Raw genomic sequence first — 102,883 nt, forward strand, 5'->3', positions numbered from 1 at the left:
ATCCGTCCATCCATCCATCCATCCATCCATCCATCCATCCATCCATCCATCCGCCTGTCCATCTGTCTGTCTATCCATCCATCCATCCATCCATCCACCCACCCACCCACCCGTCTATCCATCACTCCTCTGCGGCAGATGATCTCCGGTTTGGGGATGTGTCTTGTCCTGAGACGCTGTTTGCTTTCTGGTCCGGGACGTTCCCACCTCTCCGCAGGCGGGTGCCAAGCGAGGAGGCAGAGGGCCGCCCTTGGAGCACGGAGGCCGGAGGCTCGAGTCCTGTCTCTAGCCGTCACCGGCCAGCTGTGAGAGCTCGGCTACGTCGGCCTCCCAACCTCTGCGCGTGGCCTTCCTCCAGCTGGCAGCAGACCGAGGGGCCCAGAGGAGCCTGGAGAGCTCCAGACGTCTCTTCCCTCTTCCCCGCGCCTGCCAGGAACACGTGCCCGTCCCATGCCCATCTGCCTGGAGGCAAGGAGAGGCCTGGGAGCAGGGAGGCCGCTGAAGGCTCCTCCCAGGGACTGGCAGAGGCCTTTGGCCCGAGGTTCTGCCTCCAGCGGCACCATCTGTGAAGGTGCCTGAGGGAGGCTGCCTGGCTCCGAGGGCGAGTCAGGGAGGACAGTGCGGGTCGGCAGAGCAGGCAGTCTGAAGCCGGGGGTTCTAATCCCGTTTCCAACATTCACCGGGTGAGTCCTTTGCGTTGTGCCTCAGTGGGCCCATTTGTACAAATGAAGGGATCCTGTTCCGTGGCCTTGAAGGTCCTTCCTAGCTTGAGGTCTCTGATGGGGAAGGCCTGGGTCGGCCTCGGGGAGTTCATTCGGAGGCTTGGTCGGGGGTCCTCGAGGAGCCTTGGGCCATGGGAAAAAGGCAGCTAGTCTCCGGGTCCTGCTCCCCAAGGGTTCATGGTCCCCCTGAGGGAGGGAGGTCGGGGCTGCGTGTCGGTGCGTACAAAGGGGGTACAGGTTGGGAGAAGGCTGGGCCGCCCCGAGAGAGGGGCTCCTGGGGGCCCCCGTGCCCCGGCCTGCTGGCACAGCCATGATGGCTGGGGCCGGATCGCCCCAACGGTCCAGAGGACGCGCCCATCCCCGGGTCGTGGGCGCTGCCGAGGGGGCCGCCGGCATCCTTTCTGCTCGGCTGGCTCCGGACAAAGTTTCCATGAACTCCCCAACCTGCAGGAAACTGATGGGAAACAAAAGAGGCCCCCGTGTCCTCCGGTCCCCCGACAAGCCCGCGAACAAACGGCGCAGGGCCGGGGTCAGAAGGGAATGGGGCGCCCACCGAACCCTGCATTCATTTACCTACCTCAGAGCCATTCAGAGGCGGAACAAGGGAGGCTCCTCCGGGCGCTCCATTTCCACATTTGACAGGCCTGGGCCGGCCTCCGCCTTCTTTGTGTCTCCCACATAATAGAGCAGCACAAACTGAGCAGCACCCAGCCCTCCCTTTGCAAATGCTAATGGCATTGTGGTGCCCTGTCAGGGCACACAAAGGGCCGCTTTTCACAGAACCAGAGCGGGCCAGCGGGCAGCACGGACACATCAAACGCCCAGAATGGGGAGCCCAGAGGGAGCGCTGACCACCCCGTCACCCACCACGGCCGGCCCTTTGCAAGTGAATGGCGCGAAAACCCTCGCCCACCCTTGGGTGCACGGAGAAAGGGGCTACCGAGGCCTCCTGGGTGCCAGGCGCTGACCCGTGCCCTGGGCCCAGAGGAGGACCACCGAGGTCTGCCCTCAAGGGGCGCGCTGTGCCAGCAAGAGAGGAAAACTGGGAAGACCCTCTGAGGGAAGGGACCGGCCCGTGGAGGACCAGGGAGGGAAGGGACCGCCTGGGACCGCCGGGGTCTACGGCCCCGCTGCGGAGACTGGTTTTAAAAACAGATCCGGGGCAGCTGGGTGGCTCAGTGGATCAAGAGCCAGGCCCAGAGATGGTAAGTCCTGGGTTCAAATCTAGCTTCGGGCACTTCCTAGCTGGGTGACCCTGGGCAAGTCACTTAACCCCCACTGCCTGGCCCTTACCACTCTTCTGCCTTAGAGCCAATGTCCAATACTGAGTCTAAGACAGAGGTCCTGCAGGGCCTCCATCTCCCTTTCTGTGTCTGTCTCTGTTTCCATCTCCATCTCTCTCTCCCTCCCTCCCTGTCTCCCTCTGTATCCGTCTCTCTGTCTCTGTCTCTCTCTCTGTCTCTGTCTCTCTCTGTCTCTCCCTCCCTCCCTCTCTGTCGGTGTCTCCGTCTCTCTACTGGATCCCTGCAGAGGCGGAGGGCAGCCAGCACGGAGGGCTCCCACCGGCTCCTCGTGCCCAGGACAAATGTCCTGGGCTCCCTCAGGGACTGCAGGGCCACATGGGTGGCCTGTAGGGTGTGACGGGGCCCGCAGGCCACGGGGAGCCCCTGGAGTTGACTGCGGGGGGCAGGAGGGAGTTTGACTCTGCTCTGCCTTCACAGCTGCAGGAAGGAGGCCTGGGAGAGAGCCACGAAGCAGCGCCGGCCACAGACCCCGCGAGAGGCGCCAAACGAAAGCTGCCCGCCGGCAGGGAGAAGAGGGCGGACATGAGAGGCTCCGGAGGCACGAGCCAAGCTCCGCTGGTCGAGGGAATCCTTGGGGTGGGAGAGAGCCGAGCCGCGGGGGGCCCGAGGCCGAGAAGCTGGCGGGGAGCTCGGCCGGCCTTTTACCGCAGACTGACCTCGCACTCGGGGCCGATCCCCCACTCTAACAGTCCCGCCCCAGTTTTCCCGAGTTCTCTGTGGAGCTTCTCTTCCTCCCCTCCCGGGGCCGCAGGCAGTTCCGTTGGGCTCGTCCCTGTAGAAGCATGTAAAGCATTTCCACGTTGGTCATTTTTGGGATCCGATTTGGGTTTGTGTTCGAGGCGTGCGTCCTCCAGGTGCGAGAGGGCCAGCGGGCCGCCGGGGGCCCGACAGCCAATAGCTTTGGGCATTTATCGGCGGCCTCCTCACAGCCGGGGGAACCCGAGTCTGCGCCGGCCCCGAGAAGGCCACTTCAACGTGTCGTTCCTCGCTCTTCGGGCCGCCAAGCTGCGGAGGAGGAACTTCCTTACCGGCCCCCTGAAATCCTGAGTCGGCCCCATGGACGGGAGCCTGGCGGTGCGGACAGAGGTGAGGGCTGGACACCCCGCTCTGAGAATCCTCTGCAGCGACAGCCGGCGAGTCATGGAACCGGGCAGAGAACGAGGGAAGGAGGCGGGGGCAGCCCCATTTTACGGGTCAAAGTGGACAGCTCGGGATAGTGCAGGGTGCTGGACTTAGAGATCTGGGTTCAAGTCCCTCCTCAGACACTCCCTGCCTCAGTTTCCCTACCTCAAAGCAGAACGTGGCCCCGATGGTCTCTCGGGTCCTTTTGGGGCAGCCAGGCTGAGGGCCACAAAGACCCGCGTTCAGTCTAGCCTCGGTCACCGGCAGCGCCATCCCCGGCAAGTCGCCTCGTCCCGTCTGCCTCCGTTTCCTCACCCGTAAAGGGAGCCGGAGAAGTCGATGGCAGCCCTCGCGTGGCTCTGCCCAGAAGACCCCGATGGGCGGGCCACGGAGAGCCGGCCACGTCCGGCGCTACGCTGACGGCGCTGCGGCCGCGCTTTTCTGGAGATTCTCTTCTTCCGTGACGGCGGCCGTCATTCTGGAGGGGCTCCTTTTGGTCTGCTTCCAGCCTCGCCTCTCCTCGGGGCGCCCCGAGGAAACGCTTCCTCTCCGGGAAACGCCTGCAGCGCCCTGGCTCGGCCGGGGGTCACCGGGCGCCCGTCTTGTCTCCCCAGACGCTGGGCTCTGCCTTCTCTCTAGGGTGGCCGCGGCTTCCCCCGGTGCCCCATTCAACCCCAAAGTGGCGAAGCCCTCGGGGGGCAGCTCCAGAGCCTGCCCGCACGCACGTGCCCCAGAGGGCCCGATTTCAGCCTCGGCCCCCCTTCTCCTCGGGCAGAGCCCCCCAACTTTCCTTCCCTTCCTTCCCTCCCCCGTACTGACTGCGATCTGGGCGGGCGGCCCTCTGAGTATTGGGCCCTCCTGAGCGTCTGGGGGGCAGCGCCGCCTCCTCCAGGCTGCCCGTCGGGGCCAGCCGTCTCCCCTTTGCACCCTGAGCCCGCATCCCCAGCGTCCTCCGATCGAGGCCCCGGCACTTGTGAAAGTCCCCTCCTCGGTACCTCGACTTTGATGCTGCCTGATGGGGGGTGCCAGGGCGCGGCCTTCCCCGGCCCTTCCTCCCCTCCGCCCGCGGCCTCCCCCCACGCTAACGGGAAGAAAAGGGGCTCGTCTTCGAGGGAGAGCAGTGAAACGTCTCTTTTATTAAATACCGTTAACGTCTTCATGCCAGAAACGAGATGGACAGACATCGGGACACTCTAAACATGGCGGAGTGAGGGGGCTCCCCGGCCAGCCTCTGAGCAGCGCCAACCGCAGGCTGAGACGTCCTACGCCGCCATCGGCCTCCGCTCGAGTGCCCCAAAGGGGCGGCGTCCAGGAGGGCCCCCCAGGGGTCGGCTCTTTCTCCTTCTCCAGGAGAGCGTCAGCGCCTCGAGGGCAGGCAGGAGCCTTCGCTCTGTCCTCCATGACTCCTCCTCGCTTCCCCAAGTTCTGCTTTGGGCTCGTCTCCAAGGGGAGAACTTGGAACCAGCCTGGCCGGGAAGGTTTCCTCGCTCGGGCCGTGCGTGACTCGTCAGGGCGGCCCCTCGGAGCCCCCCCCGCTTGGCTGATCCGAGCACGCCAGTGCCAGGGGTCGGAGCACGAAGGCGGAGCCGGCCTCGGGCTATTCCTGGACAACTAAATGCTGCCTTTCCTCTGCCCACATTTCCATCTGAGACTAAAGCCCGAGAGGCCACTCTCACAGCCTGGCTCCGTCCAGGCTGCTCTGTCCAGGCTGCTCTGTCCAGGCTGCTCCGTCCAGGGCGCTCCGGGCCTCGGGAGCCAAGGCTGGTGGAGGAGGGTTCCTGGTGCTCCTCACACGGCTGGCTCAGCGGGGGCCGAGCGGGGGGCCGCAGATTTGGGTTTTCTCTTTTTTGGGTCCTCGTGGACAAACGGATGTGAACAGACTTGGTCGCCGAGAGGCTGGCGGGCCCACCGAGGCACAGTTCCGTCAAGAGTCAAACGGAGAGAATTTGGCCTTTGGCCCGAGGGCGCTTTCCAGCCGCCGCCTGGTCCTCAGGCTTCTTATTGGGCTTCCTTCGTCCCCTTGTTCTTCGGAAGTCCCTCCCCGAACACAAAGACGCTCTTCTCCACAACGATGATTCTGGATCTTCGGAACCAGACGGGGAGAGCCGGCCCCGTGTTCAGGCTTCTGGAGTTCAAACTGCATTTGGGTTTCCCTTCAATCAGCCCGTACTCGGCTCCCCCAAAAGAAAAGACGGTCCCGCTTGGTGGGAGCCCGCGGAGAGGCGGGTTCCCGACACCCACACAGCGGGATGGATCTCGGCGCCGGTTCCTCCAGAAGCCCTGGCGGCGCCCCCGGGAAGGTCCTCCAGTTCACACGGTGGCGGAGGGGCCGCGTCGTCTCGTCCGATCTCGGCGAAGGCGGACGCCGACACGAGGAGCCGCACTTGGGGCGACGCCTTGCCAGAAGCCAAACCGCTGCCGGGAAGCCGCGAGGGTCCTCGTCAGACTCCGGGCCGTGCCTGAGCGCCGAGAAGGCGCAGCCCACGGCGGGCATCTCGGCGCACTTCACCAAAGCAGGACTTCAGGAAAGGGGCACGAAGCGAGCCGGAGAAGGCGTGCGGGCGAGGGAGGCGGCGGCCCTCTAAGCTGGGCTGCGGGCGAGCGTGTGCAGGAGCCCAAGTCCATGGGGCGGCCGTGGCTGCCGGGGGAGCCCGCGGGGGAGCCCACGGGACGCTCGAGGGGGCTGCCAAAGGCTCGAGACAAGGGCACCCCAACTCGAACATTCCTGTCCCGTGAGCCCGGCAGCCCCCCAGACGCCCCAACAAAGCCGGGGGGCAGGACATTGACATACACATGACAGCACGGCTCCAGTTTTTTATTCAAACACTCAGCAATATTTTCTGAAACGGTCCTCGGTAAGAGCAGTCTGTACCGAAGAACCCGGCGTCTGGGACAAGACTAGGAGGAGGAGGGGAGGGCCAGGCGGGCCGCCTGCACCACACGGACGGCCCTCGTGACTACGGAGGCTCCTCGGGAAGAAGGCCGCGTCCCGGGCGGCAGCGTGTTTCCAAATGGGGGGCTCTCCGAGGAGAGAGGCCGCACCGAAGACTGCAGGAGCGGCTTCTCTGTTCTCTGGACTCGGGGCCACTGTTCTGGGGGCTTCTCTTCTGGGAAAGGAAGAACGTTTGCCGTTAGCAACAGCCTGGGGAGCGCGCAGGCAATCATGCTCAGCTTTCTTAGGGAAAAGGGGGACGCGGGTGAGCCCCCAAAGTGCCGCTCCTGGCCACACGCTGGCTCCTCTCTCCAAAGCTTGTATCTCGGGAGCCCGGGGCCCCTAGAGCCGTGGTGAAAACGCCCGTGGGACGCGCTCTAGCCTGCACCCCGAATCTCCTGGGTCTCCCGGTCTGAGAACGGCCAGGGCCCACCCGAGGCGGTGACCGGGGCTCCTCTCCCCTCCTGGCTCTGCGCAGGGCCAGGCCCTCGGCTCTCCTCTCCTGGGGCTGAGCCCGGCACCGAGGGAAGGAACAGTCTGGGGTTCGAGCAGGGGTCGTGGCCTTCAGCAGCCCGGGGAGACCCACAGACCCCCCTCAGAAGCACGCCTCTAAAGGCCCAGGACACGCGGAATGACAAGGAGACATTTCTGGTAAGCGAGTTCTGGGGCTCCCCAAGTCAAAGCAAGGGCAGGTGAGAAGGGCCCTCCCTGGCAATGGCTATCGGGAAGAGCCGAGGAAGGAGCCCGGCGCAGGGCTACGCTTGCCCCCGGGGCCCCGGGAGGACGTCAGAGCTCCTGGCCAGCGGTTGAGGCTGGCAGTCGGGGAAATTCTGACCCCTTTAGGAGAAGAAGGAGTCAAGGGGGGCCTCCTGAAGCGTTTTCACCCCAAGGGGGCAGGAGCTGAGAGCCTCGAGGCCGGGAGGCTGGGCTGAGCCAGGCTGCTGAGGCTGCGCGGAGGGGAGGGGGCCCGGGGGGGCTGGACTGCCGGGCCGAGGGACTGACCAGCAAAAACTCAATAAAGCAGGATTTTCAAACAGGGTAAAGAAGCCCATCGTGGGGTGGTAAATAAAAAAGGCTCCGGGGCCACCTCCAGGCCTCTTCCGGGTGGCCCTGGGGAAGCTCCCCCCTCGGTGTCCCGAAATCGCTTCACTGAACCAACCCGTCGGGGAGTCCGGACTCTGCCTGCTGGGGAAGGCCGGCCGCCCACGCGAGGCTGAGGCCGCCCAGAGACCGCCCGGACACGACTTCTTACTCACGTTTACTTCTCCTGGTGGAGGGCTTCGATGAAAGCATCAAGTTTCTCTTGGATTTCTCTCACTTTCTCTAGGAAGAGAAAAAGGAACAAAACCTTTTTACTTTGCACGTTCTGTCCCGAGAAACACCTCTCTGAGGCCCATCTGGGGCTGGAACTGGCAGGAGCCTCAGGGCTCATCCAAGCCACCCCCTTCCCCGCCCTGTGGGTGCAGAGGTGAACCCCAGAGAGGGCAGGTCCTGGGGAAGGGGGCGAAGGCGGCCAGTGGCTGCACTGGCCTCCCCACCTGGGCCTTTCCCACCAGCTCCGTGTTCTGGGCTCGTCTCTGCCTCTGTCCCCCCACAAAGGGTCTGAAGGCGGCGGCAGTTCTCAGGCTCCCCTCGGCTAGGCCCGAGCGCACGCGGGGTCCGACGCCGAGGTTTGGTTTAAGGCAGCAGCGTGCGAGGCTGGGCCCGGGCGCCCCCCACACGGAGCCCCCTCCGAGAGACTCGTCAGAAAACGCCCCTTCAGCACGACACCCATCAAGAAGCGGCCCTCGAGCCCGGCCGCCGGCGCCCAACCCTGCGTGGGCTTCTCCGAGTCAACCCCTGGCAGGCGCTTCCCAGGCCCCGGCCAGCCCCAGGAGTTTCCGTCCTGAGGAGGACGTGGCTCGAAGCAGAGGCCGGGCCCAGGCGTGGAGCCGGGGAGGGCCCGGCACACACACAGGGGCGCCTGGGCTGGCCCAGGAGGCGGCGGGACAGGGTGAGGCTGAGGCTCCTCGGGGGGCTGCACCATGCGGGGCCCTGTGCCAAGCGGTCATCAGCCTTCCATGGCCCCATCTGGGGAGACCCAAAGAACAAGGACTGGACTCTTCGGGCCTCCTCACCCAACCTAAATCCCGAGAACTGGATGGAGAGCGGCTGTCACCGGCCAAGGTGGGACCGCCAGGACGGCTTCCTCGGCAGTGGCCGGGGCCAGGGCCGGAGGTGTTTTGACGGGACCCCGACCTGGCCCCGGGGTCCTCCCGAGGCAGAAGGGCATCAGGCCGCAGCGGCCCACGGCACGGATGAAGGGAAGGAGCCAAGTGACCTCCCCGGGGACACCTCCTGGGAGGAGGTCAAGCCCAGGCCTCTGCGGCCTCCCCTGCCAGGCTGCCCCTCCGTCAAGAGCTCGAGAATTTAGAACATGCTTTACAAAGTGGGGAGCTCAGCGGCTCGGGATGGAGAGGGGGGCCCTGGGGTCAAATGTGGCCTCGGAGGCACCTGCTCGCTGGGGGACCCCGGGAGAGTCGCTCCACCCCAGGGCCCAGCCCTGCCTGCTCTTCTGCCTTCACTGGTAACAGGAGTGACCCCACGCCAGAAGGGAAGGCCCCAAAGGAGAAGCCGCCCAGACAGCGCGGTCCGAGCCCCTCGCGATGCCGCCTCTCCTGCAGCCTCCGGTTCTGCCTAGAGAAGATGCATCGCCCTGGGAGCTCCATCGCCCCGGACGCTCCGTCACCCCAGGATCTCTGGGGCCCAGACGCGGCGGCCGCTGAGCCCCCTAACGGGGGGCCGGAGGGCTCCTGTGTCTGCTGGGGACGAATTCTGCCCGGAGCTCCCGCGGGGGGACGGGCCAAATTCTGATTCCCAGAGAAGCGGGCAAGGAGGCCTGGAGGGAATCGTGGCGATGCGGCCGTGCTCCGGACAGTCCAGTCTCTTGTCTGGACAAGCTTTAAGGCAGCAGGACGCGGGGCTCCTACCTCCCACCCCGGCCCTGGCTTCATCGGAGGCTGCCGAGGCTCCCCGAAGGTGTAAGGCCGAGTGTTGGCGGCCGGCTCTGGGCCCCAGGCCTGGTGTGGTGCGGGTGGAACCACACCTGAGCTCCAGCCTGGCGTCTCTGTGCCGCGGACACGCCGATTCCTCCAGGAGCCCCGATCCTTCGGCACATTTCCTGCTGATCGCCAAATCTGGCCACTTCTTGGTCCAGTCCTTTGTGCTCTGGATCCCCTGCCTGGCTGTCCACTGCCCAGACGCTGCCCGCTGCCCAGCGGTCTGGCGGAGGCCTCCCGGGCTCCTCTCAGCTCCGGAGCGCTCCCTCAGGCCCCCCACGGCGGCGGTTCTCCCTGGGCTTTTCCAGGCGTGGCGCCGAGCCTCGGGGCCCTCCTGAGCCTCCACAAAGGTATCCGAAGAAATGGGCCTGGCCAGAGCCCGAGGAAAGGCCGAGGGGTTCAGGCCCCTCGGAGGTCCTGCTGATGCCGTGCAGCCGGACGGACCGTTCCCGGGGCTCGTTCTTCCACCAGACTCCTGCGGACACGATCGGTGGCCGAGGCCGTGGGCCCAGCCTTCGGAGTGGGCTGAATTCCCTGCGGCCCCCTTTAGGACTCCGGGCTTCTGGGCCATCTCGCGAGGACCCGGATCACGGGAGGCGCGTCCGGGGCACGAGCGGCACCCAGAAAACAACTCCTTCGGGGAGGAAGGCAAGAAAGACCAGCAGAGGCACCACGGGGGGCCGGAGGGGAGGACCAAGGCGGGCCGATCCCTTGGCAAAGGGGAGGCTGATCGGGGGGTAACGGCTGCCGAGGCGGGCAGGCAGGGAGGACGGGCGCCGTTCTTTCAGCCCCGACAGAGGATGAGGCCGAGAAGCGCCCGTCATCTGGTCGAGGGAGGAAACGAGAACAAGATAAGCCTCGTGAAGAGGCCGCGCCGAGATCTGGCTTCCGCGTTCTTCCTGGGCCTGCGAGGACGGGCCTGCGGGCTGAGCCGTCAGAACCGACGTGGCTGGGGAGGGCTTCTCCCCGCAGCCTCCGGAGCCGCCTCCCCTTTCCTCTCATTCCATCTAAAGAGAAACAAGCCGCCAGATGCCCCCCGAGCAATGAAGCGCTTTGGACTGGCGCACACCCGGCGCCGCCGCACTCCCAGAGAGAACGCAGGCGCGGCCGCAGCCCTGCACGGCGGGCCCGAGTGACTGCGGAGGAGGCAGGGAGGCGGGCTGGGAAGGGGCCGGCGGGGCCGGCGTCCCCGCTCTAAAAGTGCCCCCGACAAGCGCTGGACCTTCACCTCTTGGAGGCCGGACGGCGTCTGACCGATTCGTCCTCTGGAGGGGCCTGAGACAGGCCTGAGTTTGCAGTAACGTCACGGCGGCTTCCAGCGAGGCTCTTCTGACGGAAAAGAAACAGCGGCTTCTCTTTCCTGACCGACGCACAGACCTGACTGGACTGTTCTGTTCACCAGGCCCAAGAGCGGGGGGCCAGGCAGTGGGCTCAGCCCTGCCCGGGGTCTCCCAGCCAGGAAGCGTCTGCGGCCTCCCGTCCCCCTCCACCGAGCCCCCGGCTGCCCCCTTGGGGAAGCCTTCACGACACTGAGCAACGCCTCCAAGTCTGAACGTGGGTACGAGCCGCGGCGGTGAGGCCACGCCGGCCCCCAGGACAGGGAGGAGGTGGCCAAAAGGGGGCCTGGGAGGTGCCAGCCTGGAAGGGCCGAGCGACAGCCTGATCCCCGCCGGCTGTCAGGTCAGAGTCTGCACCCAGCCAGCGGCTCCCCTCCTGGCACCAGAACAACTGGCCTGGATCGCCGCTTCTCTTCTCGGGCTCCCCTCCTCCCAAACAGCCTCTTCTGAGAGGACGGCCGCTGGGGGCCAGGCAGCCCTGCTGTGAGCCCCCGGAGAAGCCTCGGGCCACCGTGAGTCCCTGGAGAAGCCTCAGCCGCCGTGAGCCCCCCGGAGAGGCCTCCGGCCACTGTCAGTCCCCGGAGAGGCCTCGGGCCGCCGTGAGCCCCCCAGAGAGGCTTCAGGCTGCCCAGAAGTTCCTCCCGCTTTTACGTAGATTTTCTCAGTGAAGAAAAGCTCCAGCAGGCCGCCGGCCCTCTTCTAAGTCATGTGCCCGGACAAAGGCCGGCCAGTCCTGTGCGGCTGCCCTCCCCCAGCCCCCACGACACGGCCCTCATTTCTCTGCATTTGCAGGAGGCTCGATGAGGAGCCGGGGAGGCCGGGCCCATTGTGTGCCAGCACACCAGAGACCACCCGACTGCCAGGGAGATGGCCAGGCCTGGAGCCTCAGAGGCTCATCCGCAGTGGCGGGAGGCCGGCCTGCCGCTCTGCGCTAATCCTTCAGAGGGCAGGAAATGGGGCCACGCGGTGCTGGGGGGCAGCGGGGCCCCCGGGGGCCTCGTGCTGCTCTAACTCTTCCCCTCCGTCCGGGCATCAGGCAGAAGAGCGGCGGGGACTCGCCGGGGCTCCGCTAGCGAGGCAGCCTCTGAGGCCACATTGAACCGGGCACCTTGTGTCCTCGGGCCTGGCTCTCCCCACAGGTCTGACTGAATCCATCAGCGTGACACGGGGGGCCGCGGGGAGGGAACGGAGAGCCTGCCGGGCCCCTCTGCCCACGCTGTGGCCGTAGCACGTCCGTCCCCAGGGCCGCCCCGGCCCGACGCCCTCGTGCCCCTCCGCAGAGCAGCGAGCCGCCCCCATGCCTGGGCTCCTGCGCCCCCGCCGAGGGAGAGGCCCAGCCTGCAGACGCTCCAGGAGGAGGGAGGCCCGAGGGCTGCAGGCGGCACCGGCCTGGCACTACGGGTGGCACCCCACGGAGCGTCCCCTCATCTCCAGGCGATGTTGGGGGGCTCTCTTGACGCAGGACATGGAGCCGGATGGATTTGCGAGAGAATTCCGGGACATCGAGAGCCGTCCCTCTCGGGGGCAGCCCAGTGGATGGACGGCCTCAAACGTGGCCCCCGTCTGCCCAGCCGGGCGGCCCCAGGCAAGTCCCTGAACCCCCTGGGCAGCCCCCGCCGCTCTTCTGCCCCGGATCCCAAGACACAAGGGGAGGGTTTGAGGAGCAAAAAGGATACCCTGGGCTGGGGGGGGCCGCCTCCTTCACGGGGGGGGCCCTGCATCTGGCCGCTGGCCGGGGCTGGGCCTGGCAGGGCAGCTGGAACGTCCCACCTCGATGGGTTTCTGGGCGCTACCCTGGGGCTGCCGGGCTGCCCACCCCGGAGATGGCCGTTCTGCTTCTGGCCCTCCGAGGAGACCCCGGCAGGGGCCCTTCTCGAACTCGGGGCCCCTCGGCACCTCTGCGCTCTCACAGCTCTCCTCGTGGGAGACTCCACCTCGGCCCGGGCTCCGGCCCCTGCTGGGAGATCCCACTGGACAGGCGAGAGGTGACCGGCCCAGGGTCACCCGGCCAACCCGAGGGCAGCCCCTCCCCCTGCAGGCAGCGGGGGGAGGGGGGGCGCCCAGGAGGCCAAACTCTTCTTCCCGTGAGCTGCCACTTCCGTGGGGCGCTCTGGGGTGTTTCTCACTTAAGGTCAGAGAAGGCGTTGGGGGAGAAGCTTGCCTAAGAGCTGCAGGGACGGGGACCACCGATGCCCCCTTGCGGCCTGGCACTGAACCCCCCATTAGGGCCCACGTCTGCCGGGCCCTTGGGCCAGGACGGGCTCCCCATTCATGCTCTCAGAGAAGCCACACCGTCATGTCAGACTCGACATGAGACTTCCTCGCACTCTGGCCGCTGACCGCTGCGGTCAGTTCCCCTGGAAGGCCTCTCTTCCGCTTTGGCAGCCGCTCCGAGCACGGGGCGGCCGCAGTGGGGTCTCCTGGGGGGTGCTCAGGGCCGGCACTAAACAGGTTCCCCCTGGTTCTCTGGGGACACTCCTGGCACTCACAAGCCGCCCCCCGAAATTCTCGCTCGTGGCTCCGTCCTCCCAGAGGCGCCTCCCTCCAGGGGGCGAAGGCGGCCGGCCGGCCTGGGGCTACTCACTGAGGTCTTCGGCCAGCTGGACTCTCTTCCCCGTGAGCAGCTTCACCTTCTTGTCGCCATCTTCGGCAAAGTCTTCCAGAACCTCTTTGACGTTCTTCTCGAGCCGCCGGACTGTCCGGAGCAAAGGGGGGACGTGAGAGGGAAGCCTCTCTGGGGTCTTGGGAGCCCCTCCCTGGGGCCCCCCAAAGGCAAGGGCCAGCCCTCGGGGGGCAGCGTGGGGACCCCGAGCTTAGCCCCCTCCCCCTCACCTTCCGTGTTCGTGAGCTGCTGCCGCAGCGTGTTGGCCGTGATGGCCAGCATGCGCTGGATGCGCCAGAACAGGACCACGTCGTTGCACTCCAGCTGAAAGGGCCAAAGCCGGGCATGAGTGACCGCGACGGCGAGGGCGGCCCGAGAGGGGGCCCGGAAACACACCCGTGCCTCAGGCCGGAGCTCTGGGCCCTCCCGGCACCCACGCATGGACTGGGGGGCTCCCGCCTCCCTTCCAGGCTCCTCATGCGGGAAACAAGGGGACGGGACGGGGCTCCGGGCGGGGGACAGTCACCTCCGAGTCCACAAAGTGCCGCTGGTAGTAGTAGAAGCCCCGCCGGCAGAGGTTGCAGTGAGTCAGGGCGCTCTTCAGGAAGTGCCGGCGGTACACCTGGTGCCACGTGTCCTTGATCTGTGGGGCCGCGGCCTGGTCAGCCCCGGCGGCTCCCGCACCTCCGAACCCCGTCGCCAGGCTCTCCTGCCCCCCTCCCCCCTCGTGCTAAATGGCCCCAACGAAGGGCCGCCTGAAGCAGCAGAGCCCCGCCGAGCCCCCCCAAAACCCCAGAGCCCCGCCGAGCCCTGATAAGCCCTGCAGAGCCCCCCAAAACCCACAGAGCCCCGCCGAGCCCCCCAAAACCCCCCCAAGCCCCCCAAGCCCTGCTGAGCCCCACAGAGCCCTTCATGGGCCAAGTTCACTGGGCTTTCCTGAGAGAGGCGGCCTGGCTTTTGGGGGTGAGCTCGCGCTGCCCTCTGGTGGCCTCCCCAATAACTACAAGGGCAGAGCCGGGGCTCCAGATGCCTCGCAGCAGCCTTCTGGGCACAGCTGTGCCTGGCTCAGGGATAACATNCCCCCAAGCCCTGCAGAGCCCCCCAAAACCCACAGAGCCCCGCCGAGCCCCCCAAAACCCCCCCAAGCCCCCCAAGCCCTGCTGAGCCCCACAGAGCCCTTCATGGGCCAAGTTCACTGGGCTTTCCTGAGAGAGGCGGCCTGGCTTTTGGGGGTGAGCTCGCGCTGCCCTCTGGTGGCCTCCCCAATAACTACAAGGGCAGAGCCGGGGCTCCAGATGCCTCGCAGCAGCCTTCTGGGCACAGCTGTGCCTGGCTCAGGGATAACATGCCAGCTGTGCCCAGGGCCGGGGCCGCCCTCTTGGCCCAGGAGGTCCACAGAGGAAGGGAGAGGCGCGCCCCGTCCCCTGGGGGTTGGGGGGACCCAGCCTGCCCCGCTTGGCAGATGATGTGGGCCCGCCCCGGCCCGCCCCCCAGAGAAGGCTGAGTACGGGCCGGCCGTTACCAGGGAGGGGTCCACGTCGACGCCGCGCGACTCCAGGTTCTTGCGCACGGTGGTGATCTCGTCGCTGGCCAGGTAGGCCGGGTGCTCCTCGTTGCACTTCAGCATCTTTTCTAGTTCGTTTTTTGTCTCGTTGTGGACAGACTTCAGAGGAAAGAAAGCAGGACGAGGCGGAGCTCAGCGGGGCTCTCCTTGTCCACAGAGGACTCGGCCTGTCCCCGAGTCGGACTAAAGGGAAAAGCTGAAGAACACGGAGGCCCCGAGAGGCCAGGCTGCGGAGGGTGAGCCTGAGCTTTTCTAACTCCCTTCCAGACACACCAAAGACCCTTCTGAGAAGAGGTGCCCAGGCCAGGCACCCCGGCCCCGAGGGTCCCGCCAAGGCAGTGCCCGGGAGAGGTGTCTGAGGAGGAAGGGAAGGGGAGACCCCGTGGGAAATGTCTCTCCAGGCCCCTCATCTCCTCCTCATGGCTCAGGCTCTCACTGGCTCCAACCCCCAAATAAACCTGCTTCATTTCAAAATGGCGACCCAGTTGAAGTTGGGGGAACCAGGGCAGAGGGCTGAGCCTCAGCAGGAGAGCATTTCTCATTTCCTCCCCCATTGTTTTAGTGGAAATTTCGTTTCTTCTTAGAAAAATCTTTCCAGTTCCCTTTATCATAGGCTCGGGTCCTCCTCCAATCCTCACTGAAATGGGAAACCCTCTTTAGGGCCTGGAGCAATAAAGATCCAGCCCACAGTGGGAGGACGCAAGAAGCAGGCCGGCCTACCCTGGACTGGACAGCAGCGGCAGACCGCGGCCCTCACCTGTTCGTGGGTCCGCCCCATCCAGTGCACCCATCTCTTCTTCCAGTCTGGACCCACCATGCTTTCGAGGACAGTTTCCGCTAGAACAAATAAAGAGGCCAGTGACTCCTCCTTGCCTCTCCCAGTGTGCCTAGGATGTGTGGGCTCGTCTGGCTGCTCCCAATTCCTCATCAGCTAAACTGAAGCGAAGGGGAAGACAATTTGGACAAGAGCCACCACACGAAGTACACCCGAGAGCCTGCAAATGGCCGAAGTGCTCCTGCCGGGCCCGTGGCCTTGGCACAGATACTAGGACAAAGGCGTCTGAGATGATGAAGGGCACCGAGTGGCCCTCGGATTTCCTCTCAAGGCTCTGGACAACAAGGAGAAGCCCCTGCCACTGTCCCTGAGCTTAGCCCAAGGGGCGGCCTTCTCTCTTCTCTAGCCCCATCTTCCTGTCTCCTGGCCGCCCCCCGCTTGACCTGTCCGGTCCGCACCCTCTCCCTTTAAGGCAGACTTCCCTGAGAAGGAGGCTACAACATGGGCCTCCACTTTCTTTCCTCTCTTCCTAATTGTCCAGTCGGGCACCTTCATCATTCCACAGAACCTGCCTCATCAAAGTGACCAGTGGTTGCTGGGCTGTCAGACATAAGAGCCTTTTCTCATTCTTGGGACCCCACTGACCGCCCTTTCCCTGCTTCTCCTCCCTTGTCTGGCTACTCTTCCTCCAGGCCTGAGCCCTCCTCTCACTCTCTGCTGACCTCACCAGTTCTTGTGGAGCCAATGATAACCCCCAGGCCGACGACTGTAGGATCTCCTTGGGCAGTCCTGACCTCTCTCCTGACCTCCAGCCTCATCCCACCGACTGGCCATTGGACACCTCCCACTGGATGTCCTGCTGACAGGCAGGCAGGAGGCAGCCCAGAGGACTCCTTATCTTTTCCTTCAAACCCCGCCTTCTTCTGGGTCTCCCTGCGCCTGGAGACACCCCCTCAACCACCCAAGCTCACAGCCTCCTTCCTCACAGCCACCCGCCATATGCAATCTGCTGCCAGGGGCTGACAACAGGCTCAATGGCTCTCCAGTGCCTCCTCTTCCCTCCCTCGTGAGCCTGTGCACTTCCTGTGCTTGGGGAGAGTGCAGTGGTTTGCTGTCTCCTTCCTTCTCCAGTGGATTAAAGTAAACACGGTTGGGTCACAAAGTTAGTAACTGTGTGAGGCTGGATTTGAACTCAGCTCATCCAGGCCCAATACTCTATCCACTGAGCCACCTTGCTGCCTCTTCTAGATTTCAAGCTGTCTTCCTAAAGTACAGGCCACCTCCTATTAAAGTCCAAGATCCAACAGGAAATCCTCTGTTTGGCTCATCGCATCTTTTGACCCTGACCCCGGCTACTTCCTGGCCTTCTCCCAGTGGATGCTGTCCCCTCGCTGCCCACTTCCCCTCCTGGCCCCTTCAGCCTCCTTCCCTCGGAGATGACCCTCCGTCTACCCTGACCGTGGGTCTCAGACGGGCTTTTGTCCCCCCACGAGGTGGGGCCCTGGTTCTGCCTTTGCCGAGCACCGGCCTTAGCACAGGGTCTGACAAATGGGCATTTGACAAAACTCACTGACGGGCACTTCGTGGGAACGGTAAGAAAGGACAGCCCCAGAGGGTCCCCACGTGCAGTCGGGGCACGGGGGCGGGAGGAGCCACCCTACTCACTGTCCTTGAGCCGCCCCCGGAGGGCTTCCTCCATAAAGTAGATGGCTGCGTCCCACTGCTGCTTGTCTGTGATGGAGCGGTCCTCCAGGGCATTGTGCTGGATGACTCTCTGAAAGGAGGAGGAGGGAAGGAGCATGGGCCATCTGTCTCATCAAAGCAAGGGAGCAGAACCCACCAGACTCCCCCCAAAAAGAGAGGAAAACAGGCGAGCCCGATCCATCTGCTCCACTTGTAAGGAGAGGGGAAAAGTGAGAAAGAATTTCTGAGAAAGAAGACTCAGCCCTTGGTTCCATGCACTGCCAGCTGGCCAGGGCCATCCTGCCTGTGGCTCCAGGCTCTCTGGAAGGCTCAGGAATGGACTCACAACGTCCATTTGTTTTCCCCCTCCTGACCCTACGCCAGTGTTGGTGCACCTTTTAGAGATCGTGTGCCTGCGAGAGCCCCGCATTACCCCACACAGCGGAGGGAGGAAGGGCTGGCGCCGGGCGGCCAGGCAGAGGAACAGGGCGTGTGAACACTGTCCCCAGGCGCAGCGGAGAGGGCGAATGGAGCAGCCCCCTCCGGCATGCCAGAGCACACGTGCCATGTCTTCACCAACACAGTTTTTGCTGCTTCATCAGAAGACCAGTAGAGAAAAGAGTCTTTTCAAACTAATTTTGAACTGCTCTAGTTTTTAAAGAAGAGGCAGAAAAGAAGGTTGCCTGACAATGAATGAGTGACAATGCCATGTCCGGCTGCCCTACTTCCTCTCCCCCACAGAAAAATCCCGGTTCTATCCAAGCATGCCGATTGTAAAGACAACGTTCCGTTGAGTTCCAAAGGAGCAGAGGCCAACCAGAAGGGAGGGAAGAAAGAAGAGGATCCAGGAAGGGAGGAGGTCAGTAGTTGGTGGGTCAGCAATCCGGACTCCGGAGAAGGCCAGCTGCTGGATTTTTATTCTGTTTGCCTTGTCTCTAGGGAAATGGTCCTTTGCAGGGAGCCCCAAGCAGTCCCAGAGAGGCCCAGCAGTGTGACTGCAGAGCTCTGGCCCCGGGGCGAGGAGAGATCTTGGGAAACCAAAAATGGGCTCCCGAAAGAGAGAGAAGAGCAAAGGGAAGAGAACAGTATGTACAAACTGGGGCAAGGGCTTGGCCTTAAATCTACGGGAATTCTAGAAAGGATCCTGAAAGAAGGGGCTGGCAAACATCTGGAGAGGGAAGCAGTGACTAGTAAGAACCAGCACGGCTGAATCATGAACAAAACAGGGGAGTGGTTCGGCTAAAGCAAGTCTAGACCAACGAGGCACATCACACGTCAAGATGGCGGGAGAAGCTTCCGAGGCCATGACAAATTGGGCCCAGGCCCCTGAGTTTCAGCACTGGACCTCACATACGGGAGAAGGCAGATTTTTATATATTAAACACAATTACTCAAATGAGAACAATCGATTCAAAGAAAACAATTAGGATACGTTAGGCAATCTGAAGCTTAGGGACTTTCCAAGTCAGGAGGGGGAGAGCAAACAAACAATTCTCTGAAATCAGAAAAAGAGGCGTTACTCTCCCCCCAAAAGTCTGGATTCAATCAAAGGGACAAGGAAATGGCAACCACTGATCTGTGCCAGGCCAGTTTTCCGGTAAGACAAAAGGGCTGCTTGAGGGGCGTCACCAGGAGAACATTCCTGGCCTCCAGCATCTGATCACACTGGGTTTCGGGTCAGCCTCACCTCAGTTAGAGGTCGCTAAGCACAGGGAGACTCGGTCCAGCTTCTTGGCCAGTTGGGATGGGCTCAAACAATGTAACAAAGTTTTCTCACAAGACAGAAATTAGACCAGACCAGTGATGATGAGCCTTTTAGACACCATGTGTGGGAAGCCAATAAGAGAAACCGTCTCAAATAGATAAAAATCTGAGACTCCTCTTTGGACCCCTTTTGTGACCCACACCCTTTCTTGTTGAAAGTACTGTGGCCTTATTGAAACGCTTTAAGCTCTTAGCAAACCAGTAGTCAAGAAGTTCACATTCTTCCCCTTTGGTCAGAAGTGCAGCCAAGGCCCAAACCTTAGTTTAGCTGGGCATTTGCCCCTGAAGCTGAAGGTCCAGCCTGGTTCTTATCTTCACCTCGAAGCTTCTAAGCCTGTTGTATTGTCTATGTTAAAAATGCATTTTCCTTGCGCTTTTGGGTGAAAGGGAGTTTGAATTAGCTATGAGCTAACAGTCAAGATTGTCTCCAGAGTCCCAGTTACTTCCTTATCAAATAAGTCCTTATCAGATTATCAGAGATGATAACTAGATCTTTACCCCTGACAGGGCTGGGAGAAAGGGAGGGGAGTGGCTCAGGGGCTCCCCTCAGGGGAAGGAGGAAGCACAGAGGGCTGGGGAGGTGTGGAGAGGAGGAGGGGAGCCCCTTCGCCCTCCTAGTAAATAACTGGTGGGCGCTGGTGGCGTGTGTGCCCTGAGAATGCCCTGTGTGCCATGTTTGGCACATGTGCCATAGGTTCACCATCATGAAACCAGATCACAATGGAAGAGAAAGGGAGATGAGCTGGCCCCGTGTGGGTCTCTCAGTTCCCACCACTGCCCTCAGCTCTCTCACACCAGATGGTAACAAACTAGAAGTCAGGAAGTAATTGCCTTTAATCCCTATAGCTGGAGGACAAAATCATGGACAACGGGCATAAGGATACAAAAGAGAAAGTGGAAAATTGAGAGTCAAAAATGAATCTGACACAAGTAAACTCAGAAGGAAAAAGAGGCAAAGGCAGGGCAAGGTCTTTCCAGGAAGTTTCCCTGGGAAAGATCTCCACAAGGAATGATTTTGAGTGAAGAAGACCAAGAACTCACTCCCCAACAAGTAATGGGATAGGGATGAGAACAGGCAGTTTCAAAAGAAGAAATTCAAATTCTCTACACTCCCTAATAAGTAGATACACAAATGAGAGCCACCTCGAGCTTCCATTCCACTTCCTACTCCTGAGGCTAAGAAAGATGACAAGAGACACGTGCTGCTGGGTTGAGGGAAAAGAGGTAGGCAAGTTTGTACATTGTTGGTGGAGCTGTGAATTTGTCCCTTTCTCCTGAAGAGCAGCTTAAAACAATGCCCCCAAGAAACAGACTGGGCTGTCCATGCTCCCAAACTCTCCTCGGGGAGCCACAATGAGGTCCACCTCCCAGGGAGAGCAAAGAACAAGAAACAAGGCTTTAATGCGCACATACGTCTGGCATACAGAAGGAGCAGAAGGACACTATGGGATGAGACACGATGAAAGAAAGAAGACGCTGATGAACTGGTACAGGGGGCAGGGAGCAGGCAAGAACGACCCACGCAAATGGACATGTCCCAAAGAAACCTGGGGACACTCTAGAACACCGACTGGTGCAATGATCAAGCCCAGCTTCAGGTACAGCTCACTCTCCCTCCTCCCAGAGGTGGAGGGAGCCATGTTTATCACCTGTGAGGATGACACAGAGCCACGGCGGACAGTGACAGAATCAGAATCCAGAATAATTAGGCTGAATCTGATAATTCAGCTTTAAATGGGATTGCCCCATGCTTTGTGTTCAGATCCCTCGAGCCCAAGAGAGAGCCCGGCCCACACAAAGGACTTTAAATATAAAGTCTGATACTTGGGCACAAACAAATAAAGAAACAGTGGAAGATGGTTGTTCTGAAAATGTCTGAGGGTCTTAGTGGACTGCAAGCTCCTTGAGAGTCAGCAGCGGGAGAGGTGGGGCTTCCAGAAAAAGGGAGGTGATGGCCCCCCCACATGTTAGGGTTCAGTTCTGGACACTAAAATTTAAGGAGAACGTCCAACAAGAACACGGAACAGCCTTGAGCCTACATTACGGAAGGATGGGTCTAAGGGCCTTCCCAGAGCCATATGACCGTGGTCTGAGAGGTCGGAGGGGAAAGGAATCCTCATGACCTGCAGAGATGGGTTCTCGAATCACCGCATGGAGCTGCCTCTCGGAATCGAAGTATAAATTCAGTAAATATGAAAAGGAAGAGGAAAATTGGAGTGAAAAGTAAAAACAAACCCTATTGCCAGAACCTGCTCGCCAACCTCTCTCTTTCCTGTACTTTCCCCTTCTAGCTCTTCTCCAAGCAAAAGCTCACAGGATTCTGGTCACTCCGGAGGGGCAGTGGACGGGCTGGGGCCGAGGCTGAGAAGGACGGTGAGGATGAAGCCTCCGTTCCGCAGGGGCAGAAGGCCGCGCACTTGGTCTGGCTCAGCTGCTTTCTGGAGGACCCCCACTTCCCCCCACCCCGAGCAGCCCTGGCCTACCAAGCTGTCTTCAGCAAAGTCGTTCCACTTGTGCCGCTTAATGCTTTCTTCTTTAACGGCTTGTTTGAGTTTGTCGAATATGTCATCGTGTTCCTTTCCTTTGGGCTCCGTCATGAAACGAGAAAACTCCTCCTGCAGGGTCTCCCAAGCAACCTGCGGGGATGGAGCAGAGAGAACGGGCCGGACTTACTACACGACTCAGAGCCGTCGTCTCTGGCACCTGAAACATCCACCAGGAGGTGCTTATGAAGGGAAACATCCAGATAAAAACTTGTACAAACTCCAAACAAAACAAGCCCAAGTCCCCATCAAAAACAGAAAAACAGGGGGCAGCTGGGTGGCTCAGTGGATGGAGAGTCAGGCCTAGAGACGGGAGGTCCTGGGTTCAAATCTAGCCTCAGACACTTCCCAGCTGGGTGACCCTGGGCAAGTCACTTGACCCCCATGGCCCACCCTGACCACTCTTCCGCCTGGGAGTCAATGCACAGAAGTTAAGGGTTTAAAATAAAAACAAAAAACAAAAAACAACAAAAAAACAAAACAGAAAAACAATCTCTGAGAATGTCAAAGAATAAAAACTGGATCTTCTCTAATTTGGACAATTAAAAAATCTGTTCAGGGCCTCTGAGCAGCAGAGAGGACGAATCCTTCCTGCCTGGGCTGTGGCCCCCTGGAGGCTGTTATAGCAAAGGAACCATTCGGGCCCTTGGAACATCCAACTCAACACTTTTCTTACTGCCTCTTGCAGGAAATGGGATCCGGCAAGGGGCAGAGAAAAGGCTTCTGGGGGCATGAGACGCCCTGGACAAGCCAAAGAAAGGCCCAGAGGATGGTGGCGGGGGAGCAGCTCCTTCCTGAGCACCTACAGGGCATTCCAATGGGACGAGCCCTTTTCAAAGCGGGGCCCCAGCCGCTGCTTTCAGAGCCTGACGCCGAGCTGGCTCTGACTCTGGGCAAGGCCAAGGTCCGGCTGCTGCAAGACGCAGGGCTTCCCGGGGCCCCACTGACCCTCCATCCGACATTTTTGGCCTGTGCCCAATCACGTGGGTGTAGACCAACCGTCTGACAGTGACTTCTTTAGCACAATGAAGCGCTTTCCTTGCTTTTACTCATGAGGGGCCTTGAAACACATCTTGCATTCAGATTTCGTAGGAAAACAGGGCTTGGGGAGCTAGTGAATTGGGGGCGAGGGCAGCCCTCCGGAGACCTCCACCCACAGGCCTTTCCAGGCGGCCTCTAGGATGGTGCGAGTCCTGCCAGGGCAGAGGTGCGGGCCCAGCTGCTGGCTCTCACTCTACCCACCAGGACAACAGCCTAACCTCGACCGCTTTAGTGGGCAGCTGCTTGTCTGTCCACTGCTTGAGCTTGATGTCCACCGTTGTGTTGAAAGTGCCCGAGTTCATGGTCTGGGCAGCAGGAAGGTAGATGTTCTCGATCACGTGCGTCGATACTCTCTCCCACAGCATCTGCTGGAGAATCTCTTCCCTGAAACAGGAAAGAGCATGAGGGCCATTCTGGCTCTTAGCCCCGGAGCTCTGGGCCTCACTGCCCCCTCCACGGCCCTGCCCAGAGGGCCAATTCCCCCGTGGGGTGGGGGTGGGGGTGGTGCCCGCCGGGTCTGTCCCAGAGAAAGGCTCACTAGAGGACCGATAAGAAAGCTACAAGGATGCCGGTTTGCCAACAGGATTTACAGAGCCAAGGCTGCGTCCCCTGCCCTGCTGGCACACAGCAGGCTCTTTAATGACGGATTAAATCCAGACAAGGCAGGACAGACACGGGGCTATCGGAACGCTCCTGCCCCCAACAAGCTGACAAGACAGTAACGGCGGGAGGGAACCGGGAAATGCTTCCTCTACAGGCGGGGACGTGTCCTCATCACCGCCATCACCGCCAGCTTTTGCCCAGCCTCCCATAGGCCAGGCCTGGCGCCAAGCTCTGTCCAATACTGGCTCAGCCGGAAGACAGACGGGATCTAAGAGAAGGTGCTGAACAGGAGACGGAGGGCTCCGGTGTGCACAAAGGCCCGAGATGGGACATTCGGCCGGCCAGGTGGCTGGAGGGTCCGGGGCAAGAAGGGAATGATGGGCCCCCAGCCCGGCTCACAGAAAACCTCTTGTGTGAGGCTAGAAAGGGATACTGCCGGGGACCACAAGGGCATGATAACTGGGGGGGGGGGGGTCTCAAAGCTTTATGTGGGATTCTCCATCTGCTCTTCATTCTCCATATTCTCTCTGGGCCAGATTCCAGCAATCTTGAAGGATCTGGTACCTAAGGAGAAATGAGGACCTTGGGAAGAAGGGAGAGCAGAACAGCTCTGAGTTTGGGAAAGAAAAGGTCTGGCAGGGCCTACTCCACCCTACACCCACCACTTAGGGAAAGTAGGATTTTCCCCCAAAGGATTCACAGAAAACGAAGTCTTTTGGCCAAAACCTCAGTAGAAGCTAAATCAAGAACAAAGAGAGTTTCCACAAGTTCAAAGGGTGCAGAGAAAGGACTGGTGGGCTTCTGTGGCCTAAAATTCTACAAGGGAAAGAACAAAGGAGATGGGAAATCTCAATAATTAAATCTGAAAACATTAAAATAAATAATTCCAATGACAACAATCCTGGGTTTAGGAGATAGGTACTCCTATGATCCCCATATTGTAGTTAAGGAAACTGAGGCAGGCAGAGGTTAAGTGACTTGCCAAAGGTCACATAAGTAGCAAGTATCTGAGGCAGCCTTAGAATTGTCTTCCTGACTCCAACCAGAGCTCTGGCCATTATGTCGCCTAGAAAATGAGAGATGGAAACGTGGCAGAGGCCTAGTGCCTTCTACCAACGAGATCCTCCTTAGACTGCAAGCTTCTTGAGGGCTGGGACTGTGGGTGTCCCTTTCTTTATATCCCAAGCCTTAGGAGGGTGACTGGCACAGAGCTGGCACCTCGTCACATGACCTAGAAGGGTATGAACTCTGCCATGTCACATCCTGACTGACTCAGCAAGCTCCCAGGCCACTAACCCTGATGGACTGCCAGCCAGCCAGGCTTTCCCATCTTGGACTTCTAAACTTGATCTCTGAATTCTGGGGGCGAACGACTCTGAAAAGGTGAGATTTAATAGAAATGTGTAAATAGCTCTTAGGGAGACAACCAGGGCAAATATCCATGGAAGAAACCCAAGAAAATGGCAACATGAGTGTGATAGTGTCAACCTCCAGTGGCTTAGGGAGAAGAGATTAAAAGAATAGAAATTGGGGGCAACTGGGTAGCTCAGTGGATGGAGAGTCGGGCCTAGAGACGGGAGGTCCTGGGTTCAAATCTGGCCTCAGATACGTCCCAGTTGTGTGACCCTGGGCAAGTCACTTGACCCCCATTGCCCACCCTTACCACTCTTCTGCCTTGGAGCCCATACACAGAAGTTAAGAGTTAAAAAAAAAAAAAAAAAAAAAAAAAAAGGGAACAGAAATCCCAGAAAGTATGAATGCTTCCACCTCTCAAAGGCTACCAAGAGACCACTTGTGTGTGTCCATCCCAAGAGGGCTTTCAATGAAGGTAAGGGCTCCGTGGGACATAGATGTACAATGGCTTCCCAGGCCCGCTGGGATCAGACCAGAAGCCCAAGATCTCTTCCCCAGTGGGGTTTGGCAATCCCATGGCACGACATGTTTTGCTGGGTTCTTCTGGTAGTCTCAGGATAGAGTGATGGAAGGGAACAGTCCATTGGACTACCCACTGGCTCCTGGATCCAGGACCCTACATTTCAGAGAGGCTCAAAAGGAAGATAAACGGCCCCAAAGTGGAACAGGCTTCCCCAGAAGGAGCCTGCGTTTCCCTGTTTCTACGGGTTTTGAGGCTGTGGGTGATGACTCCTCACTAGATCTTCTAGGGGATCTGGGGTGCTCGGGCTTCCTTCTAACGCCCCAGATTCCACCAATCCATCCTCATCTGGCACAAATGGCTATCAGCAGAGCTGCTTTTTTAATCTCCCCATATCTGCTGTGTTATAAGGAAGCTGTGTTCTAAAAGCCCAAATCGCCCCCTTTCCAGAAAAAAATAATACTTAGTGCCCCCGTCACATACTATCACCGCCGCCTTGCAGTTATTCACAGCCCCCAAATGCACCTGTGGCCATCACTGCCCCCCTGGATCGTGGTGGCGCCCACTTTGGGAATCACCGGCATATACGATGGCTTCCACTTCTCACATAAACCCCAAGAGATGAAACTTAATTTTATCCAAAAAAATCAATTTCCTTTCAAAAGTATCCTCCACTTTACCCTTTAAAACCCCCTTTTATTTGATGCACACACACGCTTCCTTTCCCTGGCTGCATGGGAGGTCACAGAAGTGTCTAGGGAGGCCCTGTGCTCTTGGGTTTCGGTGGGGCCGTGTGTGCCTGGCATCACAACCAAAAGTGCCAACAAAACGTGCCATTTAAAAGGCAGGAGGAAGGAGGGCCCTCAGAAGGCGCACCCCCAACTCGGGGGGCAGTGGCTGGTCACAGAGCGGGGCCTCGAAGGCAGCTGGCTTCCAACAGCCCGGGTGAGGAGGGCATAAGGGGAGAAGCCGGGAGGGATGGAGATACTTCTGAGAAATGGCAACGAGGCCACTTCATCCAAGGGAAGGAGGAGAAAAAGGAAAGCACCAGAGAAAGACGGGCAGGCTCCTCCTCGTGAAGGGCTTTGAAGGCCAAAGGGCAGGGGGACGAGGAGCTCGACAGAACCTGTGCCGGGCACCATGTTGAGGGCTTAACAGAAGAGGGGTTTGTATCTGATCTCATGAGTCATAATGGGAACCACAGGAGCTCCCCAAGAGAGATCAGTGTGGCAGGAAGACGGAGGATTTGAAAGGGGAGAGACTCAAGAATGGAGACTCATCAAGAGGCCAGGTCAGGAATCACCTCGAGGGGCTGAGGGCTGTCTGAATGGAAGAGAGAGATGGAGGGATATGGGGCAATCAGAATGGAGGAAATCTGGGAAATGGGGAGCCCCAAGGGCTGGAGGAAGGGGCAGAATTGAGGACTCAAGGCTGTAGCCTCAGGGCACTGGAAAGACGCAGGTGTCCCACACAGAAACCAGGAAGGTTAGGAAAAGGCACACAATCGTTTCAGGGGAAGAGAGTTTTGTTTCAGACGTTTGGAACGGCAGACGCTTCTAGGTGGGGATGGCCAATAGGCAACATGCAATTTTTCATGGACTTCTACATCTATGCCACAAGGAAAGAAGCATGTTAAAGATCTCCCCAGAGGAAGAGGTCTGGAAGCGAGTCAGGACTCACCAGTGCTTTGGGGTCACCTGGCTCAAACTGATAACTTCGTCTAGTATTTCGTTCTTGGCTTTCTCAAAGAGTTCATTCTAGGCAGGAAAGAAACATGCGAGTGAGCTTTTAAAAATAAACCCATTTACCTTTGCTGGAGGTGCCCACAGTGACTCACGGGCCAATCAGACCTAAGAAACAGATGCCTGGAAAATGGGATGGGAACCACGCAGTGTGTGCAAGGCTGACCAATGGACCACCGGAATAATGCAGATTCCGTTGTACCCACCAGAGAAAAGCCTCCAACGGGTGGGGAAGATCCCTGAGGGAGGAGGGAATCACCCAGGACTGGGGCACAGAATGCCCAGAGATGTGAACAGGCCCAGGGGCCCCTGCTCAGGCCTCAGGTACCTCCAGGAGAGGCAGGCCCCACAGGCCCTGCCTCTCCCAGCCTGAGACTGCTTGGAGTAGATATCGGCCTCCTAGAAGACGGAGGAGTCAAGTCCTGCTTGGAGGACGGGCCTCTGTCATCTGCATCAGAGAAAATCCATGCCCTGGTGAGGGAGACCTTTCCCACCTCCCCGGCTCCCAGTGCCAATATCCAAGTGTCCCTGAGGCTCAATGGCACGAGCCTGGGTGGACTGTCTTCATGGCATCTGCCACTGCTGCCCAAGTCCAGTTTACAATGCCTGATCCCATCTGGGAGAGGCCAGGCTGTAGCTGGGCAGAAGCGGCCTTTCAGACTCTGCAGAAAAGGCCGCTGCGCTAGAATTCTGGCTTTCTTCCTCCTTTTTTTGGGGGGGCTGCTGGGAGGTTAGCTGACATTCGGAAATGTCCCTTTTAGTGGTAGATGCTCCCTAACTGTGAGAAGATCTTCTCTGCTATCAGCTCCTGCAGTTTGGGATCTTGTGAATGATGGAAAGGCCCAAACCAAAAGCATAAAGAAAGCGTATTACCCGGTCAAGTTCTCGCAAGCGGGGATAGTTGTTCTTCCATTCAGTTTCCAGGTTGAAACGTGTGGCTGAGGAAGGAAAAACAGCGATCAGCGACCCTCTGGCCAGTCCCGGGTGACTCCACGAGCCCCTCAGCTATAAGATGGGCGTCCTGGCGGTCTTTACCTCCCCCAAGGCGAGATCCTGCCCATGAGGAGCCCGATGGCTCCACGCAGCGCCTGGCCCTACAGGGGCTTCGATCCCCCCAGAGCACCGCCCCAGAAGCAAGCTTAAACGTGTCTGGGCCTCCCACGGCCTACAGCATCCGCCTCAGGTGCAACCAAGCACTGAGCTAAAACTTCTTGAATATGGAAAAGGACTAAGCCCTGAGGCCAGCGTGGACAGTGTGGGAAGCTTCCAGACTAAGACTGGATGGACTTTCTCGGGTGCCCTCCCACACACCCGACTCCCAGTGAGGCATCCAGGTGACGGCAGGGTCCTATCGAAGCAGTGTCAGGGCGCCGAAGCTCTGAACAAAACGAGGCTGACAAGGGTGACTGAGGAAAGCGGCCACCCCCGCTGTCCTGGCATCCACAGGAAAGGACAAAAGAAGGGGCGCGCCCGCAGGCTGGGGTGAGGGGGACGATCACACCTGACCAGAGATGGCCTGGATGGCTCCAGATATGAAAGGGCTCCACCATCCTGGGTCACCTCTGGTCACTGGGTGCAGCAGGACCAATCTTTGCTATGGGAAGAGACGGCACCGCATTTCCTGAGTCACTGTCGGTCAGCTCGGAAAGACTGTGAAGGACGACGGCCCAGCTTTCAACGAAGGGAAGTCTGCAAACTGTCTTGCATGGAGTGAGAGCTGGCCATCTGAAGCAGTGCGGCACAAACCGGGAGGTTAGACCCGAGTCTTCCTTCTAGGACCGGGTCACCCGAAACATGGGAGCACCCGGGGGTCCCTGAGCCAGGCCCCAAGTGGGCGAGGCGCGGGATCGAGGGCAGCCGCCAGCGCTCGCTTGCAGCCAAGGGCAGTTGCCCATGAGTCCTCGAGGGGCCTGGAAGGTGCCAAGCAGAGAGGCCAGGAGAAGGCTCTAGAGGCGACAGTGTGCAGCCCACCCAAATCCCGAGAGCTTTCCTGGGCACGACACTGTCCTTGTTTCTGTTCTTAACCCAACCAAGCCCAAGATTTTCCGTGTATCCCTCTTGAGTTTCGTCCTCTTAGACTCAGTCATGTATGGAATCTCTGGGATCTGGATTTTCCTTTTTAGCAGGCTGGTTCTTCCTCCTCTCCCCCGACGTGACCTCTTTAAATGGGATGAGCCAACTGTCCCGGTCTGTATCCAGGCAGCACTGGCCCAAGCATGGACCCCTGTAGACTTCCTTCTAGAGTAAGACTCGATCATTAACGACGGCTCTTTGGATCCAAGTGTCTAACCGGGCCTGAATCCTCCTAACTGCATTACTGTCTTGCCTACAACGTTCTGCTTTCCCCCACACCAGCGGCATGTGGCTTCGTCAAATGCCCTGAAATCCAAGCCAACAACAACTTTCAGCACTTTCCTCATCTACGAAACTGGAACCCGTGTGGGAGGAAAAGGAATGAAGGCCAGTCTGGCCTGAGGTGCTCCTACCACTCACGAACCCTCCTCTGAATAACGTGTCCTGGGACTTGGTGGGGAACCCAGACCCGCTCCCAGGCCTCTAAGGTGAGGGCTTCCCCCTCCTTGTGAGCCCCCCACGAGACAGACCTCTTCTATTCGTGAGTGTTTTAAAAACCATCTCCAGGTGGGTCTCAGGCTGTGGCTCCCCTGGCCCAGGGCCTCGAGCTCAGCCCTGATGCCAGCTTCCTCTCTCCTCTCTGCGGGCATCTCCCTACAAGCCTTACTTGTTTGCTCCTGTCCAGGCTTAAGAGCCTAAGCAGCCCAATGAGCTGAAGAGCTCGGCCTCCGCTGGCTCCCACTGTCCCATCCATCCCAAGCAGTGGTCTGGTCCCTCAGGCAGTGCCCCTTCCTCTGTCCCTCACTGGAGCTCCTGAAATTCCCTGTGGACTATCCTCCCCTTAGGCCTAGGCCACATACTTCATACTGAGCCTCCGTCTTCTGAACGTGCCTTTGTGAAACCTCGATTGATAGCGGAGTTCCCTGAACACGCCGAGACAACGGCCCCCCTTTCCTCCTCAGGCTGGCGTCCCTTTGTGTTTCCAGAATCTCTCAGTGGAGAACTTGCCTCTAGTCTGGGAGATGGAGATGGACTCTCGCTCTCCTCACTCTGGGCCTGGACGGCCACTGCCCCAATCCAGGGCTCTCCTCTAGCCCCGATTCTCTTCCCTATGAGGTCTATGCATTGCCACCCCCGTCAATTAGTTTCTCCCAGTGGCTAGGTAGTGTGAGCGTTCTACAGCTTTTAAAACTGAACATCATTCCCTCGAACAAAGAGAATTCTGTTCTGGCCTGAGCTGCGATCTCATCGAGGTCGGGAGCTCGTTCCTGGGCGGATCAGGATCCTCTCTACAAGCCGGCTGGAGAGAGCGAGGCCGAGGCCGGGTCCTGACTCCTTATTCACACGCCCCGCTCCTTCTACTGGCAGCTCTAAATGCGTGTTCTTCAGTTCTGCCAGAGAGGGTGGGGGGGCTCCGTCAGGCAGAGAATCACCCGGGGGTCGGGCGTACTTCACAACTCAGCCTTTTCCTCGATTCGTCCAGGCGGTCTACAGTAGACAGCAATGACAATACCATCCGCTCATCTTCCCCCAAAGGCTTTCGATTGTGGCTGATTGCTCCATCTTCTCACACATGCATGTCATCTTTTTAAAATTAAAAATCTACCACCTCTCCCCACCTCACGGAGAAACAGAGAAGGCTAAAGCTCCTCTTACGGCCCAATAATATTCCTTCGCGTTTCCATACTGCACTTTATTCCACTGTTCCTTCCAGTTCTTTGCTACCAAAGAAATGAGCAGAGAGCAGCATTTTTGTTCATCCTTAGAGGGTCCAATCCCTCCCTTCTCCTCCCTCTCCTCTTCTCCTTTCCTTCGCGTTACCAAGTTTAATGAACTATACTGATGAAAACAACTGTGTATTCCTCCCCATTGTGAGAGGAAGGTCCAGCATCCTCTGCCTCTCCCGGGCCTCCCTCTTTGTTCCTATGGGCTTCTACTCCCCTAGTCCTACTGTGGGAGATCACCCTGCTGGCGTGTGGTCCTCTTCTTCCTTTCCATTCTTCTTCTAAGAGCGTCCTGACAGAACAGAACCACCCGCAGGCCTTGTCCAACGGGCCTCCTTTACGACCCTGATGAGAGGATTCAGAGGGGACAGACGTCCTCTCCCCACAGCTGAATATCAAGAGATAATCCTGCTTGATCCGTTATGAGTTTGCCTCTGTTTACCTTTTGATGTTTCTCTTGCCTCCAGCGTGAGCACTTCAGTTTATAGGGAGCTCTGATCTGTTCATGAGGCATGTCTCAAGTCTTCTACTTCATCAAAGATCCGCCTTATCCCAAGTAGGATTCCACTCAGTTGTAATGGGTGGATTATTCTTGTCAATCCATATTCTTTGCCTAACGCCAAGCTCTCCACTCTTCAGGGTGGTGGGTGATCCTGACTGTGGCTTCTTAGAGCTCGAGTTCTTTCTTGCTGGCTGGCAGTCTTTGGTTCTTTGATTCGGAAGCTCTTGGTTTTTGTTATCGTGTTTCTGGGAGTTTTCATTTGGGGGCTTCTTTCAGGCAGTAACCAAGGGGTTCTTTGTAGTTCTCCTTGGCCACTGGTTCTAACAGATCCGATTAGTTTTCTTTATGATTTCTTAAAATACAACATCTAGACTCTCTCTCTCTCTCTCTCTCTCTCTCTCTCTCTTTTTTTTTTTAAACCCTTGTACTTCGATGTATTGTCTCATAGGTGGAAGATTGGTAAGGGTGGGCAATGGGGGTCAAGTGACTTGCCTAGGGTCACACAGCTGGGAAGTGTCTGAGGCCGGATTTGAACCTAGGACCTCCCGTCTCTAGGCCTGACTCTCACTCCACTGAGCTACCCAGCTGCCCTCTCTCTCTTTTTAAAAACAGACTCAAGGCACTCAGATGGCCCAATGATTCTTAAGGTGAGTTGTTTTGGCTATGTTTGCTATGCGATGACCCACCTCATATGTTCTTATCAAACATCTTGCTTCTTCCACAAGTCTTTTGAGTTAAAAAAGATTTCTTGCTGCCTCATGGAATCATTTGGCACATTCTAATTTTCAGGGCATTCTGTCTGTCCCTCTTGTGCCAAGCTGCTCACTAATTCTTTCTTCAATGGCTTTTACTTCTTTTCCTATTTTTTCCTTGTGCGCTCTTATTTCTGTTATAAATATATTTTCAACTCTCGTGCCTCATCTCGTCCTTGGAATTCCAGCTGGACTTGTGCTCCAGCTGGCCTCTCCATCTACTTTCTGACTTCAGACCTAAAGTTGGGGCTGCCTCCTGTGTTCTTCTCCAAGATAGCTCTGGCTGGCCGCTGCTTTCCAAGTCCCTAACCTAGGTGACTCTGAGCATGCCAGTGGCCTTGGCCTGGCTCTGCTGCTGGACTCGGCTCCTGTCATCCAGTTGGGCAGAGGGCCTGCTGGTTCAGAGGGTCAGAGATTCCTGTCCTAGTTCCTTTGCTGCTGGCTCCTGAATGAGCTTGAGGCTGAAACCGAGGCTCTGCTCCACTCCTGGGATGAAGGCACACGGCTGCGGCTTGCCTCTCACCTTGCCCCTTGCTCAGTCCGCAGCCTAGGACCCACCACTTGTAGGTGCAGGTCACTACCCAGCTGGCCCGCAATCTGCCCCTGCCCTCAGCACAAGGCCAGGACCCTAAGGAATGGGTCAGAGTCCTCTCCCTGCTCAGGTGGGCTGTTTCCAGCTAAAACTGGGCCTGGGGTCCACAGACCTTTTTGCCTGATTCTTTGACAATCTAGGCCAGGGGTTCCCAAGCTTTTTTGGCCTGCCGCCCCCTTTCCAGAAAAAATATGACTTAGCGCCTCCTGTCACATACTATCACCGCCCCCAAAAGCCTCTGTGGCCATCACTGCCTCCCTGGATCGCCGCAGCACCACCAGGGGGTGGTGGCGCCCACTTTGGGATCACTGGTCTAGGCTGAAAAAATGACTCACTACAGTTTCCTCTTGGATTTCTTGCTCAGGCCTCAGGCTGGTACATCGGAGGAGGGTTTTGGAAGGAGCTCTCCTCCTCCTCCTGTTACTCTGTCATCACTGCATAATTTTTCAAAATGCTACGGGACCTGGATGTGCTTTCAGCCAACATGTCTCTTTGGAATAAGTGATTTCCTTCTGAAGCCAGAGTCTTCCCCTTGCCCTGAGATCTCTGGTTCTTTTCCTGTGTGTCCAACCTTTGCATTCGCATCCACCCTTTCCTCTCTATTCCTGGGGTCATCAGAGAAGTGGTGAAGAGTCAACCGAAAATTAATTTAAATCTGCTTAGGAGGAACTAGTGTCTTCCCTTGACTACTGAACCCTGCCCTCCTTTTCCCAGGGACAATGAAGTAGAACTCTCGAGGCTTGGCTTCCTCTTTTGCTCATGTTGGCTAAAGGTTCACGCATTTAAAAAAAAAAAAGAGCAACCAACCCCCCCCCCCCACCTCCCCCCCACACGCACGCACACCCTGTCTTTCATGTCAGGAGTGAATTGTTTTCCCAAGTGAGCCACAAACCCATAGCCTGAAACCTACATGGAACACGAGGCCCAGCACACAACTAGTTTATCCGCTGTTAAAAGTTGTGAAAAAGAGCAGGTCGGGGCCCTGGGAGAGGCGGCCTGATGCCTTCATGGCTGAGCTACCTTTGAAACAATCGGCCTGCTGCTCCACGGATTCTCGCACCATCTTCCAAAAGCAGTCGGACACCGCCAGACTGAGATTTCTGGTGGTCACTTGGTGGGCCTTCAGCATGCTTGTCCTGCAGGGAAAGTGGCAAACACAAGACGGTCACTCTAGTGAGGAGCTGGAAGTGACCTGTCTCGTGTCCTGCCAATCCCAAAGCATTCTCAGCTAAGGCTCCCAAGAGGCCTGGAGCTGGGGGAACAGTCCTCAGTCTCTGTCTGCCTCTGGCTCCCTCCCTCCCCTGTCTCTGTCTCTCTGTCTGTCTGTCTCTGTCTCTTTCCCTTCCTCCCTCCCTTGTCTCTGTCTCTTTTTCTCTGTGTCTCTCTGCCTCTTCCTCTGTCTCTTTGTCTGTCTGTCTCTGGCTCTCTCCCTTGTCTCTGTCTGTCTATCTGTTTCTGTCTCTTTGTCTCTCTGTCTCTTTCTGTGCTTCTCTCTCTCTTTTATATCCATCAGGCTCCCCATTCTATCGAATTAGAATATGAATGATTAAAATTCACTGGAGGAAAGCTCCCCAAGAGGGAGAAATAACCCTCCTGGCCAGGGAGTCTGTACTCAGAGGCACCGGCATGGCTCCCTAGCAAGGGGAACCATCGTGGGCACCTTTTGTGTGTCAGGCACTGGGCTGGACGCCTGGGACGCAAAGACCACAAATAGCAAAGCAGTGCCTGCTGCCAAGGAGCTTCGCTCCATCCATGCACAAACGAGGATGGGCGAGACAAATGCCGGAGGACTCAGGGAGGGCCCAAGTCCAAGGTGGAGCTGAGGAATTCTCAGAGGTGGTCATAAGGAGCCCCCAAGGTCCAGGGCAGACCAGGCCCAAGAGGCAGAGGCAGGAGAGATGAGTCATCAGGGGAATAAGTAAAGGCTGTCTGGGCCAAGCTGTGAAGGGCCTCACGTACTAGGAGCTCACTATCCTGAAGGCAATAGTTTCTTCTCACCAGAGAGTTTCCTGGGCAGGGAGGAAGAGATCGGAGGCAAAGAGACCCACTGGAGGCTACTGTGATAGTCAGGGAGAGAAGTGAGGGGGCCTGAGGGGGAAGGGTGGCCACAAGGTGTGTGGAGGGAAGAAGAGGGGGTGGGAGATGCTGGGGAAGTGGAAGATGTACTGGAGGAGCAGACCAGATGCTGCCCAAGGACACCAACAAGCACAAGGTCACAGACACAGCTCAGAGACAAAGGGACAGAGGCAGGACATGAATTCAAGTCTTTCCCTGAGGAATATTCCCAGTTCCCTGGGTGGACAGTGTTTGAGGAATCAGCCCATAGGAGGGAATGGCATGGGCCAGCTGTGCAAGGGGCATGATCTCCATTCTTTATGATCAGGTCGTGGCCTGGCAGACTGAAGAAATGCCAGAGCCAAAGCTCGTCTAGGCCAGTCTGGAGTGCCTCATGCCATCCTGGTGGAGATGATGGCAAGGAGAGGGCTCTAGAGAGCACTTAGGAACACCGGGATGGAAATGCCTAGTGGGGTACCCGAGGAACTGGCCCTCGCCCCTCTCTGTTCCACATTTTTTCGGTGACTTCGAGGAAGGAATAAATCAAGGGACGGGGAGCTTATCACGAGCCCAAGGACTGATGGTGTGTGTCTACTCTGATAACCTCAACAGAAGACGCACGTCCTGGGATCTCGTCGCTGTGGCTATTTTAGCCCAGAGAAGGGAAGGTCCCCCCCAGTCGGAGCTTCCTTTCCACCTCCTAATGGCGCCCAGCCCTTATTCCAGCTCCAGGGCTGCCCTGAAGCCCCTCTGGGGTTCTCTGCTCACAGACAAGCGGCAGCTACTACCAAAGGATCTCTCCTCCCAAGGCAAGCTCAGCCGTGCTCGGCCTTCCAGACTCAAGGCCAGCAACAAGCTCGGACTCGTCTCCCCATTTCCTGCCAAGGGCGGCTGAGATTCATTCAGCCGACAAGCACAGCCTCTCCTCTGAGAACCAGAAAGTCAGCGTTCCAAGCGGAGCGTCTAAAGCCACGACGGAAACTGGCCGTTAGACCCCCTGAAGTGCACAGAATGTTAGCTCAGCCTTCGCCTGGGAATGTCTAAATGCCCGAGTGATGCACCTACTTCAGGAGTTTTGAATTCTGGAAAAATTCTTCTTCGTAATCCCGGATGGCCTCGATACTTTCCGAGCTGTTTCCTAGAGAGAAAGGACAGTGACGCGGTCTTTAACGAGCACCAGGACGCGAAGGGAGCCCATTAGCCGGTCCCTCTGTACCTTTTCCCGTGACGACGGCGAAGTAACCCAGAGCTTTCATTGGGAAGAGCTTTCCTTCGATGATCTGCTGAATCTACCGAAACAAACACATGGCAAAAGCCAGTTTAGAAAGTGGCGCTGAGCTATGGGATGAGGAGCACGACTTCCGTGGCTTCTGTCCGGTGCCACGGGGGCCAGTTGGTAGCTGGGGACATTCAGCGCCCCCCAACTTCAACTTCTGCCTGGGTGCCATCAGCGGGGTGAAAGTTCTATGGTCTAAGGCTGGGGTCACTGGGAAACCTGGGGGGGCGTCAATCACTTATTTGACGTCAAGAGCAGAAACATCCATTTCTTCTGTGAGAGGCCAAGGAAAAGAGGAACGGCGCGTTGCTGATGGGGGCCCCCGGGCTGGAGCAATGAACACAGAGGACAGATGGTTCATGTGGCTGAATGGGCCCCCTTTTTCACTCTTGTTAGGCGCTTTGGCTCCCTGGAAAGCTGTCCCAGGAAATGAAACCAAAGGAAAATGAAAGCTATCAATGACGTCTTGGGGATCAGTGGATGGCCAAATGGAAAAGGCATCAGAGGAGGGTCAGAAAACCTGGGCTCTAACCTCGTCCCCACAACCCGGCAGGCACTCGGAACCCTGGAGGTGATTCATTCATGCTTGCTAAATGACTGACGGCCTGAAGGGGAGTAAACTGGGCCTCAGAAGACTTCGGTTTGAACCCTGGGTAGCTGTAGCTGGGTCCCTCCGCCTGGGTGGGATCTGGCTTCCTTCTACGTAAAATGAAACGCTTACACCGAGACCCGCTTAAGTCTCTGCAGCCCCGAGTACAACAGTCACATTCCATTCAGCCTCCATGCGTCCAGCTACGGAATGGGAAGAACAGTCTCTCCCCTCAGGGGGTTGTTGGCCAGAGCGTCAGGCACAGAATCAGAGGAGACTGGAAGTGACTGTTGGGCCAAAAGGCCGACTACCTCTGGGACCTTTAGCCACGGTTTGCTCATCTGTGAATGGGATAACGACAGTGAACCACCTTCCTCACAGAGTTGCTGTGAGGAAGGAGCTCTGCAGGCCTCCAAGCGAAACAGAAACAAATGTGTGCATAAGAAGCTGACCAGCTCTGGGGCAGCAGGCCCACACCCCGGGGGCCATTCCAGCTCGGAACACTCTACAAGCAAGGAGCCGTGGACACGGCGTGGAGGCCAGACTCTTCCCAACAGGAAGGACGGTGAGGAGCTTTCCCTATGAGAGTTCATGGCTCTGTAACCTTCTCTAATGAGATGAAGGGAGGACTCGAACCCATCATCTGCTTCCTGCCCCGGGTGCTGGGTGCTTCACCTTGAGAGAGAGACACCTTGGGAGGGGTGGGGCAGAGGGGTGCTGCTTTCAGAAGAAGACAGCAAAGCCAGGTGGTGAGCAGGACCTACGGGCTTGTGCCGAACTCCCTACAGCTCGAGCTGGGTATGGCAAAGTGAGACAACTTCAACAGACCTCCCAATTCTGGGAAAACAAGAGCCCGGAAGTCCAGTCTTCAAACTCAATCATTAGCGAACCGAATGGCAAAATGGCTTATCCCAAGGGCACGGTGACCCTGACAACAGGGACGCAGGCTTAGTCCAAAGCCTCAAGGTTCCCTCCAAGGGGGGCCAGGCCTTACCCTGCTGGGGCTGGCCACGTTCCTCTCTGCCAGGTCAACTTTGGTCAGCACAAATATCGTCCTTTTGCCATGAGGATCCATCTGACTGACCAGGTCTGTAACGATGCTGCGTTCAGCATCCACGGACCCATCTGCGAGGAACAAGAGCCAAGTGAACCCCCAATGTGCTCCTCGAAGCCTCGCACCCTACACAGGCACCCCAATCATGACAGACAATCTTTCCTCAGTTTCCTTGCACACAAGGGATGGAATCGTCAGTGTCAATCAATAAAAGGTCTAAAGTCTGCTGCAAACATCCTCAAATGTAACTCTAAGGGGTGTCAAGACTGGGTGGCACCCCCCATCGCTAGAGGCCCGCACTGTGCACATTATTCAGGGCTCTTGGATGAACATGGGGGCTGAGCAAAAGGGGGTCGCTCTAGGACTCTTTAATAAGGACATTCTCTTCCTGCCGTTCACTGCGGGAGCTGCTTCCGAGTTTTCCTGTCTCTCCTGCTGTGGATAGATGGAAGTGGGTCCTGTCCCATGGCAGGGACTCCCTAGCCAAATCCTTCTTGGTTGTGACCAAAGGATAGGACACTTATGTCCGACTAGGAGAGCCAGCTCTCGCGGCCCCAGAGCCCACTCCTCAAGCCTCTCCTGGAATCTAGTCTTAAGGCAGGATCACCTGGGCATTCTTGGACAGCCCAAAGGGTGTGAGCCAGCGTGGTCCGACGGCCGTCAGGGAGCCAGAAGAAGCCGAGTGCCTCTGGGCCTCTCCAGAGGGCCGGCCCACGATGTGTTCTGGATTCTCAGAGGCCCTCGGAGGTGGGGCAGAGGGGACACGGCACAAGGCCCAGGCCAGGGCCCCAAGACTCACCTTGAATGCAGAGAATGATGGCGTTGGGATTCTGCATGTAGGCTTTGCTGATACTGAAGATGGTCTCCTTGGTGTCGGGAGCCATCCCCGCCGTCACCGTCTTGAAGAAAAGGCCAGAAAGGTGATTTGCTCTCCCTTCCCAGAAATACCGAACTACGCTTGTGTGCACTTGGGGCTACTTACGTTAATGACGCCGGGCAGGTCCACCAGGACCATCCTCTGCAGCCCGGGCCCTTTGACGTTCAGAGAGATGGTCTGCAGAACGAGGGACACCAGAATTCAGGTCCTTTCCTGAGTCATCAGGGCGTCCGGCTCGTGTCTGCCTTTGGGAGCTCAGGACACGGACGAGGAGCAAGTGCGGCGAGCAGCCCGTCCCCCACCCCGAGGGCCCCGGCCGCCCTTACCTCAGGGCTCACGGTGTAGCCCTCTTTCACATTCTTCCGCATCCGGAGCTCGATCTCTCGTCTCAGGGCTGCGAGCTGTTAGACAAAAGCCAAACAGGAGTAAGAACGTCTCCGCCTCGGCAGCACGCCCCAACCACCGGACTTCCAGTCAGCCATCCACGGAGGGCGGTCCTGAACGGGCTGATGGAGACACCGAAAGCCAGACTCGGGCCATCCCCGGCCCGTGGGCCTCGCTCTGCCACTTACGTCTTCCTCTTTGGTCAGGTCGAATTCCCGAGAACTGTCTTTGAACAAGGCCACGTGGTGAGGGCCTTCGCTGAGCGTCACCTGAAACGGCACAAAAGGGGCTGTGAATCCCCCGGACAGCCCAGAGCCCCCGGGGTGTCCCCTCGGCTTGTGCTCACAGAGATGGCCGCAGGCGCATCCGGAGGGGGGCCTGGAGCCCAGCGTGGCGACTGAATGGGAGTCAGTGTGACCCTGGACCAGTCACAGATCTCCTCAGAGCCTCGGGCATCCCTAGAAGGCCGGGCCAGCCTGGGTGGACCAAGTTCCCTGAGCTGATCCGATGGGCATCTTTTACGGACCGTTCTGGGAGGACAACGTGCACCTCCTGCGTCTGCATCACCGTCGCCCACGGAACAATCTGGCTCCCTGACAGTGACTGTGAGCTCAGCCCCAGGCTCAGCACCACAGACACAAAGAGGAACGATGGAGCCATGCGGCCCCGGGCGCCTCCTCAGAGGAAAGCATGAGCATGTGCGTGTGGGAGCGGGGCTGGGGAGAGCCCAAAGGTGGGAGAGGCAGATGGGCAGGCCGGGGTGACCGCCAGGACTCTAGCTGGACCCAGCCTGGAAAGCCAGGACGCAGGTCAGAGGGAGGCCCGAAGCTTGCTGGTCCTGGAGGGGCAGCTATGAGTCGGACGGTCTGAGAAGACGGATGAGAAGGCGATAGGAGGCCACACAAGGTGTGCGCCAAGAGGAGTTCTAGGTTTGGGGCTACTAAACCTTTCGGCTTTTCAGCTATACCCACACCCTCCAGACTGGTTCTCTTTTATGCGGGGAATCTGATTCTTTGGCTTTGCAGTAATACATCTGATCTGAATAGCAAAGAAGGAGGAAGGGAAAGAATCCTTTACAAGACCAGAGAGACGCCGAGTCCCTGCAAGATTACTGTCTTGGCCAAAAAGAACGCAGTTCAAAAACTCGGCTTTTGAGATGATTTTAAAAGGTGCCTCGATTCTACTGCTAGCAACCCCCCACTTCTCCAACAGGTCTGGGGGGACGGGGAGAGGGGGAGCTGCTGGGAGAATCCGCTCGGACTCGCATCTCACCTTGACGGGAGAACGGGTCATCATCTCCCCAGAGCCGCGTGGGAATATCCGCGCTTGGGCAATCATCTCTAAGACGCTGGTTTTCCCGGCACTCTGGTCCCCCACCACGACGACCTGGGACAAGAGAACCAGCCAATCACTCATTGCTTCCTACCTGCATCTGAGATCCTTGTTGGTATTTGTGTTCTGTCCCTGGATACAAGCTGCTGAGGACACCCAGGGCCGGCCATCCCGCCTCGCCCCCAGCCCGTCTGCCCTCGGGGGACCGGCTAGAGCGAGTCTGGGAGGCCTCAACACAGAGAAGGCTGGGGACTAGGGGGTGATGGCCACGGGCCTTCCCACGGACAACCACCAAGGCGATGGGGCCTGGATCTGCCTCCAGAGGGCAGTAGCAAACCACAGATTTGTTGGGAATCTGGAGAATTGAAGAAAAACGGCCACCTTCTCTAAACATAGGTGGAGCCGGTCACTGATGCTCCGAACAACGTCCTTCTTTTGATTCGGCGAGTTCTTCTCATCTCACAAGGCCATACTTGTTACGCTTTAACTGCCCCCTTAAACGTACTGGGGGAAGAGGCACACCTAAAAGGCTTCCTAATCCAGACTGGACATGTTTTCCAACAAGCCTCGTCCGTCACCAAGTCAATGCTGCCCACCCATCAATCCAGACAATCTGATGATTCCCACTGACGAACATCTGTTGCTGAATGCTAGTTCCACTCCGGAGGCCGTGGGGTCTGGGCTTTGCTTCTCTAACATGCCCCGGGGACAGCGGACCTGATACATGTGCATTTTCTAATAACTGAGGCTTAGCTCTCTTGATTTTAGACTTTCCATTTCCTCTTTTTGGAAGCCGATCCTAGGACGATGCATTCAAAATGCCCGCCATCTTGAACGGAGGCCAGGGAGCATCACTGAACCTTTCCTTGAGGCCCCGGGGGCGGGGGTAGTAGGGGCGGCACCAGCAGGGCCCAATGTTCTCGGGGCCCCACAGAGGGATGTGCAGAGTACTCTTGGGTTGGATTTCTCTAGTTCTTCTGACTCCTTCTCCACTACAAACCATTGAGGAGCCTGTCTTTCCACAGCACTTCCTGCCCATTCTCCTAACCCTTCCAAATCTCCTACAGCTTGGGAAATCCAGCCAAGAAGCTCCGTGATTTTTCTCCACTAAGGGCAGAAGGAGAGACCTGGGGGTGCTACATATAGTGACTTGAGTCTATAGGGAGTCCCTGCTGGCTTCTCAGACCTCTGCGGGGCAGACACAAGGGACACAACAAGCCTTCTTTTAGAGCTCTGCCTTATTTTTCAATAGCTTCAGGAACCCGATCAATGTTCTCCAGAGAAGTGAATCTAAAAGAACCTGTTTTGCAGCAATTTGTACCAACAATTCATTAGGCTGCAGCAAAATTGGAGTTTTTCATTGTTTCAAGATAGACGCTCCTTTTCTTTTGACAATTTACCCGAGGAATTAATTTTACTGGAGAAAAGGAAAAAAAAACCCATTTTCCTCAACAATTTTACAAGAGATGGTGTGCATTTACTGAGTTAATCTGATGATTAAAAGGTCTAATTTGGAAGATATCGGATACTTTGGTGTCAATACATTTATTGAATTCAGCCACTGTGCAAAGAAGTCGGTCAAAGCAGTTGGTCATTAAAATGGCCCAGGCAGGCTTCTTGGGGGTACCCGGCTTAGCTTACCCGAGGCAGGTGATCCTGGGTGTTATAGCTGGCATCATAGTCCGAGAGAACGTCCAAGACTTCCGAATACATGTCAATGAGGGATTTCTTAAAAACAAACAGAAAGGTCGGTGAGGATTCGATGACTAATCAGTTAAGCCACAGACTGCTTTCCGTGTCATGAAGCAACAAGCAGCCCACGAGGGTCTTTGGCAAATGTGAGTTAAAGACACGAGTGAGAGAGGCTTCGGACATCGGGCCTTTCTCTGCTGACACGGACTGGAGCTGGTGCCTGGGTAGCACCCAAAGCTGCCAAAGACCCACGTAGGCCGAGAAGCCCAAGGACACGGCGCTCTGTCCCCCTCTGCCTCTAACGCAGCCCCGGGAACCACGGCTACTCTTACATGGGGAGAGGAGACACTGAGGAATCTTCTCATGCACGTGCTGAAGAAAAGCTGTCTTAGAAGAAGACGAAGAGGGAGGGAGAAGAAAGGCAGAAATGATCCAGGAAGCTCCTGACAGACGAGCTCTTATTCCGTGCCCACTCTGCACCAGCACCATGAGACACCCTGCCCTGCAGGCGAACCCTCCTTGCATCACCTCTCCACCCCCCACGGGGAAGTGAAGTGGCTCTGTGGATAGAGCCAGGCCTAGAAACAGGAGGTCCTGGCTTCAACTCTGGCCTCAGACACTGCCTCACCGTGTGATGTTGGGCAAGTTCCCCATTGACCCCATAATCCCCATCACCTACCCTTAAAGTCTTCTGCCTTGGAACCAATACACAGTATTGATGTTTTTTGTTTTAATTATTATTATTTTTTAATTTATTTAGAATATTTTCCCACGGCTACAAGATTCATGTTCTTTCCCTCCCCTCTTCTCTCCCCACTCCTGGAGCTGACAAGCAATTCCACTGGGTGATACATATGTCATTGTTCAAAACCTATTTCCACATGATTCATATTTGTAATAGTGTTCTCCTAAAGGCCCAACCCCAGTCATCGCAGTATTGATTCTAAGACAGAAGGAAGGGTTTAAAGGAAAAGAATGGGAGCCCTGTGAGGGCACAGATACTCGGGGCTTGCCCCGGACCGTAGCCTCTTTCCCCAGCCGTCACTGCCCTCGGAAACTGAGCAAGGGACCAGCATGGCTTTAGTGTGAAAGACAAGGATGGTGGGAGGAAAAATCCTCTGTAACTTGCCTATGGAATCTGGGGACCAAATGGCCGAAAGATGCCCAGCAAGTCTGACAGGCACGAGGGTTCCGAGATCCAATAGTGATGCTAATCTGGCAGCATGCCCGCTGCGCCCATCTGGCTCCACAAGGCTTTAAACCCTCGAACAATGCTGCTAGAACAAACACCGTTTGCCTTGGGTTTCAGAGATCAGCCACCCAGCACTAAGCTACCAAGAAAGCAGTTTTCAGAGCAACAAGCCAAGTGCCTTGGCTGAGCAAAGCACGTGTGGCTCCAGGGGGTCAGCGCACCTTGAGGTTTCGGTGATGGATGCCTTTGTCATCTCTCTGTAATACTAATTTCCTCAGTTCTTTGTTCTCTTTCTCTAAACGTTCCAAGATTCTCTGGTATTTGAGCTGCAAAAGAGAACAAGAGACATCAGAACAGAATTAAATAGGACATCGGAATTGTGGTAAGTAAGAGAACAGGAATTCTATGAATAAGCCTCCACCTCCATGAAGTCTTCCTTGTTTAGCCCAGTTTCCTGATTGTACTACTTTAAAAGAAATCATTAAAATGCTTGGAGGAAGAAATTCTGAGGTATGAAGGTGCCTCAAGTGCAGACAAAGCCCATCACCTCATCTGACTTCTGAACCAACAATTCTTTGCATAAAACCAAGAAAGCAAAATGGAATAAATAAAATGACCTTTGAGATCCCCAGACATCAGCATCAGTGGGCAGTGCTTTGTGCCTATTCTGCACAGAGAATCCAAGTTCCTCGGGGCAGGGCCTGTTTTGTGGTCTTGTTAGACCCCCCTAACTGAGCACAGGGCTGCCCCAAACCGGCAATTGAGAAGAGGCAGACAATGGACAAGGCTCGCCATTTCTATCAAACTCCTGCTGCAGGAGTTTCTGCTCGAGAAGGCTCCCTTCTGCCTCCCATCTTGTGTCCATCTGTAATCAGGGGCCCAGAAAGACTCTCAGAAGGGCCCTTGGGGCCAGGCTTAGCAGGGTTTCCCACAGCACACCCTGCACCTCGAGCGGGAAGGCCGACCCTCACTCCACCATCGGGCAAAGGAACTTGGGGCCTTTGGGGACACTCCTATCTAAACTCTACAGCAGCTGCTTTGGGTCACTGACTTCTCCCCCAAACCAGCCTTCCTGTCCAGTTCCTCTTCTTGATATGCCGCCTGGCTCTTTGTTTAAAAGTCATCATTAAATGTCAAAAGGAATTCTGGGGAAATCAACCCTGCTGATGGGAAGGACACTTTGACTGGCCTTCCAATGGTTCTGGCTTTCCCCTGGAGAGTTCTCCCTCTCCCCACTGGATGAAGCTCAGGTAAGGGGCAGCTCTGGAGGCTGCTCAGGGGAAACCATCTCTGGGCCCCACCAGCCCTGTTGGCTCCTAGCAGCTGGCACCCCCGAGATCTCCCCATTAGCCACTGGGCACCACTCTCGCGAGCAGTGGGAAGGCCCTCGGCCTCTCCTGTCTGCTCACACACACAACAGGCTCCAAAAGTGTGGGCTGAGGCTTGGCTCCCCGTTGGCCTCGGATCCCCACTCACTTCCAACTCTTCAGAAAGATGAGAGGGCACCTTTGGGAACAAAGGATTTCTGTCCGGAGTGAGCTCAAGCTGAGATGTTTCATAAAAGCAATCCAATTCCTCAGAATGGACTAACATCACCTCCACAGATTCTAATGGGCCCTCCCTAGAAATGCCAGTCTGGGTAGAATTGCGAGTAAAAAGCTCCAGGATTTTTTCTGCTTGTCTTTTCCGATCTGCACTCTCATTCCCTCCCAACATCTTCACCTTTAGATTCCTTTCCGGATTGCTTTCTCAAGGCCAGCAGCCTCCTAGTCTTCCCTCCTGTGCCAGCCAGTCCATTCTGCAGGGGCACCCAGCAGCACTGCCCACTGCTCCTCCCAAGTAGCTCTATTAAGCAGGAGGAACAGTGGCTCGGGGCTTCAGCTCACCTGAGTTCGCAGGAGTTCTTCCTGAAGCTGTTCTACTTTCTCCTTGTCTGTCACCTAAAATCACATGAAGCGACATTTTAATCTTATAGGGGGCGGGTGGGGCAGAGAATTAGGTTTGTTCCAATGGGGAGGGAATGCAAATGAGACACAAAGCTCAACAGCCATGCTCTCTGTCAGAGCCTCCATTGCCCTGTGCACAGGCAGGAAGGCAGACCCCCAACTGCCCCGTCCCCTGGACAAGATGGGGATTCCATTCTGGAGGACAGGGGTTAGAGACACGAGAAAGGAATGTCATGTGCGAAAAGCCTGAAGGAATTCCACGACCATGAAGCATCTGGCTTGCTGATCCTGGGTGCGGTCTGCACACAGCGCCTTTCGGGTGCACCAGGGCCAAGGAAGGGCCGACTCCCCAAACAGAAACCAGATGGAGATGTTTGTTGGCTTTTACATTCTAACCCAGTGTGGAGTTCTTTGTAAATATTATCAAATGCACTTGACAGACTGCCACTCGCTGAGATCAATGGGCAAGTAATGCAAAACCCAAGGGAAGAGTCCAAGTCCAGATGTTTTCAAAGCTGGTTCCAACTGTTCTTAAACTCTTTGGAACAAGCAAACATCATGGCGGCATGGACTCCTTCGAAATGAGAGGGCCCATCGGTGGGAAGAGACGATGTCATTGGTGTGTCCACCCAAACCTGGGCTTCCGGTTGCCCATCCTCATCCCTGACCCCTCCCCATGTCCCGATGGCTAAAGCCCCAGCGGCTTGGCTTCCCCATGAAGCTCTGACCACCGACGATCTCTCTGCTCATCTAATTCCTGGTTCATTTACCGACACCAAAGTTTTAAGTCAGCCTAGCTTTATTCTTTACATTTCATGAGACACTGCTGAGGCTTGGCTACGAGCCAGGAGGCCCTCGGACTCTCTGAGTCTCTTATGGTTATGGATCTTTCTCCTCCAATGGTGGAGAAGAAAACTCTTGCTAATAATTCTGGGGGTCCCTGAGAACCTACACCTACGAGAACCTAGCCGGGATCCAGAGAGAAGGTGCGAGACGCTCCAAAGGATCATTTTCTGAGGTCTTTCTCCCACATTTCCAAATGCATGTTGCTGGAGTAATGTATGTGCACACAGGATGGACAGGATGGATGAAAGGTTGGGTAAAAAAAAAAAAAGAACAAGCAAAGAAGCCTGGGGAAAACCACAGTTCAGTGGGGGACCCAAATCAGCCTGATGGGCTTTCAAGGTTCTCATCTATGAACTCTCTCACTGTAGTCCTAACATGGTGAGGTGGCCCTGAACTTAATAACCCACATTTACGGGCATGAGCTTTCTATGCTGAGCTGATTGGTGCCTTGTTCCCCAGGCAATGGAGGAGCCGCCTGGGTCATCGCTTTGGACTTCCAGGACACTGGAGACTCACAGCTTTAGAACTGCATTTGTGGATTCATGGGAAGGAGAGGAGGCTGCCCCATCAGGGGAATTAATCCCCACCATCCCTAGAGGGTGTGTGACGTACACTGGCTACAGTCAGCCTCTGACCCTGATGTACTGGTGGGATGACCCTGGTCAGAGGACTCACTCCTCTGAAAGGAAGCCCCACGGTCTCTCCTCCATAAGGCTGTGGTGTTCTCAGCTATCCCAAGTGCCCAGGACGGTCTATGGTGGTGATCACCTCTATTGTCAGAGTCCTAAAATGAAGGGCACTGGGAAGGCCATCTGGAAGCCTGACGGACACTGAAAGCTACCTAGTCACACCTCCTCCACCCAGGGCTGCCCCTACCATTGCCTCTTTGGGTCATGAGGAGGAAAACAAGGCATTTAACATGAGGTGGTGGTCTTGTTGGGGCAAGTCACTCCTCAGCTCAGACACTGATTCCTCATTAGATAAAACAGGGCTCTTATCTTGAAGGAAAAAAGAGTTCTTTGATACCAAGTGCAAAAGCAACATGGAAAAGGGAATTGTTTAGGAAGGCTACAGCCTCAGATTCCTCTTCTGTAAAATGGAAGGCTTGGGCCAGTGGATGCCCCCCGGCTCCTACCCACTGAACTACCCTGAAGTAGTGAAGAAGTGGGACAAGAGTAGCCAATACTTTCCCAGGCATGTCCTTGCCTATCCCTAAGAAACACTGTCAGGATGAACTTATTCTCTGCTCTTTCAGCATGTAAAGAGCTTGGCTGCAATGCGAAGAATAAATTCTCCGCTTTGACCTCCTGTGTCCAAGGCCAGAAAACCCTTCTAGCTGACCAAACCTGCAGCAAGTTTGGGCCCTGTCTCGGGTAACTGCCCGTTTAGAAATGAGCCGTCTGACTCGCCTGGGATCAGAGGCCTTTCTGGATCCCCAGAGGCTTCCTACAATGCCCAGGCTGGGGAGACAGATGATGGAGAAAGTGGAACCCTCTGCAGAACCAAGTTACCAGTCCTTCCCCAAATGGAACCTGTCTAACATTTCAAGTCAAGCTCCTTCCTCCCAGAGCTCTACTCTAACCCTGAATACTCGGACCCTGAGCTGGCCCGCTTGGTTTCCTGCTGCCAACCAGACACCGTGCTCATCCCCTCATTACAGAGGGTCCTCGGTGCCACCCGCAGTGAAGGCGGCTGCTTCAGTGTACACACACAACCCTAAAAGCTGAACTGTCTACCATGGGAAAGACAGGCGAGGATCAGCTCTAATCTGAAAAGACGTGGATGGGGTGAATGAAAACGTGGACTAGGAGGGTTCTTCTCTCCCAACTCAGGACTGTCTCCACTAAGCTCCTGCTGTGTGCAATGAAAAAAAAAAAGCTGCTTTTCAGGAAAACCCATTGATTTATTCTAAAAATCCCCTGAACCACCAAATCATCCTCTCACAGGAGAATAGAATTCACTCTCAATTGAAGCTACACTGGTCAAACCATTAAAAACGGTACAGAAGGAAAAACCATTTGAATATAGAGAGATCCCAGGTACTGCCCTAACCACTGGCCTTCCCTCACAGCCTGTCATCCTATCGTGTCCCAGGGGTACCCCCAAAGGCTGAGCCTGGCAGCTGGCGACTGAAAGCCAACCTTTTCTCTGGCTCTGTGGAAAAGGTGAGTCTGTACTAGAATGAAAACTAACTCCAAGTTACTGGGAAATGGTCTGCTTTGGCTTTATTTCTCTCTTCCACCTGGAGGAGAAAAACGAAGCACGATTCTCCTCAAATGCTTCTTCACAACAAACGGGGCAGCCAGCGGGCATGGCTTTCTCATCCAAAGAACCTGGGCGAAATTTGTTCTAATGGAGAATGTTAATTGTGAAGAAAACATCCCACCCTGGCTGTGTCTCGGACTTTGCGTGCCTGCACGTAAAGGGGATCTCGGTTCATTCCGTTACCTCCCCAGGAGCAGCACCCTACCTTTTTGAGGGGGGACAGGAAAGGCAGGCTGCTTAGACACTGAGAATGAGTTCTGCCCACGGCCCAGCAGAATGATGACGTCCATTTTACAGAAAAGGAAACTGCTCCATCGAGTCCCGTGGAGGACCTGGATCTCTGGAGCTGGGAGTGACTTTGGAAGCCTGGGAAACCTGATGCTCCCTCTGAGCAAACCCAGAGCTCCTTCCGCCTGGCACTGCCAAGGCCGGACCCTGTCACTAGCTGCCTGCGGTCATTCCTTGTCTCTCTGCACCCCTTTGCCTAAAGTGGGTCTGAAAGCTGGGTGAGAACATGTGATTAGTAGGAAGACAGCGTGTAGCCCCCTGAGACCATCACCTTGCGCTTCTGCTGGGAATAGCCTGTGTTATACTGGCCAGCTGCTCTGCGGGCTTCCTCTTCATGTTCCTGGATTTGCTGCTGTAAGATAATGAGCTCCCCAAGCAGACCCTGCCATGAGTTCACAATGAGAAGGGGAAAATTGGGGAGGAAAACAAGGTTAAACCAAAGGGTGCAACAAAGACAGATGAGAGACGTGAAGGAGGGGAGAGGTCCAAGCCAGACTAGGCACCGGCCAGGGCCCACGTACCACGAGTGAGCCTGGCACGCAGGCCCCATTTCCCCTGGCGCCAGTGAGAAAATGAAGGAATGAGAGGGGTTAGTTTCCGAAGGAGAAGGAGCGATGCGATGCCGGACTCTTTAGCATTCCCGGATGCTCTCACAGCCAGGACTGTTTGTGTCCCACAAACAGCGGGTCCTCGATTAGCTAGAACAGGGCTGCGGGGAATGCAGTGGCCAACTGAGGACAGTCCAGGCTCCTGCCCGACAGGAGAAGGGACGGTGCCTGCAAGGGCTCGCCATGCGGCTCCCCACTTGACCAGGCTCACTGAACAGAGGAATGGAGGACATGAGGAAGAGGGGAGAAAAGGCTCAAGATTTCGGGGCTGCCTGTCTTGATTCTAAGATGGAAGGTAAGGGTTTAAAAAAAAAGATTTCTGTGCTGAGCCAGGCCCCATTCCCACCGCGGTGGGTGGGCTTTCTGCCCAGGAAAGTGGCAGGACACTCGTTCCCTCCCATTTCAAGTGTTTTATTTTCCTGCATAAAAGTGCAGTTCAAAAAGTCTGGCCAATGTGAATACTCCTCCAGCTGAGATCTGGCTACCTAGTCAATGAGGGCTCGCTAGCTCGCTAGGTAAAGGTGCATATGAGGGAGGAGGAGGAAGGAAGAAGCTTGGAATAGCATTGGGAAAATTCTGGGGTCAGGCCCTGCCTTGGACACACACCGGATGGCCTGACCGTTCAGGTTATTTAATCTCTTGGTGTTCTCAGTGAACTAATAACAAACACCACAGTGCCAGGCAGACTCAAGATCTGAATCAGCAGAGGGAGTTTCCACATCAGAAATTCCCTACGTAGTCCAGGCCGAGCAAGGAAAATCAAGCCCAAGTTTAGATGTCTCTACACACATACAAGTTACTTTGGGTTTAATGTTTTAGAATTGGAATAGAACCTTTTATTGCCGATATACACAAGTAACTGTATGGCGATATTGGACTTGATGAGTCTAATGCCAGGAGGTGGGAAAAGCCTTCCTGAGAACCTATCAGAGTCCTCGTCAGTTTCCAAAGCATATTTTTTTGGAAAAAACCAACCAAATTTAACTTAAAACGTGTAATTGAAAAGATTAAACAAAATACAGAACAGAGCAGAGCTTGGTCCTGCAGGTGAAATGCTATTTTCTCATTAACTCAACATCTCAAAGGATAATGCTTTGGGGAAATATGGGAGAACATCAAAGGGACAGTAATAGAAATAAACCTGGGACAGTCTTTTAGTTAGAAATTCAAATATGGTAAAACCTCAAAGACCAAGGGCGTGAGGAGAAAGGGCCTTTACAAGAACAATTGCTCCATTTCCACTTAATCATCTGTCAAAATGTGCAAGACAACCATGAGGAGAATCACTTAAATTCGACTAAAAATTAAAAATAACATCATAGCTTTTCAAACGACTGTTAAAAGCAGAAAGTATTTCTGTAACAGCTGGCCTTCTGGGCCAAGACTTAGATTGTCTTATTATATTACAAGGAACTTTATTATTATTTAACATAACTTCATATATGTATAAAATTTATATCTATTTACATATAAATAGATATAATTTATATGTATATACTTTAATATGATTATCTATAATAATTATTTAATAATATTATATTACAAGGAGCTTTAACTTTTCAAAAAGAAAACATGTAACAAATATTGCAGAGTAATGATTAAAACTACTAAATATGTTCAGATACGTGTCCAAAAATGTAACTGGAACTTATTAACTTATTAACTAAAAACTTACCTCCACTTAATATGCAACCAAAAACAAATCCAAAACTAAAACCAAAACCATTCCAATTCCATAAGTCAAAGACAGGGCTCTCTATTCCATTTTATTATATGTTCTATTTCCTTTGGGAAATATCTTTGCCTTTTAAGTAGGTCTTTTAGACTAAAGAAAGAGAGCAACAATTTGAAGGATTTTATTTTTATCCAAAATTCTAATTTATGGAAATTACTTTCAGGCTAACCTTGTAGGTGATTGTTTTTAGGACCTACTTGAAAAGAAATCAAACTTTTGTATGGAAATGGTTGGGATTTTAGTATTTACCTATTTTACTAATAAGAAATGACACACTCATCGCTTTCAAGGTATCCACAAGCCTTTGAAATTCAGTTAATGATCAAGGAGAAAGCCACCAAGGGAAAGGCCACAGATGAACCATTTGCTCTGTCTGGTTTCAGCAGTCACTGTCTATTCCCAACCAAAACAGAAAAGACCTTGGCCAAGTTCAATTGGTGGGACTCCCCAGGTCTAGGGACCTTACCGACTTGGCTTGGGGTTGTGACACAGCATCAGTGCTCCGAAATACAAGCCTTTGTCTACACTAGGGAAGGTCTCTTCCTAATCCCTTGACATCGGTCGCCCATTACACACTTATCAGCTCCTAGGGATGAGGTTGCTCTGTGTGGCCTTAATGTTCTCTGAGTTCACAACGCGAGTGTGGGAAGAAGCAGGGCAGGAGAGACCAGAAAGGGTTCTACTCTCTAGAAAAAGGCCAAGCTCTCCTTTTAGGGCCACCTGCTTTCCTTGTGAGGCTGCCAGTGAAGCACTGTAATTTGAAGGGAGCTGAAATGAATAGTTCTACTTCCTAAAAAAATGGGAAGAAAATAAGAATTAGGTACAAAAAACAGTCTACACTATAAGAATTCAACATAAGTATTTTTTTTAACATCAAGTGAATAAAAGTCCTGCTCTTAAATCAAAAATGATTCGTCAAGGCCTCTTGGTGATACCTAAAGCCCCTAAGGCCGTAATATGGAACAAAATGGGTGAAGAGCTATCTATTCCCCACGATTTACTTAAAGAATACAATATTTTGTCATTTATATATAATTTGCTTTGAAATATGTCAAAATAATTTTAAAATAAACATATGAGTTAAAAATTCAAGGCCAGAAATTCCTGGTATTCTCTAGGAATCCCTCTCCCTAACAGCCTTTAGCGGGCACATTCTCTAAGACTTCCATGACCGACGTTACCCAGAAGTTGTCATTTAGGCAGACAAGGACAGTCCCTGCCCAATTTCCTCCTTTCTTCACTTTTGGAGTGTCAGATCAACAAAACTGGCAACAACTTCAGGAACCTAAATAACCAACCTGGAAAGTCCACTGTACCATCCTAAAAATTAAAAATGTTTAATGAAAATATTTAAAATATTGTTCTTAAGCATTAGGGGCTCTTACTAGGAGAAAACATTCTAGGAGAGCATCAGCCTCAAATGGCCCTCCTGACTGGGGAAACACACCATGCAGACACAGATGGATGCCTTCTCTAGCTCTCCTCCATGCATTATGGCTTATAGAAGAGAGGCCACTTCTGTGCCCAGTGAGAGAGAACCCATTCCCCGGCAAGGCAGTCCATTCAACTTGGGGATGGCAGATGTTGTTAGGAAACGTTCCCCAAGATCGAGCAAAGGGGGCTAACAGAATGAATCAAACCCCTCTTCCCCCAGACCAATCCATCTCCAAGACCTGAAGGTAGCCATTCAAGTCATCTCTTCTCTGGGGCAGTTCCCAGTTCCTTCCACCCATCCTCATCTGACCTGACCTCCAGGCCTTTCTCCATCCTGGCCACCTGCCCTCTTCTAGAGGCCCTGCAGCTTATCAATGTGCCTCCCAGAGTGGAACCGGGGCAGAGGACAAGGGGACAAGCACCCACCACCTCTTGGAGCGATGCCTTCCAAAGGAGTTGGCAGCTCGCTCTGGCCCAGGCCAAAGGTCTTCTGTAATCTAGAGCACCTCAGGGGCCAGCCCTGTCTCAGCCATTGCCACCTCCTGCCTTCCAGCGCCCTTGGGAAGCTCTCTTGATGCCTCGGCCACTCTTTCCCCATCAGACTTCTCCCACCCTCTTGTGCACTAAGCGGGCAGGGTAGAGAGAACATCAGATGTAGGTGTGTGTGAGTGTATATGCATGCACGCGTGCACACACGCACACACACACACACACACACACAGAGGACACTGGCCAGCCCAAAGGGCTCCTCGTAGGCTTTCCCAGACCTCGGCTCCCCTTTTTACCAACAGTGGCCATCTTGTTCTCAAAGGACAAGGTTCTAGACGAAGTCTCCAATGCTGAAGAAGAAGAGAATGACAGGCACAGGATGCCAGTCGGTTAGCCAAGAAGCCAGAGGGGCTCCTTTATTGGCGACGCCCCTCTTCAGTGCAAACATCTCAGCTGCTCCCCACGACCTACCAGTCAAGTTGCAGCTTCCTTCCTGGCACTCTCGGGAATGCTGGCTGCCCCGGCCAGTGTTCTGTCCTTGCTTTGTGGGCCTTACCTCCGCTGGCCTATGCTCAAGCCGCCACAGATGGCACTTGGCTGTTCAACTCTTGCCCCTCAAGGCCTTCTGTTCTGGGCACCCTGTTTAAAGGTCCAGTGTCCAAGAGGGTGACTGAGAGGATGAAGGGCTTGACGCCACCATGGCCTGTGAGGACTGGTGGAACAAGTAGGAAGAGCTGCCCTAGAGAAAACTCAGGGGGAACAAGGAATGGTTTTTAAGGATGTCTAGGGTTGTCTCACAGGGAAGAGGGAGGAGACTGTCTCTGCTTGGCCCAGAAGGTAGAAGCTGAAAGAGGTCAGGGGGACGGGGATCAGGAAAAGGTTCTGGACAACAAGAGTTGACTTCCCTCTCCTTAGGAGCCTTCCAGCAGAGGCAGGTGACTGCTTGTTGGGCACGTTATCAGAGGAATTCCTCTCATGTCTGGCCTGGCCTGGGCAGTGGCTGAGATCCTACCACGGCTCAAATTCTGGGATCGTGCTTAGAATAATTTAACTCCATTTTTCCTCAGCAAAATATAGACCAGACAAAGGACAACATTAAGCGAACCAAAAGCTCTAGAACCAAAAGGAGAGCAGCAGTTCACGTCTGAATGGCCAGGCCTTGGGCACCTCTGGGAGACAGACTTTGTGTCTAGCACTAGCCACTGTCATTGCAGGTGTCAGTTCACCTGCAATGAAGACTTCATGTCTAGGAAAACATCCATAATAAAAGCACGTAAAATTATTGAAGCATTTTGTGGACACAAATATGCACATACGAATGCTATGTGGGGCAGCTGGGTAGCCCAGTGGTTAGAGAGCCAGTCTTGGGTTCAAATTTGGCCTGAGATACTTCCTTGCTGTGTGACTCTGGGCAAGTTACTTAACCCCCATTGCTTGGCCCTTATTGCTGCTCGCTTTGGGACCAATACTTAGAAACAAGTCTAAGACAGAGGATAGGGTTTGTTTTGCTTGTTTTTAAAACAATGTTATGCAAAGGAAGTATCATCTAATCCACTTAAAAGAAGCAAAGGGGTAAAACCTAACACAGCATTAGGGCAATAAACATGCCCGTGGCCTCTCGTATGGGCTGCCTTCTGTGATCTGTGTTCTGCTCCCTGGTCCCAGCCGGTCCCGTCGGCACTGGGCCCCACAAAGGATGACCAAACCCGACCCAAGCCGGGCTGAGGACTCTTCCACCAACCTAATCCATCTAAGTGATCCAGGCCCCGGAGAGAGTAGTGGATAGAAACACGGGCCTCGGTGAACCGAGGTCCATGGATCTCCTTCAGCTTCTCAGGGAGCAGACATAAACCCATGGGCTTTTGGGCAGGGGCTGCCTGTGAGCCCTCAGACTTCAAACCCCCGGGCCAAGGGTATCTCAAATGGATTGGCGTGAGTTAGGTGGCCTTATAGTTCAGTAGCCAGTTACGGCCACTCATAACTGCCTTTCTCTGTGTGTGGAGGATAAGCTAAAAGCGTCTGAAGCAAAACCAAAAGGGAGTCAAAGATAAGGATGACCTAAAAATTGTTCTCTGAATTCCTGCTTTTCCAAAACGGAAGCCTGCAACAGAACCCCACCACAAAGGGAATCCTGCTTTTTCTGCACTGTGAAGATAAGGAACCTTTCAAAAACACCCCACGCAACACTTGTTTTACTCTCTCACTGCAAAAGGAAGGCCCAGCTATCACATCACTTCTTCACAAATCTCTCCATTCAAAACACATTTAAAAAAAATGTCCATTTATATTGGGTTTTTGCCCCAAAAGGAAATGACTCCAAGTTTTCATTTGTTACTAGAAGTGATGCAGCCAAGTGCTTGGAGGCCAGCCGGGGCCAGCTGGCCCTCCAGTGTGGTCTCTGCCGCATCCTGGCTGTGTGACCGTGTCAAGGCCCTGGACCTCTCTGGGTGAAAAGATGCCTACGTGAACGAGTGGAGGCATTTCCCCACCAGGAGTTCCCATGTCAGTGAAAGCCTGTCCCCCACAAAAATACACAGAGGGGGCGCACATGACCCCGGGCACTGGCGTCAGTGATCGTCCTAAGGGAGCTGACCCAATCCTGCTGATGAGTCAGTGACTGCTGACAGGTGAGCCAAGCGCCATCCTGGGGGACCCCAGCACAGGCCCCGTCTTCACGCTACACGATAGTCTGTATTAGAGAAATGGAGAGCGCTCCCGTCCTCCCCAGAGACCCAGGAGATTAAGGATCCCTCCGAATTAATGAGCACCCACACCGAAAAGGCTTTCCATTCCCTCTTACCTTCTTAAACTGCCTGTCGCTTTCTGATGCATCGGTGGCTCGAAATGCTGTTTCTCCTGAGGAACCTGGAAGACAAGCAGGTAAGCCTATCATTTCCCAGCTCTCTCTGCAGCAAGCTCTAAGCCCCAAACTATGTCTGGTCAAAAGGCTGAATCTGAGAGCAGCTCATCGTCTGGGGCTGAAAGCAGCAAATGGCTTGCTGCAGATTATTCTCCGTTTTCTAAAGGGAAACGACCAGCAACTGACTTCACAATTCAGAAGCCACCTTCTGGCATTACTTAGAGGGAGCGTGGTGAGCTCAATCCACTGGAGAATAAGCAAGGTAACCCTGAGTTAGGATCCTTTCTGGTAAGAATATCTGTAGCTTTGCCAGGCTTAAAAACAGAATTTAGATGTCACTAGTGACACAGGGCGGAGACCAAATTTTAAATGCCAGACGTGACAGAGCAGATGAGATGCCCCCAAATTACATTTCGGGAAGATGCTTTGGCCAAGCAGACAACTGGGAAAAGATTTTATCCCTGAGAGACACAGTGAAGGATTTTTGTTCTTCCATGAAGGAATGACTTTGTGTTGTCACCAAGTTTGCCAGAGAGAATTCTGGGTTCTTGAATCCAGCAGGATTATTGAAGTGGCCTTCTAGGTCTGATTTGTAATTAGTGTGTCAGCAACATTGAGGCACGCAAAGGTCAGCACAAAAAGCTTCGTACACACCTAACAACAGAAGGAGGCCAGAAGCTCCTGTGACTTCACTAACCAATTTGTGACCTGTGAAAAATCAGCAAAAGGGAAATGACAAATTATGGGAGATGAACATGAACGTGGGGAGCCAGGACAGCTCTCTGTCTCACACCCAAAGGGACAGGGAAGGGCAAGCTCACGGGGGATGATCGTTCCCGGAGTCCATCAATGTGCTCATCCGCATAAGAGGGTTTCAAAGTCGGAGCAATCCCATCAAAAGCCAACACACAGAAGTCTCCTCTACTCGTCGTCACGGTCTTTCCCCCTCCCGCTGGCCCTCTAAGACCCAAGACAGATTTTTTCAATATTTTTTTCTAATTATGATGAACCTCAACTACACACACACACAGGCATCTGTCTGAAACAGAGCATCACAAATAATTTTCCTCATCATGGCACTGCCTCAGACAGACCCTTAGAATCCCATGTGGGAATGAGGTGCCAACAACAAGGTGGGCTGGTGATGTCCCAGAAGAAAGTGCGTCAGGGTGCAGGTGCCAACACTTCCTCCCCTTGGAGAACACAGAGCTGGTCACCCTACAAGCAGCGCTCTCCTGTAGCCTGCCTCCCTTCAGTCCAAATGAAGTCCCTCGTACTCCCTCCCTACTTCTACTCTGCAGTCGTGGGAATATCAGAGAACCAAGGCTGGCAAGCCAGCAGCCTGGGTGAGTGCCCATGCCAGGAGGCCCTGGAGCTAGGCGATAGACATCCTCCAGATGCTGGAGTCTGGCTGTTCGCAAGTGGGTGACTCCCAGGAGATCAGGCCTGTTGGTGATGTGACTCCCACTGGGTGCAGGGAAGCCTTTCTTCGCCTAGCTGCCAGGCCTCTCTACAAGTTCCCCACTGACCTGGGCAAATGTCAAAGGTCTCTAACAGGTGCCAGGTTTTCTCCATCCCTAAGAGGTGTCCCAGGAGATGGGGATCCTTCATCCTCAAAGAATGGGCATGCAGTGATCCATGACAGTCCCAGAGACTCGTGATGAAAAATGCCCTGCGCCCTCTGCCAAAGAACTGACGCAGGAGTCTGAATGCAGGTGGAGACACTCTCCAGTTCACTTTCTTTCTTCTGCCTTTCGTTTTTTATTTGGAATCTCTTCCACAAAATGACTAACATGGAAAACTATTTCACAGGATCGATTGCACATATAAAATCGATATCAGACTGTTTATGGGCTCAGTGAGGGGCTGAAGGGCGGAAGCGAGGGAGAGAATTTGGAACTCAAAATTTAAAAAATGTTGAAAAATGGTTGTTTCGTGTAATTGGGGAAAAATGAAATATAATTAAAAAAAGAACCCAGCGGGGTAGAGGATGACCATGCCAACTCTCCGTGCCAGGACCTGGATGCTGAGCATTCTGAGTTTGGGCCACTCACTGGCACGCTCTCTCGTGGCCCCAATGGGCTCGCAGTGAATGCCAGCACAAACAGCATCCCCGTGGCCATCTGCCCCAACACCCCATGGGAACAGCTGTATAACACAGGTGGCTGGGATCGTCTCTCAGAGGTGAACGCTCATTACACACGTGCAAAGGGCCAACTGTGTGCACAGCATCAGGCTCCCAAGGGAGGAGTCAGAAAGGGCCAGCCCCAACCCTGACCTCACGAGCTTCACGATGGGCCAGGTGGGAGAGTCCAGGCAACAGGCAGCCTCTCCACCTGCAGTCCCAGAGAAGTAACTTGTACTCAGGGATGAAAAAGCAAATCTGGATCTGAACTCAGGCCTCTCAACTCCTCTGACACGGACATGAGGCTTCTCATGAAATGAGGAATTGTTAACTCTTCTCCTATTATTTCAGACTGTGGGGATTATTGACAGTCTTGGTGTTGGGAAGACCCAAATTCAAGCACCACCTCGGCCACATACTAGTTGTCATAACTGCTCAGCACCCTCGAGTAATTGGGGAAGAATCTATTCTTGACTCACAAATTACAGACGAGGTCCAGACTGGCATCAGTGGAGGGACTTTCTACACCAGGAATTCCCTACACCAGGGATAGGCAAACTTTTTAAAGAGGGGCCAAAGGAAGGGAAACGTTCATGTCAGTCTGTTTCTAAGGCAACTCTTTCTAAGTTTCATTGTATTTGTCAGATTAGGAATAATGTCGCCTGGCTGGATAGAACATTTCAGGGAGCCGCATCTGGCCCGAGGGCTGTAGTTTGCCCATCTCTGGGCCAGAAGGGCCAATTAAATACACCTGGAGCACAAGGCTTCCCATTATAATTTTATGCTGTCATTTCTCTGATCAACAACAACAAAAAACGTCTTCTTAGAAGTCCTCCACAAACAGTACTTCTATTTAGGCAGCTGGCAACCAAGTTCAAACCCCCTTCAATGAGGCAGCCTCTCCGCTCCTCCTGGGAGCCCTCCTGACTCCCCTGCAGCTTCTCTCCTCAAGGCTCCTGGGCCCTGGCTATGCTCCTAAATCCACCATACAACGAACGTTTCTGAGCTCTTTTTTAAAGCATTTCCCATTACTTTTTAGTGTTTTTCCCTCCCATGCTTTATATCACTCTGATTTTTTAAAGGGATAAATGAAAAATCATCTGGCACTGAACTCAAGCCAGGAAAGGGAGACAAACGCATCCAAATGTCACAGGAAATGATCAAACGATGCCATTCTAGACAGAACTGGCCCTGAATCACTCACTCCACCTCCTTCCCATTCCTATCGGAGAGATTATTACTAAGAAACTCCTTCAGGGCTAGTACTGGGTATTGTGTGAGAGCACCCCATCCACACAGGCAGCCAGGCCCGTCTCCTAGGGCTAGGACGCTCTGGGGTCCCTCTCCATCCCTTGGCTGTGCTAACAACTGCTGGCCAAGTCTTGGGGAACCTCTTCCCACATCTCTGGCCTCCATCCCTCCTGTCCACTGCCGTGGCTACTTCATCTTCACTTTCTCGGACTATTGCCATTTCCTTCAGGAGAAGGGAAGATCCCCAGGACCAAGGAAGGTTCCTTTTCATCTCTGAATTATCAGGCCTCAGCATGGTGCCTGACAGCAAGAAGGTGCCTGACAAGTGTTTGTTCCCCTTTTCCAATCCATCCTTTAGGCCAAAGCAGCCTCGAGGGACAAGTCAGACCTTGTTAGTTCACGTTCCAAACTCTAGAGCTGCCTCCCAGACCCTCTCCATCTAGGCTCCTGCAAGGCTCCCTTTGGTCGCTGCCTTGTCTGAGACTCCAGCCCTCCCCACAAGGGAAGGAAAGACTCAAGCTCTGACTGTATCCCAGGAGCTGGCCTAAGTTCTGTATTGCCATCTTCCCTCCCTGGATTCTCAGCCAAACCTTGGAGGAAGGAGTATTATTATCTTTGTTTTAGAGTGTGGTGAACTGAGACAGGCAGAGGGAAGGGCCCTGCCAGGGTCACCGAGTGAGGAAGTGTCTGGGGCCCAATCTGAATTCAGGCCTTTCCGACTCCAGGCTTAGTGCCCTACCCCTGGGCCCCGTGCCCATCTCTGCCATGGATATGTAAAGAGATGGATCGCCTTCATGCCAAACAGAAGGAAACTCTCCTTGAGAGATGAGGCCCCGGGGTCTTTCCAGGGTTATGCTGTTCTCTCAGATAAAAGAGGGCTTAACAGATGCCTCCCACTTCCTTTTCTCTTCTTTTTTTCTTCCTAATTTCTCAACGGATCCAAGTCCAGCCCATCCATCCTGCAGGGCTCGAAGTCCAGCCACTCCTGCCTTTTTTGAATTCCCTCAGAGGTCCTGACTCCCTGGGAGGAGGTGCCTTTCATTCCAACCCGAGAGCAGACACGATGCTGTGCCCTCCTTCCGGATCCCTGCTAACCTGACCCCGAGTAGCCCTGCACCCGTAACAGGCTCTCAATACCTGACCCCTGTTGGAGCTTAGATTCCTATAAACAGCAGGGGTAGCCTAAGGAGGCTGCTTATTTGGCAAGTCTGGGATGCATTAACAAAGGAAAGAATTATAAAAGACACCTCAACTGTGACAATATGGAAAGGAAGATTCTGATTTGGCATTTGAGTCCCTAAATCCCCTGCCAACCTCAACAGCCTAGAGTGGACTGGCCAGGCCAGTTTCTCTGTAGTTGAAAGCTTTTCAAGATTATATCTTAAAAAAAAAAAAAAAATTAAACCCTGACCTTCCATTAAGAGCTAGGCAAAAAGGGTTAAGTGACTTGCCCAGGGTCACACAACGAGGAAGTGTCAGAGGCCAGGTTTGAATCTAGGACCCCCTGTCTCCAGGCCTGGCTTTCAATCTGCTAAGTCATTTAGCTGCTCCTTCAAGATTACATCTTTAAACCGGCATTTAAAAACGAAGAAAACATAGAAAGCAAGAAGAAAGCTAAAGGGAAGAGTGTTTTCCAGGTGCTAAAGCCACTATTTACCTCCTGGGCGACTTTCCCAAACAAAGTAGGTCGGCCAGGTCCCCTGCTCCCATTACCTGTGGAGATGGTCTTGAATATGGGTTTAAGGCTTTGGGGTATCTCCTTTTCTGCAGATATGAGAATGATCCAGAACGCGCTGGGGCCTTGTGGCTGGTTTTGCCTCTTCTCCTGGCATTACCCCTTAAGAGTAATGCCTGGGCAGTGCCTGTAAAGACCCTGGAGCTTCCCGAGTTTGCCTGATGCATGTTTCTCTGCTGGTGTGACTTTGTACAAGAGAATATAAAAACAAAAGCAAAGACTACTCACCTGGGGAGAAAAAATCCTTGAATAAGCTGAAGCTTCCTGCGAGCTTGTCAAAGTCCGGAAGCAACTTGGCCAGGGCTTCTGAATCAGGAAGGGCTTTACTAAGTTTCTCTAGAGAAAAAACAGACACACATCTGTTAGTCACAGCCTAAAAATATGCATTTCAATTAATGCTCAAATTCTTAGCAAAACAAAGGCATCTCTCTTCCACAATCCCACTGGCAATGGCAAAAACAGATAAAAGGCAAGGGCGGTTAGGTGGTTCAATGGTTAGAGAGTCAGGCCTGGAGATGGGAGATCAGAAAGATAAATTTTGATTACATAAAATTGAAAAGCTTCTGCACAAATAAAATTAACGTACGTAGGTAAAGGGAGGCTATCAAAGGGGGAAAAATGTTTGATACTAACTTAGCAGGCAAGAGTTACACAATTCTTTCTATTTTTATGCATCTGTCTTTGAGTCAAAAACATAGATGGGTGCACGATATATGTGAAAACATGACCAAAAGCCATCTGCAATAGATAAATGGTCAAGAATATGAACAAATAGTTCTCAAAAGATCTGCAAACTAGTGACAACCACATGAACAAAAACTCCAAATCACTAGTAAGGAGAGAAACGCAAATGCACTCCTTCCCCCAACTCCCTCATTTGAGGTTCACCTCACACTCTGCACGTTGGCAAAGATGACAAAAGACAGGGTTAGTGAATGCTGGGGAAGCAGAGAAAAGATGGGCACACTGGGGCATCGGTAGTGGAGCTGGGAGTCATTACAATCATCAGTTAAAGCAATCTGGAAGAGGCATATAGCCTAAGATGGCCGTACCCTTTGGCCCAGAGATTGTACTACTAGACACAGATCCCAAGGAGGTCCCTGATACCAAAGTCCCCCGACACCCCCAAATGTCAGCAGCAGCACTTTTAGTGTTGGACACAGGGGTCCATCAGCATCACGGAAGGTCACCATGCAGTAAAAAGTGACAAAAGCAGCTCCCAAGAAGCACGGAGAGAGCCCTGGGAAAGAGTGAAGAAGGCAAAGAGCAAGAACAGGAGACAATCGCTACAACCACAAAAATGGAAACTGCCCCAAACTGATGGAAGGAGCATGTTGTGCCATCCCAGAAAACAAGCCTTGTCCCAAAGGAGAGAGAGAAGCAGCTTCGGTGCTCCCTGCTCAGTACCAGGCGGGGAGCGTGGCTTATGTTTCTAAACTTTTCTTGATGTTTTGGTTTTGCTAATGCAAAGTGCAGATACATTGATGACCAAGAGCTCGTTGATTGTCCCCAAGGACATTTCTCAAAAATGAACCTTTTTTTTCAGTCTTTATTCTCTACAGAGTTAGCAAACATCACTCTGGTAAATAACTGACAGGATGATTGGGGTGCTTTTTCTGTTCCTTTCTGTTGTTGTTTAGTCATGTTCAACTCTTCATGACCTCATCTGAAGTTTTCTTGGCAAAAATACCAGGGCAGTTGGCCATATTCTTCTCCAGCTCATTTTACAGATGAAGAAACAAAGGCAAACAGGAGTGACTTGCTCAGGGTCACACAGCTAGGATGTGTCTGGATTTGAACTCAGGCCTTCCTAACTCCAGGCCTGGCACTTTAGCCACTGTACCACCTAGCTGCTCTCATTCTATTCCTTGGATCTGCTATCCTATTTTTTTCCTTATTGATATCTGCTCAGTGATACACTGTCATTTTGGGGTTGAAGCATCACCCATTCAGTATCTGTGGGTCACTGCTTTCTACAGTAAGGATGGAATGACAGAACCTCAGAGCTGGAAAGGTCCACAACAGAAAACCTTCGGGGTTTTTGTTGGCACTATGCTAAACATGTGCTCTTTGGGAAGGACCATCCTCTTACTTGTATTACGCGGCCTGATCCATGAACTGTACCCCCCGTGAGAGGAGTCACCCTGTCGTGATGGCAGCATTTCCATTATTAGGACGGCTCTAGAGAGGGCCTGGGCATTGCCACGCAGATGGAGTTCCAAATATTTGATGTTTTTTGTTGTTGAAGAAAATGAAGGGTTTTCCCCTTTGATCGCCATTGCTAGTAAATAAGAATACAAATGACGGCAGTGGAAGGTGAGGAACTCAGATCCCAGCCTGAAACTCTCTTCACTCTTTCCTTTCGTGAAAGCCAGCCGTCCAACAAAAACAAGGAGATGAAGGACAATCACCAAACTTAATTCTCATCCGTACAGGACCACAGGCTTGACACCCGCCTGGAGGGGGCACCAAGAACCCCCTAAACACACAAACATAATGATGATAACCACCACCACAGCCATAGCAGCCACAGCTAACACTGAAATCGCATCTTAAGGTTTCGAAGCTCTTTACAAAAAAAGGCCCTCTTAGGGCAGCTGGATGCAGAGCTCCAGGCCTGGAGTCGGGAGATCTGGGGTCATGCCTGGCCTCAAGGACACTTCCTAGCAGGGTGATTGCCTCGACCCTGCCACTAAGACAGAAGGTGAGAGTTAAAAACAAAGAATCACCTCCTTTGATTCTCACCCCAAGGATGGGAGGAAGGAATGAGGTACAGATGAGGAAACTGAGGCAGATAGGTGAAGTAATGGAATTAGGGATGGAGAGAGTGTGTGTCTGAGGCAGGATCTAGAACGAAGACTTTCCTGACTCCCAGCCTCGCCCTGCGATTTAGTCCTGCCAGCTACCAGATGGTTAAGAACAGGCTAAAACAGAGTGGGCCAAGGAAAAAAAACAAGTGGCCTGAAAGAAGTAAGCATTTTGCCAAAGACTTCAACATCATCCTGCTCTACTGAAAATCACAGGGAACAAATGGATCTTCCCATTGTGGGGAGGGGGAGGTGTGTGTGCATGGGTGTGAGCACGAGCCCCCTAATTCTCAGTGAAAGCTCCCCTGGCCAGATTGCCTCTGCAGGGGTCACTTCTCAGAGGGCACGAGGGGGAGGGGCTCTGGTAGGGGTCACCAACCCAGATCGATGTACTCATCCAGCTGCCACACGAAGTCGGGCACGATCCACTTGTAGTCGCTCAGGTCGGGTATCATGTCTTTCCACTGATCGAAGGTCTGAAAGACAAAGAGCGAGCAGCGTGAGCTCCGAGAGGGTCACGAGGCCCGAGTGAAGCCAGTTTCCCAGACCTCGGCTTCTCTCTGGGGCCCATCAGCAGTCAAACACTGAGGAGTTCCTCAGCTCAAAGAGCTGCTGGAAAGTGCCTGAAGGCACCGGCTCTGGGGATCTCCACACTTGTGAGGGTGACAGAGTAGGAAAAACCCCAGCTGGATGAGCTGGACAGCTCCCAGAGGCTTTTCTGGACCTCCTATCCCTCTTGGGAAGGACAGGCCCGGGTCCACAATTATCATTAAGATACAAGAGACTGCGCATCCCTGTTTGCACTACCCCAATCTAGCCTCGGGGGCCGCCCTTGGACACACCATCCACCTGAATGACAGCAATGGTCATTGATTGAACACTTAACCTCGTGGAGGTTTTCTGTGCATTTATTAGGAGATTGGCAAGGTCCTGGGGACAGAGCACTGGCCTTGGAGGTAGGAAGAGCTAAATTCAAAACTTTTTTTGGACCCTTACAAGCTCCATGACCAAGTCTCTATGCATTTTGAAATGGACCTAAGCCCAGGGAGACTACATCTCCCAGGACTCTCTACTGCAGCTTCCTCGGACACATCGCAGTTCCTTTGTGGGAGGTGTCAGAGGGAGAATAAAAGAAGAGAGAAGCCCAGGTTTTGGCGCCTTTTCCCCCAACCCAGGTGGAGAGCTTTGGTCCCTGATTGCTGCAGTAGCTGCTGGAGATCAAACTTTTCCTTACTTTCCCAAACTTTCCTTTTCCTAACCCAAATAAACCTGTCTAAGTAGCCCTGGAGTCTGGCTTGATTGAATTTAATTCCCCAGCCTGCAGACAAGAAGACCCTGACCAATTTCCTTACCCTAGGAAGCAGGAGGGGGACCCCCAGCTACCTTCCTTTCCCTCCTTTTTCCCTACCTTTTCCACACACACACAATTCCCCGTGTGGCCTCACCATCCTCATCTGCAAAATGGGGAGCCTGGCAGTCCCTCCCTACTGTGAAGATAGAATTAACTCTCCCTTTGTCTATTTTTAGCTAATCAAATCAAGAACTTAAAGTACCCCTACTTAGTAGCTGACTAACCATTAGGTAAGCGAGCTCACAAGTCACACACTCAAAGGCCACAATTACTGACCCCTTGGGCAGCGCTAGGCAAATTGGGAGACTGCAATTGGTTCCTATGAAGAGGGGAAGAGACAGGAAATGATGTGGAAAAAAGGGGTATAAAGAAGAGACCAACAGAGTTTGGCTCCTTTTCCTGCCTTGGCTTTTGCATCAGTGAGTAGAGCTGAAGAGTCACGCTTTTCCTTGGAGTCATTCTACGTTGGTGGAACTCTGGCTGAAGACACCGCTGGGACTTCTGGCTGAGGACTACCAGGAAATCCACGTGGAGATCGGGGACTTGAGGGAGCCCTTGCCAGGGGCTGAGCCAGACTTCACCGGAGCAGCCCTTGGGGCTGGTAAGCTAGACCAGGCTTTGTCTCCTTCCTATATTTCCCACTTCCACTCTCTCTACCTTGTTGTAAATAGAAGCTGCTAACCGTCATTTTGACTTAGGAACTAATATTTTATAAACAGAAACCAGTCTTATTTTTATAACTCTCATATTAAGTCAAAACCTAAATTTAATTCTTACACCATAATGCCATGGAAAGGTTGGCTAGCATGGAAGTGCCAGGCCTCTGGGGGGGGGGGGAACTGAGGGACCCTCAACAAGGACAAATGAGTGAAGCTCCCCAAATAGTTTAGTCTGGTTTCAGGAGAAGAGTAAGGCTCTGAGCCCCTGAATGCTGAGCTAGGGGAGAACCACCGGAGGCAGAAGGTAGGCCCAATTCCTGCAGCTCGCCAGGCCCGTTTGTGGCCCATGTCCTCCAGCCTCCTCAAAGACCCCAGACCCCCTCACCCAACATACCTTCTTGGCTGTGTAGCCGCCACCGACTGCTGAGCCTAAGATGAGGTAACGGAGTCGGAGGAGCCTGGCTGCCAAGCGGGCTGGCCAGAAGTGCCTCCGAGGCTGGTAGCTGGGTCTCATTGGTGAGAGCTTCCATCGTCGGAGTGGGAGGTGAGACAGGGAGGAGAACGGCTGTGAGGAGGCTCGGAGCTGAGGCCTCAGGAGCCTCAATGTGGGAGCACGCAGGAGGTGAATGCTTCGGGAAAGGAGGTGCAGCCTGGGTGGTGAGAGGGGCCCCCTCCCTGCGCAGCTGGTGCTCAGGAAGCTTCTGCAGACCTCACTGAGGAAAAATGGGGAGAGGGAAGCACAGGTCAGACAAGAGAACCATGGAGCCCTTCCCCATGAGCCTGGCAGTGACAAGAGTCAGCCTGCCCTCTGTCCTGTCGCATCCCTCTTTAAAGGCCCCTTCTGATGGTAAAGGATGACCTGAGGTTCCAAGGCAGCAAGTGCGAACCTTGGGGCTACTGAGGGGCCCCTGGGACCCATCTGGCAGGGCCCAATCTGACCCTAAGTGCTGCCTTCATCACTCCTCCAGCCTCTCCTGGAGGCAGTTCTGCTTTCAAGTCAGGGTAGGCTCTGCACCCCTGCCATCATGCCCACTTTGGCCCTTAGCAGGCAAGCAGGATCCATCCACTATCATTCCCAATGGACCTTCTTTATGAGGACCTGCTGACAAATGTCACATGTCCTCTGGGCTTTCTCTCCTCCAGGGCTCCTTCTGGTGGCAGGAGACAGAGAGCTTCCCTGCCATGGCAGCAGAGCAGAGCCTGCAGACGCTGGCCTTGGGGGCCTCACTGACTCCTGGGAGCTTGGGCTCCACACAAACTGCTCTATCGAGGCCTAGAGCTCTCTGGTTCAGGAAAAGTTTATTTTTTAAAATCTAAATGTAAGAGCTGGTGTTTCTGCAATTAAATATCTTCAGATATCTGGGCCCAGGCAGTACGAGTGGCTGGCTCTGCTGCCTTTGTCAGGTGAGTATTTGCTGGGTCTGAGGGCAGAATAAACCCAGGTTTTGGGCAATGCTGCCTTTCCTGGAGTTTATACCCCTTCTCTCTCCCCCCCTCCCCCCACCATTAGACTGAAAGAGTATTATTGGGGTCATGGGTGAGGCCCCACCTTCTTACAGACTAACCAGTGCCCATGCCTGGGAATGGAGGATGTCTCTATCTTCTCCAATCAGACTAGGCTTGCCTGTACGGCCCAAGAGCTACTCCCCACCTCCTAGAGAAATAGGATTATAAAGATGGGGGTTCTTTTCCCAGCAAGCCCCCAAGAGCCATTCAAGCTGACCTAATACCAGTATCACCAGAATTCTGGTGTCAGAGCAAGAGAGCTGTGGCCTCCAGGGCTGGTAAGAGGACGAGCAATTTTTTCCCATTCTGAATGCAGGTCAAACTCTCATCTCCTTTAGGATCCTATAACAACTCTGTCCCCAGTAACTCAAGAGCCTCAGTCTACCCAATTCCTTAAAGTATTCTGGGATCTAAATGACCAACCTCTGAAAAAGAGTCATTTTCTCCAATCGAATGACCCTTAATGTTCCCAGAGGCATTTCCTAAACCCAATGTAAGGGGTAATAGGATGAAACTTGGGAAGTATAAAACAATGAAGTGAGAAAAAAACAAACTAGAAGAGAGCTAGATTTTCATCATGCTCCCCCTCGTGGAGTTTTTTTCTTTATAGTCACAGGGTTACCCTGCACAGTTTGTGGAAACGGCCAGTCAGAACAGAAAGGGAAAGCAGAGGTCTTTCTGCCCAAACGGTTCTAAGAAATAAGGTTCCCCAGTGGAACAGAAACTCCTTGTAAAGGAGGGGGCTCTTTCTGCCTCCTTTGTAGTCCTAGGGTGTAGCAAAGCACCCAGTACACAATAGGTGCTTAATAAATGTTTGAATGATTTGCCTGATTTGGAACTTTTTGGGATGGGCTTTAGGGTTAGAAATCAGGGTTAGAGTTAGAAATCCACACAAAGTTAGGGTTAGGGTTAGGCTGCTCCAAATCTTTGGAACACTTTCCTTCCATGAAGAATAAATCCCTTTCTCCTCAATCTACTGCAAATGGAGCTGGGGGTGGGGAGGGCAGGGGAAGAAGGTAGAAAACTTTCTCAGGCTCTCTAGCCAGCCCTCCAAGCTCTCCAACATAAGAGTTGCCAGCCTGAAACACTGAAGTTTTTTTTTTAATTTCCTGAGAGAAAATGAACATTTTTTTTAATGAGCATACTAGAAGTACAATTTTAAGGGCTGGTCCCATGGGGTTATAAACTCCTACTATGAAATTTCTGCTTTCTCAAATGTGGAGGCAGGTATGAATTTACCTTTAAGTGTAAATATGTAGGACTATCCTTTTGTTTTGTGAGAAAAAGCTTTAAAATGGCCATCCCAAAAGTTCACAGTAGGAATTCTGAACCTTCTTTGTGTCCTGGATCCTTTGGGAAGTCTAGGGAAAACCATGGTCCCTTCCCAGAAGTGTGTTTTAAAGGAATAAAATAAAATCCATTGGATGATAAAGGAAATCAATTCTACTGAAAAGCAGTTATCAAGGTTAAGAGTTTAGAGGGACTGTAGGAGTGGGAGCCTGGTGGAGCTGAGAGTTTTCAGTCTTTACTTCAATCCCAGCAAAGGGACGAAATCCTCAAATTTCCAAGAGGACTTCTGAAATCAACATTTCTATGATCTTTAGTCATCACAGAAATAACCATAAAAAGTTCTCTGAACAACCGGGAAATGCTGAACAAACTGTGGTACATGCTGGTGATGGAATACTATTGTGCCATAAGAAAATGATAAACAAGAAGATTTAAGAAAAGGCTGGCAATATCTGCATGAACAATGCAGAGCGAAATAAGCAGAACCAGGAGAATGTTACACACACACAGTAACAGCAATATTGTGAGATGGTCAGCTGTGAAAACTTGGCTCCTCTCAGCAATGCAATGATCTGGGACAATCCCGAAAGACTGATGACAAGGAATGCTCTCTGCCTGCAGAGGAAGAACTGTTGGAGTTGGATGGGTGTGGATCAAAGCAGACTTCTTTCACATCAATGTATACTTGGCTTTATTTGGGGATGTTGGTTTTGCAGGAGTGCCCTCTTACAACAAAGACCAATACGGTGAGTTTTGCATGATTAAAAAAAAAGCATTCCAATCAGTCAACACACCGTGCTCCATGCCAGCCACTGTGCCACAAAAATGAAGTCCCTGACCTCATTCTGGAGGAAATGTTAAACACTCTATAGGCAGATACAAAACCTACACAAAGTAACTTTAAGGGAAGCTCTAGCAGGTGGGGGTCCAGGGAAAACCTGTGGCACAACAGGGAGAAGAGTCCAGGCATGGGGGAAGGCCAGGGCAAAGGCCCACAAATGAGAGATGGAGGGTTATGTCTAAGGAACAGGAAGGTCAGAGAAGAACAGCCTGGCAGGTCTGAACTGAGCAGAGATGGGAGGCACTTGTCATTCAGATGCAAAGGTAGCTTGGGCCAGGCTAGGAAGAGCCCTAAGGGCCAAAGTGGGCCTTACCCTTGATCCTGGAGGTCCTAGGGAGCCACTGGAATTCAGTGAGCAGGGGGAGTGACATGTTCAAACATTTGAGGGAAATCACTTTGGCAGTTGAGTGTGGAGGCTGGACTGAAGAGTTGAGCCAGGGAGATTAGTAAGAGGGTCCCTCCACAGTCCAGGACAAGATGAGAAGGGTCTGGCATAGGGAGAAGTGGATGCATAAGAAGACTGTTTCAGAGGCTGAAACAACATCAGGAAGGAGGGAAAGAAAGGGGTTGAAGTACCCAACATGAGTGGCCAAAAATCTGAGTGGTTTGTGTGTGAAGGAAGGTGGCTTAGCCTTCCCCCAGAATGCTGATCCTCCCTGATGGTCAAAAGAGCCTGATCAGCAGCCAAGAGTCCTTGCTACTGCCCTGAGTGTGGCCCCACACCAGACCTTGCACAGGTCAAGGTAAGCTCGTTGGATCAGTTTCCTCAAATGCATGGACAAATCCTTTTTAGTGCAGCTCAGGAACAAGCCCAAATGACCTTTACAGTCCCTGCTAGTATTGATGGTTCCGGTATTTTATCATGTTCAGTTTCTGAAATGTTCTATCTCTCTATCTAAAGAGCTCCAACGGTCAGTCCATTTTATTTATTTAAATTGATTGTAAAGTCATCAGGTCATGAAGCTGAAATAAGGCATCCTAGAGGTCATCTAATCCAACTTTCTCATTTTACAGTCAACCTGAGGATGAGAAAGGTGACTTGTTTTTTCTTTTTCTTAAAAGGAAATTCATCACTTGCTAAATTTATGGTATAAAACAAACGAGCAAACAAAAGCCCACTAGATTCTTCCAAAAATTTAAATAATAAAGAGAAATTGGAAATATTAAACGACTATACGCTACAAAATGGAAAAAGCTGATGGCCTTACTAAGAGATTAACTCAGGGGGCTAGCATCCTAACCAAGCAAAAGCTGGTAGAGTCCAGGAACCACCCCTAACCTTGGACCTTTAAGAAACGTCAGTTTGTTATTTTCTATATCATAAATGATAAGCCATTATGAATCCAATTTTGTGGATAAACAGTTGGGTCAATTCTTCAGGAAAAGTTGGACTTTTCCTCCCCCGCGGAATTCCCATTTCTTCCTACTCTTGGGGAACAACAATGACTTTACAGTTTCCAAAGAACACCAAGGCGACCAAGCTTGTGAAGGGGAGAAAGCTGTCTAATCACCAAATGCCATCTGAGTAACCTCGGGAAAATCACTTCTCCCTGGGCCTTGATTTTCTCACATAAACCAAGAAGTCAAACTAGATGATCTCGAAGGCCTCTTCTCGCTCTAATCTGGTAATCCTACAAAATGAACAAAATGGTTCTTTCATATAGGACCCAACTAAAACCAGAACAAAGGAGGATCCTACTTCACTCATTTCCTACCCATCAGAGAATCTCAGGCAGAAACCCCTCTGCCCAATCTGCACCTGAACCCAAGATGTCCTAACTTCAGTCCACCAGTTGTGATTCTTGATTCTGTTTGAAAGGAGAACCCAGTCCTCTGTCCCAGCAGTTCCTTTCACTCTGGGCTAACTCTGTCCAGCCTCCATCAGTCTCTTTGCACTGTGCCCCCATACCTGCTCCTGGCACTGTCTTCTCTCTGGGGCTGAGCAGAACAACACTGAGGTGTCATCCATATTCCTTCAGATGCTTCATGTCAGCTCTCATCTCCACTCCTCCAAGCCAGACATACCCAGACCCTCCAGGCCCTTCACTCTTGTGAATGCCTTTTTCCAGACACTGCTCAGGTCACTGATTTGTGGTGTCCCCATAGCATCTGACCAGTCCAAAGACTGAAAAGTGTGGGTGAGGAGGGTGATATGTCCACCAAAACCATGACTGCTACCTTGTACTCTGTGAGGAGGGACATAGCTTCTGGGAATGGAGAGGGGATCATCTCCCACTCCCCTGCCCTCCTGAAATCTCTTCTGGAAAGGCTGTGTTCAGTTCTGAGCACCAGAGTTTAAAGTCTCTGATAAGCTGGACAATATCCAGAGGAGGATGTCCAGAAATTCATAACCTATGAGAGGAGGTTGAATGAATTGGCCATGTTGAACCAAGAGAAAAGAAGATTCAGGAAAGATGGGATAGCTGTGTTCTAGGCTATGAAGGGCTGCTGGGTAAAGGAGGAAAGAGACTATCTCGGGGAGCTGTGAGCTACTTGATGCCAGGGGCTGTCTTTGCCTCTTTGGGTACCCCATGCCTGACCCATAGCAGGTGCTTCATTAATCCTTTCTGACTGATCTACCTACTGATCGGAGGCTATAAGTAGAAGTAATGGGGGAAAGCCATGGAGAGGGTTCAAAGCCAACAAAGAGCTCCTGGGGGCAGCCAGGTGGCACAGTGGGTAGAGCCAGGCTTAAAAAAGGGAGGTCCTGGGTTTAAATCTGGGCTCAGACACGTCCTGGCTAGGTGATCCCGGGCAAGTCACTAGTACCTTATATTGATTCTAAGACAGAGAATAGGATTAAAAAAACAAGCTACTGTGAAGTAGCAGGAGGCTGCTGAGATGCCCATCCTTGGGCTGGACAACCACTGGCCTTGAGGGATCAATCGTATCTGAGCATCCCTGAGGTCCTGTCCAGCTCTCAGAATCTACACTGTTGAAGCCGGGAAGACAAGGGTTCAAACCTCACCAATGAGGCAGCTCTGCCCGAGGGTGGCAAAGGCAGGGCCCCCAGCATAGGGAAAGGGAATTCCCTCCCGGGGGGGCCTGTAGCGGGCTCTAGCCAGCCTCTCTCTTCTCACTGAGGATGCCATCAGTCCCCTCACGCCTGGCTCCACTCAAGAGAAGCTCCATTCATAGACACCAGTGTCCTGCCGGTTCCTAGTCTGCTGTCTCCTCTGCCCATTGGCACAATTCTCCGAGGCCACATCTGCGGCTTTTCCCGGCCCTCAGCTAGGTCTGTCCTTTATGGGCTGGGTTTCTCCCGAGCTCCGTTCCTGGGTTTATCAGGACCAAGGAGGAGAGGGAGGAGCCTCTGTCCCCTCCCCCCACCTGCTTCAGCCCTTAGATCCAGGCCGCCCTGGGCCCACCTGACCAGCTGACCACCGGCTCGTGCCCCGCGGACCCCGCGGGCCCCGCGATCTCCCCAGCCCGGAAGTCCCTAGGCTCGGAAGCGCCTCCAGGCCCAGATCGCGGCCCCTAACGGTCCGCTGCTGCCTATGGGCAGGGCCAAGGTAGACCCGCCGCTGTAGACGCGCGGGGAGAATGTTCGTCCCCCAGAAGCTCCCTGACCCCAGCCTCCCCTGTCCGGCGAGCCCCAGCGCTGAGGGTCCACTAGGCCCCCGAGTTCCTTGATGCGCCTCCCCCATGCTCCCGGCTCTCACCAGGCCGCGGCGGCCTGGCGCGTCCGCCACATCCCGCTTTTCCTTCTGGGGCTCCGGCTTCTTCTCCTCCGCGGGCCTCAGCGGCAGCGGCGGCACCGGCTTAAGTCCAGGCTGAGGAAGGGGCGCGCTGCGACGGCAAGGACATTCAGCGGCGGCCGCGGATCGGCTAGCGGCCTCCGCTTCCGGGGCGGCCCAGCCGGCTTCCGTAGTGCGTCCGACGGTGACAGCGGCCCCGCGGGCGCCTGGGCCTCACACACAAACGTTCCGGGCGGCCGCCGGGAGAACGCATGCGTCCTCGGGAGAGCTGTCAAAAGAGCTTCCCGGCAGGCACGCATGTGCGTGGGAATGGGGGGGGGGGGCGGGCGCGACAAAACCAGTGAGCATGCGTGAACTCCAGCGGCCCCTGAACGCTAGTACTACCGCGCATGCTACTGTAGTTCACACTCCCTGGGGGAGTGAAGGGAGGGGACCTCGCTGCCGGAAGTGCCAGAGAACTATGCTACTGTATCTAATTAGAAATAGATCCTGACCTGTATAAGACCGATGTAGCTCTACACAGGCATATACACAACCGTGCACACACGTACGCACAGAACCGCGCTCGTGTCCGTCCACTACACACACACAACACAGAGACCCCGCTCGTGGGCTCCCAGGGGCACCGATACACTCGTACGTGTACGGGTACGCGCGTACGCACATTTCACACGCAGCCACGGCACGCAGAAACACATCTACCAGCACACTCCATACACTCACATGACCGCAAAGACACACGCACGCACACGCTGAGGGTTGTAGGAAGACAAACGGAAGCTGGATTGTCCGAGAGAGTCCTGAAAGAACAGTGACAAGACAAGAGTCCGGTGACGGGAGATGGACGGGATTGCGGTGGACGATCTGGGCTTTCGCTGCCCCACAGCGCCTGCTTCAGCCGCCTTCGCGGTCCTCCTTCCCCACTGTCCGGGCAGACCCCTTCTGCTCCCCCCACGAGGGTCAGCGCCCTGCCAGACGGCGGGCTGCACGTGGCTGCTCTGGAAGGGTGGGCATGCACAAGGCAGCCCGCATACAAGCCTCCAGAAGAAAACTAGTGGCACAACGCGCAACCTTTCGCACCGCCGAGGCTGCCCACCGTGCTCCCTTCCCCCGGGACCTTCTTTCTGGACTCTCGGGGCAGCCGGGGCAGAGTAGATGGGGAGGGAGAGCCCACCTCCCACTCGGGGAACCAAGTCTCAGAGAATCCTCCAAGTCTCTGCATTGAGGAGAAGTGGCCAACCCTCTGGAAATCGGAGTTTGCTCGCCTGGGAGTTCCCTCCACCAAGGAGATGCCAGATTAAGTGTGCATCTCTGTATCCTGTGCCTACCTACATACATGCCTAGGCCTTTCTAACTAAGGCAGCTAGGTGGCACACTGAAGAGAACATCTGGCCTGAAGGCAGGAAGACCTGAGTTCAAATCCAACCACAGACGCTTGCTTAGCTGGGTGACCCAGGGCAACTCGCCTCATCCCTCTTTGCCTCGGTTTTCTGATCTGTAAAATGGGAAAAGAATAGCAGCTGCTTCCCAGGATTATTGCTGGGGTAAAATGAAATCATATTTGTAAAATAAGCCAAAAATGCTAGCTATTATTAAATATTCAAAGGACTCATCACAGAGATAGCCTGGAAAACTCTGAGTGGGGAATTTCAGCATTACAAATCCTAACATGTCTATGACTGCTTAAGTAAGTAAATCCCAGGCCATAATAATCGAAGACCCAGCCGTTGTTATTTGCCTTCCATGACATGGATTATAAATATCTAAGACAGAATTTGAATCCAGTTCCACTTGACCCAAGGCCAGCACTTCCCACTCTTCCAAGCTGCTTCCATGTATCTCTCTACCTCCCTTTGTGGGAGATCTGACTAGGCAGTGGATTGCCTGAATAAAAGAAAAAGATCTCTGGGTTTTAGTGGATGGGGCTTAAGAGGAGTCAGGAGAAAGATTAATGGGACCTTGGACTGTATCAAGAGGCAGGCAGTCTCAGCAAGGCTGGTCCCTGGCTCTCTGGGTGATGCTTATCTTCAGTTTTGCAGAGGCTGTGGTGTTCCAGGGCTCGATGCCTATCACAACATGCTAAAACATTGGCACTGAAAAGATAAGTCATTGCTTTCAAGGGAGCCTTGGGCTCAGGAAAAGACTTTCCACTTCTCAAAAGCAACTCAGCTCACACGCCTCCTTCTCAACTCTAAGCTCATCTCATAGTTTCTCAGGGTGGTTTATCCCAGAATACAGACTGTCATAAAGCATGCTGGACTTGTGGCCATTCATTTGGTCCTTCCTGCCTGAATGAACCAACCAAATTCATTTGATGGATTGGAGAGCTCTTCCAGGAAGCGCTGCCATGTTCCGGGGTTTGATGAGGTCAGAACGATGTCAGTGTAGACACATTATCAACTTTGTAGTGTCGAGCCTCACTCTAATAAACTAGATTGGTCTTCAGAAAATAGCCTCTGTCTTACCAGCATCAGACATTTAAACCATTCATGACTGTTGTTTGGGTCTGGCCACTTAGCCAGTTCTGAATCCTAATTGGGCTCTCATCTGCCTCACATCTTTCCATCCTGTCCACATGAAGAGAGAGGGACTAGTGTTCAGAGTTGCTGCCAATATACTTTTTTAAAAGGACCTCCAGCTATCCCAGCACAGCATGGAGGCCCTATTGATACTATAAGTTGACTCCATGTTCCTTGGCTCTCTCTCAAATGCCATTTATGTCTCTACCTATTTTGTTATAAATATATTTGTGAGCAAAGGTTTATTGGCTATTTTGATGTGTAGCTTGATGAGCTGACTTCAATATCCTGACAATGAGGCAAATTCAGATGTTCCCAGATTTATTGTAAGTTAGGGCATGAGTTCTGATGTGATTTCTGGGAACTCTCCAAGCTTGGAACCATCCCATATTCAGTTACAATCAACATAGATATTATTTTAATATTTTTACCCAAAATCCAGCTCGTACTTTTATTTGTAAATTTAATAAAATGTTGTTGTTGTTTTCAGTGTTGTGTATTTCTTCTTTGATTTTCAGAATTTCTTTTTTTTAAATTTAGTTGGTTTTATTTTTAATGTGTTGCTTTTCTAGCTTTTTTTTTTTTTTTTAGTTTCTTGATCTGTTCATGGATCTATTCTTTCTTTTGTTGATGATGATGAAAGTGTTTTGAGACATAAATTTCCCTCTAAGAACTGCTCTGGCTATGTTGCAAGTTTTGAATTGTCAATTGTTTTGATGAATTTGTTGATTGCTTCTGATTTGGTCTTTAAGTCTTATTTGATTGTATGAAAATTCAGATAGTAATGATTTGTTGTGGTTGGTAGTGTAGCTGGTAGTAATTAGATAAGATTTCAAAATGTAGTAATAGCCTGCTTAATGGAAATGTTTTTGTGTTTACAAATAGATGCTTTCTCCCCTTTTTTTCTTTTCCAGTTTTTCTAAAACCAAATAAAACAAGCATTTCCAAATACCAAGGAAATGATTGTACATAAATGAAATTACCAGCCTCTTACATGTTGAGCTGACATTTTTATATTTACATAATGAATCCCAAACACAAGTGTCCCAGCTGCTCCCCATCCTCCCTGTACTAGAGAGGGTATCATCCAAGAGATAGACATGTTCTTATTAATTAAGACTTTCATGTTTTCACCTTTCAGCTCACTCTTTGGAGGTAACATTCAAAATTTATTCTTCCAGCTTTAGTTCTGTGGCTATGTGTACTGTTCTCTTGGTTCTACTCATTTCAGTGTTCATCAGCTCACTTCTTTCCCCTTTAAAAACTTTCAATGCTTCCTTTTGGACCTTGGGAATGTAAAGGTAGAAAGGGGTTTTGATAGGGTGAATATTAAAAGGCTTGGTTGCCAGGGAATTGAATAATTATCAATTCCAAATTAAAAAATAACCTCAAGTCAAAATGACTTTTATGGAAGTTTATTTACAAATGAGAAGGGAAAGAGAAATTAAGAAATTTAGAGAGAGGATAAGGTAAGATAACCTGACAAACTGAATAATTCACTTAGGTCCCTGGTTTAACCCAAGCAGATCTAACTAGTCCTCAATTGGAAAAAGGCCAAGCCTTGAGCCCAGGGCCAAGGCCCAAAGGCCCCGTAGGCATATGAAGCAAAAGCTTCAGTCACAGAGTCTCTTTTGAAAGGGAAGTTCCTTAAGAGAAGTTCAGGAAGATTCAGTCTTTACGCTCACCACGTGGAATTCCAAAGGAAAGGTTTAAGAACAGTCCCACCAGCTCCAGAACTCCTTCAAGTTCCAGTCACAAACCAGAAGAGAGCAGCTAAGTTTACTGAGCTCTCTTTTAAAGGAGCTTCTTTTGCGTCACTTCCTGTGTCTTCCTCTTAGTTTACATGTCCGATCACAACAGATACTTTCCTTAGGATTGCCCAGGAGGCATTCAGTAAATTTTGATTTGTCACTCACTCTAGTACACGTGGTCCACAGACCTCCCAACTTGTGAGTTAAGTGGAGATGTTTTCACCTTTTGTGATTAAATCTAAAGATGGGCATGGTAGACTTAATCTAATTATCACAGGAGCAAGTCTTGAACTTCCTCCTTTCTTCACCTTCTCCATCCTGCCTGTTCCCTCCACACTGGCTACTCGAAAGGCTTGGAACAAAACTTTCTAATTCTCTCGTTTTGAATCCTTAGATCCCTTTAAAGCTCAACTTGAGAGCCATTTTCCACATGAATTTTTAAAAGGGTAATAACAGCTAGCATTGATGGAACACTTTAAAGGTTTGCAAAACATTTTGTACACTTTATATTCTTTATACCCATTATGATGCCTTTCCTGGTCTCCAAAAGCTGCTAGTGCCTCCCTCTTCCCAAGTTAAATTGTTTTTATTCTCTACATAATTACTATGTGGATATGTTGTTTCTTCAGATAGAATATATATTCTCTGAGGATACAGTGTTTCATTTTTGCTTTGTATCCCCAGCTTTTAAGACACAGTACCTGGCACATATGTTAGGCTTTTGAATGATGGATTGAATGATTGATTCACTCATTCTTTAGATTGAATTGTTATCATCATTTAAGTTTGAAGCTTTTCTTCAAATACCCTTTATTGATTAGAGTTTTTATTGAATTGTGGTCAGTAAAGGATGAATTTAAAATGGATGATTCTCTGCATTTGTTTGTGAGACTTTTATGCCCTAACACAAAGTGAACTACTAAGAAATTAGAATATTCCTTGATGATTTCATTCAGTAATCATCAGGGATTTAGCATATCTAACTTTTCTCAAAATCTCTTCAGACCCATAAGTTCTTTTCTACATATCTTATTTATTAAATTTACTGAAGTCTGTGTGAAAGGGGAACACTTATGTTCCCCAATTATCAGAGTTATCAATGACAAAGTGCTTTTCAAAACTTAAAAATTTGAGGACTACAAGTTATTAATTTTATTTTTATTGTTATCAATTTCCTGTTTGATTAACATTTTCCTTTAAGAAATCAGATTCTATGTCAGTGAATATATCTTAAAATTTGATTTTGTTGTTCAATCATTCAGTCATGTCTAACTCCATGACACATGCATTTTTTTCCTTGGGGTTTTCTTGGCAAAGATACTAGAATGGTTTGCCATTTCCTTCTCCAGCTCATTTTACAGATGAGAAAACCGAGGCAAACAAGATTAAGCAACTTGCCCAGGGTGACACTAGCTAGTAAGCATCTGAGACCAGATTTGAATTCTGGAAGATGAGTCTTTCTGATTTCAGGGCCAGCATTCTATCCATTGTACCTCCCAGCTGCCTTTTCTATCCCTGTTTTTAAAAATTTGCCTAAAGCATATTAAATACTGCTCCATATTCTCATTTTAACTCTGTGTGAATCTTTAATGCTTCAAGTGTGGTTAAAAAAAATAAACAGCATATTGTTGAATTTTGCTTTCTGATTCCTTTGGCTCTCTTCCATTGTATAGGTGAGTTATTTCCAATTGTTTCACTGTTTTGCTTGTTAATTGTGCATTTCCCTCCTTGCCATTATCTTACCTTTTTCCTTTTTCCTTTCCAGTTCCTTCTTAATGAAGAAGAAGGAGGTATGGGGAAGGAAGGAATCAGATAAACTCAAGTTATCTACAGGTGAAGTAATCTCTTCTGACTCCTCTGCCCTTCCATTCATTATCAAGCCCAGACCCTGATCTCAGGTTTTTCCTCACTTTTCTCTCTCTCTTTTTAATGCACATTTCATCATTACCCTCCAAAAGTAAAGCTTATTTTGCTTGTCAGTTCCCAATTCTCCCTTCGCTCTTAATCCACTTCTTCCCTACCATAGTCCACTTTTCCTCTGTGTGTATCCAGCTTAGAAGGTTAAAAGACTTGGAAGGAACATTTGACAAACATTTTTGGGAAAACTGGAAAGCTGTTTGGCAGAAACTAGTCAGAGACCAACATGTCACATCATATATCAAGATAAGGTAAAAATAAATAAATAATTTAGACATAAGGGGTGACATAATAAGTGAATTAGGGAAGCATGGAAAAATGTACTTCTCAGAGATCTATGGATGAGAGAAGTGTTTATGATTAAAGAGAAAGAGGCTCATCAGACAAAAAATAGTTAATTTTGATTTCATGACATTAAAAAGCTTTTACACAAACAAAACTAATGGATCCAAAATTAAAAGGAAAACAGGAAAGTGGGAAAAATTTTACAGCAAGTTTCTCTGATAAAGATCTCATTTCTCAAATATTGGAATCTGAGCCAAATTCATAAAAACAAGAGCCATTTTCCTCTTGATAAATGCTCAAAGGACTCAGAATAATAAATCAAAACTGTCAATAGTCATGAGAAAAGATGCTCCAAACGATCATTGATTAGAGAAGTACAAAAGACTAAAAACCAATACCCAGGATGCATGAGATGTCTTCCTTCAGCCTTTTCATTTTCCTCTCACAGTGTAAGAATTAAAATTTAGTTATTATAGCTATATATTAAAAATATGTGGCCACCAGGAATCAACAATTCAGGTTGATTCCGTAATTAAATCAGACCCAAGTCAGCATCGGGTTGAGGAGTTTATTTACAATCTGGTAGGTAAAAAGTAGGAATAAAGAGAAAAAGGGAGGTTAGAAGGCTAAATAAATGAAGCTGTAAGCCACAAGGCCCAACAGCCAGATAGGCAGAGTTTAGAATTGGCCCAGCTAGGCCAAGGAAGTCAGCCTAACTTACCCACGTGACAATACAGAGTGTAAGCTGCCTGTGGTCTCAGGAGATGCTTCTTCTTCCAGTTCCAGAGGGCAACTGCCCCCACAGGAAGTTCACTAACTTACTTAAAGAGAACGTGTCTTTCATCACTTCCTGTGGTCCACCTCTAATTCAAATGGACAAATGGCAGTTTCTACATTGATTTGGACTGCCCAAAGGGCAGTCCCTTATTCTTGATTTGTTACTTATTGTCACGTGTGGGTAACTGGTCTCCCCTCCCCACTAAGGGAGGTGGGAGTGACATCATTAGCACGCCTGGGTTGAGTAGATTTTTGACTATTAATGGGATCGAGCTAATTCTATTTACACAATAGTGGCATGGGATAAAGGTTAAAAAAATAAAATACCTTCCATCCCCACTTCTTTTTTTTTTTTTAAACCCTCACCTTCTGTCTTGGAGTCAATACTGTGTATTGGCTCCAAGGCAGGACAGTGGTAAGGGCAGGTAAAGTGGGGCAAGTGACTTGCCCAGGGTCACATAGCTGAGAAGTGTCTGAGGTCAGATTAGAACCCAGGACCTCCCGTCTCTAGGCCTGGCTCTCAAACCACTGAGCTACTCAGCTGCCCCCCATCCCCACTTCTTTTTAATTTATTTTTAAACCCTTACCTTCTGCATTAGCATCAATACTATGTATTGGCTCCAAGGCAGAATAATGGTAAAGGCTAGGCAATGGGGGTTAAGTGACTTGCTCAGGGTCACACAGCTAGGAAGTATCAGAGGCTAGATTTGAACCTAGGACTTCCTATCTCTAGGCCATGCTCTCAAACCACTGGGTTGTTTAGCTGCTCCACCCCCTCAGCCCATCCCCACTTCCAAGAAATCTATTTGACTTCTAGTTGTTTGCCATTTTTGCTCAGAGCTGTAAGTAGGAAAGGGCATCCATGGCTTTGCCTCCAAGGTACCGAATGTATAGTGCACTGATAGCACTTAAGCCCTTCAACAGATTTTGTTGTTGTTCAGTTGTTTCAACTGTGTCTAACTCTTTGGGACCTTGTTTGGGGTTTCTTGGGGGAGCTACCGGAGTGGTCGGCCATGCCCTTCTTTAGCAGATTAGTTAACAACAAAGGGGTGCTTCAGGTGGAAGTCTTTGGATGGCGGCTTGAACGAGTTCCTCATCCCCACTCTCCAATGTGTACCTCTTACCCCAGACACTGAGCTTCCCCTGCAGTAGCAGCAAGATCACGGGCTGTGTTTCGTCCACCCTCCCCTGCCTGACTACTGAGGGTGCAGGCCCCTTGCCCTGGACATTGTCCATGGTACTTTGCCTCAGTGCAGACCTTCCTAGTTGTCACTCTGCTCTTACCTTGAGCTCTTGGAGGTTGACTGCCCAAGGCTGGCTCCCTGGGCGTAACAGGCCAATTATCTTCCTGTTTTGTCCTGGGGAGTTCCTGCTTGAGGCTTTATTTTAGGTGTCACTTCTTTCTTTGATGTGGAATTAGCTGATTCTGGCCTACACAGGCAGGGAACCAGCAGTTACCCTTGACTTTTTTTTTATTTTTTAACCCTTGTACTTCGGTGTATTGTCTCATAGGTGGAAGATTGGTAAGGATGGGCAATGGGGGTCAAGTGACTTGCCCAGGGTCACACAGCTGGGAAGTGGCTGAGGCCAGATTTGAACCTAGGACCTCCTGTCTCTAGGCCTGACTCTCACTCCACTGAGCTACCCAGCTGCCCCCTACCCTTGACTTTTGTTTGTGAGAAGTCTTCCTTCATCTGGAGAGGAAATATAGTGTAGGCCATGGACTATGGGGAGACCTGAGTTTGAATCCTGCCTTTGGCATTCACTGTTTAAGTGAGCACTAGAATATCACGTATCCTCTCTGGACCTCAGTTTCTTCATCTATAAAATGAGAATATGAATACACTCATCCAGGGGTTGTTAAGCTGAGTAGTAAAGGACAGAGCTACTATGAGAGGGGGAAGACCTATTCTTTGCCTTTCCCTAGAACTCAAGTCTGAAGGACTCACAAAGGGAATAAAAGGACCCGCCGGAGTCTTTACCAAGCCAAGTAACTCTTGCACGTTTGGGTATGTAACCAAGTACTATGGTGGCACCACGAGCCTGAGGCTTCTTTAGGCCTCTGGAGTTAAGTTTTTGTCTTATAATTGATGGAACATTAGCCTGGATACTTGTATGGGACCCAATGGCTTTCCCCTTTGATCGTAAAGACCCAGAGGCAAGCCAAAAGAAAATGCTTTTTAAAGCCTTACCTTCCATCTTGGAATCAAGGCCTGGCTCGCAGTCCACTGAGCCATCCAGCTGCCCCAAAGCAAGCCAAAATCCCCTGTGTCTGGGGAGAAATTCCAGGAGGGAGTCTAAGACAAAAAGCCAAATGACTCACGAGAAGCTCTAGACTGAACCCGTTTTGTGTAAATCCAGAATTGCATTGATAACTGCATTTCAAAGATGAGGAAACCGAGCCTCGAAGATGATGTTGACAAACCCCAAACCACTGAGGTCTCGAGCCCTTCCCACTGGACTGCACTGCCTCAAAATGAAGCAAAGGGACCCAAATCCAAGCACTCAAATTAGGAAGCTCTGCTGGCTGACTTCCCCTTTCCTCTCTAAGACAGGAGGAGGTGTGGCTGGGAACCGGGAGTGCAGGTGATGGTAAATACCTGATGCTTTAGGATGGTCTTCCAGAAGGGGAGAGGGGTAAAGAGAATAAGTAGGAAGAAAGGGTCTAGACAGGATCTCCCTGCCAGGAGCTGACTGCCTCCAAATGGCAGTGGCAAGGGGCAGGGGCAGGGCAGGCACCTCACTCATGCATGCTCGTGATTGGATGATAAGGGTAAATTACAACTGAGTGGGGTATCTAGGAGGGATGTCTGAGTGGCATTGGGGGAAGAGAAGGGGAGGAAAGATGCCTCTGGGTGGCATGGGATTGGAGGGCAAAGTCTTAAAGGGGAGGCACAGCAGGGCTGATGTGGGGAGCATCTCCTCCCTCCTCTGGTCCTTAGCGCCTCCAAGTGCTCTCTTCTGCCTGGTTTCCCATGGCACTGTGCTCTTCTTGTTATCTTCCCACCTGCCTGACTAATCCTTCTCAGGCTCTTTGTGAGGGAACTTGGGAGCTATTTCCAGCCCCTCTAGCATGAGGGTTTATCAATCAAAAGGCAAGCGTTTTTTTTTTTTTTTTTTTTTTTTTTTTTTTTTTTTAACCCTTGTACTTCGGTGTATTGTCTCATAGGTGGAAGAGTGGTAAGGGTGGGCAATGGGGGTCAAGTGACTTGCCCAGGGTCACACAGCTGGGAAGTGGCTGAGGCCGGGTTTGAACCCAGGACCTCCTGTCTCTAGGCCTGACTCTCACTCCACTGAGCTATCCAGCTGCCCCCAAGGCAAGCGTTTTTCAAGCCTCCTGTCTGTGCTTGGCAGTGGCACAAAGGGGCCAGCTCCTACCCTCAAAGGGCTGACATTCTATCAGGGGAAACCCTGTGTGCAACATAGATCCAAAGCATGGATAAAGGAATTTCTAGGCAGAGGCACCAGGAGCTTGTGTATCAGCAAAGACCTCATGTGGGATGTGCCCCCTGACTTGAGCTTGGAAGGAAACCAGGTATTCTAAGAGGAAGCGAGGAGGAGGAGGAGGAGGAGGAGGAGGAGGAGGAGGAGGAGGAGGGAGCATCTTCCAGATCCTGGGGATAGTTACGGCAAAGGCCTGGGGGTGGGATATGGAAGGCCATGTTAGATTTAGAGGAATACTAAAAACATATCTAATTTGACTGGACCATGGAGGGGTGGGGGGAGGAGAGTAATAGTCATTAAGCCTGGTCTCTTCTGCCTCTTTTCACTTTACTGGGGCTCCCTTTGGATCCCCTGGATCGAGTGTGACTCTGCAGCACATAGAGGCCATTCAGTGATGGAAAGACAGAATGTTTGTTGGGAGTCTGAGGATCTGGGTTTGAATCCCCTGGGTGACAATGGGCACATCCTTTAGCTTCATGGGCCCTTAGCATCTTCTTCAGTAAATGAGACATTTGCATCTGAGAGTCCTCAAGGTCACTTCCTGCTCTAAATCAAGGACTCTTCTTTGCTGGATGCTCTTCCCTCTAACCGTAGGTATCCCTTGGGTGTTCTCCTGGGTCCTCTTCTCTTCTCCCCTTCATGATTTCACTTGGTTATCTCAGTAGTTTCCATGAATGCAACGATCACTTCCAGGCTGACGACTTGCATCTCCATCAGCTTCTCAGATGACTCCAACTGGATGTCCAGCAAATGTCTCAAACTCAACAGAAATCCTCTTTTCCTCTAAATCTGCCCCTCTCCCACATTCATCGTTCCTGGTAAGGGCAGCTCTGCTGCCCAGTCTCCCAGGCTCACCACCTCAATTTAGCCTTGTCTCCTCCCTCTCCCCCCCCCCCCCGCTTTCAATATGGTGCCAAGGCTTGTCAATTTTACCTCGGTTGCTTCTTTCCAATTCGCCCTCTCCTCTCCACTGCCAATGCCCCCACACTGGTGCAAGCTCTCATCATCCCACCCTTGGACTATTGCAATAAATGCTGTGGGGTCTCCCTGCCTCAAGCCTCTCTGCACTCCAGTCCATCCTCCCTTCAGTCACCAAAGTGACTAACCTAAAGCCCAAGTCTGAGTAGGTTGCCCCCCTACTCAATAAACTCCAGTGGAAAATACTGTTTGGCATTCAAAGCCCTTCATAAGCCCCCTCTGTCTCTTCTAGCCTTCTTACACCTGCCTCTCCAGCACATCTTCTTTGATCCCGTGTCCCCAGCCTCTTGGCCATTCCACAAACAAGACCCTTCATCTCTGGCTGTGGACATTCTCTCTGGCCACCTTCATGCCTGCCACTCCCATCAAGCCCCAACTAAAATCCTCCCTTTTAGAGGAAGCCTTCCTGTCCCTCTCTTTATTTCAGTGCCTTCTCTCTATAACTGTTTCCTCTGGGTTGCATCCAAGAGCCAGCTCTCAGCCAGCAGAACTGAACTGGTTATTGAACTTACAAATCAGAAGCCAGAAATCACTACAAATCAGGCATTTACTTTTGTGTTTCATTATTGGACAAAAGTATGTGTAGAGCCATTTCCCCCCTGGTGTAGGCAGAGCATGTTTGCCAAACATTTCCCAGAGCACCCGTGGCTCTACCTGCTCCGGCCCCTTTCCCTGCGAGGTGGGCTTCCTGAGCCCACCACACAGATCTCAACATCACCACCTGCTCCAAGGTTGGATATTGGGGGCAGAGTCTGAACAATTCAATCGCCTCCTTCCCTCAGTGGACTTCTGCCACTGATTATCTGCCTGAACACATTCTTCAATGGTTAGCGCACTCCTACCCCCTCATACTCTTCACACTGACTCCTGGCTGCCATTAGACCAGCCCTGTTCCTCATCTCTCATGGCCCACTTCTTCACTCCCATCCCTTCCTTCCCTGAGCCCTGAATGTCTCACTCCACATCTGCTCCGTGGACTGCTTGCTCAGAGAGAACAATCTGGCCCTCATCTTAAGCCTTTTCTTTTCTCCCTCCTTCCCTCTTCTCATGCTCGCTGAGACCTGGTCCAATCCTGAGGACCCACCATCTCCAGCCACTCTTTACAGTTCCAGCTGCATTTTCACTCATATTCCCAATATTCCCTGCTTCCCATGAGCTCTCCCAGCCGCTCCCTCTACCGTTATCCCTAAGGAGTGGGACCCGGTCAACCCAAAAGGTTCATTTAATTCACATTTAGCCCCAGGACACTCTCCCTCTTTCCTCAATAAAATTAGTGCCTGACTCACGACTTGTCTCCCCTCGCTAAATCCTCCCTTCATTCTGGGGGACTTCAGGGTTGACGGTGATGCTCCCCCAAACACCCTAACCTCCCACAACCACAGTTTACTCATTTCCATGACCTCTTTTCCACGCAGCCTCAACTGCACACACGTTTGTGGGTCAAACACCCATAAAGCACTGCTTCCTTGTCGAGGGAATTAGGAAATTCTGTAATCTTTTCCCAGGCTCGTGTCATTGCGCCTTTCCCTTTGCCTCGGCACTCCAAACCTTTTTCTTTACTCTCGCCATCACCTCCAGACCCTTGACCTTTGAGTCTTTCTTTCCTAGGCCATTTCCCCTGCACTCCCCACTCTCTCCTCGTCTGCCCATCTTGACCCCTTGGTGAACCACTTCAACTCCATACATCTTGGCCTTCACTGACCATCCCAGCCTGCCCAGGCCCAACCTTGGAGATCTTCCTGCCATCTGCTGCCATCTGCTGCCTTGGCCCTTATTCACGTTCTGCGGAATGAAGCCAGAGAAAACCATTAAACGGTGTTGACTGAGTCTGCTACTAATTCATACTGTGTAATGTCATCTGGGCCCTTCCTCACCGCAGCGAGGCAGTTCTTCTCCAACTCCTTCACTGACTCACTATCCCACCCATCCCCGCGGCCCTCGTTTGTCTTCTCTCCTCACAGCTCCCATGGCTCGCCCACCTCCTAACCACTCAGCGGAGAGCCTCGTCTCCCATTTTATTGGAAGCAGTTGAGGCCAGGAGAGCTCCCTCTCCTCCTCTAGTCCTCCTCTCACATCACCCAGTGCCTTCTGCCCTCCCTGTCCCACATGAAGCGATGGCCCTTCACTCTCTACGTATGCAGTGAGCGCATTCTCTCCTGTCTTCTCCAGCAGTCCGGCCCCCTGGAAGTCTTACCCTTCCTAATCAGCCGTCTCTCCCCGTCTTCCGGGGGCTTCCCTACTGCCTCCAAATGTGCTCATGTCTCTGCTGTCCTCCAGCCTCCCGCATCATCCACCTCCCCTTGCTGCGTATTGATCTACGTCCATCCTGCCTCCTGTGGCGCAGTTCTTGGTGAAGGCGATGCACACGAGGCACCTCCGCGTCCTCTCTTCTCACCCTGTTCTTAACTCTCTCTGCAGTCTGGCTTCTGACCTCATCTGTCATCATTGTGGAACCTCTCAAATGCCAAAGCAAATGACTTTTTCTTTATCCTCCCTTTTCTTGGCCTCTTTGCAGCCTTGAACCCTGGGGATGGCCCTTTTCTCCTGGATACTCTCTTCTGCCCAGGTTGTCCTCACACGGCTCCCTGCTGGTTCTTCTAGACGCTGTGACAATCCCTTTGACTAAACCTTCATCCTGATAGCACTTGCCATCTCTCAGGGCCACTCCAGGCTCCAGGTGAACCTGCATCTCTTCTCCTTCTATACCGTTTTGCATCGACTTCCCCAGATTCAATTCTCATCTCTCTGCAGATGATTCGTCAGTTCCGAACCTCCTGATCTCCATCCTCACATCTCCAGCTACCCGATGGACCCCTCAGACTGGACGTCCTGGAGGCATCTTCAAATCGACGGGTCTGAAAAGGAATGTGTCTCCCCAGGCCCTCCCTGTTGTTATAGAGGGCAGCCCTGCTCTCTAGCCATCCTCACCTGCAACTAGGCGGCATCTTCAAGCGTTCATTTTCTCTCACCCCTTATATGCAATCTGTGGCCAAATCGTGTCTTTCCTCCTTTGTGACGTCTCTTTGACATTTCTAGGGTCTGACATCGCCACCACTCTGGCACACATTCTCATCACCTCAGAGCCTGGCATACTGTTGTTTTGTCGATTAGTCATATCATTTGGCATTTTCTTTTTTTAGACCCTCACCTTCTGCTTTAGAATCAATACTGTGTATTGGCTCGAAGGCAGAAGAGTGGTAAGGCCTAGGCAATGGGGGTCAAGTGACTTGCCCAGGGTCACACAGCTAGGAAGTATCTGAGGCCAGATTGGAACCCAAGACCTCCCATCTCTGGACCTGACTCTCAATCCACTGAGCCACCCAGTTGCATCCCCTTCCCCTTTACTCTTAATATCCTGGGTTTGCCACTTTCTTTTCTAGCTCATTTTACAGATGAGGAAACTCAGGCAAATATAATCCAGTGACTTGCCCAGGGTCACCCAGCCAGTAAGTGCCTGAGAGTAAATTTGAACTGAGATCCTTCTGGCTCCAGGGCTGGCACTCTATCCTCTGGGCCACCTAAGTTGCCCTGGCACATAGTAGGTGCCAATAGCTATTTATTGACTTATTCATTTATTCATTTATTTATTTATTCATCCGCACATTTACTCATTTATTTATTTATTTACTTATTCATTCATTCATTCATTTATCTGTTTATTTATTTATTTATTTGTTTATTGACTTATTTAAATAAATAGCTATTTATTGACTTATTGACTGAGTTATTGCAATGGCCTTCTGGTTGGTTTCTCTGCCTCTCTTTGCCTCTGCTGCAAAAATGATTTTCCTAATGCGTAGGTCTAACTTTGTGGCCCGTCCTGTCTATGTGATCAACTCCAGGGCCACCTTCTTGTATCCAGGATCCAATCCAAACCCTCTGGATTTCTAAGCCCTTCCCAACCTGACCCCTTCCTACCTTTCCAGTGTTCGGGAAAGTCTTCAGTCCTCTCCACACATGCTGCTATCCAAGGTCTCTGGCTTCCTCGCCATTTCTCACAATCTTCCCATTCTGAACATCCCCATTCCTAGAGCTGTCTCCCTCCTTGTCCCTGCTTTCTGCATTCCTTCCCAGCCTAAAGTCCACCCTCTCGAGGAAGCCTTCTCCAGGTCCTCTTAAAGCTATTGCCTCCCTGCAGAGATCTCTCCAGTTTCTCTTGCATATAGCTTGTTGGTTCAGAGTTGCTTGTATGTTCTCTCCTTCACACTCCTCCCCCATTCCAAAAGATTGCAAAATCTGGGAGGTCAGGAGCCATTGTTTGCTTTTCAATGTCTCTCCAGTAGTTAGCACAGTGCCTGGCACATAGTAGGAGCTTAATAAATGCTTGCTGACTTTGTGGTTCTTTTTTTAAAAATAATTTTTATTTTTATTTTTTATTTTTTAGAAAAGTTATCATGGTTCCATGATTCATGCTCTTACTTTCCCCTTCACCCTCCCCCCACATCCCCACCATTTCCACTGGTTTTAACATGTGTCATCGATCAAGACTTATTTACATATTATTGATAGTTGCCTTGGTGTGGTCGTTTTGGGTCTACATCCCCAATCATGTCCGCCTCAACCTATGCGTTCAAGCGTCTTTGTGGTTCTTTAATAATAACATTGACCTTTCTGGAGAGACAGACAGACAGACAAAGCCAGAGAACTAGAGACAGAGATAGGCAGAGACATAGAAACAGACAAAAAGAGACACAAAGAGATATGGAGAGGCAGAGACACAAAAGAAATAGAGGAGGGGAGAGTCAGAGAGAGAGAGACAGAGAGATAGAGAGACAGAGACACAGAGAGTGCCTGTCAGGCCACAAGAGGGTGCACTTGTATCATTGCCTCAAAGATTCTATCCTGAAAACAGCTTTATTCTTGACTTGAATTTTGATGTAGGACCTGAAATGTTCAGCAACATGGTTTCAGCCCATTTGAATGACAAAGATGTTGAGTCAGTCCGAGAGAGGAGCTGGATGTGTTAGAGAGCTGGGGCCTACAACGGACCCCAAACCCTTTACTTCTAGGATTTCTCTTGACCAAGAATATCCAGATTTGACGTGGACTGAAAGAGCAGTCCAATGGCCGCGTTTACTCACTTTGCTAAGAAAACAGATGCCGGCCAAGCTAGAAGTGGACCTCATCTCTTGCTCTTCGTGGATCTGCTGTGACCTTTCCAATCTCATAGCATCTCTGTATGTGACTGCCCAAGAAGCGTTGTGTCCAGGGCTAAGGAGACATCGGCACCGCTGGATGCCACCCTGGTCAGGCGACCCCTGGAACATTGTGTTCTGTTCTGGACACCACATTTCAGGAAGGGTATTGATAAGCTGGAGAGTGTCGAGAAGAGAGTGGTCAGGCTGGAGGAGGGCTCTTAGCTGACGGCAGACAAGGATCCGCGAGGGGACCTGGTGATATTAATCTGGAAAAGAGAAGACTCGGAGAACCTGGGAGCTCAATGTGAGGGACTGCCTCACACAAGGACCATTAATAGTCCTGTTCTTCTTGGCCCGAGAGAGTTGAAGTGGAGGCAGGAGATGAGCATTACAAAAGGGTAAATCGGAGCTTGAGAGTAGGAAAAACTTCCGAATAATTCAAGGTTTCCAGCCATGGAATGAATAAATCAAGACTGTGGTGGGCTCCTTCTCGTTAGTGGTCTTCACCTGCTACGATGTGGCCCCTTCTACCACATAGAACGATCCAAGTGGAGTTCACAACTGTAGGTAACACTTATACACTTAAACACTTGTGAAGCTCTTCAGAATAGTACTCATTTGGTTTTTACGACAAGCATGGGAGGTAAGTGCTATCTTGTCCCCATTTTACAAGTGAAGAAGATGAGACGCACTCAGGTTAAACGACTTGCTAGGGTCACACACTATAAGTAAGGGCACATTTAAAATGAAGTCTTCTGGACTCCAGGGCCTGGATTCTATGTGCGGTACCACCTAGCTGTTCCATTCAACAACAGGATATGTGGGCTCAGTTCAAAAGATAAGAGACATGAGCAGGTAATTCCTGACCATGTGTGGGTCCCTCCAAAATGGGTTAAACACTCAAGGTGGATTGTAATCTTCTCTTCTTATACTTATCGGATAGGCCAGAGGCAACCAGCTCCCTGGAAGCCCTAGGGCTGGTGACCTGTACCAGTCCCTGCTCTGTTACTCAGACAAACAGTCCTATATTACGTTCATTGACAGGAGGAAGCCTGACTGTTTGATAGCTCAGGTAGGGCCCCCAAGGTTTCAATTCATTGGCTGATTGCATCACAAGGAAAGTTGCAGAAATCTTTGTGGGCTGAAGAGTCTTAGGAGTTTCTCCACACAAAAGGACTGATAAGAGCGATCTAATGTACACACATGAATCATGTGTAGGACAGGTAGTTTATTCCTCCCCAGAGCGGTGAATACCAAGCCCAAGAGAATCATAGTACTCATTACAGAATGATCAGAACAGAATTCGGTAACTTCATTTATTATACCTTTTTTCTGTCTGCTGTACTATGTACTGCTGTACATGCTTCAGTGGGACAAAAACACTTTTTACACGACTAATTAAACATGTTACTCTTCACCCCCATTAGCATTGCTTCTCCAATCAACTGAGCTGCTTAAACTCTTTTCAATTCCAATTCTCCCCTTGGAGCCAGCCTGTTCCTGCTCTTGCTTAGGTACTCTTTCTCTGACCTACTGCTTGGGCATTAGGGAAGAAGCTGGCATTGCTGTAGCTCTGTTGAGACCAAAGGAAAGAAAGAAAGAAGGAAAGAAAGAAAGAAGGAAAGAAAGAAAGAAAAAGAAAGAAAGAAAGAGAGGAGGGAAGAGGAAGAAAGAAAGAAGACATAAGAGAGGGAAAGGTAAGCAGGGGCTCAGATACCAGCTTGATGGGTTGAGTCCATGCTCCACATGAGGTGTTGTAGACCATTCCATTGGGAGGGGGTAGAGAGATCCATCCTTCTCTGCCCTACCATGAGATCACATCTTGTCATCCCGAGGCCTGCATCGAAAAGGGACCCCAGCTGAAAGCTGCCTCCTCCACCAGGTATGGCATCCCATGCCATTATTCGTTTCTCTAGCTCAGCAGCATATTAGAAAACTACAAGCCAATGAGTTATAGAATACTGAAAGCCTCATCTCCCCTTTCCCCCCGCCCCAAACTTCCACATAGTCCACTGGAAGCAGAGAACATCTATGTCGCTCTGTTGGGGAGAGAAGGGCCCCATTATAAGCCAAAGGCTTGGGAACCATTCCCCAGGTAAGCTGTACAAGAGCCCAGGCCAGGTACAGCTTAGATGAGATGACCTCTGAAGGGGCTTCCAGCTGAGATTCTGAGTCTCTGACAGAGCAGAAAAGGTGTTTCTTTTTATTAGCAATACATTTCTAACGTTATCAGCTCAATATTATTTTCACAGAGCCCTGGGGCTTGTTATGATCAGCACAAGGTTTCAGCTAACAGGAGCTTCTTCAGGACCAGTATCCATCATTGCCCTGGACAAAGAGTCACTGGACTGCCTGGCTGGTGCACTGGATCCCTTGGGCTCCTGTGGGGGGAGCACATACCCTTTACTGGGCAGAGCCACGAATGCTGAGATTTCTTCCAAGGAATCTTGCATCTGCTTAAGGCAGGTTTGGGAGATGCCTTGTTGGCTGAGAACCTCTCTGGTGCCTGCTGGCTCAGCCAAATGAAATGCTTTAAATGAAGCGCCAATCCCTTCAGGAGCCTCAGTGCCACCGGGGCTTTCAGGCAGCCATATGATCATCTAGATCTGGTCTGCCTCAGAATAGGGTCTGCCAATAGCTTCATCTGAGATGTTTCCATCATCTGAGTTAAAGGGCTGAAAGGACTCTCAGATATCTTCTTGTTTAAGCCCTTCATGTTGAAGATCACAGATGAGAGTGGGAATAGTCCTCTGCAGCCTTCTGGTCTAAGCCACATGGAAAGGAATGAGGAACCCGAGTGATCCCGAAGAGATGAAGGGCACACCAGTTGTAAGAGCCATGAAAGCTTCTTTGATTCCAAATGAATGCCTGGGCCACTTCCCCTGTCTGCCTTGCCCTCGATAATAAAATGAGGAAGCAGAAGAAGGAAGAGAGTCCCTTCTAAGACCTTAAGATGGTCTGTAAATATCTAAGCAACACAGAACCAAATAGACCAGTGATTCCCAAAGTGGGCGCTACCGCCCCCTGGTGGCTGCTGCAGTGATCCAGGGCGGTGATGGCCACAGGTGCATTTGTCTTTCCTATTAATTGCTATTAGAATTAAAAAAAAAAATTAATTCCCAGGGGGCTAAGTCATATTTTTTCTGGAAAGGGGGCGGGAGGCCAAAAAAGTTTGGGAACCCCTGAAATAGATTAACTAACAGCCTACAAACCCACCGTCCCCAGCTAGCTATATCTTCTTCCCAGCAGCCCTGCCCCTCTGTGATTGTGGGATTCTATTTTTTTATTCTTTAAAATTTGGTTCTAGTAATAGGATCAGCTGTTCAGCTTCGGGGCTCCATCTTTGCCAGCATTCAGCCCAGGCTGTACACTGTCCCTCAGCTCTTTACCCTCACCGTACTTGTGATGGAGCCATAATGATGCAGGATGGAAGAATAAACTGAGAGACGGGTCTGGGCCCATCTTGTCATTTTCACTGACTGCCATTGAATAAGGCCGGTCATTAGAGGGGGATCGGATATGGTTTTTCCGTTGAAGAACATAGCTCTTGACTATGTGGATCTAGAGCAAAGGAGAAGAAATTTCTCCAAGAAACAGCATGGAGGAAATCAAAGCTAGAACAAGAGAGCTTAAAGTATTTGGTGCTGAGCAGAGTTTTGATTTTTCAGAGACCGAGAAAGTCAGTGCCGAGTCTGTAGAAGTCAGAAGTTCCCTGGTATCCTTTGATACCTCAGAACAAAGTTGTGGCATCATTATCAGCCAGAAGAAGAGGCACCCATATACGTATGCTCATGGACAGGATGGTGTTGGATGCTCACAATTCCAGTCCTACACTTGTGCCCGAGATCCAAGGGAAGAGAGTGTGCCTAAAATGAGGTCTTGAGCAGCCTTCCCATGAAATCGGTTCCAGACAGAGGTTTGGGGTAGAGTTTTTAAAAAAGCAGAAGAAGGGGGCAGCTGGGTAGCTCAGTGGATTGAGAACCAGGCCTAGAGCCGGGAGGTCCTGGGTTCAAATCTGACCTCAGACACTTCCCAGCCGTGTGACCCTGGGCAAGTCATTTGACTCCCATTGCCTACCCTTACCACTTACTGTGAATTGGCTCCAAGACAGAAGGTAAGGGTTTAAAAAAAATAAAAAAGCAGAAGAAAAATCCTTGAAGGACAAGGGAAGACTTAGGTGTGGCACTTTAAAACCCACTTGCACCTAATTTCTAAGCCTTCCAAAGGGAAGGAACTGGCCCCTGGCTTTGTGGTGGTCCTTGCCTGGCTGGCAGGGAGGAGTGGCAGGTTTGTTTACTTTGATGCCTTTGGAAAAGCTAGAGCGAACTCACCTTACCCTAGATTGCCCAAGTAAATCTCTGTGAATCATCATTGTCCAAATACACAGCACCTCGCAGCTTGAAACCGCAGCCAAAGAGCTGCGGCTTTTATAAATCTCCGAGCAACAGGCCTGGACCCTGAAGAAAAAAAAGTCTGCTATGCTTACAAGATACCCTGCTGGGCTCAAATCAAAGTTTTAATGATAACTAAAACTATTAGATCATGGGAGCAAAGGGGAGGCTCAGGGAAAACACTCGGAGAAGATTTGAGAAGGAAGAGAACGTGTTCACCTGGTGGGACGATGGAAGACGACACCTAGGAAGGGGGCCTGAAAAGTAAGAGAAGGATCTGAAAGGCACAGAGGAGGAGGAGATGAATTCGGGAATAGAAGAGAGCCCATACAAATGCCAAGAGGTGGGAAATGGCTTGTCACAATTGAGAAAGGACTAGTAGCTTAATATTTTAGTGTTCTGAGTATTCAGGGCTGCCTGTAAGGATTTTAAATTAAGGAATTGCAGAACACATAAAAGCAAGGGGAACGCCACTCTTGCCCCATCCCCGTTTCCATCTGGATAATTAACCAGCCAACACATCAATGAGTATTTATTAAATGCCTGCTTTTTGCCAGGCCGAGGGCTGGGTGCTGGGGATATGAAGACAGGAATGGAATAGTACCTGCTTTCTTTATTGGGATTGATAAGATCTCTCTCTCTCTCATTTGCTGTGTCTCTCTGTCTCACTCTGTCTCATACTACAGAATCAAGGTCAGATTTTGGAGGGCCCCACTAGCCCTTGGAAGCTCAGAAAAGATTTCCTTTAGAGCAGGGGTCGGCAACGATTGGCTCTCGAGCCATATCTGGCTCTTTTGAGGGCCAGATCTGGCTCTTTCTGCAGGAGCCATAAAGCCCATTTTTTTCCAGGTGCTGTTACAGGAGCGGCACTGGGAGCACTGCACGGCTCTCACAAAATGACATTTTTAAAAATGTGGCGTTTAGGGCTCTCACGGCCAAAAAGGTTGCCGACCCCTGCTTTAGAGGATGGTGATTGCTATACGTCTTTTTTAAAATTTTTTTAAACCCTACTATCTTTTATATATATCCTTCTATATTAATTTTATTTTTATTTGTTACAGGGCTAGGCAATGGGGGTTAAGTGACTTGCCCAGGGTCACACAGCTGGGAAGTGTCTGGGGCCAGATTTGAACCCAGGACCTCCTGTCTCTAGGCCTGACTCTCAATCCACTGAGTCATCCAGCTGCCCCCGATTGCTATACATCTTGAAGGGGTCTGTGAGGGGTGGCTACAACCTTGCTTCCTGGGGGCCTCAAGTCGTGACTGATTTGCATCCCTGCTTCATCGCTGGAAGAATACTACTTTTTAAAGTCAGCATTTTTATTTCAAGAAAGGACCTCATGTCCCTGAAAGCCCTGCCCCCTTTCCAAGTTCCACCTGCCCGGCTCTCCTCTCCTAGTTAGCTCTGGGCTCAGGCCATTGCCCGTCCTTCAAGACAGAATCCACATACATGTCCTGATGTCCTGGCACACATACTCTACGTCTACCCACATGCCGAAATCTGGGGCAACAGTAACTCTTCATTTGCTTAGTGTAAGTGTTTGCATTCTCCATCAGTGGATCAATTGAAGTTGATTAAGCCTTGACTTTGTGCCAGGGACACTGAAAGAGGCCCCAAACAGTGGCTGCCCTTCAGGAGCTCCCAGTCTAATGGGGGAGATGATGTGCAAGCAAATAGACACAAAGCACGCCACATAGAGGATAACTGGGAAATAATGAGAGAGAGAAGGCACTGGAACCAAGAGCGGTTGGGACAGGCTTCCCAGAACACTCAGGGCAGTGATGTGATTCACCTGTGATGACTCTCATAGTAGATGCCTGAGCTGGGATGGGACTCCAGGTTCCCTGAATCTGAGCTGCCTGCACTCCCTGGACCTCGTTGTTTTGGAGCAGCGGTTCCCAAACGTTTTTGGCCTGCCGCCCCCTTTCCAGAAAAAATCTTCCTTAGCCCCCTGGAAATTAATTTAAAAAAATTTTAATAGCAATTAATAGGAAAGATAAATGCACCTGTGGCCATCACTGCTCTCCTGGATTGCTGCAGCACCCACCAGGGGGCGGTGGTGCCCACTTTGGGAATCACTGCTTTGGAGGCTGCTCACCACTTTCCTTGTCGCTTATTCTAGTACTAGAGTATCTGCCCTATGAGTTCTGGAGAGAGACACCCACCTCCCCGACACTGAGGGCCTGGAGCTGCCTCTGGTGCTGAGGCCGTAGCGGTCCAGCCTCTCCTACTCTCAAAGGCACAGTGGCCCGTCGCTCTCTCTCATACTGCGACACTGAGGTCTATTCGGTCCAACATTAACCAGCTTCCTTCTTGGGCTCCCTCAGATGCCCTGAACTCTTCGGAATTAAGGAGTGGCCCTGACTTCAGCAGTTCGTGACAGGGCCAGGTTTCTGCCTCCAGGCTCCCTACCACCTCTCTGCCCTGTCTCCCCGGTCTGCTGCCTCCCATAGGCCCTCTTCCTCTCAACACCGCCAGGGAGATGATGGCGACCATGTTGGTCTGTGGTAGAACTATGGCCATTGCATGCGAGGAAGGACACTGCTGGAGATGAGATCTGACTGTTAGAGGGGCTCCTAAAGAAACCTGAGATGGTTAGCCTGGACAAGAGAAACATGCTAAGTCTTTATAAGGCACTAAAGGGTTTGTCGCCTTTGGGAGAAGGGACAAGTTTTGCTCTGCTTGGCTTCAAAGGGTATGACCCAGAGCAGGAAGCTGCAACAGAGTGTCTGGACTCCAAGCCAAAACCAACCTCCTGCTCATAGCCGTCATCAGAGGAAACAGTTATCAAGTGCTCTGCAAACGCCACCTCATTGGATTCTTACACGTCTGTCAATCCCGTGTTATAGGTGAGACACTTTCTACGCTGGGCCAGCCCCACTGTGTGGTAGCCATACAGTGGACATTGCACCCCTCCCCAGGTTTCTCAAGTACTCTTAAGAGGTTCTGGGTGACTGGGCTCTGCCAGTGGCTCCAGCTCTGCTGTTGACGGGCTTCCCTGCACCTGACCCCTACGTAACGGTTTAACAGATGGGTTAGCTTTTATAAAGGAATATTTATTAGAAGAGGGATAACAAACAAGTAAACACCTTGGCTCAGTTTCTACAGAGCTCAGGCCCGAAGTCCATGTTCAGCCCCCCTCCAGTCCCCAGTTTCGGACTTTCCCTGATTGCAACATCCTGCCAAAGTTCTGGCTTCGAGGTCAGATGGGCCAAACTCCCAGGGCCAGGGCATATCACTGATGACACGGAAGCCTAAGGACATAGAACAAAGAACAATGACAACAGCAAAAGCAAATATCCCGGGCCCATTTCTCACAGTCTCTGGGGAGAAAGGGAGAGACGGCATCTCCCTTCCCGGTTCGGTTCATGGCACCCAAGCTGTGTGGGGGGAATTGTGATCTCCATCCTCTGGCCGGAGCAGAAAAGAGAGAGACTCCATCCATTTGGCTGGTTTTAAAGACCTGGATTGTTCTGGTCATACGGTCAATCAAAGGGGACCACCCTTGTTGATGTGATGAGGGACCCTGTGTGCCTCTGTATTGGACAATCTGGGGGCACTCAAGACGAGTCCTCCACGTGCCTTGATATTGGGCAATCTGGGTGCACCCATGCCAAGTCCTCCATTGAGCCTCCATGTTGGGAAATCTGGGTGTGGCCATGACAAATCCTTGGCGTGCCGCCATGTTGGGCAATCTGGGTATGCTCCAAGCTCCATTATGACAATTCCCATTTGATTGATGTGAAGCTGGTCACAGCAGCTTGTGTGGGAGGTGAGCTTTGAAGCCATTTCCTCTTGACCTCAAGTCTTGTTCTTTTTTCCTGCATTACCATGGAGATGGTAGGCTCTTTCCCACTTGAGGTCTTAGGTAATAACAATGGTGTGACCATTCCAGGTCTAGGAGAAGGAATTTTTATTCAGGATTGGGTTTGAATAAGTAGCTTGTGAGATCACACTTCCCCATATTTCCAAGATCTTTTACCTGCAAAGACAAAATCCAGTAGCGATAAATGTAAAGTTTTATGCTTGGATTAAAAAATCAACTTCACTAATACACGATCCATTGGAGTAGGTCACTCAGTCAGTCAGCAAACATCTATTAAGAGTCTAATTTATGACCATCACTGTGCTAAGAGATGGGGAGTAATATTGCACCATTATCAACTGTGAAAGACTTGGCTCATCTCAGTCATACAATGATCTGGGGCAATTGTGGGGGACTTATGACAAAGCCCACCTCCAGAGAAAGAACTGTTGGAGTCAGATGCAGAACAAAGCAGATTATTTTCCCACTAGTTTACTTATAGTTTTATTTGTGGGTTTTGTTTACAACAATGACCAATATGGACGTATGTTTTGCATGATAACACATGTATATCCCAGATCACGTTGGGAGGGAAGGGAAGGAGGGAGACAATTTGGATCTTATAATTTCAGAAGACCTGCGTTTTAGGAGGATACATTTGACAGCTGAGTGGAGGGCAGACTGGAGTGGGGTGAGATGGGAGGCCGGTGGGCCCCACCAGCATCTAGTGCAAAGTCCAGGGATGAGGTGATGAGGGCCTGGACCACTGTGGTTGTAGTACCAGAAGAGAGAAGGAGTAAGGAGGGAATATTCATTTATTTAGCGCCTACTACGTGCCAGATTCTATGCTAAGTATTTTCTTTTAAATGTTCTCTCATTTTATTATCTCCCATTATCATATGCAAAAATGATCTCATTTGAAAATAGCCCAGAGAATGGAGCAAGTAATAGTAAAAACCAATTGGATAGCTCCTGTTCTACTAGGATCACAGATTTCAAGCTGGAAGGAACATCAGAGACCCCTTCATTTTAGAGATAAGGAAATGAGGCTAAGAGTTCAAGTGACTTGCCCAAGGTCCTACAGATAGTAAGGAATTTGAATCCAGGCCCTCTGTTTAGAGCCAGAGGTCTTTTACCTTTGTGCTCCTTAGGCCCTATATGAGATTGGCAATTCCTCTCTCCTGGATTTTGTCTTCTTTGCCTGAATGGAGAATGGTGACTTTGCCTTTGTTGGCCATTTGAAGTTGCTTCCACAGTTTCTCGCCCACCTCCAACCCTCTGACATCCCCAATAGAAAGCTGTATGCATGTGGGGCTTTTGTGTTATGATTTTCTATTTGATAGCTATTTTTTTCATTTCTGAGGGTGCCATAATCTCCTCTCTTGTGGTTCACACTAACACATTCATCTGTGCTCTTTCGACAGGCTCCCTCCCCTGGCTGCTTCTCCTGTATGTCTCAACGTGAGCCTACGGGAATGAAGAGTGATCTTAAGGTGGATGTTCCCGTCCTTGGAGGCCCGCTTCGGGAATTCAAGAAAATGGTAGCTCCTGGGTCCCTCCTGGGAGCTGAGGGGGAGCAGGAGGAAGTTCCTGAGATTGTACCTTCCTAGAGAGGACAACCAGTAAGAGAGGTAAGCCGAAGGCTGGCCCACCATGCCAGAAGATTCAGCTTTTGAGGGCCTTGTCTGGGCAGTGCAAAGCTGGGATGATGGCAACATGCATCTTCAGCATCCCACTAAGTGTTCCATGCAAGTCTCAATGTTTTAAGGACTGGCCCCCAGACAGAACATGACAGTGGTTGGGGCCTGCAGTTTCCCACTTCAAGCTGTTGTCAATGCAATCTTGGGGGGGGGTTCTCTTCTGGCTGTGAGTGTGAGGTGAGTGAAGGCAGTGAACAGCAGCTTCAGCCAGACAGTGCTCGCCGAATATCTTTCTATTCCCCTTAGGTAGAGTTGGGATAGAAGCCTCAAACTAAGGGTTAAGTGATTTTCCTCCAACCCCTACTCTTTCCCTGCTCTGGGATGAGGGTATAAAGAGCTAGGGGGTGGAGAAATGAGGCTGACCCCTCTTTAGGTGGCAGGCTTTCCTCAGAACTCAATCTAGTCTGGTCTGCCTGAGCCCAGAGCTATGGACTCTTTCTTTAGTGTGAGTTACGCACCTGTGGTCTATTGGACTTATTTTTTTTTAATTTGGAATTTTTTATTTAATTAATTAATTTAGAATATTTTTCCATGCTTCCATGATTCATGTTCTTTCCCTCCCCTCCTCCCACCCCCTCCCACAGCCAACGAACAATTCCACTGGGTTTTACATGTATCATTGATCAAGACCTATTTCCATATTATTGATAGTTGCACTGGAGTGATTGTTTAGAGTCTATATCCCCAATCATGTCTGCATCAACCCATGTGATCAAGCAGTTGTTTTTCTTCTGTGTTTCTGCTCCCACAGTTCTTTCTCTGGATATGGATACATTCTTTCTTCCGAGTCCCTCTGGATTGTCCTGGGTCATTGCATTGTTACTAGTAGCGAAGTCAGTTACACTCAATTGTGCTACAATGTATCCATCTCTGTGTACAATGTTTTCCTGGTTCGGCTTCTTTCACTCTGCATCACTTCCTGGAGGTCATTCCAGTTCACATGGAATTCCTCCAGTTATTGGATTTATTTTAAATGACTAACTCTTTAGTTTAAAAACATATATATCTTTCTATTTTTAATAACTCTTCATGGGGCAGCCAGGTGGCACAATGGTTAGAGTGTTGGCACTAGAGTTGGGAGGACTTGACTTCAAATCCACTTTTAAGTACTGTGTGGCCCTGGGCAAGTCACTTCACTCTGTTTGCCTCCATTTCCTCATCTGTAAAATGAGCTGGAGAAGGAAATGGCAAGCCCCTCCGGTATCTCTGCCAAGAAAACCCAGAAAGGGGTCATAAAGAGTTTGGACAAGACTGAAAAAACAACTAACCAATAACTCTTTCCATGCCACTGCTTTCCTTTGATTTTCATTATATGCATTTAAAATCCTTCTTAGGGTCCAGAAAAACCTTCTTGGGTGCCTCAGTGGAAGAAGATGAACTGAACTGAGTTTCCAGCCCAAGCTGCCCTAGGCCCATTCGCTATATTTGAATTGCTGGTTAGAGACCCCCAGCCCCCGACTCCCTTCACATCTCCTCCCAGGTGTGCAGTCATCATCCCTTTGTGTGAGACCTTCTCCCAGAGGTCAGAGGGTGAGTTATGAGCCAGGATCCCTAAAAGCAGTGACTAACAGAGAGGGATCTTTAACTGTCTAATTCTGACCTGAGAGCTTTATCTTCGCGGGAGCCCTTTCATCTAAGGGTTTTGAGAAGCTTTATAAACATTCATTAATCTAATGAAGCTCCCTGATACCCCGATGTGGCAGGTAGTTCCTTCCTCAGCTATTGTGCCTTTGGGTGCTAATAGCTCATTCAAACCACATAAGCAGGCAATTTGGGGGCTAATTCACCCTAATAATACCCTGTGTTTCTCTAATGTTCTCATAGCAAGGATCTCAAAGCACTTTCCAAACACCAGCTTGTGGATAATGAGAAGTTGAGAGGATGTATGAGCTAACCTTCCCTGAGCTCAATAAAGCCCTAAAGCCTCAAGTCTGGCAGGTTTCTTGCCTTGGCTGGCTCAGTTCCAGTTTGAGGCCGCATGACCTTAGACTCATCACTCCCTCTCTTTGTGACTCAGCTTCTCCCTTTGGCAAATGGGTATTAGGATATCATTTCCACCTGCCCACTTCACAAAGATGTCGCAAGAAGTCATGGTTGTGATGTACTTGGGGATTCTTGGATGAAAGACTTGAAATGCTAGCTGTTTGGCCGCCTGCCCTGGCCCTCAAAAGCAGAGGTGCCCTCACGGGTCTGCTTCATTTGGGTTAGCGCTCCAATCCTTCAGGCGTCTGAGAGAGGTGTGGGTCAATGTCCAAGTCCCTCACAGAGAACCTGGGGTGGGGTTGGGGAGCAGAGCCTCAGGGGGATGGAGAGCAACCTCTGGGGGTGAACCTGGGGCTGAGCCTCTCTTCCTGGAATAATCCTCTCTAGGGAAAGTCATCAACAGAAGTTTCTCCTCATTGGCATCATTTAGACTGGAGGCCCTCTCTTCTGTGTACTTGGCTTTTTCCCTTCCACCTACCTCAAGTGCCCTCCCCTTCCTCCCCACTGATCAAATTCCCATCAGTCCTGGAGGGCAGGATCCAGCCCACATTTCCTCAAAGTGTTCCAACATGGATCCTGACATCTTGTGAGACCTTCAGTGAATCTCTTCTCCAAGAACCTACCTGTTTCCTCTTTTATAAAATGAAGGGGTTGGAAGAGATGAATTCTCACTTCCCTTAAAACTGGGACATGCCCTGATTCTAGGAAGAGTAACTTCTGGAGACAGCGGATTCAGTTCAGCACCTGGCTCAGCCACTTGGTACCTGTGTGGCAGGCCTCAGTTTCCTCCTTTGGAGGTTTGCCTAGCCCATTTCTGAGCTCCTTTCTAGCTCTAGATTTATGCTTCTCTGCTCCCCCAACCCTAAAATCAGGCTCTCCTGTTTTAAGGAGAGTTCTCAACAATCATCCAGAGAATTCTCACCCCAGCCCTGAAATGTGACAAATTCCTTTTGTCACTGTGACTGCCTTCCTCATGAACTTCCCTCCCTTCTCATCTGTCTCACAGCATCTGAGATATCCCTCAGGCAGTTCCCCCTGATTTCATCTCTCTGCCTCCATGCCTTTTACTAGCTGGATTCTCTGGACCCTCCTCTCTGTTTCCTTGGCTTCCTTCAAGGCTCAGCTCAATTCCCATTTTCTTCTGGTCTCTGCTTTGTCCTCCTCATTGCGGGTACCTTCCCTCTGGGATCACCTTCCATCTACCCTGTATATATCATGGAGATGTAGCCATGGCTGCTCCCACAGGTAGCACGGTGGCATCATTGTGTGGCTTCAAGAGAGGCAGAACAGACAGCTCCAGCCTCTCCAAGGGAGATTTTATTACCTGCCAGGAGGACAAGCAGGAGACTGAGGCCAGGAGGTTGGCCATTCTGCCCTCTTCAGAGAGACGGGGTGCTGAGCACAGATTTAATCTATCTGCTCCCTTAAATATGATTAATCTAGGAGTTTGGGGTTTTTAAGTTTATGTTAAACTTCTGACTGCTGTTTCTTAATGGGAAAAGCAGGACAGCAAGTTTTATATCTAAGGCTTGACCTCTTTCCTACTAAATACCAGTTCTGGGCAAATGGCATAATAACAAAGAAACCCATTTATCCAAGTCTATACAATATAAAATTAGAGAAAGTATTCAGAGCAGAATAAATACTAGATGAAACAAAGCAAAGCTTTCCATTGTGAGAGAGAGACAGAGAGAGAGAGAGAGAGAGAGAGAGAGAGAGAG

General features: G+C 51.9%; 1 protein-coding gene across 4 annotated transcripts; it reads right to left on the minus strand.

Annotated features, from left to right (window-relative positions):
* Positions 1-5,949: 5,949 nt before the first annotated feature.
* Positions 5,950-72,605, minus strand: OPA1 (OPA1 mitochondrial dynamin like GTPase). Of its 4 annotated transcripts, XM_044670878.1 has the most exons (31): positions 72,438-72,605; positions 65,533-65,851; positions 63,508-63,604; positions 60,550-60,657; positions 55,865-55,918; positions 55,151-55,215; positions 48,356-48,466; positions 44,626-44,679; positions 42,961-43,065; positions 41,497-41,583; positions 39,796-39,909; positions 38,712-38,792; positions 38,466-38,540; positions 38,245-38,316; positions 38,062-38,161; positions 37,203-37,333; positions 35,560-35,632; positions 35,409-35,481; positions 33,309-33,424; positions 27,519-27,583; positions 26,584-26,660; positions 22,646-22,811; positions 21,327-21,479; positions 17,062-17,170; positions 15,379-15,458; positions 14,580-14,720; positions 13,584-13,700; positions 13,288-13,381; positions 13,040-13,150; positions 7,337-7,403; positions 5,950-6,255 (listed from the first exon to the last, which is right to left on the minus strand). In XM_044670878.1, exons 1-30 carry the CDS (start codon positions 72,467-72,469, stop codon positions 7,339-7,341), a joined length of 3,045 nt encoding a protein of 1,014 aa, XP_044526813.1. In that variant the 5' UTR covers positions 72,470-72,605; the 3' UTR covers positions 5,950-6,255; positions 7,337-7,338. The 4 variants fall into 4 exon arrangements, with proteins under 4 accessions (XP_044526813.1, XP_044526814.1, XP_044526815.1 ...); XM_044670879.1 differs by lacking the exon at positions 55,865-55,918; XM_044670880.1 differs by lacking the exon at positions 48,356-48,466.
* Between the last annotated feature and the right edge of the window lie 30,278 nt (positions 72,606-102,883).

The sequence above is a fragment of the Gracilinanus agilis genome, chromosome 3 (assembly GCF_016433145.1).
Source record: "Gracilinanus agilis isolate LMUSP501 chromosome 3, AgileGrace, whole genome shotgun sequence".
In the NCBI taxonomy this organism is placed as follows: domain Eukaryota; kingdom Metazoa; phylum Chordata; class Mammalia; order Didelphimorphia; family Didelphidae; genus Gracilinanus; species Gracilinanus agilis.

Bases quoted from the DNA above. Each gene is read 5' to 3' on its own strand.
- OPA1 (XM_044670878.1), bottom strand. From the start codon at position 72,469: ATGTGGCGGACGCGCCAGGCCGCCGCGGCCTG. The intron at 44,680-48,355 runs GTGATGGTCTCA...ATGTGATTTTAG, and splicing joins ATTCCCAGCAGAAGCGCAAG to GTGACAGACAAGGAGAAAGT. The intron at 13,382-13,583 runs GTGACTGTCCCC...TGGCCCTTTCAG, and splicing joins GGCACTTTGTGGACTCGGAG to CTGGAGTGCAACGACGTGGT.